The sequence below is a fragment of the Furipterus horrens genome, unplaced genomic scaffold, assembly GCF_987537825.1.
Source record: "Furipterus horrens unplaced genomic scaffold, mFurHor1.1.pri manual_scaffold_3, whole genome shotgun sequence".
In the NCBI taxonomy this organism is placed as follows: Eukaryota; Metazoa; Chordata; class Mammalia; order Chiroptera; family Furipteridae; genus Furipterus; species Furipterus horrens.
In genome coordinates, this window is record NW_028327173.1 from 7789614 (window position 1) to 7932707 (window position 143094).

The window sequence follows — 143094 nt, forward strand, 5'->3', positions numbered from 1 at the left end:
GCACACAGTCAGTGCGTGGTGAATAATTTAAGCTTGCGATGTAGGATACACGGAAACAGCTGTCTTTTTCTCCGAGAAAATGAGACTTAGTGGAGCACTCCCTGGGAGATGCATGATGGAAGCCAAGCTAGTTTTTCTAAGAAAATCTCAACCTCTCTCTCTCTCTCTTTTAAAACAACCAGTTCACAGGCCTCAAAAAATGATGAGTTTATCTTGAAGAGATAAGGCTTATTTATGAAGTGCTTAGGTAACTTGAACTTCCTACTTTACGTTGTAAAGATAGCTTATTGAGCTTCATGGCAAACATGCATCGTTAGCGCAACTCCCCCTGGGTGAGAAAAGGGGACCTTGTCACATCCTTTGAGTCACAGCTATACCTTAAGTGTATAGATAGTGTAGATTGACTGTAAATGTGGTGTCAGCACTCTTTTGACTTTAGTGAGAACTTAGTGATGAATAAAACATAGTAAAAGAGATGTGTTGTAGGACTCTGGTAACGGATGGCTTTCCGAAGGCCAGGATATCTGCATAATTTCACTGGAATGAACGCATGTATCACTGCAGTATTTTTTCTTATAGAGAAAGCCTTCTCTCCTCCACCCCCACCTTCCTGAAGTGCGAACTAAGAGTTATTGCACGTAGTAAATCTGGTTCATTTGGAGTGAAATATGCTTATAATATTTTTTCTCAGCACTGTATCGTACTTTTTCTTGAGAGTCTTGGTTCCTGTCATACCTACACTGCGTGTTCATTTATTAGCCCTTCAGAACATGCAATAAAGGAGGTTTCACTGAATAACTTATATGTATGTTTGCCAGCCATTTTGGTGAAAAGAGTATTCTGTAGCTCGGTAATAAATCACGTGACAGGCTTGGCTTTGAAAGAGCTGAATTATTTCTTGGCACAGCCCGAAACGTGTAAAGCTAAGTGCCACTGTTAGTTTGATTATGGTGGACTGCCTGTCTGGAAATTGGTGAAACCTACAGATTTTATAGGTGCTTCTGAGTAGTTCCCCTGGGACTCTGTTAATCTCTCGTGGGGAAAGTCTGTGGCCTTTTCAACTAATGTAAATGATGCCATCCAAATTTAAAAAGTTTTGAGATTCCCCAGACACTAAATAAGTCAGTATGACTCCTGTACATTTCCCAAGGCCTTACACGTTGTGTTCGGATGGCGAGAATTCTCGTCATTTGATCGCGTAATTTTAAACAATTAAATAAGGTTATTTAGACATTCAGTAGTAATTTTTCATTTGCTTTTTTTTTATTAATTAAGGATAGTAGTAGCTTAATTGTTAATTTCGTGAGGTCATTTCATTAATATTAGCCATATAGCCATATTTAAATCTTAAAACCTGCCGAAACAGAGGATTAAAAGGCATTTAAATACCCCGGTCCGCAGCGTGTTAAGACAGTATAGTTAGGAGTATGAGTATAAAAATGACATTCTAAGTGTTTCCACACTTTGTGAGGCTTATTTTAGGGACTTTGCCATACTTCTGGAAGACCTAGCTGTGAAGTCCATCTGAAAGGAGAAGTTTTAAGAAGGAGGGCTCTTGGGATAAATTTAGATTCTTAATGGTGAAGCTCTGGTACCGCTTGTGAGGGGGACTGAGCAGGTCTGTTCGCCTCTTTGGGGAGATCAGCCTTGTTTCAGTGCCGTCTCCTCGGAAGTTAAAGGAGCCTGACCTCAGTGCTGAATAAACCATCACAGAGGGAGCCTGGGACCCTTATTTCTGGCAGTGGCGGGAGTAGGTCAGTGGGTCTCTGGCCTCTTCCTGTTGTCAGGTGGGGACAGGCGTCCTTTCTTTCACTGGGACATTTTGAGATGAATAGGTGAAGAAAATGCAAGCAGCTGAGACACTTTAGGTTTTTCCAAAACGTTAATAGCTTTTTTCTTAGGAATTTCTCCTAATTCAGTAGGTGTTGAGAGAGACCCTTCCAGTGGTCTCTGAGTCCTCCAGCTTTTTGGCCTTCCTGCTCCTGCAGCTGCTGAACGTGGTGGAGGGGGCAACCCCCCCGCCCCCCAAAGTCCCGTCCATATCTTTCACAAAGCCAGATCCTTGTCTTCTACTCCTCTTCTCTGGGTGTTTCTTCCCTTGGCGACTTCCCCTGTCCCTAGGTACCCCTTTATGGCTGGAGACTTCTAAATCCCACCCCCAGCCCTGAGGGTGGTCTGTGCCCCGGCCTTTTCCCCTTTTCCGTGTTTGTGTGGCCTCCCCTCAAAGGCTCTAAAGCAGAGCTCTTCGCCTTCCACTTAATCCCTGGTCTTGGCTGCTCTGCCCTTAAAAGATGTCCATTCATCAGTCAGTCCCATGGCATCGTGGGCTCATCTTCACCATCTTCTTCCAACTCCTGTTCCGCTAGAAAACACGTTCGGTGGCTGCCTTCTTAGCACCTGTGTCCTCGCTCTTTCCTGTCAGCTTAATCTTCCTGAACGGTTAGACGCTGTTTGGTGTGTCCCCTCCCCCCACTCCCCTCCCCCCTGCGGTCTGAAACAGCTCCTGGCTCCCTGCTGCTCAGCCAAGGTGGCCGAAGGGGCCCTCCTGATGGGCAGTCCTGAGACCAGGTCTTCCCCAGCCTCCTGCCTGCACATGACCATGGGCTTTGCCTTTGACTTCTCTTGTCCCTCTAAAGGCCTCAGGGCTTAGGGGTGGGGCAGGAGGGAGGCAGGTGGGGTAATAACTCCTTCCACAACATCTGGGGAGCCCTCACCACGGGGTCAGGCTGACGTTACCCGGAGCTCACCCGCCACCCCCAGGACTGTCCCATCGAGTCTCACTGCTCTGCACCTGCTGTACATGGCGGAGGGGGCGGCTTTCCCCCGGTGCCTTCCAGGCTTTTCACAAAGCCAGACCCTTCACCTTCTACTTGTTGGTCTGAGTGTTCCTTCTTGAGTCCTACGAGTTTGCCACAGCCAGTAGCACCAAGAGACAGTCTTTCCTTTTTATCATAAATGAGAAGGCATTTGTCTTCTCTTTAAACAAGATCTGCAAATAATTTAGAGGAAACATACTTTCCTTTAAAAAAAAAACAACCTGTGTATGTACGAGAGCTTCTTAAACTCTAGAGAAATATACCAGCATTGCTATTTTAAAATGTTCTTGAGAAGTACTGACATATTTAGAGGATAGATTTCAAACCTCAGATTTTTTTTAAAAGTAGAAGCGTTGCTCCCTAGCAAGATAGTAAATACCTTAGTAAACTCGGGAGAAGACCTATAGAGCCTGTAGTGATGTGTGTGCCTTAGTGAAATCCAGTGACTTGTCACGTCAGGAAGCCCCTTACTATTTACAAGTAGTTGTGGAAATGAGTTTTCAGTGTATCTTACCGTGTACGAAGACCCCAGAATGCTCTGAGCAACCACTTGTGAGGTGATGGTATTAATGTTTAGAGAGCCTCCTTGTGATAAAATCAGTGCCTCGTGCTAGGACCAGTGAGTGACGCTGCTGGAGCTTTCATCCCTTTTTCAGGAAATTCACAAGTATTTTGTGAGGGATTCTGAAAAGCTCTCCTTTTTGGATGTTTAATCACAAAAGTAATGTCTGCATTGGCAACTCCAGTAGAAAAACAATAAAGGTGTTAGCTGAGAATGCCTTTGGATTTGGGAATTGTGACATTAAGTGCCACATGGCACCTTAGTTTAGAAATCTTGTTTGGCATATGAGCGTTAGGGAGGCATCGACTTAGTTTTCTCTAATATCGAAAGCTTTTACGCAGCTAACGTGGGGACAGCTTTAGAAAAGTATCATTTTATAGGAACTTCTGTGACTTCAGTGCTGTTTTGCATATACAGTCAGCGGTTGGTTAAATTGTACTTTTCCTAGGAGAGATGGACGTAATAATCTTGACTCTGTAGCACAATTCTTATCAGCAGTGACTGGTTGAAAATAAGGAAAGGAAATTAACTTTTGAATTCAAGAGTAGTTTGGTTGGATGGAATTACTTCATCCAGGAAAATTGATGATTTTTTTATTTTTTACTTTTAGCATCATCGAGAGTAATATCCTATTGTTAGTGAGAGTAACATGTTTTAATTTCTGTAGAGAAACTAAGATAGTGCTGGTTGTGGGGTGGAAGGGAATTACTGTTAGAAACCCTAACACAACCCGAACTTTGGGAGGAAGCGGATTACATGTTAACGAGAATATAATGACATAGGTGTGTAAACTTAAACCAGAAGGAAGAGGGAGAGCATATGTTACTGGCTGTCCATAACATCACCCAGGTAAATGATAACCAATCAGCAGTTGCTGTACGTTTGTTCTAACTCAGCTCTTCATTAGCAGAGGCTTGGAGCAGTATTTTTGAAAGTTTTCCCTTTCATCTTTTTCCCCCTTTTTTTTTCAAAGTAGATTCTAGGGAAGGAACACACCCCTAGAGGGCCATCATCTAAGTTTAGATTTATGGTACTTTCCTAGCACGGCCACAGGTTTCTTATTTAACATTTTACTGGGGTGTGGTTTAACTTACATACCGCAAACAGAAGCTCTAATCAGCGTCATCGTCTCTTCCGATGTAGCAGACCCTCTGCCTTTCGTCTCTGTTCGTGGGACAGTGTGTTGTGTGTGTCAGGCCCTACCCCCTGGAGTAAAGTGCCCACCTCTGCTGCCTTGTTTAGATTCGTGTCAGGACGCTGCTCTGCGCCTTTGCAGAGTCAGGCCCCTTGGATGTATGTCTGTGAAACCGATTGATTGAAACGGGAGGAATTGCTGGTTTATTTGTGAGCATTCTGTTCTCTGTCTCTCTCACAGGCTTTTTAGGCAGGGACACATCCGTGCGTGCTGCACTCTGTGTCTGCCGTGGGTACAGATCATTCTGGAGGGTGAGAGACGTGAGCAACCAGTTTCCAGCAGCAGGAGTTCACACCCCCTAACTCAGGGATTTACCAAATGCTAACTGTGTCCTCAGGCTCTGTCTTCCTCTGAGCGCATGGGGTGCGCGCACACACACCATCTCTTCCTTCTTACGGTGATAAAGATACCAGGTTTGATTTCTCTCGCTTTAGCCTATTTAATGTGGTAATGTAGTCTGCCTTTTAAGAGGGAAGTTGGGGGAATTTTTTTTTTTTTTTTGCGTGTGTGTGTGTGTGTGAAACTAGATGTTCTAGATGATGACAGTGAAATTGTGTTTGTTACTTTAGAAAAGGAAAATGATTTTTCATTTAGCTAGTTCCTGGGCAGATTCAATATTTATGCATTATGTGTTTTTGCTTAATCCAATGAGTAGGTGCTAAGTGTTTTCATATTGATAATCTAGAGTTTATAGGTTGTAGTTTGGTGATTCCATTCTTCTGTTAGGAATTATGAGTGGTAGTTTTTTTTTATAACAGTACATCAGCTCTGTTTGTAAATTAATAAAAACTAATTTTGAGAAATTGGCATAGTTTAGATCCCCGCCCCCCAGACTTTCCCCCTAGATCTTTCTAGACTTTCAGATTATTTTTCCAGAAGTTTCTGAATTGCAAGAATCTTTTGGTCAGAGTAAATTAAGGACAGTGTTAAAAACTGTAAATGTACTCCACTAATAATAGCTTAATCATCTCTGTTTGCCACTTGATATTTTTTTTTAACATGAAAGATCTACCTGATGTCGTTTTAGAATATTTTTCTTATGTAGGTCATAATTTTTTTAAAAGGGAGTAATTGGTCCCTATATTCTTTATTAAGTGGGCAGTGTAACTTGTTTTTATTTCTTTTTTATAAAACAACTTCTTGAAGATAATGTTTTTATTGTTGACACTATTACAGATGTCCTCCATTCCCCACCCTTTGCCCCCCCCCCCAGCCCCCCCCTTTCTTGGCCTTTACTACGTTGTTGTCTGTCCATGGGCTGTGCATGTATGCATATATGTTCTTTGGCTGATCTCTTCCAGTCCCTGCCACCCCTCTCCCCTTCAACATCTGTCAGTCTGGTCCATGTATCTGTGCCTCTGGTTTTATTTTGTTTGTCAGTTTATTTTGTTCATTAGATCCTACATATGAATAAATCATATGGCATTTGTCTCTGACTGGCTTATTTGACTTAGCATAATAATCTCCAGGTTCATCCATGCTATTGCAAAGGGTAAGAGTTCCTTTTTTATAGCTGCATAGTATTCCATTGTTTAAACGTAGGTCATAAATTTTTCAAGACTCTTCACAAAATGTTTTTTTTAAACTTTTTCTGCTACAACTAGATTAGTTCTTTTATTTTTGTTTATTATTTGTCCATAACCTATATGTTACTTCCTGAGTCTTAAAATTGAAATAGTTTCTTCTGTGTCCATGTTTCAATGTGGAATTATTTTGTATCTTCAGAAAGTAATTATAAAGTAATTAATATTAATGACCTCTAAGTAAATGTTGCAAATTTAATTATTTTACAAATAGCCCCAAAAGATCTACACTAATCCAAAAGAATAATTGTAAAATAATGAGTGACTTATAGTTGAATATGCAAATCAAATAAAATAATTATTTTCCTAATTCTCTCTCCTCCCCCCCAGACTTAAACTAATCTTAAAGAATCTGTAATTGCTTTTACTTTGCCTTTCATATAGTTTTGCAGTTTTTACAAGTCCCCAGAGAGCAGACATGACAGTTCATCTTGTATGTGTTATTGTTACTTTGTGTCCATCTTTTATTTAATCTTCCTTATCACTGGAAAGTGCATGATAGAATATGGTTGGGGCTGCCGGTCCTATCTCTATATTTTGTGGTCTCTGGTCCTTCATATCAGATGACAGCGGCTTAACAGTTGTTGACGTTGTCTTGATACTTTTAAGGGACCAGTATTTGAACAAAGACCCTAATTTTATTATTGCTGTATTGATACTGATTCTGTATAATTGAATCATCCTTATGATATGACTAACTTAAATATTTGTAAGGATGACTTATCCTAGAATTTTAATAGCTTGAAAAATTAAGTATGTGTATATTATTAAAACCTTGGATATGCAAAATTAAGATCAGTCTCTTGTTCTTCTAGGACTGTATGATATTAGTGAAGAATAGTTGGTGATAAGTCATTACCTGCTCTGTGTATCTGCCTAATGTCCTTTAGCTGACAAACATCAGCAAGGTGCAATGAGGGGGATCTGTAGAAATATTCAAGAAGGTTTGGTCAGGCGTAGAAATGCACAAAAACAGCAACAACAAAAAACAACCAAACAGTAGGAAGGCATTAGCCAGGGTCAGGGAAGTCCTAGGGATTTTAAGCTCGTCTGTATTTACTTTTGGAAAACAAGAGGAGCTTAAAAATATTGTTTTGCATTTTAAAAAATCTGATAGAATTTTTAAATTTCAGTGATATGGGTGGAAAGGTTACTCTGCTTCTACACGGATAGGACGGACAGTGTCAGCTCACATGTGATAAAACTTTGACCTTGTGGCATCTGTATTAGGTGGCTGTGTAGGAACAGCGCTGTTGACGCCAGCACTGAGGATGAAGTTAGGTAGGATCGCCGGGACGCGCCCCGCAGGGCTGGTAGTGCCGCAGCAGTCTTACGGAAGTTGCACCAGGAATTGCTTTTAGAGCCTACGGTTCAGAGGTTCTCAACCGGGGCAGTATTTGGGGGTATGTGTGACTATCTTTGATGGTCAAAAAAAATGTGCGAAGCGCTGCTGGCTTTGCTTGTTCCAGAGCAGCGCTAAATGGCCTTAAAGGAAGGGACAGTCCCCCACAAGGAAGAGTTGCCGAGCCCAAAACGCAGTGGCCCTCAGACAAAGCGTCATTTCTTTGGTTGTGACATTCCTTGTTTTTAGTATAGATTAACACAAAATTTAACTTAAAAATATCATTTGAGAAGTCAGTGTTGGATTCACAGTGCTTTTGGTATTGTGGAATAGTTTAGAGAAATAACTTGACAATGTTGTGAGTCGAGAGGGAGAGAGAAAAAAATGAGGGTCTGGTTTTTAGCCATTAGGTTTAGAAGTGATTGACGGGAGGGTCCAAGCTTGCAAGTATGTAGTGAAATTAAAAAAAAAAAAAAAGAAGGTTAAGATCTTTCTTTTCTCTAGAAAGAAACGATGAGTACATTTCAATTTGGACAAAGAGGGAACAGATGGTGGAGAAATTCAGAGAGAAGATTATCGATCATGTAACAATCTGAATTTCTACTGTAAATTTTTTTATTAAGAAAAAGTTGAAGTTCATCGAGATAACAACTAAAAGACTACAATGTTTTAAGTACAGTTGGCCCTGTGTAGTCACTGTGTAGTCACAGGTTCTGCACCTACAGATTCAACCAACCACGGATTGAAAACCTTCCTGGGGAAGTGAGTTAGGGTGTTGCTGACGTGTACCGCGGAGTATGGGGTTAGGCCTCCGGTGACTGTGTACAGACTTCTTCTCGTCATCATTCCCCAAACAGTACAGTGTGACAGATATTTCCGTACCACTTACATTGTATCAGGTATTACGAGGAATCTAGGAATGATTTACATTATATGGGAGGATGTGCGCAGGTTCTGTGCAGATATGCCATTTCATTTAAGGAGCTCGAGCATCGAGGATTTGGGCATCCGTGCGGCGGTTGGGGCTGGGCTGCCACCAACCCTCCGAGATATCGGGGGGCTACTGTGCTTTAATATTTTAGTTACGCGGCTTCAGGTGTCAGGGTATCTCAGCTGTTTGAATTGTGCCTGCGAGCTAGCAACTGCAAAAGGGAGGAAAGCAAAGGAGAAAAGTGTTAAAAAAACATAATAAGAAAGACAAATGGAAAGCACATGGAGAGAAGGAGGCAGCTGCCCAGAAAATGGCAGTTCCATTCCTCCATGCCCTGAGGATAAAACGCGAGGTGCCACCCCTGACTTCCTCTCCCTCATGCTGTGCGTCGGATCTGGCATCCAGTTGTGGGGCGCTGCTTTTCAGATGCATCCAGGGTGCAGGTGCTTCCCGTCTCCCCCACCGCCTGGGTCCAGCCTCCGCCTCCATCACCTCGATGTGGGCAGTGGCCTCCTAAGGGGTCTGCTTGCCTCCACCCTCTTCCTTCCAGTTGCTTTTCAGTATTATTTTGTATTAGTTTCAGGGGCACGGCATGGCGGTTTGCCCGTCGTCTGCTTTATAAAGTGTTCCCTCCTACCTCTCAAGTTCCCACCTGGCAGATATGTAGTTATCACAGCGTTATTGCCCATGTTCCCTGCGCGGTACTTCCCGTCCCCGTGACTGCTTTGTAACTGCCAGTTTGTAGTGCTCAGTCTCTTTAAATCTAAGTCACATTAGGTCACTCCTGCCACCTTCAGCCTGCCAGGGGCTTTGCACCACCGGACGGGAAAGCTGCAGCCATTCTGGTGAGCAGTGCTTACCTTGCAAAGCAGGCAGCTCCTTCCACAGATCGTTCATGAAAGCATTTGCATTTTACTGTAGGATGTCCTGTTCTGTTCCTCAAAGGGAAAACACCTCGTTGCCGACGTGAGTAAGTCTGTCTGTAGAACTCAGGGAGAGGGCAGGTGCGAGAACCCTGACGTTTTGTCTGCTGCGGGGGCCCTGCAGTGCCCCAGGACTTCTCCTGGTGGAACCCTGTAGGCTTTCGTGGTGGAGAGGGTTAGACGCGCACACCGCCGGGGCCACTAATCACGTCACTCTCGGCCACCCAGTTATACATGTGTAACTTGATAACGATCTTCAGTATCATAGAAAAAGGATCAATTACACTCAGTATGGGTTGCATGTTAAAGAAGCACATGTCTATGAGAAAGAAGCTCGGCGTTAAAATGGGAAGGAATGGATTTCGTGGGTTCGCCTCCAGTTGGCTGACATTGTATTCACTGCTTATTTACGACGAGTTTATGTTGGGTGAGCTAGACGGAGCACTCTTACCAGGCGCAAGTTATGGAATACGTTTCCTCTGCCAAGGATGAGTCAGAGCTGGTTCAGATGGCCGGACCCTAACTCAAATATAGTGACTTTGATTGTTAAAGGTGATCAGGGGAGTGTGGTTACATAGCGCGGAGGAAAAAATCCCCAAACTGTCCTTAATCATGACCTGGGGTGGAATGAATGTCAGAGCACTGGTACTCCTGATAGTGGGCAGGCAGAGTATTTCCTTCTAGTGTGAAGACTGTCATTGAGTTACAATTTGCTTGGTTTGTTAACAATTGGAACATAAAGTTCCAAGGTGAGCAGTGTCTTGGGGGTCTAGGAGGGAGAGATTATAAGTAAGTTCATGCAGAAATAGGAGTTATGCTTAATGGTGTGTGGATGTAGGCATGCTAAAAGCTTAGAATATTACATCGGGCCTTGACCCATGTGGCTTCATTGGTTGGACGTCATCCCACAAACCGAAAGGTTGTGTGTTTGGTTCCCGGTCGGGGCACATGCCTGGGTTACAGATCAGGTCCCCACTTGGGGGTGTGTGAGAGGCAACCGATCCATGTCTCTCTCCACACATCGATGTTTGTCTCCCTCTCTTCCTCTCTAAAAATAAATAAGTTAAAAAAAAAAAAAAAGATACTACAATGGAAGTGCTCCTTAAAGTGGTGTCATTTCCATTTATTATGAAAGACTTCAGTGGATTCCTAGGATGTATATTGCAGAGAGGACCATCTTCCTAGGTTGTTCTTTTGAAACAAGTGTGTCATATGCGTTTGTAAGAAATGGTTTTGTCTTTTGCTACTTTATTATATTATGAATATATTGAAGAAAAAATTTAGAAGTATAATCGTAGTTCTTTCCAAACAGTTTTTATTGAAACACTTGCAATTATTACAAGGTTTTGATAATGTTTCTCAAAGAGAACTCTGTATGAAAATGTTACTGAATCCACCTTTGTTACTTCGGGGACTTGAAAAACAAAATAATGTAAAGGGGTCTAATCGTTTTGTATGCAACACAGTGTCGATATAAGGCAGAGAAGGAGTAAATTACATGGCGTAATCAGTTACCCAGCAAGGCTTTGGGTTTCTAGTAACAAAGCTGATTTATTTCTTCTTAGGAATGATGCAATCCCAAAGCAAAAATTTGATGTCATTCTAATGAGTCTGCTTTCAATTGCAGAGTACAGTGAAGCCCTGGTACAGATTAGCAAGAAATCTATTTTGTAGTAGATAATAAATCTGTAAAGTAAGCTCTCAGCATAGATGGAAGTTGATCTGGTGTGGAGTTGCTTTATGAATAGCCCTTTGAGCAAACTCTATAGTTCTGTATGTGGTTTTTAAATCACTGTAAATTTGTAGGCAGGTACATATTACAATTGTTTGTTTTTCTTTTTAGGGCTCATGTAATCAAAGAAGTTTTTGTTGTGTGTATCTTTTCAGAACACAACAGGAATTGAAAATGAATCAGGTGAGTTTAAATATAAGAATTTATACAAATATATTACCTAGATGTTAGACTAGTTTTTGATTTTTGAAAGATAGTAACATACACATGCATTCCTCCCAGATTTTCCTTTCTGTTCTTAATGCCATTAATGAATTCATTGCTTCATAGTGTGCGTTTGCTGTGGAGTGGAGTGTGGAGTTTGGGGGTGTGGGTTGGCATTTCTGAGGAGTATTGAGTAGAGCACTCATTCATTCTGAGGGACCTTAGTTCAGACTTTCTTTTTTACCTCTCTCCTGCCACACGCTCGTGTTAATTTTTGTTTTTGTTTTTTGACGCTAAGTTTTCGTTTTTACTACTTTTTATTTTGTAATCAACCATTGGTTGAAAAGAGAAGATGGAAAGTTTTTCTTTTAGACACCGAAACTGTTCAAATGAGAAACTTTAAGCTGTTCTGTCCTTGAAAAACTTGTTCATGGGATAGAAGCAAGAGGGCAGATGCTGAAATGTAAGATGTGCTTCTCCTTGCGGGGGTGTGGGGTTACCCGAAGAGTAAACAGTTCTGCCGTGGACACTTCTGTAGCCTCAAGGGTGTTCTGATAAGTAGAACCAGTGGATTTAATGTATTCTAAAGTAGCATTCTTATTTTCTGGTCTTAGTATCATTCAGTTATAGAAATGTATGGGTGTCAAATAATATTTTTTTAAGACTCATTCTTTTTTGAAATCTTTATAACCACATTAAAAAAAAAGACAAAACTTAAAAATGTGAAGCCTATAATTTTTAGTGCTTAGCTTAAAACTACCAGCCTTGAAAATATTTTGTATCCCTCATCAACTGAAACTTCGGACACCTTTTTATCATTTACAGGTGCCTCTAACTGAGATCACAAATCCAATTTTATTAGGTGACCAAGTTTAATAAATTCAGTCCTGTGTTGCATTGAGAGAGGTGAAATGTTTGGAATGGATTCTTTGATTTCTTTTCATTACTTTCTTTATCAAAATATGTTTATTTTAATGCAGAGGACCATACGCCATAAAAAACGAATCTGGCGAACACATGGGACACACGGTTTCTATTATTTTAAAACTTGCAGATTTACTGACATGCTTTTGAAGGCAAATAATTTTTGAAATGGTAAAATGGGGGAGGGAAAAGAACAGCGGATTTTCACAGTCATTGCCCATCCAAGTTATATGCATGCATATGTCATAGATTTAATATATTTTCCTGTTTTAAGACTCATTCTTAATGTGAACCTTGTCACCCAAAGATACTTGCTTTTCCAATGTCTTGGAGATTGTTGTTAGAAGAGTCTTGATTTTGGATTAGAATGATCGTGAATGTTTCCAAAGTGGAATCTAAATATTGATGTTGCTTTTGTTGCCTTGCCGTTCAGCAACCATTCATACCAGCGGCTGCAAGTTTAACCTTAGGCTTAATAATGCTTTAATTCTTCTGTCTTATTAGGCTACTGGGGTTTTATTTCTAATATCTTATTTCTTTGACACTTCACACCGTTGCTTTAATATTTCATTTATATCAAATGAGCTTGTGTTTAAAGAAAGTCCCCATGACATTCAAAAGAGTTGTAACCATTTCTTTTCTTGGCTCTCTTACAATTTCATTTTGCTTTTGACAAGTTTTAATATCAGATCTGCGGAGGGCTGCCTTTGATGCCGCATGCCAGATATCAGTGGAAAAGTGTCCTCTTCTGTTCTAATGGTTAGCACATTTCTGATTGGGGTATAATTTAAATGGTCTGGCAGTAACGAAACTTTTGTTTGTATTATAAAACCTTTTATGAGTAAAAATTTTAGCATCTTTAGTTATGTTTTCATTATTTGAGGAATATTAGTTACATGTTATTTAGGCCTGGTTATTATGTCATGGCATAAAATCTATGAGTGTTCTCCAACCGTTTTTTTGAGTAATTTTTAAAATTTAAGAATTGTTTCAGGACATTTTTATGTTTTTCTCCCTTGTATTTATTCCTCTCATTTGCAGCCAGGGAAAATGAGCAGTACGTGCTTGAAAACATCAAAATAACGACGCAAAATTTAGGTATTAAAAGTGTTTTAACTTGAACCAGATTGATTTTTAATTTAAATCTTGGTGAGCTTAGGGTTAGGTTTTTCACACTAGGGACTGATCTGCACCGCGTTGGTGGAGGTCAGCTCTCAGGTCTTTCCTTGGGATGGGCGAGGTCGCCAGGACTCTAACACAGGCCTATCGTTTGTGTGCGCCTGGGGGCGAGTTTTAGGGACGGAAGGGTCCTAGGAGTGAGCTCACCGTATTGTTTATAGGTTAGTCCTTCAGGGCAAATGCCATCAAAGCCCCAAGCCTCCTGGTGTTTTCAGCTCTGACTTCTAAAGCAGCGTCCCTGCCTCTTAATCAACCTGCCCCAAGTTGTTCCTGGGGCGTCTGCGCACCAGGCTTTCCTGCTAACCCCAGCCCTGGGCTCCTGGAGTGCTGAGACCCACACGTTCTTTGTCCTTCTTTCTCTTCTGGTCTGTTCTCCACTCAACACTTACCCCTCTTTCTCTGTCTCGCCTCTTCCCTGTTCAGAGCCCCGCCTGGCTTTGCGTGGGAGCCTTTGTTCTCCCACTGATGTGGCGCCTGGGCGGCAGGCGCGAGGGGCGGTCTTGGCACTCCTCCCTCGCTGTCCGTTTCCTTCCCTCTCTGTGTGCAAACCACGCGTACCCGCTGCTCCATTAACTTTGCACACCCTTCTTAATAGCCAGCTTCCAGATGGCCCCCAGTTTTCCTTCTCTTTCTCCCAGGTTGACCTAGGAGAACCCAGAACCTTATAAATGTCCGTCTCATTGAATGGAGAGCTTAGAACGCTCCATAGAAGACCTTCCCTCCTTCCCTTCAGTGTCCTTTTGATACAGTGTTGATGAGACGCCTCAGGAAGTTAACTCTTGCTTCTGTCACATAGCCTATGGTAAAATTGGTTTCAGAACCTATTGACCACATTAAATGAGGACTTCCCGTGCTTTATACAACACCTAAGGTGAGTGACATTGCGTAGTGCCAATAGGCTCACAGCAGCATTAAGTAGATATGCTGGACTTTAACACCACGTCCCAGCTGGTGAGTGCCTACCCAGCATGCCAGGCGCTCGTTAAGTATTGCACACATGTTTTCTTATTAATTCCGTCTCTGCACCTGCTCTGTGAAGCATAGGTTTTATAACCATTTTATGTTGGAGACATTAAGACCCAGAGAGGTGGCCGTGGCTTGCCCGTGATGGGTCAGACAGTAAGTGGTCGACCTCTGAGTCGTGCCGGGCCTGTCAGGTCGCGAAGCCCAGGTTCTTGCCCACCAGGCCGTACTGCTGTGTCAGTCAGGATGAGCTGCGTTGTGCTGTGCTAACAGGTAGCTCCAGGATCTTAGGGGCTTAACACAGCAACATCTGTTTCTTGTTCTCAGTACACGTCCATTGTGGATCCGCTGCTGTAGTTGCTCAAGAACCAAGGATGATGAAGGCTTTGTCTCCATAACACATGGCACTTCTGTTTACAATTAATTGGCCAAAGTCAGTCCTCTGGCTACATCTATCTTAAAACTCAGTTTGGGGGAACAGTGTAGTCTGTAAGGTGCCTGGGAGGAGAGCAGAACTGAAATATTTGGGTACAGCCCCAGCGATTCTTTCCAGCTTTATGGAGCTATAATTAACATCTAACATTCTATAGGCTTTAACCAGAATGATTTAATACAATGGCCTTGATCACTAATTTACTGTCTCACTTAATTTTTAAAAAAGAACCTTTGTGTAACTCAAATTGTTACTAATATGTGAAACTTCTTATCAGTTTAGTAGCTTATGATTGCAGCTTCTCTATATCCTGATCAATAATCCATGGTATTGCCAGTAACCAATAGCAAAGCACTTTAGCAATTTAGCCTTCTAACTTGTTTTAAAAGTTTTATATAACAAAATAACGAAGCTTTTCATCACTTGATGCTGCAAATCTAACCCTGAGAATTACGATAAGCCACCCATAGTTCCATGATCTTAACTGTTCTGCATATTCCTCCCGTCACTCGTCCTGCATGGACCCATGTCCCAGTGTGTTGTGGACTCTGCTCTGCTACTTACATACACACAGAGGGAGACAGTGCGACAACGGGGTGTGACAGAACGCTGGGTGAAGGACTGCGTGATCAGGGAAGGCTGTTCTGGGGAGGTGATTAACAACAGAATGATACTAAATCACATTAATAATAATAATTAACGATGGAATAACAGACCCAAGTAATAACCAAGAACCAGATGTATGAGGGTCTGGAGAAAGAAAACTGTAGGCAGAGTGGACAGAACAGTGAGTTCAGAGGCCTTGAGGTGGGAGGGAGCTTGCTGGCTCAAGGCCCAGACAGCCAGCCAGGGCCGGAGCTGGGCGGGCCCCCGGGTGGGGACTCCGGGGTGGGATGAAGCTGGCGGGAGAGGCAAGGGCCAGACTCACGGGTCCGCAAAGGCCATGGGAGGGAGTTTCTATTTTATTCCGAGTTCAGTGGGAAGCCACTGGACAGGGACATACTGTGATTCGCAGTTTTAGAACATCGTGCTCCTGGTACTGCGGAGAATGGATTGTAAGGGGACAGGAGTGTGGTGATAGGTTTGTTCACTGCGGAGGTTAACACCGCATCTGAGGACATTTTCTTCCCTTGGACAACTTGATGGACCTGCCAGCTATGTGAAAGAAATTACTTTTTTATGTTTCAGAACTGTTTGACTGCTATTCTTTTCCAAAGACGGTGGATAGGGTTTTCTTGTTCTGTGTCCCCATCTGTTTATTGTTATTGCAATCTTACTCGTTCCTTAACCAAACCCAGTTCAATGATGTTGCTGTAAACTGAAGCTTGTTAGATTCCTACTCACCCCCGCCCCCCGCCCATTGTTTGCCCCAAGAATAGTAGTTAAGAGTCTTGGTTGCAAGTTTAAACAAAGAGGTGTTCACAGAATTTGAATATTTTAATACTGTTTAATTCTTGGATGTCTTTTGCTGGGAATAGCGATTGCTATGGTGATTATCAGTTCGTTGTAGCACTAATGTGTATCTTATTTTGAGTACACTATTATGTGTTCTAAGCCGTATTAGTCTCCAGTATTAGTTTAAAATCAAATTGGTGGGTTGGCCAAAATGTCTGTTTAGTTTTTTCCGTAAAAATAAAGACACATTTTTCATCGTCACCACCAGTAACTTTACTTGGCTAAAATTCCAGTAGTATCAAGAAACTTCGCAAACCATTTTTGACACTTTTGATCAGTGACAGCACCTTCTCCATACACTGTACAAACCTTTTAGTACATTTCAGTTGCGTTTTTACCTTTCTTGAAATAATAAAACAACATGCTGAAAATGTTGCGTATTTTCTTCCATCTCCAATATTAAAATGGCTGTACAAAAATTCACCAATTTTATTTTATTTTTAAATTATTTATTTGTTTGTTTATTCATTTATTTTTAGAGAGAGGGGAAAGGAGAAAGAGAGGGAGAGAAACATCACCGTGTGGTTGCCTCTCACTCGCACCCCCAGCTGGAGACCTGACGTGCAACTGAGTCACGGGCCCTGACTGGGAATCGAACCAGCGACACTTGGCTCGCAGGTCGACGCTCAATCCACTGAGCCACAGCAGCCAGGGCTTTTTCTTTTTTTTAAATGCAAGGTGATACTACAGCTGCCACAATACAATCTAACAAAATTGTTTTGAATGAAGTTAGAGACAACTAAGCACTACTAGAGCCATCATATGGAAAAAATCTAAATGAACTTTTGGCCAACCCAATAAAAAACGAGGTGCTTTGCCCTCACTGGGTGGCTCAGTTGGTTGGAGCATTGTCCAGTAACTGAAAGGTCAGGGCACATATCTGTGTTGCAGGTTCGATTCCTGGTCCAGGTGTGGGAAGGCAGCCGATTGGTTCTTTTCTGTCGCGGCGATGTTTCTTTCTCTCTCTTCCTCTTTCTCTTTTTCTAAAAGCAATGAAAGATGTCCTCAGGTGAGAATAAAAAACAAAAAACTAGGCACTTTAATTAAATCAATTAAATCTGATATAATAATTTATGGCTATTCCCTCGGTGCCATGTGTAAAAGGAGGTACTTGTATAAATTTAAATGAAAAACTAGGAAAAACTTGCTTATTCTGATACTCTAAGCAATAAAAACGTTAGTCCACGTTGCCTATGTCAGGGGATGCATGCAGCCTTCTGAAACAGCAGCAGGTGCCCATGTTCAGCGATGTAGCAGAGTTACCTTCCTCATGCCAGCGACTGTCAGAGAGTGTGAGGCGAGGCCGGGCCCGGGCAGGCTGGCTCCGAGGAGCAGACGGAGCGAGGGTGAGGGGCGGAGGGTGGCCTTAGCTCAGTGGTCAGTGTAAGGCTGGACCGGAGTAGACGTTCCCCAGGGAGAAGGGAACATGTTGGAGGGTTTTGAGATGGGTTAAAAAAACTTGCTTAAGTTTTTTTTTTCTATAGGATTGGTATTTGTTTTTAATTTTTTTGGAGCATTTTTAACATGATTTTAAAAAGAGTATAGGATTTATTTACTTATTTATGTGCAGTAAAATGTACTCATTTGAAGTGTATAGTCCTGAGTTCATATAAGTACTATCCGAGTCAAGATATAGGACATTTCCATCACCTAAAAACTTCCTTCTTGTGGCTCTGAAGTTGTCCCCTCAACGTCTACCTCTGGCAGCCGTATTTGGCTTACTGTCCTTGAGGATTGGTTTCTCCTGCTGCAGAATTTCTCATCAACAGAATCACGAAGCATGTGCTGTTCTGTGTTTGTCTCCTTTCGGCCAGCACAGTGTGTTCGGGACTTATCCATGTTGGTGTGTGGATCGGTAGTTTATTCCTTTTACAGGAAATGTCTTATGGGCCATCCTCTGACCATCTTGATAAATCTGTCCATAATTATATTGCTGAAGATTTGGGGAGCCCCCAGCATGGCTTTCTGTCTTTACTTTTAGGTAGCTCCTCCACTTTCCTCTAATTCTAAAAATATATATTGTTTAAAAAAGTTGAAGCCACTTTGGCTTTATTATTAACATCAAATTATACTTTCTTAAGTAATTATAAATGCAAATTTGATTTTTCAGACTTAAAAAAAAGACTTTGCATTGAGGTGGTTTCTGTCTGTTATGACTTAAACCTCAATTAATGAGTGTATGAGTTTAGGAAATTAACGTGTTTAATGGTACGTAAATTTCATTTTGAATCATACGTTCTACTAAGCAAGTGAGAAATTAAAAAAATAAAATCTGGTATAGTGTTTTTCTGAGTGAAAATATTTGATTGTTTCTGAAATTTGAAAAAGAAGTAGCAACTTGAATAGCATTTTCCTATATAGCTACAGGAGGAACTGGCAAGAAGGCTTACATTTTGTGTTACTCTGCTATTAATGCTTTGGCGGAGAAGAAGGCGTCAGGACCGTTTGGCTCTGCTTCACTTGAGCTGTCTTGTGACTCACATTCCACCGTCAGTCCCGGGTTTGCCGCTCCAGCTGTGTGACCTTGCTCATGTCACTTGACTTCTTGGTACTTGCTTTCTGACGTGTTCAACAGGGATGGCAGTGGTGCCCACCCATGCGGCTGAGGTCAAGACTGAAGTAAATGAACATGAGGCACTAAGGCCAGTGCCTGGGATCAGGAAACACTGTGTAAGGATTCGTATTATGTCATCATTATCATTTTCAGCCCTTACTCAGCCTCGATTCTGCCTTATAAAATAGTTTCTTATCACTCGCTGCCTCACTGACAGTCCCTCCCCCAGGACCATCTCCACGTCTCTTGAGTACTGTACTTATGCAACATAAAACTGACCGCAGAGGAAATCAGAAAAGTGGATAGGCATCATGAGTTCAGAATGTCTTCATGGATGAACTGGGAGTTGAACTTGACATGGGAGAATGTAGGGGATAGTGACTGGCCAAAGAATTGAGCCATTATTGCCTGAAGCCTGAGTTGTGCAGGGCCCAGAGGGGTAGGAGGCCTCATTTGGTGAGAGGAGGGGGAACCAGAGAACGGTGACTGTCGGGCCGGGGAGGAACTTCATGAGTGAGTGTGTGTGTGTGTGTGTGTGTGTGTGTGTAATTTCTTTGAATAGGATTTTATTTAAAATAAAGCTGGGCAGGCCAAACCAGTTCATGTGATGTGAAAGGCTGTAGCTTCACAGTTTGCTGCCCCGGATGAAGATCGTTTGAGATGTTGCAACTCAAGGTCCACTGGTAACAGACTCATTGAGAGGCAGGAGAAAGCTTCTCCAACTTCCCTACGCTTCTCCACCCTGTGTCAGAATCTTCTGGAAAGGGGGAGGGGTATGTCAGGCTGAGAAAGCTCTTAGGTACCTAGTTTTCTCTTGCCTTCTTTGAACCTTGAATCTCTAAAACCAGTGGAGGATCTACTGGGTTTTATTTAGAAAGTTTTAAAAAAGGGTTTTGAATCAGATGCTTTAGAGCAGCAGTTCTCAACCTGTGGGTCGCTACCCCTCTGGGTGTCAAATGACCCTTTCATAGGGGTCGCCTAAGACCGTCGGAAAACACATATATGATTACATATTGTTTTTGTGATTAATCACTGTGCTTTAATTATGTTCAATTTGTAACAATGAAAATATAGCCTGCCTATCAGATATTTACATTATGATTCATAACAGTAGCAAAATTACAGTTATGAAGTAGCAACGAAAAAATCTGATGGTTGGGGGTCCCCACAACACGAGGAGCTGTATCTAAGGGTCGCGGCATTGGGAAGGGTGAGAACCGCTGCTCTAGAGGGTGATTAATCAGGAGGGCAGAGGGTTTGCTGAATCTGAATATGGAATAGACTGGAAGCTAGAACACCTCGTGATACCTTGCCATTCCCCTGACCAACACGTTCTCGGGGTGTCCCACCACTCCGAGTGCCATCCGGTCCCCGTACCCCTGCCTTCAGGGTTCTGCGGGTTCTGGTGACGGCGGACTCCACTTTCTCCCTGCCTCACTGGGACCGAGCCCATGGCCTCTGTCCCTGAACGTGCCAAGGCCTTTGTGTCCTCAGGACACCTCCCTGGAACCCTCAGTCCCTAGCACATGGCCTTACGCATAAATCAGAAAAATTTGAAACATAAGATTAAACAGTCCCATTCTATTAGTCAGCAGCAGAATGTCATAGCCTCCCGAACTCTCCTTGCCATACCTAAGAGTGAAGAAGGCAGATGACATCTTAGTAGTATTATAAAAAGTAGCTCTGATCTGATGGAGCCCCAGAAGGGACTTCCCAGGCACCCCCGGACTAAAGTGCGAGCATTTTTTTTTTGTTTTTTTTTTGTTCCGAAGGCTTACTTACACACTGGTTGCTTGAATTTGAGAGCATATCACACATTCTAAAAAAAGGATTCCTGTATTGACCCAGAAAAATACCTGTCTCAAATTAAAGAAATCCAGGCATGCATGGACAAACTACTTTCTGATAGATGACCCTGCTATTTTGTTTCTATCCCTCCTTTTTCTAAAGTAAGATTTAAGTTAGCTTACAAGAATCATTTATTCATTCTAGAATTTAAATGACCAAGATTTTATATCTCCTGCTAAGCTTTGGGATCGCAACAGTCAATAAGGCAGACACTGTCCCTTCACTGCAGTCTGATGGGAGGTGCATTAAACTCGCAATTATACAAGAAATTATTTAAAACTGTCATAAGAGCCATGAAGGAAAAATAAGGCGGGGAGAGGGTGGTTCTCCTTAGCCAGGGCAGCCCACCTTCTGCTTCTTGAGACGACGATTTTCTAAAAATGTCCCGGGCCGTTTGTGAGCGTAACCACTGCAGTGGAGACCCCAGTAGCCCGATGGCTGAGAGGATGGACACCTTCGTGTGGGGTGAGGTCCTCCCATTGTGGCTGAGTTCTGTCGGATCGTGGAGGATGCTCATATAAAAGGGGAAAAAGCTTTTCTCAACTACATAATGAGCCCAAATTATATTGTGATGTATTGGCGGAAAGATAAATGGTAGGAATTTTTAGTGTTTTTTCCTCCTGTGGCAGCTGTGCTGAGGTTCTTTATATTCACAGGTGTTTGACAAATTTTAATGTACCCGATCTCCAACTTATACAGAAGTTACAAATTTCATGTTTATGGTCAATTAAAGGAAACAAGCACATTCAATGGGCTAAAGATAGTTTGTTCAGTAAATGGTGTTGGGAAAATTGGACAGATGCATGCAGAAAAATGAAACTAGACCACCTTCTTACACCACATATGAGAATAAACTCAAAATGGATCAAAGACTTAAATGTTAGACCAGAAACCGTAAAAATCCTAGAAGAAAACAGGCAGCAAAATCAAGACATTGCTCGTAGCAATATTTTATGAGATACAGTGCCCCAGGCAAGGGAAACAAACAAACAGAAAATAAATGGGACTACATCAAACTAAAAAGTTTTTGCACAGCAAAGGAAATCATCAACAAATTAAAAATAGAGCCCACAGAATGAGAGGACTTGTTCGCGATACATCTGACAAGGGGTTAATATCCAAAATTTGAAAAGAACTTAACAAACCTCAACACTAAAAAACCCAACCCAATTAAAAATGGGCAAAGAACCTGAATAGACACTTCTCCAAAGAGGACATACAGATGGTGCACAGACATATGAAAAGATGCTCAATGTCACTGACCATCAGAGAGATGCAAATTAAAACCACAATGAGATACCCTCTCACACCTGTCAGAAGGGCTGTCATCAGTAAAACTAACAAACAACAAGTGCTGGTGAGGATGTGCCAAAAAGTAACCCTTTTGCACCGTTGGTGGGAATGCAGACTGGTGCAGCCACTGTGGGAAGCAGTGTGGAGATACCTCAAAAAATTAAAAATGAATCTGCCTTTTGACCCAGCGATTCCACTTCTAGGAATATATCTGAAGAAACCCAAAACACTAATTTGAAAGAACACAAGCACCCCATGTTCACCGCAGCGTTATTTGCAATCGCCAAGATATGGAAGCAGCCAAAGTGTTCATCAGTAGACGAGTGGGTAAAACAACTATGGGATATTTACACAACGGAATTCTACTCGGCCGTAAAAAAGAAGAAAAATCTACCCTTTGCAACGGTGTGGATGGACCTGGAGAACATGATACTAAATGAAATAAGCCAGTCAGCAAAAGACAAATACCATATGATTTCACTCATATGCGGGATCTGTTGAACAACTGAACGAACAGGAAAATGGGGACAGACACCCAGATGGAGAGCAGGCTGACAGCTAGTGGGGAGGGCTGTTAGGGGGCGGGGGGACTGAGCCAAAAGGAAGAAGGGCTCACGGGCATGGACAGGTGTGGTGATTGCTGGGGGGAAGGGGGTGTAAGGGGACTAAGTGGTCATGGAAAAAAGTACAATAAAGATTAAATCAAAGTATAGGCCGTAGTGATTTGATATACATATACATTGTGAAAGGATCCCCACCATCCATCCAATTAACATGTCCGTCACCTCTCACATTGACCTCTTTTCGATGAGAACATTAAGCTTTACTCTCTTAGCAAACCTCATCTATAATAGTATTATAACTGTGGTCACAGTGTTTTGCATTAGAGCCTCAGATGCTATCCAGCAGAATTTTAACTGGAAATATCACAGCGGTTATGAACTTGGGCTCTGGAGTCAGACAGACAAAGGTTCAAAGTCTGGCCCTGAGCAACTTAGTCTCCCTCGGCCTCCTCCCATGCATGTGTGCGCGCCATGGGGTAGGGAGGTAGGTGTTTCTGGGAGGGGGCACTGGCCGCCCCTACCTCTCGGACCGTTGGGAGTAAACCCCATTACGCCCCTAAGACGGTCAGTGCAGCGCCTTGCGAGGGGCCCGGGGGAGGTGCTGAGCACACATTGTTAGTATTACTGTGGCAGTTCCTGGAAGTATCAGTTGAGGTTAGCTGTCTTTTCAAAGCTCTTAGGGAGGTTAAATGGCGTCACATTCTTTAAAATCTTTGTCTACGATCCCATCTATAAAAGAGGGGAAAAAAAAACCCTCTGCTAAATGGCCATGTGCTGAGAGGAGTCATAAGTGTGGCTACTACTTGTTAATATTGCTTAATTTACCATTGTTAAAAAAAGATTATTATATGGCCTAGGCCATATAATAATGCCTTTCCCCCTTTGGAAAAAAATATATTCCCGTTTCTAAAATTCTAGTTAATAGATTAAAATTAAAAGGGGGGGGGCACTGTCTTCAGAAGTGAGAAATTTTTACCCTGAAGCTAATTAAAAATACTAGAAGGTAATTTTTGGGGGCAGTTTTGATAGCCCCACGATTTGGAAGGCATTTAACTTGTGCGTGGTGATACTGTCGGGACCAGAGAGGGAATGAAGCGGAATCGAAGCATCTGTGCCCCTGAGGCGACTGCCCTGTCGGCTCTGCCCCGTCCAAGGCACGGACCCGGGTTTTGAGACGCCGGCCTCCGCGCACTCCGACTCGGAGCAGGCCAGAGAGGCCTTCAGATGACTTGCTCTTTGCTGTGGGCTTTGTTTCTCCTGAAGGATAGTAGTTTTTAAAAAATGGAAATGCTGGGAGTACTCAAATTTGGATGATATTCTTGTCTTGGCACAGAACGTTCTTGAAACTACAAGAGCCTGATTGTTGCGGGAAAAGTAATCTTTTTAGCTTAGAGTTTGCTTTTTGCCTACATTGGTTTCTTTGAAAGTCCTTGAGAAATGTTTCCCTTTGCAGTGAAATAAAAACACTCAAGACAACAAAACCCATCATCCTTAGGTGTCCTGATAACACACTGCAGTTCTTCAGGGTGTGCGTGGTCCCAGTTAGCAAGACACTTGGTTTTCCTTTGACTTAAAAATTAAAAAACAAACAAACAAAAACCATATTTACTAGTCAGCTCACATCCTCCCTTTTTATCCCAGTGTGTACACATGCTGTAGTACTATTTCTTAAGATTACAGTGAATTTTAACATAATTTTTGGTTAGTTATTGTGTAAAATTCTGTATTTCTTAAGAGACTTGGACGTCGTGGCCGCTTGGTAGACAGGGGTAAATCCTTGTTTCCTGGGAAGGTCGCACTTCCCTGGAAGGTCCAGGATGGGCTGTAGTGTTCTCGCCTGGAGTAGTCCGGGCCCCGTCCAGGGCTGTTGCTGCTGGAGAATAAAACGGCATCAGCGGGGGTCCGACTGGCCATCCATCATGGCCTTTACAGTACGTGCCTAAAGTATTCATCTAAGTGGGCAGTGTTGATTTGGGGTTTTTGAAATGTTCTAAAATACTGATGGTAGCCTTGAAGTGTAAGCTTGAACAGCCAGGTTCTCTGGGAGTTGAAAGCAGTATGATACCGGAGATGCACATGTTTTGAAAATTGCTGCAGGTGGCTGGTGCTGGGACAAAACAGATGAAACGCAGACATGCTCGAAGGCCGTGGTTTCCTTTGGAGACTCACAAACAAGCATTAAGGCGACTCTTGAAATGCTTGACATCATTGTCTTGGTCTGGCTTGCCAGTTTTAGCTTCAGTTACATGTTTGCAATCTAGCTGCTTATTGGACCAGAAAAAAAAACCACAGCGCTAACTCGGTGTTCTTCGTTTTGCTATTAATCTCCATTCCTTGACTTGCAGAACGCTACCGAGCCTGTGGCAGCCGCTGAGACCCTGGCCGAGGTGCCCGAGCACGTGTTCCGAGGCCTTCCGGAGGAAGTGAGGCTTTCCCCCTCTGCCGTGGACAAGACTCGGATTGGTGAGTGCTCGGGCGGGGACGGGGCGGGAACGGGGTTGCAGGCTGCAGCCAGGCTTCCTAGGCAGCTCCCCCTAACAGCAGCAGGTCTGCGCTCTGGTTTAGAAGGTTATGTGGTGTCGATGCAATTTCCAGACGAGAATCCAGGGTGGGCACAGATAGTGAACTTAAGCCAGAAGCACCTGCACATCCACCATTTTTCGTGACTCCATCTGGGTGTCCCCCCTTTTCCATGTCTCCCTGGGGCTCCGCTTCCCACAGAACGTATTGCCTCCTATCTCCGATTTTACTGTGACTCGGAGGTGATTACGCTGTTATATCTGTTTTGTTATTTTGTTCTTGTTTTCACATCTATTCCTCGCATTGCTTGTGAGTATCTCCATTTCTTATTTACTTATATGTCTCTAGTGCCTGACACTTTGTGGACCTCAGTATGTATTCGAGTGAAGGACAGCCCTAGGGGATGTGCATGCTTCAGGCTGGGGTGTCTTGTTTACTGCAGGGCGCACTTTTGTGTATTTGACCTTATTTTTGTGTCCTAATCTTTAGTCAGGAGGCTAAGGAAGTACATGATAAAAACTTAGTCAAATGTAGTCTTGGAATATATCATGTTTATATCCTATTTCCTTTTTTAAATGTATATTTCTGATAGTCCAATTTATGTATGTGTTTGTCAGAGTACATTTTTAAGAAATGCTTTTTCTTATTCTCATTGAAAATTACTCAGTGAGTTAACTTGTGAGCGTTTCAGCTGTATCATTCATTCACACAAAAGGGCTTGATTTTTATAGCCCCACTAGCTATTAGCTGTGGTATCAAACGGGACTCATAGCCGACTCACAGAAAAGTGAAATTTGGATGTTCTAGCGGAACAGGACTGGCTGAGACGCCACCAGGCTGAGGCCAGAAGACAGGGAGCCTGTTCAGAGTGAGATTGTCAGTGAGAGTCCCTGCTGGGCGCTGCTCCCTTGACTTGGCGTGATCTCCTGCCGTTTCAGCCTCTACTGCTTCATCTGTCTGGCTGCCTGACCGTCAGTGCAGAGGAAGTAGAAATGCCCCTGAGAGTCCCACAGAGCAGCACGAATCTTGGCTCTTTGAAACTCTGCAAAGTGAGTTACCCTAGGAGCTAAGGTTTCACAAAACTCAGTGAGAGAGGAGAAGGTTTTTCATTTGGCTCAAACCTCAGAAATATTTATTCAAAAAGCTAAATGTCTAGCCCTTTCTAAAAGCAACTCATGTTTATTGGAGTTACTTGAAATTTGTAGAAAAGTAGGAAGAGGAGTTTAAAAAGTATTTGTAGTTTCACTACAATCCGGTATTTTTTTCTCTTTAATTGTGGTTGTGCTAGTCTTCAAGTATTTGTGATGGTACTGTCTGGGTAACTTTGCATGTAAAAATTAAAAACACGCAAATGTAAAACACACTTTGCTGCTTTAAAACAGTACAGGTTCTTTACAGGCTATTTGGAAAATACAGAAGAATATAAAGAAGAAAAATTCAAATCACCATCGAAGATTTGATTTAATCTGATTTCACTTGATCTTAGTTGATTTAACATTATCTTGCTTTTAGGCTGTCTAGTCTTTGAATTATTGGGTTGGCCAAGAAGTTTGTTATTTTTCTGTAAGATGGCTCTAGGAGTGCTTAGCTGTGTTTAACGTCATTTGAAATAATTTTGTTAGCGTGTATTGTGACAGCTGTCATATCAGCGTGCATTAAAAAAAAACCTTATCAAAATTGGTGAATTTTTGTGCAGCCATTTTAATATTGAGATGGAAGAAAATACGCAACATTTTCAGCATACTATGCTTTTATTATTTCAAGAAAAGTAAAAACGCAACTGAAATGCAAAAAATGATTTGTGCCGCGTGTGAAGAAGGCGCTGTGACTGAGTCAGTGTGCTCAGAGTGGTTCGCGAAGTTTCGTGCTGGAGATTTCTCGCTGGACGTTGCTCAGTGGTCGGGTAGACCAGTTGAAGTTGATAGCGATCAAATTGAGACATTAATTAGTAACAGTCACTGTTCTACCACGCGGGAAATAGCCGACATACTCAGAATATTCAAATCAATAGTTATTGTTGAAAATGAAAAATGCGTCTCTTATTTTATGAAAAAACTAAACGGACTTTTTGGCCAACCCAGTTGAAACTAAATTGATTTTAGTGCTTCAGTCTTTTATTTTATTTTTTTCTTTCCAAACCAAGGAGGGTGATAAGACCATCTGAATCATGGTACTAGATGTTAGTGGTGGTGTTGGACCTTGGTTCTTGAGTTTGGTAAAGAAGGAATTCAGAGACAAGGACTCTAGTGCAAGAAGTGTATTTAGCCTTTGAAAAAGAAAGTCACGGGCAGAAGAAGTGAGCCAGCTGGACTGCGTGGGCTCAGGAAACAAGTTTCAGAGGCAGAAGAAGGGCCTTTGGCGCTTAGAAGAGAGAAAAGGATACACACTAAGGGAAGGAGGTGGGGACACTTGGGCATGCGCTAGAGAGAAAGGAGGGCTAGTGCTTTAATCCTTAAAGTAACCACATACATATAAAAATATTGGTTTTATTTTCTAGGTGTCTGGGCCACTAAACCAATTTTAAAAGGCAAAAAGTTTGGACCATTTGTTGGTGATAAGAAAAAAAGATCTCAGGTTAAGAATAATGTGTACATGTGGGAGGTAAGAAAGAATTCTAGTTCTTTGTTTATGAGAGTTCTCTACATTAAAGATTCTATAATCTTAGGATGTGACATTTGAAATGAAAAAAAGACCATTTTAACGTATCCTTTAAAATCAGTATTTTTATTAAGGAGAAAATGTGTTTCCTTGGATACAGACTGCTGTTTACATTTGTGTTTTGAGACGTCTTGGCCATCCTCAACAATAAATGTCAAATCCACTCTTTATACGGCCTTCTTCAGGGCGTTTGCTTTGCAGACAAGACTTTTCATCTGTCACTTTATAGGCTTCCAGACAGACACTGTAAAAGACACCCCGAGGTGGCCACACTGTTAGGGTCTTCTCTGTATGTTAGAAATCTTTGTGTTGCTGGAATATTCAGAGTTGAATATATTTAGCACATGACACATTTATGTAGCTCTTTGAACTTTTCAAAGGGCTTATATTCTGTTCATTTCATGTTCTTCCAACGATCTGGGAAGACAGAGCAGAGCATTTGCGCTGTGTCTTTATGGAGGTGATGGGGTTGAGGACGGAGGTGAACTGCTCCCAGTGGGGCCCACATGTTGAGTGGTGTCAGCGCAAAACTAGAACCCAGGTCTCCTGCCGGACAATCAGGCAATTTAAAATGTTTCCTTGGTTCGTAGCCTACGTTTGGCTTTGTGACTTTGGCTAAAACTCTCAATTTTAAAATGTAGAAAATAAAAAAAAAAGAACCACCTCATTAAGGGGCTGTGAAGATAAAATACGTTGTTATCACTTCCTGGAGTGCCGCATGGGCATTTCACCATTGGCGTGGAATTTAATTTAGATCAGGTGCCCCCTAGGCGCTCCTCGTGTTCTGCTGGGAGCTCTGTGGTGTGACTCCTTAAAGACGTGAAGTTTCTTGGTGGTGAGGAAAAGCATTCCTATCAGATTGCCTTAAATTGAGTCACTCACATCTGTTTCATATGTAAGCATATAAAAGCCTAAAAATGAAATATGCATAGGAAATGTCTGGACACTTTCCATCAAGAAGTTCTGTGGCATTTGTACGTTTGAAGTTTATTGCTGTTCTTCTCAATGCAGTAAGCGATGCCTTTTTTTTTTTTAAGATTTTATTTATTTTTAGAGGGGGGGGAAGAGAGGGAGAAGGAGAGAAAAACATCCATCGGTTACCTCTTGCACGTCCCCAACCATGGACCTGGTCCGAAACCCAGGCCTGTGCCCTGACCAGGAATCGGGCTGTGACCTTGCGGTTTGCTGGACAATGGCCAACCTACTGAGCCACACCGGTCGGGGCAGCAATGTTTGTTAACTTGAAAATTTCAACGGTTTCTCCCAGTAATTTTGAGTTTCTTTATTGCTAATCCTTCACAGTAAATCTCATGACAATTAACCCAAGGGACCTTAGGAAATGAGAATTTGCCCTGAGACAATCACATTATTCGATTTCACTACTTCTGAAGTAAGAGAGTTCGTTCTGTATTTGTATTTGTAGAAAAGCTGCCCTGCCAAAAAATGCTTTACCCTGAGTGATTACAAATGCTTTGACTGCAAGACCATGCTCCAGACTTTTAATTTCAGAAATTTCCAAGGGAAGCTAACAAATCTGCTCTCTCCGGTGAGTGCTCACCCGAGTGAGGATAGTGTCGGGGACCCAGGAAATGTGTCCTCTGACTCTGGGAGCAGAACGCTGTGCTAGAACAGACGCAGTTGTATCAGACCCAAGTTTATGCTGCCTGTTTCACCCAGCATCGCGGTTTGTTGTTGTTGGACATGCTGCATAAATAATGAGCAGGGCCTTTTGTCCATTAAGCTGCGTTTGTACTGGAACTCATACTTAGTATGAACTCACAGTAGCCTGGTGAAAACTGTGATTTGGAGCCACAGCATATTAGGGATTCGATTTCCCCTGTAAACCTGTTACAGTCCCTTGTTAACGTGAGATACTTCTGCTTGTATACTACCGCTGTTTGTGACTCCTTAGGGCATTGCCAGTTCTTGGGGTCAGGCTTAAAGATTCAGTTTTTGTCAGGGCTGGCTTTTCCTTCCTGCAGGGAAAAAAAAAAAAAAAAATCTGGAGAGGGTTTGCAGGTCTGGGTGAAAAAGGTGAAGGGGTTAAGCAAAGAAAAAAACCTCACAGACACAGACAGCAGGGTGGTGATGACCAGAGGGGGACAGGGGGCTGGGGCAGGTAGAAGAGGGTAAAGGGGGGATAAATGGTGACGGAAGACTTGACTTGGGGTGGTGAGCACACGGTACAATATACAGATGGTGCATTATAGAATTGTAACCCTAAAACATATAATTTTATTAACTGATGTCACCTTAATAAATTCAATAAAAAAGAAAAACCTGGATGTCATTCAGAGAGTTCCAACTACAAGGTATATATTCCATAAAAAATACCTTTAAGCCTTTTGTGTGTGTGTGTGTGTGTGTGTGTGAGAGAGAGAGAGAGAGAGAGAGAGAGAAGAAGTAGCATTTGGCAAAGTACAGGGAGCCTGCATTATAATGTACGTCTTATCAAGAAGAAATTAAGAATCCAGGTAACATTTAGTATTTCCCCATTCGTTATTTCCAACCTTGGGCTTATCCTCAGACTTGCACCAGGGTGTCTCATTAATGTAACAGAAACTGCCTGTCTTAAAAGCTCGTCTTGGCATTTGTTCTTCAATTAAAGCCCCTAGGAACAGCTTATCTTTAGCAGCCTGGTCTTTGCCCCAGCGAGAAGTCAATTTTAAAGCTAATCAAAGACAGTGTTAAATTGCCTTTCTCGGGCCCCTGATTATCGAGCACAATCTTAAGTCCTTTAAGCTTTCACTGAAAACATGTTACTGCCTCAGAAATAACTGGAGAATAACAGTAAAGTATCCTCAGGGTGGATGCAGAAAACAGGCTCTCCGAAGAGAAGAGCCTTCTTTGATCAGTTTCTGGTGGGGAGCCGCCAGCAGCTGACACGCTGGCCTTGGCGGGAGGAATGCTTCCCCGGGCTTCTAACGAGCTTCTGCTGCGAGCCTCTCAGATTCGCTTGTAGGGGCTCCCGTTGCTTCTGAGGACCAGAACTTTTGGATTGTTTGCATACGGATTGTTTTTTATGTCTTTTAAAAAATACTTTATTTTTTAGAGCAGCTTACACTAAAATGGAGCAGAAAGTACAGAGAGTTCCTTGATAAACATCACTCCCTCCCTGTAGACGCAGGGAGCCTCCCCCACGGTCCACATCCTGTACCAGTGGGACGTTTGTTACCGCCATGAACCTGCATTGACACGTTATCACTTAAGTCCATAGCTTTACGTTAGGATTCATTCTTGGTATTGTTCGTTTTGTTTCTGTGTTTTTGCTTACACATCATTTCTTTGCAATGTTTTTGTGTTTTTACTTATACATCATTTAAAAATAATTTTTTTTTTAATCCTCACCTGAGGACATTTTTGCTGTTGCTTTTAGAGAGAGGAAGAAAGAGAGGGAGGAACAGAAAGAAACATTGATGTGAGAGAAGCATGGTGCCTGGACCAGGGATTGAACCCGCAACCTAGGCATGTGCCCTGACTGGGAATCGAACCCACAATCTTTTCGTTATGGGTCGACGCTCTAACCAACTGAGCCACACAAGCCAGGGCTGCACCATTATTTCTATGCTGCTTAGAATTCTGTTGTACCATCCACTGTTTAACCAGTTGAACATTTAAATAGTTTTAATTTTTTCATGATATTAACACTTCTTCAAAGTATGGAACTCACTCTATATACATATTTGCTGCCTTGTCTGGTTATCTTCTAAAGAGAAATTCCTAGAAGTATAATTGTTAAGTCAAAAGTTACAGTGTACATTTTAATCTTTGGTAAACTTTCCTTAACAGACCTCTAGGAGGATTGTACTAATTTACATAAATGTCATGAGTACGTACTTCTTCTTAGCTTTTTAAAACCCAATATTATTAATCTTTTAAGTAGGTTTTCCCCATCGTTACTGATGAAAACTGATACTTCACTGTTTCTGTTTGCATGCTATTCATTCTGGCAACAAATTTTGAGTCAGGAAGGTGGAGGGAAGAAGTAGAATTGCATTTCAACTAAAATTGATAGGGAAATTATATCTAGAATGAGAAGGCCTTAATGTAATTTTTTAAAGAATTGTTTATTGTCCAGTGCCTCGCAGAGTTGTTTGGCTGCAGATTAGATGATGTGAATGAAATTACTCAGCAAGGGTTGAATGGAACTGAACACAAAGAAACCCACTCGAATTATCATGTAGAGGATAAAAACATTCTTTTTCTTTGGTAGTTGATTACTTTTAAGATGTTTCATTTTTGCTTAGAATTTTTTTTCTCTTCTAATGTATGGGCTGTATTTTGAACCAAAAAATTAGAATACTGTTTGGGGGGGGAGCCCTGAAGTTGACTGCTGAATGCTTTCTGAGCTGTTCATGGAGACGCATTGGGGGCAAGCGCTCCGCAAGTTTGCAGGTGGGGATGGGAGCCTCCTTCCTCCCCCAGTGTCCTTTTGACAGTCTCAATAAACGAAAATATAATCAGGCAGTTTCTGTCTCCAGGAACCGACAGGGAGAGTGGGAAATGGTGTGTAGATCATAATGTTGGAAATTCAACAAGCTAGATCCCCAGAGAAATCAAGATGAAAAGGAGCTCAGACAATATGACAAACGAGCGCCAGTGGCACGGAGCTCAGACCCCAGGAGAGGGCTTGTCTCCGTCACTAATGGGTTAGAGCCCTAGCAGTCGGGGACGTCCAGAGATCAGCCCCGGAAGGCTTCATTACTGCGGGCTCTAAATCTTGGGGGCTGGTTTGGATGAATGCGAGACTTATCTCAGCACGAGACTATACAGTATGAAGACGTGTCTTAATTGCCCTGTCTTAATTCCTGGGAGTGGTTTCTGTCAAAGTAAATTGGTTCCCGCAAGTGAGATTGGGTAAGGACCTAAATTGGCAAACAATTTAGGATTAAAATGATGGTATGTTTGCATTAATTTAATGAGAATTATTATTTTATTTTACAAATTTGAATTTATATCTACAATATAGCATGTAAATGGTAAGGAAGGATATAAGTTAAAACACTCATTCCCAACCCATAAGGACACTATGTTTAATGGTTTGTTTTTTGGCTGTTTTGAAACGACTGCATTAAATTCAGTGGAAATAGGGTGGTATGAAAACTGTGTTCTGTTTGACAATTAATACTTAGTGTATGTTTTGGTGGCAGGGGCAGAGAGGAGGTCAGGCCTGGATACCCTGCGAAAGGCTGAGGCTAGGAGGAGGGGTTTGGAAAGAGACAAAATGGAAAAGCATGAGTGAGTAAGGAAACCAGGTTTGAGTCCTGGCTCTGAATTTTAGTGACTTCAGCATTCTAGTAAAATTGCCAACCTTCCCTAGTGTCCTCATATGTAAAAGGGATTTAATAATTTCGCAGGGTTCTTGGAAAGGTTAAGTATAATGAAATAACACACCAAGCTTCAAGCCCAATGCTTGACAGAGAGGTGCTTCCCTTTCTTCGGTCCTGTCCACTTGAAAGTTGTCCACATTGTTTCATCGTGCCTAGTACATGGCCAGGTACTTTTGCTTTGTTAAAAGGGACTTTTATAAATTGGATCACAAAAGTTATTGATTACATGGAAATATTTCTCCCTTGGACCACGTCAGCGGAGTCTTTCTGGTTATCATAAAGATGTGGAAATAGATTTGCTTCCTACCACTTGTTGAGTTTGAGCTCGGGTGGGAGTTTCACCTGCCTTTGCACTGTCTGTGTCTGAAGGGAAGGGACTCTAGTTGGTTTCCACGGCATTCATACCACCCCAGCCTCCTGGCGCTATGGTACCTTTGCAGTCTTGTAATTTGTAGTTTACATTAAACAGAATTCTGTCACATTTTAGAGATTAGGTTTTGTGTGCCAGCTACTGAAATTAATTGGAAACTGAGGTTTAACCAAGATAGGAATTGTATGTAAACCCATTTTTATCACAGTTCTTACTTACAAGTTTAGACTTTCAATAAAAATGAGAAAGCTACATGGTTTTTTAAAAAATGTGTATGTGTGGTGATGGGAAGAGGAAAAAGAGGAGTATTTTAGCTTAGCCCTGAGCAGACCTCGGCTGCCTTCGTTCAAACTTAGGTTCTTATCCAAAAGACTAACTTGTTCTCCTCACCCACTTCCCTTGGTTACTTGGAGATTACCATATTTTTCGCTCCATAAGACGTACTTTCCCCCCAAAAATTGGGGGGGGGGATGTCTGTGTGTCTTATGGAGTGAATATTGCATCACAGACCGTGATGTGTATTACCTGACCTGTTAGCGGTGGCGACAGCTGTTAGAAGAGGAAGCATTGGGCCCTCACGATTTCCTCCTCTAAACCTAGGTGCGTCTTATGGTCAGGTGTGTCTTACAGTGTGAAAACTACGGTATGTTAAATCAGTGGAGAAAAAGTAGAAAATTTAGATAAACAGAAGGAAAAAAATTGATAATCCCACTACTCAGAGAAAACCATTATTGACATTTTTACTTACTAGTTTCAGATCATTTTTTTCTTCATCTATTCATATGTCTAAAAAATGGTGTCATATAAGCCATACTTTCTGTAAATGACTTTATTCAGTCATCAATGTATTGTGATTATGTTTTATAGCAATAATGTACTTCCATAACTTCTGATTATCTTTGTTTTCTTCTAATTATAGAAATAATGTGAGCTTATTGGAAAAATTCTTAAGGAATACAGAAATAATCTACCAGAAAATAAGTTTTCACACAAGCCAGTTAATCATTTATGCAGTAGTACTTTTTAAAATCTATTTTCTTTTATTTTTTAATTTAATCTTTATTGTATTTTTTTCCCATTACCATTTAGTCTCCTTGCAGCAGTACTTTTTAACATTCATTTAGTATTCCACTGTGTGCATGTATTATCGTACTGACCTGATCCGTAGGGTTTTCCGTTTAGCAATGAATTGCGAAGTCTGTAGTAAACCGCACTGCTATGTGCAGCTGTGTACATACATACGTCATGGTGTGATTGCCCCCTTATCTTGTGAGAATGAATTCCTACGAACGGTAAAGGGCATGTACGTTTTAGTTAGGTTTCTTTTTTTAAATTCCATCTGAAAAAAGTAATACCAATTCTTTGATCCAAAAAAAAGTGATACCAATTTATTCTCTGATCAGCATTGTTTGGGTAATGTCTGCTTTCTAATCTTCTGGGGTTTTTTCTTAAGAAACAATTTTCACCAGTTTGATAGGTGAAAAATATTTAATTTGAAGTTATTTTTGATTATTATTAGGTAAATTTAATTTTTTGTCTTCACGAGGTTTTGGCCATGTGTATTTCTTTGTGAATTACTTCATTTGTACATTTAAAAAAATGGAAGTGTTCATTTTTTTTCTGTAAACCCTAAGTATTTTAGTTTAAGTATGGCGTCACAGATGCCTTAGTCCTTTTTGAACGGAAGTGAGCTAAATATAAGAATTCCTGCAAGTGGCATACCTTGCTATTTGCAAAGGTTTCTATTAACCTGGGAGCCAGGAAGTTCTGGTTTCCTTTCCTCCCTCCCTCTCTCCTTCCCTCCCTCTGTCCTCCTTTCTCTCTTTCTCAAATCAATAAAACAAAACCAAAAATAAGCTTTCATTCCAAGTTTTGTAAAAAGTAATTAATACAGACTGACAATGTTGAAGGACCAACATTTTCCTTATTTTATCATGCTGACAAACATGACAGAAACGCATCTTAAACATTTAAAAAAATTATTTGTTTGTTTATTTATTTATTTTATTTTTAGAGAGAGGGGAAAGGAGAAAGAGAGGGAGAGAAACATCACCGTGTGGTTGCCTCTCACTCGCGCCCCCAACTGGGGACCTGATGTGCAACCTAGTCATGTGCCCTGCCTGGTAATCGAACCAGCGACCCTTGGCTCGCAGGCCGACGCTCAATGCACTGAGCCACAGCAGCCAGGGCTATCTTAAACATTTTGAAGTCAAGCGGCTTATATTATTTTGGTGTGTCAAGTTTAACTTTCAGTTTTGCACTGTAATGCTGTCTCTTCTTAACGTACGATTTGGGGGCTACTCTTTCTCCTTGTTGTGAAGGGAGAGGAGTGTGTGTGTGTGTGTGTGTTTGTGCAGGCGGGCGCGTACTGAGGATGAGTGTGATGGTGAGTTTGGAAAGGAGTCTGATGTGGCATGGATGACCTCTCTTTAGAATGGTGCAGGTGGGTGTTTTAGTGCGCGACCAACTTTTGAGTCAGCTCACTGAGGGCACTTATGCGACAGTGAAAATCATCCCCTTGACACCTGTGACTAAATAAACTCACCGCAGAGCGCCTTCTAGCATGGTTCCTCCCACACAGCAGGTGCTCAGTCAGTGATGGCAGTTACGCATTTGTGCGTAAGGCTGGCCTTTCATTCACCCCATAGTCACTTACTGAGAGCCGCCTCTTTGCCAGGCACCAGTCAACATATGGCAGGTACTGCAGGGAGTGAAAAGGCTAGACGTCTTCTCCGGGAGCTAATACCCTGCTGCGGGGAGACAGCCACTGAGTAAATTAAGTAAGTAGATGATCTCATACTTTAAAAGAGCGTAAGTGCTGTGAAGAAAAACGAATCGAGGGGATGGCTGGGCGGCGGATGGGAAGAGAAGAGTTTGCAGTTGTAACCGGGATGGTCAGGAAAGAGATGGATAAGTAGGGGTCAGGCAGATCCGGGGTTAAGCCCGTCTTGACTACTAATTAATTGGGTGGCTGTGGGAGAATTATTTAACTTGATCCTCAATGTTGACGTGTAATGAAAAGCTAATAATGAATCTGCTGCATCGGGGTGAGTGAGATCCCGTGGAAAGCGTGTAGCGTTATGCCCACCACCTGACTCCCAAGAGGAAGACGGTCTGGTTGGTGCCCAGTGAGGCGGGCGCTGCCCCTGGCAGCCACAGGCGTGCTGGAGTGGGGCGAGGGGCAGCGTGGCTCCCCGGGGGGGACGGCTGCGGCGAAGGGGAGGGTTGGATGTGGGTGGGAGCCTCGGCCGTGTGTGTAGGGAAGAAGGGGAAGCATCGAGGATCTCTTTTTTTCTTCCCAAAGAGACAGTAAAGGACTTGTTTTCTTTGTTTTTGACAGGTCTGTCACCAGTCGATTCTGTAACTTTATTTTAGTGCCGAATCAAGTGTCTTACAGTCTAGTTTTGGGGAAGTGAAACATGTATATATGTAAATATGTATGTACAAAGATGAAGTTAAAAATAGTTGGCTAAGTAGATTTTCTTTTGAAGGAAGGATTGTAAAGTGCTAGAAACATCTGGGAGAAGGGACCGCTTGCGATTGGATGTAGGAACAGGGAGAGCTTCTTGCAAGAGTGGGTTTGATCTGACTCCTGAAAGGGAGGTGGGCTCTTTGGTCTGGTGTTTCAGAGGATGTTCTGCAGCATCTCGGTCGTGACAGGTGCCTGGACAGGGAAGGGGTTCAAGGGCACGCTGAGCTTGCAGACCATCGTCCCCTGTCGTCTGCTCGGGGGCCACCCTGCCTGTTGACTCACGGAAGTTCCTGTCAGTGCCCCAGTGAGGGGACCTGCTGAACCGTGGAGCCAGCAGGCCTGGGCGACGTGCTCCGCGGCCCAGCGAGCCCGCGGGCTTGGGTGCTGCCAGCTCCCTCTTCCGACTCTGTCTTCGGGGGACAGAGCTGTCACTTGTCTCCCTTGTACATATTTGTGAAGCCTTTGGAGATCAGTCAGCGTAATTACTATAGCTCTTCAAGTTTAGGAGAAAAAAATTAGTCAGACAAGCCCAGATACAAAAATAACTGATCAGGATCACACAGTTTTGGATCTGAGTTTTCAGCTTTTGTTTTTCTTTCCTCTGGTGCTTATTTATTATGTTTCTGTGAAATGATTTATAGAGTATTTACATACAATGAATAAGAATTGTCTTAAAAGTTGAAAATGGAAACATTTTAAAGATACTGCCATTTTAACAAAGGTGTTTTCTTTCCCCTCCCAAGGTGTATTACCCAAATTTGGGATGGATGTGCATTGATGCCACCGACCCAGAGAAGGGGAACTGGCTGCGGTATGTGAACTGGGCTTGCTCAGGAGAAGAGCAAAATTTATTTCCCCTGGAAATCAACAGGGCCATTTACTACAAAACCCTGAAGGTAAGACTTAGCCTGCTGTTCGTTACTCTGTATGCGTTTGCAAGTATGGTCCTTCGTTGTGACCGACGATAACAACTTTGCAGACTTTGAAAGGATTATACTTGAAAGCGGTTCATCAAGGTCTGTGTTTTAACCCTCCGGCTGCCACTGCTTCATGTGCCCGAAGGCACTAAAGCCTGGAGATCGTGTTAAATAGTCACCTATTTCGTCTTTATAGATGCTGGTGAGTTAAGCAAATGCATTAGGAACTGTCGGGCGGATTTAGTCACCTGCAAGAAACTGTTGATATAGCTATGGCAGTTCCTTGTGGAGGCGGATAGAAGAGGAAAGTCATTTTTAGGGTTTGCGGTGAGGTGGGAGGTCACTAAGTGTATTCTGGGAAGTTTGTCTCGGGAAGCATTGAGTGCGGCTGCATTCCTGCCACAAGCAAGCCCCTGTCCGTCCCCCTTGCCACGTCTTCTCTGAAGGCAGACCTGTACTCGTGGTGCACAGAAATGTTCTGGGAGGCGGAGTCTTGAGGCTCTAAAGATAGATGGTGGTTGCTTTTTGAAATAGATACATTTGCTAAAATTGCTGTAAAGCAGATTTCTCTTTATTCACTTACCTTCATTAAAAATGTCTTGGATTGGGGGACTCTTCCTGAAAGAAATTACTTCTACGGAGTTGAAAACGCTTGTTGGGCAAGCATTTAAGATGATGGTCAGCTTTGCGGCATGCTGGGTTTTTGCCCGTCTGGTAGCATGAAGGCTTCTGGGCGTTTAGTGAGCACCTAGCTGCTTCATTTTGCTGTCACTCTGAGCCAGCTGGACTTGCCCTTTGCCTCACATGCACCTATGTCCTTGCTTCCACTTCCTGTAGGAACTACAGCAGTCCCTCTCTGTATCGCGGTTCACTTATTGCGGCCTCACTGTATTGCGGGGTTTTTAAAAATATTATATTTAATTATGTATCGCAGATTTTTTGCTATGTCGCGGGATTTTGCGGTATTGTATACATATGTTGTTGAAGAGTGTAGAATAAATGTAAGGTTCCTACTTCGTGGGAGGGGCGGGGTCTAGAACATGATACCCGCGATAAGTGAGCGAAAACTGTATATTTTTCTTGTACTTCCTCATTTAAAACATCTACAGCCTTCTTTCCCCTTCCTTCCTTCTGTGTTACAATAGCCTGATTTTCCAGTAGGGGTGCTTATACAACTTTGTTATACTGGAATTTGAAATTAGACTCAAAATTTGATTCAAGAATTCATTGTGCTTCTCAGATGTATTGGAGGTGAGCATTAGTTCTGGTTGAATCAGTTGAGTCAGAATCCTGCTGGAGATGAAATGCCACAAAGGGGTGAGTCTAAGACAGTCGAAGGAGTAGCGATGAGGGGAGAGCAGCCCTGGGAGGTACGAGGGCGCTTAGATGTTTCTTCATCAGACTGTTGGTCTCTGATAGCAAATCTGAGGAACATGAAGAAGCAAGAGAGACGGTCTTTAGGAGAGAGGACTCTGAAGCCAGGCTTCTGGATTAGACCCTGGCTCGCTCTGAGACCCAAGGCAAGTCCTTGTAGCTTTACTAGCTGTGTAGCCTTAGGCAAGTCACCGTTCTGTGCCTCCGTTTCCTTATTTGTAAGAAACAGAGAATAATAGTATAGGCTTCACAGGGTGATCATGGCAATTTCATAGGTGACTAAAGGCAGAGCTCTAGTGCCTAGTAAGTGCTAGAGAAATAATAGTTGCTATTTTTGGCGAGGTGGTATGGTGTCACGGTTAGGGACGGGGACTGCTTGCGAGCAGGTTTTGGCTTCTAGATATGAAACCCTGAGAAGTTAATTAAACTCTCTGTGTCTTAGTTTTTTCACCTGTAAAAATGGAGGTGATCGTAAAATTAATACATTCAATTGTTGTGTCTGCAGATGAAATGAGATATGTGTAAGGTTCTGTGACGTGTTCCTAGTCCAGCCCAAGTACTCAAAATTGTTAACTAGCTATACTGCTTCTATTACTCTTCTTTTAAAAAAAGATTTTATTTATTTTATTTTTAGAGAGAGGGAAAAGGAGGGAGAAAAAGAGGGAGAGAAACACCAAAGCACGGTTGCCTCTCATGTGCCCCCAGTTGGGGACCTGGTCTGCAACCCAGGCCGGCGCTCAAGCCACTGAGCCACACCAGCCAGGGCCACCTAGCTTCATCTGAAGTAACAGTTCTGGTCTTTGCAGAGAACCCCTGGTCTTGACCTTTAGTGTTTGCTCAGGTACGCAGGAGACCTTTCAGATGTCTTGCTAGTGGTTATCTAACTACAGATCAGGCTTTCTGTGGGTTAGATTTTGTGAATAAATTGAATGTGATGTTCTTCTGGGCTCTGTATCGCCTTCTCAGCTCTCACCGAGGTAACTGGAAAATCTCAGCGCTGGTTTTGTTTAAAAAAGCTACAAAGCTACAAAGCCTGGGCAGGGTGATACGATTAAAAAGTACTTTAAATTCTGAAAGTTAGCTGTTAGCCTGCTATTTATTCATTCTTCTCTTTATTAGTTTAACATATTTATTGTCTAGTATGTACCAGGTATTCTTCTATAGGAGTGAACAGAGCAGATAAGAAATCTGGTCTCATGGAACTTCCAATTTATGGGGGTGGAGGCAGGTAATAAACAAGGGAATAAGTAATCAAAATAATTTCAGATAGTGTTGAGTGCTTTGGAGACAATTAAATATCATGAAAACTAGGTAGGGGGAGGGCTGCTTTAGCTCCGGTGGGTCAGGGAAGATGAGAGATCATGAACCCCATTGCCACGTGTGGCAGCCACACAAAGGTCTCTGCCAGAAGAGTGGTCCAGGAGTTTAAACTTCTCCAGCTTTTTCTTCCTCTGGGTTCTGACAGGCCTTACATAACCAAGCGCACTCCCTTCTCTAAATACCAGTAAATAACAAACTTGACATTTTAACAGACCAAGTAGGTAGAGGCAAGGGTTCCAAAAAATATTTCTGACAGTAGGTCAAAATAAAATACTCCAGAATTACAGGAACACAAAAGGCCACGTTCATGTTTTCCTACCATCTATTCCCGTACAGGACCTTTGAGAAGTCACAGGTCAGAAGCCTCAACTCTCGAATGGGTGAACTGAAAACTAAAAACTCGGGCTTCTTTCTCCCCGCTGACCACTCCACCCCACCCGGTCTGGCCCCATAGAAGCAAAGACATTGAAGGAGGAATAAGCAAGATTTTTTTTTTTTTTTTTTTTGAGGACTAAAACAAAGGCCATTGTGGCTGGAGCAAGGGGAGGAAGGGTAAATACGGCTGGTGAGGTTGGCAGGGGCCAGACCGGGTGGGGTGGAGTGGTCAGCAGGGAGAAAGAAGCCCGAGTTTTTAGTTTTCAGTTCACCCGTTCGAGAGTTGAGGCTTCTGACCTGTGACTTCTCAAAGGTCCTGTACGGGAATAGATGGTAGGAAAACATGAACGTGGCCTTTTGTGTTCCTGTAATTCTGGAGTATTTTATTTTGACCTACTGTCAGAAATATTTTTTGGAACCCTTGCCTCTACCTACTTGGTCTGTTAAAATGTCAAGTTTGTATTTACTGGTATTTAGAGAAGGGAGTACGCTTGGTTATGTAAGGCCTGTCAGAACCCAGAGGAAAAAAAGCTGGAGAAGTTTAAACTCCTTCTGTTTATTTTTGTTAAACATCAACATATAATCTATAAAAAAAGAGGTTGTTCAGACTTTTGATCTTATTTTATTTTTTATCTTATTTTTTTATTTTAATAATAATTATTTTTAGTCATTTTTTATTGTTATCCTGTTACAGTTGTCCCAATTTTCCCCTCTTTGCCTTCCTATGTTCTCCCGTACAGTTAGTCCCCTTTTCATTTTGATGATGGTCTCTTTAGCCATGCAGAAGCTTTTTAGTTTGATGTAGTCCCATTTGTTTATTTTTTCCTTTATTTCCCTTGACCTAGGAGATATATTAGCAAAAACATGGCTATGTGGGATATCTGAAATTTCCCTGCCTATGTTTTCCTCTAGGACTTTTATGGTGTCACGACTTATATTTAAGTCTTTTATCCATCTTGAGTTTATTCTAGTGTGTGGTGTAAGTTGGTGGTCTAGTTTCATTATTTTTTGCATGTATCCGTTCTGTTCTCCCTACACCATTTATTGAAGAGGCCATTGTATTCTCATGCCCTTTTTGTCAAATATTAATTGACCATAGAGACTTGGGTTTATTTCTGGGCTCTCTATTCTGTTCCATTGATCTATGTTTCTGTTCTCATGCCAGTACCAGACTGTTTTGATTCCAAGTGCCTTGCAGTATAGTTTGATCTCAGGTATTGTAATCCCTCCTACTTTGTTCTTCTTTCTCAAGATTGCTGAGGCTATTTGGGGTCCTTTTTGGTTCCATATATATTTTTGAAATATTCTAGATCTGTGAAATATGCCGTTGGCATTTTAACACATTGTATGTGGGGCACAGAAAATTACCTTTTTTTCAAACTGTGCATAGAGTGCCTTTATCTTTCATAATAAAGAGAAGAATACATTCTAAAGTAAGAAAATCAAAGTTTCATGAAGAAAATTGAAAGTAGTTTTCAATTTATAGTGATTTTATTATGTAATGACAAAATTCGGGTGCATATTTTAAAAAATCTTCCGCTCCCACAATAATGTGTTGGCAAAAAACATCTGCATACAATGTGTTAATAGGGATTGCATTGAATCTATAGATTGCTTTGGGTAGTGTGGACACTTTAATGATGTTAACTCTTCCAATCCATGAACACAGTATATGCTTCCATTTATTTATACCTTCCTTAATTTCTTTCTTCAGTGTTCTATAGTTTTCTGAGTACATGTCTTTTACCTCCTTGGTTAAGTTGATTCCTAGGTACTTTATTTTCCTTGGTACTATACTTTCTGATATTTCATTGTGGGTGTACAAAAATGCCATCGATTTCTGAATATTGACTTTCTATCCTGCTATTATGCCAAATTCACTTACTAGGTCGAGTAGTTTTTTGGTAGAGACTATGTACGCTATCATGTTGCCTGCGAACAATGACAGTTTACTTTCTCCTTTCCAATTCAGATGCCTTTTATTTCCTTTTCTTGTCTGATCACTGTGGCTAGAACTTCCAGTACTGTGTTGAATAAGAGTGGTGAGAGCAGACACCCTTGTCTTATTCCTGATCTTAAGGGGAAGGCTTTAATTTTGCCTGTTGAGTATAACGTTGGGTGTACGTTTCTCATATATGGCTTTTATTATGTTGAGGTATGCTCCCTCTATTCCCACTTAGCTGAGTGTTTTTATCATCAATGGGTGCTGCATTTTATCAAATGCTTTTTTAGCATCTATTGATAAAAATATGGAACGCTTCACAAATTTGCATGTCATCCTTGCTCAGGGGCCATGCTCATCTTCTCTGTATTGTTCCAATTTTAGTACATGTGCTGCCGAAGTGAGCACTGATTTTATTTATTTTTAATGTAGGTTTCTATTTCCTGTGTTTAAGAACAAAATAGTTCTTTTATTCTAAAGTTTGACTTATAAAATCTTAAATGTGCTAAGCAGTATAGAAGAAAAAACAATATAGAAACACAATTATTGATTTAAAAAGATATATTCTTTTCTTCATAAGGGTTGGTTATCTGTGTAGCTGTTTTAATGTGAAGTTGGGAAGTATATAGCCCAATAATTTAATAATCACCTTAGTTGCTAACAATTTTGAAGGTTATTCAATAGCTAACAAGTCCATTGCTTTTAATCTAGCTATTCACAAACTCATCAGCCATTTAGAAACTTTAGAATAGATTTAGGTAAAAACAGAACCTGGCATGGTTTTATATTGTGTGTTTGGAACAACAGAAGGGTGCCCTCCTGCGTAAAGAGTTGGTGTTGATATTTAACCTCACCCGTTGCTAGGACAGGTAGCGCTCCTAGAGGACCGGAGTGCAGTGACCACAGAAGCGTGAGTCTGGGAGGTACCTGGACACGTCCAGTGGTATCTGCACCCAGTGCTTTGCTTATGCTGTTGGGTTAAGAATACATTTTTTCCCTCACTCCTTTCCATGTTCTTTTTCACTTGTGTTTTATTTCAGTCTTTACATATTTCTGCGAACTCTAATAATTTCAGATATTTTATGATACCATCACTTCCTGAATTTGTAACTTAACAACAAAAAAAAATAGAGAAGCAAATGGTACATTTGGAACCATAAATGGTTTATTTAAATAAAAAAACCCTGTTCCTTCAACAGGAACAGATAAGCTCATCAGAGTGCCTAAAGGTATCTGTAATGTCTATTTTAACTCATAAAATCTTATATATTTTAACTCATTAAAATCTTACACATATTAGGTTAGTATTTTTGGTTTAGGTTTAATAAGACTCAAGAAGGGAAATAATAATACATTGGGTTAAAGATAAGAACCTGGGAGGTTTTAACCATCCTTGGGGGAGCAAAGGAAACAGTGGTTTGCTGGTTTGTTTTAAAGAATTTAGAATATTTTACAATTTGACCCATGTAAGCTGAGAATGAAACCAAAAGAACACTTATTTTCAAGGGCATTATCTAGACTAGAAGGGATGTTGAAGTTTAAGAACTAGGTTTTTTCTAAACTGACATCTAAGATGGAATCCCCCTACTCCTGAAAACAAGGGCATCCTCTTCCATGAGCCATGGTACAGTGACCAAAATCAGGACATTGGAAGCGTTTTATTAGCTAATCCATACACTTACTCAGATTTTTGTCAGTTGTCCGGATCCTGCCCGTGTACGAAAAGAAAACTCAGTTGCATTCAGTTATCTCTTTTTATCAGTCTCCTTAGTTTGGACAGTACTTCAGTCGTTGCTTTTATAAGTTTTCAGTTTTGAGAGAACTGGTCAGTTGTTTTACAGACTGTCCCACAGTTTGGGCTTCTGTTGTGCTTCATCATGATTAAATTATATTTATGCGTGTTGGGCAGAAGTCTCCAGAAGTAATGCTGACTTCTTTTCTGTGCATGGTATCAGGAGGCACATAGTGTCTACTGTCATTATAAAGATAACGTTTTTCTTTTGTGATTAATAAATGTCTTTAGGGGAGATATCTTGAGACTTTGCAAATATTCTGTTAACTCCTCAAACTTTTAACCATCTTTTGCCAAGTTTTAGCATCTATTCATGATTTTTGCCTGAATCAGTTTTTACTGTGATGATTGTCAAGTGGTGATATTCTAAATCCATTATTTAAAAAAAAAGTTAAATTCATTGGGGTTACATTGGTTAATAAAAGTATATAGTTTTCAAGTGCATACATCTTTACTACATCATCTGTATATTGTATTGTTTGTTCACCACCCACGTCTCGTCTCCTTTCATCACTATTCCCGGTTGACCCTCTTCTATCTGTCCTCCATTATTTCTTTTTCATTGATTACTTGGGATCTCCTTTGAAAAAGAGCTTTCCTTCATATTTATTTACTTGTTTGTTCATTCATTCATTCATTCATTTAGATTAGTATGGACTCACTGATTCTTATTTTATTCATTGAATTTTAGGTGGCATGTTCCTTGTGTGATACTCTTGGAACTTTTTGAACAGTTGAGTCATTGTGAGAGAAACCAGTAAGCCATTTCCTTAAATTCTGTTTAGGAGTATAATCTTTCTGCTCAGTGTATTTTTTCTTCAGGGTCTAGTTCTAGGTGTAATCAGTCTGTTAGTGTTATATGTGCTCACTACTGACATGGCTGTTAAGAATTAATGTTTTAGGAGCGTAATACACGTGAGGTGTCGCTTGGTGTTTTCCTTCTAAACTTCAGTTGACGTGTGAACTCAGTGTGTGGTACGGAGGGCAAGGTGGTGAATCGTCCATGGGTCTGAGCAGGTTGGTCCAGTGCGTGGAGAATATATTGCCAGCTCGTGTGCCTTTTTCTTTTAGCCTTTCCGTGATGTCATTAGCGGTGACTTATAAATGTGCACGGGCGCATAGTTCTTCCTTATCATGCTGAACTTGCTCTTGGAATCTGAACCGTGAACTGGAAATTAGATCTCAGCCCTTCTCTTTCCACACCTCCTGGTTCTTTCTAAGTGTGCTTTCAAGTTCTCATCAGCGAGATTTCGTGGGAAAAACAGTTCCGGGTCGCTTGGTTTGTTTTTTCCTTTTGCGTGGGTGGTAGCGAGGCTTTGAACACTAAGATTCGACAGCATATGGCAATTTTGAGTTTAAAGTGATCTTGATTAGTCAGATCCGTAGAAAGCCTTGCGGATCCCTGAGAGGAAGCTGGTGGGAAGTGAGGTCCTCCCTCCAGCAGAGGGTCCCGTCCCGCAGCCGCTGAGGGTTTCGGAGCCCTTCCTGCCCGGCTGGCCTCGGGCTGGCGGCCCCGCCCCGCCGTTACCCCGCCCCGCCAACAACCGCCGCTCTGATTGGCCAGGCGCCTGTCTCTTCTCTCCCTGCAGCCAATCGCGCCGGGCGAGGAGCTCCTGGTCTGGTACAATGGGGAAGACAACCCCGAGATAGCAGCTGCGATTGAGGAAGAGCGAGCCAGCGCCCGGAGCAAGCGGAGCTCCCCGAAAAGCAGGAAAGGTAGGAGTGCCCCGCCCGCTCCCCCGCCGCCCCTTGGGCTGGCCATATTGGGGCTAGGGCAGCGTCCGCAGCTCTCAGTGACCTTTTCCGGACCGGCTGCCGGTGCGATCTGGCCCCCCTCCCCCCCGGGCCGCTGCTGAATCACGGCTCCGGACGCCACTTGGGCTCTTTTCTAACTTGGGGCCGGGGATCCGGGCGTGGAAATGTGCGCGGACCCCAGCGCCGCCTGAGGGCTAGTTGTCACTGCACTCCCGGACATCAAAAGAGCTGGACCCGCAGACGGGAGCAGCAGCCGGTCCCTTCCGAGCGGTGCACTCCCAGCATATTCTTAGCTTTTTGTGCTGTTTGCCAGGGAACGCGTCATAAAATGTGCTCCGACAGTGACATTTCTAGGTCCGCAGATTCGGTGCCCTCGTGGCCACCCGGGACTGGGCAGGGCCCCGAGGGTGGAGGGAGCCGGCCGGGCCGGGCTGTGTACACTGCCGCTCCGCGCGGGCCGGTCGGGTCGGGCCGGGCGCTGCTGTCACTCCTCCGCGCAGGCCGGGCCCTGTCACTCGGGGCCGCTGCGCGCTGCGCCCACCTCCCGCGGGCCGCGCCGCTGCTGCGCGGCTCCCTGGGACGGGCCCGGCCGGCCGCGCTCCTCCATCCCACTCCGCGCGAGGCCAGGCCGCGCCACGCAGGATTGCAACGCTCCTGGGGGGAGGCTAAGGTCTCAGCACAGCAGATCTTCCCGAAATTAGGCCATTAACAAAATGGAAGTTGGAAGAGCGTGTTGTTTTGTCACTTTTGACTCAACTCTAGGAGTTTTGTTGTATGAACATGTTTTCAAACCGAGGTGAAGCGCGGTGTCGTCACCCTTACGAAAGGGAGGGGATCCCGGCAGGAGAATAGTTTGGTGGGATATATCGTATTTCTAGCTGGCGTTTTGATACGTTGTTGGGATTTTTTTTTTTTTTAAAGGAAGAATTTTAATGTGAATTCGTGAATCTTTCATGGAGCCTGGTTTGAGTATATGCCAAGGCACAATATGGCAGTTTCTTAACTAATAAAATTTATTTTTTCTCTCCTTAGCCTTAAGTAAGTTTTTGTACTTATTTGAACTTAGCAGCCTCTCCTTAACTCAGTATATTGCAAAGTGAGTTGTGGAAGTCATACTGTAAATAAAATCACAACATAACCTTGATTTTGGAAAAATGTAAAAATAATATTTAAAAATGTAGGCAAGAAGTCCTTTTTTATTTTTTCCATCACATATTCTTCTGCATTTCACAGTGTCATGTGAGCACAGCTAACTTATCCAAGGAACAGTGTGTGGGCCCTTTTCTAAATACATGTTTTCTATTTGTCGAGCGGGATTTTGTTGCTTTTTTAGGTCACTAAGTACTTTCACCCTAATCAGATGACCAGGGTCTAGAAAATTCCTAGGTGTTCCTTTGTTGCCTTTGGGTTTTTTTTTCCCTTTTCTTTTTTCTTTCTTTTTTGTTCTGTTTTGAGGTTTTGTTGACATTAGGCTTAGTGCATAATTGTTTGCAAACTGTTCACATAATTCAACTTGTTCCTTTAATTGGTGTTCATTTTGTTTTTAACGAATGTCACTAGCCTTTCCAGGTAAGTTGTTATTTGTAGGGGTTGGAGGTTAGGGGGAAGGGAAAAGGTTTACTCTTCTATAAGCATAACTAACTCATATGTTGAAACATATTAACAGCTTAATGGAAAACACTCCAAGGCTTTTCTGTTTGGCATACTTTGGCAGGCATATTTAGAACATTTGATTGCTTTTTGCTTTTCTTTTTAATTCTTTAAGTTTTTAATTATTCGTTTAGTTGGATTTGGGAAAAAGAACTGAAAATAAACTTTTTGTATATTAATGATAAATGAACTTACACATCTTCATTTCCGTACCTGCTTAAATTGCTGAGTTTTAATGTTGAGTTAAGTAGTTCATATTTCTTTTTATCCTAGTATATTGGTATAACTACTCTGGACAGCATACAACCCACTGAATCGTAGGTTTTAATTAAAATACTTGAGTGAGGCTCGTTCTTGGAACTCGGTCTGTTTTGAACAGCTTACTGGTAAAGAGTCATGTTTGAACTTTATGACCTAAAGTTTGGAGAGTTTAAATAATGAGTCAAGCGTTTTTTGTTTTTAAGTCAAATACTCTGTGAAAGCTAATTTATAGCTTGCAGAGACCTGAAGTGGAGAACTTTTTATATGAACTCGCTTCTCTATAGGTCTTCTGTGTGACCTCAGACAGTTTTAATATCTTTTCAGTCAATGATGTCAGTGAGTAAATCAACATAAATGTCACTCAGTAGCAATGTTAACTTAGTATTTCTGAAAGCCAGATGTTGAAGACATGCGGCTGACAGGTAGATGGACAGCGGACCTAACTTCCTTCCCATTATGAGGCAGGCAGAAAGAAACAAAGGACTGAATTCTTCGTAGTTCTTTCTGGGCCTCGGCTCCTGCGCGTGGCAGCTGCTGTGCCTACAGCTGTGCATGCATGTGGTGCCTTTCAGAATTCGTCAGATTGCTGGGGGATCATGAGGCATGTTCTGGGCAGTGAAAAGTTCCGATTCCTTTACATGCAAAGTGGCCCCTTCCTCTCCTTCTGTGTCTCTTGTCTCTCGTTTGTTCATTCAGCCGATGTTTGTTAAGGCCCTCTGCTGGGTGGTGCCACGCAGTGAGGCATGAAAAAGACGTGGTAACTCTTTGTGTGGCACCTGTAGTCCGGAGACAAACGCTAGATCGATAAGTTGCTGGTCAGTGCCTGGATGGTTGGCATGGAAGAGGCCTGCAATAAATAGTCGCTGATGGGCAAACAAAGGCGCACACAAACCTGCAGCGCAGGGAAGGAACACAGTGCTGGGAGAACACAGTTCACATTGTCTCTGACCGAGGAGCATGCAGTTTGCCACGGGCCAGAGATGTACACACCGTGGACACTGCGAGCTAGAATTCTGGATTCTCAGTTTTGTAATTGAGTCTAACTTCTTACGTGTCGGAACACGAGAAGTCCCTTGGATGGACAGATTAGGCGTTTCGGGGACACAGGAAGGGAGGGTTTTTATGTCGCGTGTTGCCGATTATTTTAATTTGAACCATAGGGAAGTTATAATCTGTGAAGTAGCAGAAGGGCCAAATTTGGATGCATTTACCACCTTTTCCATCTCGGTCTCCTGTTTGTTAGTGCGAAACATTGAATTTGCTTGTTAGCGACGAACAATGACTGTTGGCCAATGTTCTTTTCAATTATAAGAGAACATAATCGCAGAATGTGTTGTTGCCCTCCCCGCTTTTGGCTACAGAAGAGCCCTACGTGAAATGAACAACAGGGGCATTATACAGATGGGCTTAGTGAAAGGAGCGAAAAACATAGGACCCCTTGGGTTTTACCTGATGGCTGGGCCCATCACGTCACCTCCCTGGGGTGTGGTTTTCATAGCTTTAAAAGTGGGTGCCGCGACACGGATGGTCCTCATGCTGCCTGACCTCACAGGGTTGCTGTCAAGAGCAAATGACGTAATAAAAGGGGACAGGTCTGTGCAGCACGTGAGTCAGTGGTTCTTGTGCCGCCGGCAGAATGGCGCTGACAGCGACTTACGTGATTCTTCCAGAGGAACCGCTGGGTTTGTGACTCACTTCATCAGCCAGTCTTTGTGGGTATTTATGGAGCCCTGTGGAAGATCGGAAGCAGCGGTCTCTCCCCTCTCCCTTCCCGTGGCAGCGCGTGGCTCTGTGCCGGTGCAACTTGTTTGTATGCCCATTTCTAACCTTTTGAGGTTCCTGGTCACAGCAAATGAGGAGGAAATTAGGAAGGCAGAGTTACTTATAGCAGCAAGTAGTTTTACTGCTGATAGCTGGGCACTAAAGTAGACAGTAAGTTTATAAGAAAACCAGTAATGAACTACAAAGAGCGCAGTTCCTTAAGGTTACTTAGCAGGTCCAGGCAGGGCTTTATAAAAACTGTAAATAGTCCCTGAGAGTATCAGCTAGTTTGTAGTATTCATCTAGGTGACTTTTAGCCACCACGGAACAGTTAAATTATAATCAGCTTAAAAAGGAAATATTTCATCTTTCCCTACAACCAAAATCGTTCAAGTAAAAAACCTTGGTACTGTGACGAACACTCAAGTTTTTTGACATTGCACATGTTTGAAGTTCTTTTTTCAAAGGCAACAAAGCCTATAAAAATTTATGGTCACTTAAGAGAGTTAAGGGATCCACGTGCAAAATAACTCAGTCTGAGGTGGTGTTTGTTTTTAAGTGCTAAACCAAAGGACCGTTGATGTTGAGAGGGAAAGGGGACCTCTGGGCTGGGGTGGCTGGGGCATCTTGATTTAGTCAGGGTGGCAGGATGGGGGCATTTCAGAACGTACGGGAGCAGGGAGCACGTGCAGGGGAGCTTTAGGGCCTGGGAGCAGGTCAGAGACATTGTGAGTGCCTGAGTGGTCTCCCCCCAGTTACTTACCATGGATGCGCTGTGTCCATGTCAGATACTGTTCTGGGTGCTGAAGTTCCAGGTTCCTGTTCTCAGGGAATTGACATTCTAGAGAAGGAGAAAACCGGCCAACCAGATGAACAAGACCCGTCTTGTAATGTTCCCGAAGTGTGTGTGTGTAAAGTATGCCACGACAGGAGACGGGCAGCCAGCCAGTGGCTTTTCGGAGGCTGGGACGTGAATGACACAGGGCGGGACCCATCAAGTTCTAGGGGCTGAGAGCTCCAGGAAGAGGGACCATTTGAGTGTTACTACTAGCATTCTGGGAAATGTATTGCTGGAGCGAGGGCCACCTAGGGACTCACGAGTGTTTCTGAGCTAGGAAACTCAGTTCTGCAGATGGGCATGCTGGCCCCTCTTCTACCAGGTACTGCCCTCGTGTCTGGATTGGTGGGGAGCAGTAGAGAGATGACTCACCTCTCCAGGGGGGAGTTTATCCACTTTATTGCCGCTCGATGCCGGGGAGACTTACCCTGGGTGTTTTAGTTGGTGCGTATGGGGTCCAGCGTAGGGCGGGGCTGAGCAGGAGCCTTCGGGGACAGGGGGTGAGGCTGCTTTGTGGGGAGGGCCTGTAAGGAGGAAGGAGAGGAGGGGGAGCAGGACAGGGCAATGCCCGAGGTGGGGAAAGAAAAACTCACAGGGACAGGAGGTCGCAGGACACCGCTAGGCAACAGGTGGAGACTGAGGGCGAGGCCGTTCCCAGTGAGCCTGTCCCGACGAGGGACTGCGCGCTGGTGAGGCCGGGTGGGTTGGTTTGTCCAAGTGAGCGTCAGTCAGAACCCCGGGTTTTCCATGCCTGTCCCTCCAGAGCATGCAGCTAGTGGCCTGTCCCCTTTCCTGTGTGTGTGGGGGGGTGCTCAGCAGAAGTGACCGCACAGCAGTGGGCAGCTGTTCCCAGCTCCCCGGCCAAGGCAGAGGGGCGGAGGCCTGGCCCTGGCACCTGCGGGTGGTGGCGCACGGGCCCTGAGCCCCCTGCCCCGGGGCATGGAAGGCAGGCCCTCTGTCCGCTCGCTCACAGGCACTCACTGTGGCTCCGGGTGGCAGGGGCTGGTGCGGGGTGTGGGGCAGTTGGAGGGGGGGCCATGTTTCTGTGGAAATGGCAGCCTCAGCGGGAAATGCTGGCAAGATTGTTGCCTGAGACCCCAGTGAGCAGTGTCCTCGCCCCTCTTGTAGCGCTGCTACCTTGTGGGCGAGTGATGTCCTTGCTGAGCACTGGGTGTCCCCTCCCTGACCGTCGCTCGCCAGGCGCTCTGCTGCTGCTGGGCCTCTTTTTGAAAGCTAAGTACAGTTTTAATATTTTTCCAACAGTAAGAGACAGAATTTCTAAGTGTTTTAATTCTGCTGCTACTGAATTGCCCCAAAATTAGGTAAATCAGTTGGTCAGTATTTTTGTTAACAGGGAAATTGTGTGGCTTAACTAAAAATTTCCAAAGCATTTTGCAGAATTTTTACCCCTATTTTAGTGCACGACCTTACAGAAACCCCATGTGTATCACAATTGAAAACTGAGTGAGTTAGGAAATACGCTGTGTTCTGCCTCTGCCCAGGTGGTGGGTCTGCTTCTCCCACCCCTGTGTGAAGCAGAAGGTGAGCCTCGGCCTAATGCAGGAAAAAGGTTTGATTGTGATTATATTTTCTAAAAGGTAAAAAATAACAAGACTCTTAGTAGTAATGAGTTCAAAATAATTTAGTTGAGTTTTAAAAATTCAGTTGTAATTTGAAAACAGAAAAACCATTTTCTCTGCTTTTCTTAGATATGACGACTAGGTTCTTTTTCTGAGTTATGGACTAATTATTGTTGTTAAAATTTATCGAGTAGTTTCCTTTCCTAGGCAGTTTGACATTCATGTTTATAGATGAGCTATTATGAGATCTTCAATGTTCAGAGAGGAGAGGGTGGTTTTGTATTTGAAGTTGCCTGTAACGAACTGAGGAATTGGGTGAGCGCTCCAAGAACACCGTGACGTGGGTTAAAGGAGAAGACGTTTCTCTCAGCCAAGGTCGTGTGGAGAACGGAGAGTCGCAGCCTCAGGTAGACTAGCATGGGACTCTGTGTCTGTTCACCTTGTACATGCTGCCAAGGACAGTCCTGAAATTTGGTTTTTATTAATTTCTTTATTTAAAAAAAATTTACTTATGGTGTTGTAGAGAGAGGAAGGAAGAGAAGCAGGCAGGGAGAGGGAGAGAGAAACATCAGTTTGTTTTTCGTTTACTCATTGGTTGATTCTCGCATGTGCCCTGGCTGGGGATTGAACCCGCGACCTTGGTGTATCGGGATGATTCTCTAACCAACTGAGAGACCCGACCAGGGCCTGAAGTTTGGGTTTTATTGATGCTCATACTTTGGGTGATGTTTAGGGGAGCTGAATGACATGTAGAAGCAAGAGTTATTTGAAAACATTACTATTGTTTCTCAAAGTGGAAAAGATATAAACACTGAAGGCAGCCATTTTTTTAGCCGTTCAGATTAAACCAGTGTCAGGCATTACAAGAGTTCTTGGCTGAGTGCATTCATTATGTTTTGATATGGACATGTCTCATAATTGGACACGTACCTGCACATCATGTCACTACGCGATGAGTCACTGCTTTATGCTCATGGTGACCATGGCGGCAGTTGCTCGTTTCTTCATGTCTTGCAGGTGCCTAGTGCTATACTTGGGGCTCCATATAGGAACAGTGCCTGACTTAGGACAGTCTCAGATTGTTTGATTTTCGATAGTGCAGAAGTGAAAATGCATGTGCTAGAAACTAGGCTAAGCTGCAGCGTTCGGCGGGTTCAGTGCATTCACGACTATGGTATTTTCAACTTCTGTGGGTTTATCAGGACACGATCCATCGTAAGTCGCAGTCATCGCCCTCTGTAGGTGAGGAAACTGATGCTCAGAGACGGGTCACATGGTTTGTCCACGTTCACTGAGCTGCTAAACTACTTGGCTTTGCCTAAATCCAGCTTGTATTCTTAAAGTTTCTAAGTAGAACAGTTATACTGAGTAAGTGGCAGTGTTCTATAAGACTCTGGCAGTTAGCCAAGGGGAATTTTCACTACTTACGTTAGAATCGCCTGCTTTGATCCTGAATAGTAAGGCGGTGTGGTGTGACTGCGTGAAGTCTTCGGTGTCGGAAAGGTAAGTTATGGTGAGGACCAGTGCTTCCGTTCTTCTTGCTTTGGGGCTTTGTGGACTGAATAGATTTATTATAGCCCTTTGAGCACCTCAAACAGTTTTTAAAAGCACTGACAGGTTGCATTTTGTTCCTTGCTAGCTGTTGTCTAAGTGTTTTTTTAACGACGTATTTGTTGGCTTGAGCTTCTTATGAATATTTCACTTCTCTTAAGTTTGATAGTATTTTTGAAAGCAGTTGAGAAACCACAAGGACAGAGTGAGATGTTGCCTTTGCGTGACTCCCTCTGCAGTGCGGTGGCGGAGGGTTGGCTCTGGGGTGGCAGCGCCCCGTCGGCATGCCGTGTCGATGATTTCAAGAATCTCATGGTGTGTAGCTTCCTCCTCTGCACCAGTGTTCCGTGGCTGAGCATGGCCAGGTGCTGGGCGTGACTGGGTAAAATATAATTTTTAACGTTGCCGTAAACTGAGTCTTATGGATCTTGAGCATGCTTTGATTAAAATACATTCTAAAAATTAAATCTAGAAACTGAAGTGCAATTCTGATTGTGGACATAATTGAGTTAAAAGGTGCTTGTTATTCATTTCTTTCAAGGTCTTCAATAAAAGATAGGGATTTTGTTTGTTTCTTTGTTTCGTTAAGTGCTTATTGGGGGTTGCTGTTTATTTTTTAGTTTTTCCTTTAAGAGGGACTCATTTGAACTGTTTGAAGCAGTACCTTTTTAAGAGGTTTCGTTTGCTGATGACACTGTGCCTATTCTGGCGACCTGACTCATTCCTGAGAAAAGCATGAACGGAAGCGAGGAGGAGAGAGGAGTTGCCCTAACCTGTTCGAGTGCATGCGGGCATTTTCCTGATGAAGGGCAGGGGTTGCTTTCTCAATTGTATTCATTTCACAAAGACGCTTCAGGATATGTATGTGTTTATAAAATTTGAAAAACTTCTCAAATTTGAAATAAAATGTAAAGTGGCCTATTCTGCCTGAAACTTGCTGAGAGGACTTTCTTTGGTTGCGCCTTATATAGATTATAGATTTGGTAAGTCCCTAATGCCCCACCCCCACGCCTCAAACACGTGGTAGAGTAGACAGAAGTGCTGCTTCGCAATCTGTTTTCGTTTTTTAAATTTCTTAGGCATTTTCTCTTTTGTTCTACCCTTTTCTTTAAAAATTAGGAAGCATAACTTTGTTTAAAAGGTTAAAACTTGTTGCATGTATCAAGAAAAAGTCCTGGGGCATTATGGGTAAGAAACTCTAGAAAATTTTCAGCGTTCTGTAGCATTTGTTACAGCTCTTTTCTCTTCCCATTTTTGTGGTTGTGACCCTGAAATTTAAAATATTTTTTGGCGAAAATTTTAATCTGGTACGCATATTAACCAGTAGGTAACATTTTAAATTAATATATTTTTAATAGATTATTTGAGTAGTTTCAAGGGCAAGAATAGTGATATTATATGTTTGTGGTATATACAAATACCAGTTTCTAAAATAAGATTATGACATCTAAAATCTTTGCTAATTTGATACTTTCAAAACTTTGACTCTTATATGTTTTTATAGGTTTAGTCAGTGTCTAAATGACAGAAGTCTAATTTTACCCTTAATGAATGAGCTGTCTGTTGTCAGTTATGTACAGTTGTAGAAGATTATCTGCTTTGGTTAAAAAGAAGAACAGTAAGTTCAATTTAGGTTAAAATCCACCCCCACTCCCCTTTATTTCTATAAAGCTACAGTGATAAACAGTCCTTTCCTCTTGTACTTCGAATCCTAACCCTTGATGGAGTCTTTTGTAGGTTTCCTAAGACATCACATGTCTCAAAAATGAAGGCAAACTGGTTTGTTCACCCATGTTTAGAACCTCTAAATTGAATTATGTGCAGTGTTTGAAGTTGTAATACAGCTGAGAATGGGCAACAAGGTGATTTCTGTTCCTTTTGTTATTCTTCCCACTGTTTGACTTTTTCCGGTCAGTTTGCATTCTCTTGCCAATTTCGGGGGTAAAATATGCCTTTCTGGTTCTATTGGCTGCGTTATTTTTGTTTTTAATGTATGGGATTATCAGAACCTACCTGTTTCTTATGGAATAAAGTGACTGCTGGCTTTAAGCAGAATATCCGAGGTCCCTGTGAGGACGGAAGGCTGCCCTGCCCTCTCTGCCCCTGGGTTAGCACCGTATCTGTGAGCACGTGACCCTGGCATCCTCGAAGACCTCTGCTCTTCATCTCGGCCACGTTTACAGTCCAGGCAGTGGGAGCTGGTAGTTACAGTTTTGATCTTTTACACATGGAACAATCTCTTTGTTTACACATTTTGGATTGTGATTTTTGTAGGATTAACATGGGAGTTGAAATTAAAATTTCCCTCTCATTAGTGTCCAAAAGAGGTAATAAAAAGGAGTGGCTATCAATATTCTCACTCTTGGTTGGAATTTTGAACAAGGGCTTAAGATTCTAAATTTGCTCATTTTAAAGAGTTTTACTAGCTGTTAAACATATTATCACAGGAGGTATCTTTTCCTTATTAGATGTGATCATAGGATTATTTGATAATGAGCAAATTTGAGTATTAAGCTTAATACATAACTGTTTGTAGTTTGATTCCATCAAAATGATATTCAGGAATTCAGGATAGAAAATAAGGTAAGTCACTGTTTGTATGCCAAGGTAAATTAAATTCATATTTGTAGCAAAGCGTAGAAAACATTAAATCAAGAAAAGGTGATGCTTAACTATATCTGACTCTCTTCAGTTTTCGAGAGACAGGGTCCTCTGCATATCATGGACAGTTGTCAAAAAGTATGTGGCATTGGTAAACCTTGTGTTTATAGCAAATTATTGTTGTCATCCCTCCAACCCCAACTTCCATTTTTATGCTAAAGTTGTCGTCGTCGGCAGCCGTCCGTCTCGAGAGACGATGGTGTAGCTTCTTAAGAGTCTATCTGCACCGCCGAGAATGGTTGTGCGGTCCAACTCGGGAGTGACACAGTATCTGTCTCCTCCCGTGTTGAATCGACATCTTGCGATGACGCTGGAGTGTCCTCTCCAGTGAAGCTGAAGCTACAGAGCCTGGGCAGGGTGATATGGAGGGTCTGCTGTTGCCCATGCAGCAGACCCCCCCTCTCTTCGCAGCTGAAGGGTCCAAGGGAAAGACGGAGTCAATACAGCTTGGTTTCAGGTGCGCCGCAGGAGTTGCCGGTGTTGACTACAACGTCAAACCGCCTTAGGGACTCCGGCTCCGGATTTTCTGTCGGGGTTTACTCCCTTAGCCTTTCCCCTGAAGAGGTATGCCGCAAGGCAGCGGAGGTTTTTTGGAGTCAGAGTTTTCCTTCTCTATGCTAAAGTACGTTATAAAAATAAACAACCACCCAATGTTTTTTTAGTGGGGTGCAAATATGCTTCCGGGGTTTCACTGTTTCTTCTGTATTACGTACAACTTGATCAGTACTTTGCAAAGGGGTAACTTGTTTAATGTGTGTGCAAGCTGGTGGAGGTGAGAAGGGCCCTGGGTTCTGGGAACCGTGCGGTACATGGACTTCATTGTGGAATGCTGGACCATAGCCTTGGAATTACAAGGCCAGATTCCAGTCCCAGCTCCACCAGTCAGTAGCAGTGTGACTTTGGGCGGGTCACTCGGCGTGTTTTGATCTTCAGTTGTAAAGTGGGGATAAGACCTGCCCTGTAGGGTTGCTGTGAGTCTTGAGCAAGAGCCTCATAGGAACGTATGGGGTCCCCCAACCTTGGTCTCTTCATTGTCATCAGTGGGCACCTCAGGTCTGTGGTAACTGCCTGTTCATTAGCTTATTGTGGCACTTCTGGATTAAAAAAAAAAAGAAGTTTCAACATCTTTTAAAGAGTCCTTTAAACATTCACATAGTTTGCTTTGGTGACATGTAGTAGATTGCAAATTAGGTAAGGGTAAAGAGATTCTTTTGATCTTCAACTAGATAAACATCACCGCCCCAGAGAATGCCTCAGATGCTAGAGACCCACATCTTTCTTAAAAGCTGTCTTGTTTCACTAGTTAGCAAACCAGGACGCTGGTGGTTACAGGCTGGCAGTTAGAGAACTCACGTTTCACTGTTTGCTTGCTGCCCACGTGAAGGGTTTTCTGTTTTCTTCCTGTTCTTCCCTCTCACCTTGACATGGTCCAAACCTCTCAAAGTGGCTCTACGTTACTATTGTAACCAAGTTTCAGGCAGGTGTAACATTTTGGATGAATTTTAGGTACATTTTCTTAGATGTTCAATTATCAGACAGCTTTGAACGTCACTGTGCGGGAGCAAGTTCAGTGCTGTATGTGACATAAGGAAATCTGTTAGCTCACATCCTTCCGGATGTCACATCAGGGGAAAAAAAAGTGTGAGTCATTTTCTTAGGAAACGTTACTAATTAAGTTTATGGTGTCTGTTTTAAGGAAACAAATGTCCTGATTATTTGTGCAACATTTTTATTGAGCAATCTGAAGAGGTAGCGCCCCATTCCAGAATCACACACATCCTTCCTTTGATACGCACATTTACAGAAACTCACAACTTGGCTTTGTAATTACACATTTTGTGTTAATGTCTGTTTGTAACTATCTGAGGAGAGGAGCCTTAGGTGTTATCTGGTTTTCAAAGGGGTTTCTTCCCCAAAAGATTAGGAACCACTGAAGTATGAACTAATATGTTAAATTAAAAAAATTAAACACAGCGGCAATAAAATCAGTGGGTTACAGACTTAAAAAACGAAATGTATATGTTTTCCAGCATTTGCTCCTTTCTCAGTTAAACTTCTGTCCTCAGTGGATTGTACATTTCCGTGCTGATATTTGGGTGGGATCATGTGAATTCATGTAGAACAAATGAACAAAACAAATGGCTTGTTCGGAGTTGGTAGTGGAAGCAGAACACCATTGTCTTCATAACGGGGAGCATATGCTGGCAATTCCGGCTTGTAGGCGCGAGGTTTCTATAATTTGTTTAGTAGAATCTGCTGTGGCTAATCCTGACAATTGATTCCGTTCAGTGAGCCTGTCAGGCACTGTGCAGAGTTCCCTGGGCACATTGTCTCGGTTCCCCCTCCCGACGACAGTAGCAGTGAGTTATCACCAGTGTATCGAGGCTCCCGTCTGCCTGCGCAGAATTAGGTCTCAAGAATGCAGTCGTGGCCCAAGGCTGCACAGTATGGCTTCAGTTTTGTGGGCCTCTGTCCTTTGAGGACCTATTTCACTCAGAGCGCCACCTCCACATCTGGAGCGAGAGGGGAGCGCTGTCCACGAGTGTGTCTCGCTTTAGTTGGAGGCAGCTCTTTGCAGGGAAGATGGGTGACCTGTGGGGACACAGGAACCTGTTGGGAGCCTGTGAAGTGAGTGACTGGAATGAGAGCGAGACCCTTCCTCCCGGTGTGGATAGTGGCCTAACAGGCAGCTGTATTTCAGCCCTCGTCCTTTGTGGTCCCTTCCTCCCTGGGGACATTATTTTACCCCCCTATTGACAAAAGAGAGAAGCATCAACGCGGGGCAGTGTGGGATATCCTTGGAGACCTGACCGAGTGAGACTTAGTCTTTCTGAAAGGCTGCGCTCTCAGTGCGGAGCCGGTGGGAACAGCTGGGGGTGCGGGGCTGTGCTCCTAAGTGGGGCCACAACCCGCAGCTCCCCCAGCGCCCGCAGCGCCCGCAGCAGCGCCCGCAGCCCCCGCAGCCCCCACAGCGCCCGCAGCCCCCGCAGCTCCCCCAGCGCCCGCAGCAGCGCCCGCAGCCCCCGCAGCCCCCACAGCGCCCGCAGCAGCGCCCGCAGCCCCCGCAGCTCCCCCAGCGCCCGCAGCAGCGCCCGCAGCCCCCGCAGCCCCCGCAGCCCCCGCAGCCCCCGCAGCCCCCTGCAGCCCCCGCAGCGCCCGCAGCCCCCGCAGCCCCCGCAGCGCCCGCAGCCCCCGCAGCGCCCGCAGCCCCCGCAGCCCCGGCAGCGCCCGCAGCAGCAGATTCCCCAGCTCCCTGGCTGCAGGGCTATTCGCATCCCCCCATCTCTCTGGACGGGTCTCTTCCTCCCCCTCTCTACCCTCTGGCCTGCTTTCTTCCTCCCTCCCTCCTTCTCTTCCCTTTAAGGACAACAACAAAAATTTTTTTTAATGAAATACAGATTCTCTGGAACAATTTTTATACTCAAAATTTGCTTCTTGTTGACATCAGTAGGGCCTCTCAAAGGGGCTCGCTTGTTTTTTACAAAGTTAGATGTACAACTTCAATTTTAAATTCCTCCAGGGCAGACATCTCTGTGGTGAAATACATGAATTCCCCATAGCTCTTAACAAAGGGCATTATAGATAATAAGCATCCAAAAACAATTATCAAAATACTTCTACTTCACCATTCTTTCAGAAACTTTATAAAGCATTTGGAAAAAAATGTAATCTACAGAAATAGTGAGCTTGGGCTAAATTTGAATAATACTATAGTCTGATACAGGCTAGTACATCAGGAAATAAGATGTGTTGTTAAATAGGATAGTAGGAGTTTGCTTTCAGGTGAATGTCAATAAGACGAAAAACTGGAATTTATTATTTAAATGTAATTTATGATTTAAAAAACTTTATGAGAATACTTTTAAGTTCCTTCTCTGCTTCTTGAATCTGAAAGATGGCCCTGGCAGTTTGGAGTTTGTCAGAGTGGGTGAATTTGTGCCAGCCATTGCGCATGCGTGGGCCTGGAGCTGTGCGTGAACCCTCAGCCTGTGACCAGGCAGGAAAGGGACTGGGGGACAGCTGAGGGCTCGGACAGAAGGGAAAGAGCTCACTCAGCAACAGTCATGAAGTCTTAGAAATTATCCTGGAATGAAATGTGTCATTTCACGGTAGAACAAAGAGATTAGGGAGCTTAGTATCTCTGTAAATTCTCTTATTTTTATAAGTGAATTTCTTAAGCCTCTGCCAAAATGTGGCGTACTCAAATGCCATTTTCTCATTTTTGCATACTAGCGGAAACAAAGTAAAAGCTAGTGACCGGTTCTCTCCTGCTGATCCCAGTCAACTGCCAGAACATGGAGCCTCCGTTTATACCTGGGAGGCGCTCAGTATGATTGTTTAAATTAGACGTTTGATGTACATAATGGGGGATGAAGTGAGAAGAGAATGGGAGGCTGTGTGGCCTTCCACAAGGAGACCGGTTGATCTTTTGTTGGATGTAACGGGAAACAACTTGGGGGGGGGGGCCCAGGAGCTGGCTGTGGTCGTTCGGATAATTCAGCAGTTTTGACAGTTTAGTAATGTTTGTTGTGGATATTTTAAACCCCTTTTAAATCTTTATAACTGTCTGTTGTGGGCTTGGTGTTTTGGGGGGTAGTTCTTTTTTCTGGACATTTAAACTGGGGTGCAGAGGTAGGAGCTGAAAAATCGAGAAACACTTGAGCAAGCCCTTTTGCTGTGCAGGCACGGGAGAGAGTTGAGGCCTTTCCAGATTGTCCTTTTATCTAATTACGTATGTTAATCTCAACCAAAAGAAACATTTTCAGTTGTCTCACTTAATTTTGCTTTTGCAGGTGCTTTTTAGAAAGATCTTTTATTTTTTGCATGATGTTCACCCAGGAAAATTAGAAAATACAAACAGGAAAACAGATTGGATACCCTCATCAGTAATCACATCATTGGGAGCCACCTGCCAACACCTTATTTTAGATCCTCTTAGTTTACATTGATGGGTGGGCTCTAGACTGATTTTTATTAATAAGTGATACGGTTTGACCATTGGTCCTATGATCATTTCTGTAAATAAATGTCAAGAATGAATTCGAAGTCTTGTCATTGTTTTTTGACTCAGATGTATAGCTAGATTTCACTTCTTGAAAATAGTTTTACACTAAATTTTGTAGGTAAATCATCAGGATATAGTATTATAAAATTTATTATGGGCTTTGACAGGAAAAAAACCCACCTTTCCTTTTAGGTGAGACTTAACAGATTTCTCTAGGGTGTGGCTGTCTCCTTTGTTTTTTTTGGGGGGGGGGGTTGCCAGGCACTTGTAACGCACCAGCCACCTGCCTCCCTGCTCAGCTCCCAGTCCTGGTTTGTTTGGCCACAGGGGACTAATACCTGAACTTGAAATCAGTTACTTACTTTGTAGTTGCCAATTCACTTTTTGTTTGTAAAGTTTCAGACTTTAGGTATATATATATAGTTTTTTCTCTATAAAATAAAGGCTTCTGAAAACCCATGAGAAGAACCCTAGAAATTAAAATAATTGAAAAACAGAACAGATTCTGCTTGCATTTTAGAGGTATTTAACTAGTCTCTAAAATAATTTTGTTTATGCCATAAGACTTTTTGAGGTTCCAGAGAGTGTAAGGAAGTCGCTTTCTTAATTCGAATTTACAAAAGTTTATTTCTAGTATTTGGAATTATCCAGTCAAAGCCACTAAGAGCCTTTTTTTTTTTTAAAGAGAAGTTAAAAGTTCCCTTCAGATGCGATCTTTGCTGCTTTCCCATCAGCCTGACATTTGGAGGAGCTGGGAGCTGGAGCCTCGGCGGAAAGGCTATGCACCCCCTGGCGGGACGCAGGCATTCCAGGAATTTACACTGTGATGTGCACGCTGAAGTGTCCAGAACTTTTTCATTGTTTCTGTTGGAAGCCAAGCCCGGAGTCCTGTTTTAATACCACGAACAGCTCACAACCAGGGAGGTTTTATTTTTATAATTTGCATCTAGGTTACAGACAGCTCTTGGAGAGTTTCCAAAAAATATTTCAAAATAATGCCCAAGGACATTAACAGAATTTTTTGCCATCAGGTTCATTTCAGAGTTATCTTATGTGTAAAAGAAGGTTATAGAAAATGTATAGCGTATTACTTTCATAAAAACCAACTGTTACAGCCTCTTGCTGCTTCAGATTGCTCTGTCAACCACCGCGGACTGACGGGCTCGGGCTCCAGGGGGCTTGTTTGCCCTCATCACACCGGCGCCCCTTGTAACGGCCACTTCTGAAAAGCTGATCACACTCCCGTGCGTAACGCCTGGACCTTTCTGGTCGGAGTGTCTTCCACACCGTTCTTGATAGTCCTGCTGCTACCAGCCTCCAAATTTCCTGTCAGTGACTTTTGATGACTTCCAGGTATACCCCAGACATTTTTTTTTTTTAAGCCTCCATTAAGGATATTGAAATTACTGAAATGGACTGTTAATTCCTTGTGGAAATGCAGTTTTATATCTGTCTCCATCTTCTGCCTGCTCATCAGCCCAAGCGCGGAATGTTCATCTACCACCAGGTGTGACACACAGCGGGGGTTCCGATCTGACCATCTCACACGTGAGACTGTTTTGGCCGTTCTTGAAGCTGACAATTCTGCTGTTACCCATTGAGTTCCCTTCCTCGCTACCTGATCTATTAGAGAGCTTGTTCTTTTTTTTCTTCTTTTTTTCTTAATCCTTTAAAAAGTCATTTAGCATGACTTTCATGCTTTTTCCCAGTTAAGCTTTTCTTTTGCTTTCAGAATTCTGATTTAGTGATCCAAACCGGGCATCCCCTGTGCTGACATCGGTGCCGCACTGGCCTGCTCTCGGGAAAATCACACCCTTGCCTTTCAGAAACTCAGTAAGATGTATGACTTGAAGAGTGTTTGTGATGAGCTCTTCAAACGTGCCTGAAATGCAGGTGGCACTGTGACTTCTCTTTTTTAAGGGTGAAGTTAGAACCCAGAAAGTGTCACTCACAAGGCTGCTGGAACACAGTGAATGGCATAATAAATTGGATGGGAATGAAAGCCCCAGTTTTGCTACAAACTTGCTGTGAGATTGTGGTCAGTTCGTGTAATGAGATAGAGCTTGTGAAGTTCGGAAAGCTGACTGAGACCATCTTTATGGCTCCTGCTCCCAGTCTTAGGCTGCTTCTGTCCCTTACCTTTTAATGTAGCCCCTTAGTTCCGACATTCCCTGTGTCTTCCGTCCTCTGAGATCTGTACCTCGGCCTAGCAGAACACTGGGCTGAAGCCTTGCTTCAGCTTCATATGAAAGCACGCTTCCACTCTTCCGGTTCCTACGAGGGGCCCTCTCATCCAAGGGCAGGAAGAAGAGGAAGACTTTACAATAGAATGCTCATGAGAAGCAGTAAATTCCAGATGATAGTGTCGTAAGGCTGGGGAGAGTGATCTGAATAATATAAGACCCACCCCCCACCCCCCCTGCCCCGCAAAGAAAGAAAGACCGTAAGACCCATCAGACTGTCAGACTTGAAGGAGAAACGTGGGCCTGTAAAGGCTGAGGAGACTGGGTTTTGTCATCATGCGATCAGAGGTCATTGGAAGCGGAGAGGATGAGAGTCCATGGCGGGGATCACGGACTGGACGGAGCAGTGAGGCTCTGGAGGCTGCAGGCACGGCGAACGCTTTGGGGAGCTGGTCCGTTTCTGGTCAGGGCAGCCCATTCATTTCCTCCACGATCTTCGGCGGTACGATCGGGCAGCTCTCACTGATGGCGTCTTGCCGGTTTGGAATCAACTGAGTAAGGTGGGGAGCTCCCCAGAGATCGGATAGACCTGCTGATAGTGAATTCTGATTTTATACTTCGGAGTTGAGTAGCTCCCCCAGTGAGGTGGCAGCGCACGTAGAATTACGTAGGGTTCTAAATTTAATTTCTTCCAATCACCAAATGCACAAGCCTTCACTATTGTGATGAATTTCTAATGTAACTTGAGCCATTCTTCTAGAATTTTGCATTCTCTCTGATACCTGAACATTTTAAAATGAAACATTACTCTAGAATTCCCTGGTGTTTCTTCACTTTGTTGGAAGAGTAAAAGATAGGCCAAAACTTATTCATGGGACACTCTAGGCAATTTTGGTTTTGCACCTTGCATCCCCTGCACCAGCAGTATAGTGCTTCACATTGTGGTTAAAGGGTCATTGTTGTAGCCCTGGCTGGAGTTCCTCAGTGGATTGAGTGACAGCCTGCGAACTGGAGGGTCACAGGTTCGATTCCCAGTCAGGGCACATGCCTGGGTTGCGGGCCAGGTCCCCAGCTGGGGGTGCGTGAGAGGCACCCGATCTCACACATTTTTCCGTTTCTCCCTCTCTTTCTCCCTTCCTTCCCCTCTCTCTAAAAATAAATAAAATCTTAAAAAAAAATTATCATTGTGGCTGTTGGGTTTTTCTGTATGGTAGCTGTTTTATTAGAAAACCACTTTTATTGATATTATCTAATGGTGAATCATATTTGCTCAGATTGGGGCTCTCTGCTGTTGAGTTACACTTGTTTATGGCATAGATAAAGTTGAAATGAGAAAAAAGATCTGCATTCCGGTTTGATGTTTCCTTTTCTATAAATGCAGTGGAAGTCTTTACACCACTTCCATTGGCCTTTGAAACTGACTGAACTAATGGATATAAAATGCTTTCTGAAGAATAAGTTATTCCTATTGTGCCGTTTTTGGTCTTAAGAAATAAATGCAGTGGAAGGAGCACTTCTAACATCCTGATTCTTGGGTGTTAATTCTGACTCTAGAGCTACTTTAGTTGTGTGGCCTCGGGTAGATGGCTTTACATCTCTGGTCCTTGTGTGTCCCTGTGAAATGAGAGGCATGGCTTGGGACTTCGGGGTCTAGCAGAGTGGCTGGCGCTCAGGAGTAAGAACATCGGTTTTACAGCATGGCCGCGGCCCAGGCCTGCGAGTAAGTATACCGTGTCCCGTCCGCCACGAAGGACTGAGATTAATGGAAATACTTTTTGGTGAGAACCTTGATGCAGGAGATAATTGCTGTTTTCCTTCTGTTTCATTTCATTTTCTTCATCTTTGTGTGTGTGTTTCTTTTCCTTATATATAAGCATACAGTTTTGTTCTGTGCTTCATTGTGTTCCTTGTCACTGTTTCCATTTCACTTTCCCTGCGTTTCATTCCTGTATCTTTCTTGTTTAGAGCAAGTGGAGCACGCAGCTGGCAGTAGCCTCTGTGTAGGACCCTTCAGGAACCCGATGGTAAGTGCACACGTGTACTTACCAGGCTCCCAGGGGGCTCTGCCGCGCCTGCTCTCCCTGGCAGAAACCAGCAAGGCCCGTCCCCTTCGTCAAAGTCACCGTTCAGGCTGTTTTGGGTTATAGGTTTGGTTGTTTATTTTGATTTGATTATATATGGAACCGAAACCAAATACCAGGAGAAAAAACATGTACCGATTTAAGGTGATGGAACCGTTTGCACCACCTGTTCTTAAAACGTTTGGCTTTGTGAGGGACACCAGGTGGCGCACCCCAGTGTGAGTCAGGACATCCAGGCCGACTTCCGGTCTGTCATAGACTGAGTAGTCCCTGTGGGGCCCTGGTCTTTGGTTTCTCTTGCAAAACAGCAGGTAGGACAGGTGATGTCAATAGCTCCTTCACCTCTAGCCTACAGCCCTGATGGGAAGTAGCTTGAGCGTTCGATGTTCTGATAAAGACTGAGAAAGTCATTTCGTGTACCAGATAATTTCACTTCCACGAATGAATGGTGACAATTAGATTCATGATAGACGCACTTCCATCATAAAACTAAGTTTATCAGTGCTCACCGAAAGATACTTAGGAGGTAAATTTAATTGTTGCATTTCCTCACTTTTAGAATTACTTTATTAGTGTTATTCAAATACTTTTAAATTTTCTAACAAATTTTTAAAAGGCAGAGCCCCAGGACTTGAGTGACCCATATTATATTGGTTTAGCCTTGTGGTTTTTAACCTGGGGAGCACCCCTACCCCTACCCCCAAGTCCAGGGATATTTGGCCACATCTGGAGACTTTTCTTGTCACAACTAGAAGGGCGGTAGTGACACCGGCATTTAATGGGTGAAGGTCAGTGATGTGGCTCAGCATCCTCCGACGCCTTGGACGTCCCCACAGCAGAGCACGGCCTGGCCCCAGGTGTCCCTCGTGCTGCGGTTGAGATGCCCAGGTGCCCAGCCTGAGCAGCAGCACGTGGGACACTCTTGGTAATAACCCTCTGGACAAGCTGCAGATACCCCTGCCACAAGTGGCTTCGCTTCACGGCACGTCATGGTTTCCTGGTGGTGGTTTTGGGACGGGAGGGACACTTCTCACCGGTTAGGTCTGGAGAGTCCAAATATACGCATTTGACATTTCTCTATCCGCTAGGTGTTCTCATACTTCTTTAGGCAGAGAATAAAACTTCCAGTATGATTTTTACCCTTTCAGTAGTCAGGTGGTCTCGTTCCGAGTACAGGTTAGGGAATGGTATTATTAAAGTTGTACTTGGCTTTATTATAATATAAATCTAGAATTGTCACTTAATCTTCTGTTCCCATATAGGCCGATTTACTTTTTTTGTACCACTTGCTAACTATGCTCTGTAGTGCTTGAGATGTTGCAGAAAATCTGAATTGCTTTTGCAAGGGATTGTATTACAGTAAATTGACATGTATTTCTATTAAATTTTACAGTGTGATTAAAAAAAAAAAAATTCATGTAAGGTTTATGCATAAGAGGGAAGGTTGGGACCTTGCCTCTGTTTTTATGTATTTCCAAAGCTTGTACCTGTGGAGAGTAGACAGTAAGAGCCTATTTGTAGTACGTGAGGTAGTACTGATGCCTTATAACCAATTTTTGATTTTGATCCAGGGGAGAACTTTTCTGAATATAACTTGAATGAGGTGTGTGAGGGCAAGCAGGAGCCCTTACGTGGATGTCATGAGACCTGACCCGCAGAACCAGAGCAGGTCACAGTAGCAGCCGGTCGCTGATACTTGCATTGTTTGCTGCCAGTAATCTGATAGGGAGTGGGCACATGTCATCCGGAGGATGAGAAAACTGGTTGAAAGGTCAGAATCCACATTCCCTCAAGCACAACTGGATTCCTCAGGAGCCGTTGTCATCATCAGAGAGAGGCCAGTGCTGTTGCCAGGGCGAGGGCTTGTCAGAGGAGGTGACTTTTTGCAGTGGTGACGCGTTTTCACGGCCGCGCCCCTTGCCGAGGGGATTGCTTTATAATCCTTCCACCTGGAGACAAGAATCTGCCTTTTCCCCTGAAGACTCTGCTTCTGTTACCACCAGGATGTGGTCCAGTGCAGTTCCATTTTCAGCTGCCTTTGGAAACGGACGGATTAACTTGTTTTCAGAAATTTGAGTGAACTTGTGTGCAATGGCGGAAAACGTCTGTTGTCTCCCTGAGGAATTAGAGAATTACAATGGTATTTTAGATTTTTTTTAAGACTAACATTAAATGGCTGATTATTAAGTATTTTATCATTTTTTTCTTGTTGAATTAAATATTTCTCAAATCTGGTTGTATTTTTTTAGGATTAATATTTGCTTTGCGTTATAATTGGTATTTTTATTTTTAACCATTATGAATTTTTATCTGTTACCTACATTTTAGTTAATTATGCTCTATAGTGATTCTCTGTTATGGAGAATATCATTTTCCAGAAACTGCTGGTGGTTTATAGTTTGTCATTTTACTAACTCAGAGGTAAAGGTGGCTGGAGGCTTGTTGCGAAAAGCTCTGGGGTTTGTGTGAGGCCTGGTTGAGGAGGGAATTGCTGAAATAGAAGGAAATTGTTTGGGCAAGATGGTAGGAACCTATTCTGAATCTGAAAATTGAAAAATAAAAGCTACCAGGCATAAGAAACTTAGAATTTAAAAAATAGCAAAGAAGGGTTGGCAAATTCTGCTTAAATCCTAAAGAGACTGAACTTCTGAACCTCCGGTAGCAGTAACGTCTCAAGAATTGTTTATCCTTCCTGCGTAAGTATCTTGGGGACTTTAGTTCCCTGTTCCAGCTTGTCAGAAATGGGCTGCGTTTTCCTCTTATCTCCTGAACTGCGGTATCACTTGGAATTCAGTTAATGTTTCCTGAATTCTGCCTCGGAATCTTAATGAAATATCGAATTGTTCTGAGCCTCGGGTTGAGCCCCTCAGGACCCGCAGCGCTTGCCATGCCGGCCTGCAGTGCATTATTCATAGTTACCCTGCGCTTGGTGTTTGAGCCACTGTGCGTGTGTATGTATTCCTTGCAGTTCAGCAGAATCTCTGCTTCTGTTGTTTTACTTTGACAGTTAGACTCATATCTTAACTAGAAGGGCCCCAAGTTATCCCATGTTGTTTTCCCTAATGTGCTTCTTAGAAACCACATTCTTCTGCCAGTCCCTCTTGTGCGTGTGGTGTTAAAACTTGGTGCTGTTATCTGATTTTCCTGTGACATCAATATTGTTAACTTTTCTAGAATATATTATCTTACCAGTTTGATAGTTATTATTGCTATGAGGGAACTAATGCCCAGGATTCTCAGAAATACAGATTTCTGGGTTTTTATTTTTCTCTGACGTGACTTAAAAGTATTTGTATTCATCATGTATTCCTTTCTTTAGGAATCCGAACTGATAGTTGCCTAGAGATAGACAGTTTGCTATGATTGGATTAGCAGTTGTCTTCAAGAATTCAGGGTAATAGTAAATGAATGAACGAATGAATAAAGAAAGAAATAAATAATGTGTTACAGGGAAGAAAAAGCCCCAAGAAAACAAAAACAAAGGAAATAAAACTGAAGACATACAGCTGAAGACAAGTGAGCCAGATTCCGCCTTTGCAAATATGAGAGATTCTTCAGAAGGTAAGCTTGGGGGTATTGGACTTGTATGAGTTGGGTGTGTATCACCGGTTACTGTAACTTTGTATCTCCTTCGAATATCCTTCTGAGAATCATTCAAGAACTGTAAAGGTCATTAAATAGCAAGAGGGCCCCCTGTAAGCCCTCTGCATCCCACCTCCCCTTCAAAAAACGATTAAAGACCTTCCTTGTTAAAAATGAAATAATGCCCTGGTTAAATTAAAATAAGATGAAGCATTCTGTATGATTGCATGTATAAATAATTTACCAAGTTCAAAATCATCAAAAAAAAGAGTATGGTGACAGAAGTCAGACTGACAGGGACAGACGGGTGCAGTGCTGGTCTGTCACCGACCTGTGGAGTGGGCACATCAGTGTACTTACCCTCTAAATGTTTTATCTTGCTTTATTATAGGCCTTCCAGTTACATACTTTAGGTGTGCTTTGTAGTTCAGTTAAAAAAATACTTAAAATATCAAACATCCTTGATTTTTTATTTCAGAATGAAAACTATACAGGATGAAAAGTGTTTTTTTGTTAGAATTTAAATTCCTATTTTATCTCTTCATTCCCACCAGCCTTTATTTTTTATGGTTTCTTCTGAGGATTAATATTCTCGGCCCTCCGTGCTATAAGAATTCAGAAAGGCGTGGATTGAAAGTTCACCAGGAAGGCAAATTGCTCAGTTGAGCCATTGTATCGAGAGTATTGCTGTTATAAAGGAGGGGCTCTGTCTTAATTTGTTACGTGAACAATTTATGCAAAGGCCAGAGCTTGCTCAAGAGTTGTGCCTCGTGACCCAACTAGGTGAATTTCGAAGTGGAGGATTACGAGTCTTTCGGGAAACATTTGTAAAGAAAAAAGCCGAACCAAATATTTTGGATTCCTTTTAAGCCATTTTATTAGCACTTTTGTGGTGATGATATTCATAAAGGATTGTATTTTCCTGTGGTATTTATGAAGCAAGAATAGACAAGTTTATTTCTCAGAACCTTATAAAACTAGGTCCTCCCTACTGAAATAGACTTGATAAGACATTCATTTGAACAACAAAAAATACTAAAGAACGTGACTCCCTTTAATGGCAGCATTAAAAACAGAAAATCCAGCAGCCCCTTTTTTCCTTCAAAAAATTCAAGACGGTTCTTTTTTCCCCATTAGAGCATCAGGTCCCTGAAAAAAGATACTTAATATTTACCTTTTTTGTGGACTAGCTGGTTCGAGTGCTTGGTTCTGTACAGTGTCTTTGTCGACTGCTCCTGAATGTTCTGCGTGTCCTTAACAAGTGCCCTCAGCAAACAACCCAGACCCTTCCTGTGTTCCCCAAGCCTCCCTTCACACTTAAAGCTCAGCAGACCTCACGGAGTGTGGGTACCCTTGGGTTGGGCCTCACCAGTGAGCAGGGCTATGCGTGCTTTGGTTTGTATTACTTTGGACAGATTTAAATCTGGAATTGTTTACCAGTCACAGAAAGAAAAGGTTTTTTCCCCCCATTAAAAGAATCTGCAAATTTTGGCCAAAAACGCACTCTATAATAAAGAAATGTTTGAGCCTTAGAGATGTTATTTTTATTTTCTGTTGTCTCATTCCAACATTTTCTTTTTTTTAGCAACATGGTGAGTCTGTGTTGAACATGTATTTGAAAAGGAAGTTAGTTTCTAATTTGAAATACATTACCACCATCAAATGCCTGGTTTCCCAGTTTGTGGAAAACTCATGGAATTTATGCAGTTTGTCGGGGGGAGAGAAGGCTGGTTTCTGTGTAGAGACAGAAGCCTCAGTTCTTGTAAATATAGCAACGGATGGGTAAAAGTAAGACCGGTTTTCCTAGCAAACAGCAAGGTGGCTAGGGCTGACCAGTTGTGTCTGTATTCATCTCTTGCATTTGCAGAGCGTGAAATAGGGGCTTTTTTAGCCCCTTTCTCTTCTCCGTATGCAGGCAGTCACCAGGTCTGTGACAGGCCTCTTCTGTCTTGGCAGTCCGGCCACCTTTCTTCTGCCTCCACTGCTTCTGTCTCCCTTCTAATGCCACTGTGTCATTATTCGTCTTCTGCCTGCAGTAACACCTCTTCCCAGTCCCTTAGTCCACATCCCAGCCAAATCTCCCAAATGGCATTCTCCTGCTTTAAAATAGCTTAATGGATTTCCATTGCCCCCAGGTAAGTTCATAGTAATTCTCAGCGTGCTACCTCTTTTGATTCCTCCTGTTACTTTTCCTTTTCTGCCCTTGACGTTCATATTCAGCCTGCTCAGTCCTTTCTCTAAGAAACCTTCCCTGAGTGAGCCACATAAGATGCTCCTCCTGTGTGCTTCTGTTGCAGCATGTACTCCACACACATAAGCATCAATTTACTAGAGTAGTGTTGCCTGCTTACTTGCATGTAGCTCCGGTTAAAGTGAAGCTCTATACAGATAAGGATCTTGACAATCTTGTTTGCCTGGTACTGGCACGCAGCCAATACTTGTCCAGCAAATGGGGGGAGAGCCAGCTAACAGTCAGGAGAGGCCCCATAGCTCTGCCTCTTCTACAGAGCCTTTCTGACTCCCCCAGGTGTACACAGTCCAAGGGGCCTAGGTGAACAGAGACTCAGGTGGCAGTGTAGAGAAATGCACTGTGACAGCTCCTGTCTTAGAGTCCCCTGCTGTCCCTAGTGTTCTTTCAACCACTGTCCCATTTCTCTGCTTTTCTTTGTTGTTGATCTTGAAAGAGTTGCTCATAGTCCCCCTGTCTCTCCCTCTTTACACTCTCTTAGGAGCTCCCTCCGGCACTTGTGCCCACTATTCACTGACACTCTGGTCATGATCACCACGCCTCTCCTTGCCCCTCATCTCACCCAGCCCGGCAGCAGTTCTGGACACAGCTGATCGCTCCCTCCTTGAAACTTACTTTACTAAGCCTAAGGGCCACCAGTCCCCTGGCTCTCCAGACACCTTGCTGGTCTTTCCTGTGACCTCTAAATACTGGAGTAATCTGGGGGACCTTCTTCCCGCCTCTCTGTCTGCATTCACTCTCCAGGGGACCTTGTCCAGTCCCGTGCCTTGAATACTGTCTTGAGTCTGAGGACCGGTCCATTTCTAGGCTCTGCCTCTTTGCTGGACCGGAGTCACCTGTAACTGATTATGCAGCATCTTTCCCTGGGGATCTGCTGGGTACCTCAAAGTTTAGCGCATCAGAGTCAGCGTGATTTTCCTCCGGCACACGCGCCCACTGCCCACACCTGCTCTTCCCTCGGTCTTCTGCCACGTAGTCACCAGGGTGATTATGGCTGCTCTGGGGTCCTCCCTGGCATCCCTGTCACCACAGGCAGTCAGCAAGCACACCTTGTCAGCTCATCTCCAAAGAAAGAACCTGACTGGTCCCAGCACCTCCCTATGCCACCCTAGTCCCCCCGCCCTGCCCTTCTCCCAGAGGGTGCAGCTTTCTCGTCCCCCTGCCTCCACTCTGCCCACTGAGAGCTTTCTGCCTTCCTCGTAGCAGCTGCAGTGATGCTCGAATATACACCCGTTGTTTCTGTTAGGACTTTCTGGTAGACCCCTGTTTCACTCAGAGTGAAGGCCAGCAGCCCACAGGGCCCCGTGCGGTTTGCCTCTGATCTCACCTCTGGCTCCCCTGCCCCCCTCCCGGCCCTCCCCCACCCACGGCCTGTCCGCATTCCTTGCTGTTCCTTGAACACATCTCACAAGGTCTTGACTCAGAACTTGTGCATCCGCTGCTTACCCAGAGGGCTTCCCTCCCCGAGACGCTTGCTTGGCTCCCTGTCTTTGGGTCTCTGCTCAGCTGCTGCCTTACCAGCCGGTCCTTCTCTGACTGCCTGGGCTTCTCCTGGGTGTCGGGACACCTGAGCTCTGAATAATGTGATCAGGCTTGGAAGAGATGATTTCTTAAGTTTCTTTTACTTGAAAAAATTCTGATCACATGGTTCAGGAAAATGTTCAAGTTTCTAAATGTGTGGATTTAGTCAGGAAGGAGGGAAAGAATCATTCCACTTGAGAAAGACCACTAAGAATCTAACCTGGTAATATAATTAGCAATTTTTTTGTTTCAGTTTTGAACTAGGGGACATTGGAATTCCTGCTAGTCTTCTGAAGTTCAATATCAGCTACTCCAACATAATTTTAAGCACTCCATTTCTTTAAATAAAAATGTATTTATATATGTGTGACTGGACACAAAAGGGAATCTAAGTTCATATATGTTCCTCACTGGCCAGTGCGTTGCCTGGTTAACAGCAGGTCCTCTGTACGTATTAGCTGAGTGAATGAAATGGACTCACACCCAGTACAACTTGATAAATGAGAATGTTGCTTATGGTTAATCATAACCTCCCTTGAATAATAGGAATGGACCTTAACAGCGGCTGGTTTTTGCCCTCACCGCCATGCTTCTGCTTCCCTGTGCTTTCTAGGTTCCAAAGAAGAGGACGAGAAGCCTTCAGCTTCCGCAGCCGAGCAGACAGCTGGTCTTCAGGAGGCGGCTTGTCAGGATGTGCTTGCAGCCCTAGTCCTCCCTCCCCCTGCCTGTGAGCCGCCGGCAGGACCAGACGAGAGGCTGGGAGCAACAACCTGTGAGGTGAATGACCTGGAGGAAGAGGAGGAGGAGGAAGAGGACGAAGATGATGAACTGGAAGAAGAGGGGGAAGAAGCTGATGTGCCAAACGAAAGCTCTGCGAAAGAGCCGGAAATACGGTGTGATGAGAAGCTAGAAGATTTATTAGAAGAACCAAAAAATATTTCAAAAGAAACTGTGGAAGAAGACTCTCCAGAGGTAACACCTGTTAACAAAATTCCCAAAACTAAGGACGAGGCCAATGGCGATGTATTTGAAACATCAATGTTTCCATGTCAGCATTGCGAAAGGAAGTTTACAACCAAACAGGGGCTTGAACGTCACATGCACATCCATATATCTACCGTCAACCATGCTTTCAAATGCAAGTACTGTGGGAAAGCCTTCGGCACACAGATTAACAGGCGGCGGCACGAGCGTCGCCACGAGGCGGGGTTAAAGCGGAAACCCAGCCTGCCCCTCCAGCCGTCAGAAGACCCAGCTGATGGCAGAGTCTCTGGAGACGGCGCTCCTCCGAAAGATGACTCGAACCCTCCCAGTCTTGGGCAAGACTCCCTGCTCTCGAGTTCAGAGAAAGCTTCCCAAGAAGCAGTCAGCTCTTCTGTTGTAGAGGAGAATGGAGAAGTTAAAGAGCTTCATCCATGCAAATACTGTAAGAAGGTTTTTGGCACCCACACCAACATGAGGCGGCACCAGCGTCGAGTTCACGAGCGCCATCTGATCCCCAAGGGCGTGCGGAGAAAAGGAGGCCTCCTGGAGGAGCCGCAGCCGCCGGCGGAGCAGGCCCAGCCCGCGCAGACTGTCTACGTCCCGAGCACCGAGCCGGAGGAGGAAGGGGAGGGAGACGACGTGTACATCATGGATATTTCTAGCAATATCTCTGAAAACTTAAACTACTACATCGACGGGAAGATCCAGACCAGCAGCAGCACCAGTAACTGTGATGTGATTGAGATGGAATCCAGCTCGGCAGACCTGTTCGGTATCAACTGCCTGCTGGCTCCAGTCACAGTGGAAATCGCTCAAACGATAAAGACCACCCAGGTCCCCATAGCAGAGGATCTTCCCAAAGAGCCTTCCAGCAGCACCAACAGTGAGTCCAAGAAACGGAGAACTGCCAGTCCCCCCGCGTTACCCAAAATCAAAGCCGAGGCGGAGCCCGAGCCCACGGCGCCCTCCTGCCCCCTGAGCCTGCCGCTCAGCACGGGCCCCGCGGAGGCCGCGCCCTTCCACAGAGAGAAGGGCGTGTACTTGTCATCCAAGCTCAAGCAGCTCCTTCAAACCCAGGAGAAACTGACTCCTCCCGCGGGGATGTCGGCAGCCGAGATCCCCAAGTTAGGCCCTGCCTGCGTGTCCGCTCCGGCCTCCATGCTGCCCGTGACCGCGAGTAGGTTTAAGCGGCGGACCAGCTCCCCGCCCAGTTCTCCGCAGCACAGTCCTGCCCTTCGAGACTTCGGGAAGCAAAGCGATGGCAAAGCCGTGTGGACTGATGCCGTTCTGAGCGCCAAGAAGCCCAAATTAGAAAGTCACAGCAGCTCCCCGGCGTGGAGCTTGTCTGGGAGAGACGAGAGGGAGGCCGGGAGCCCTCCCTGCTTCGATGAGTACAAGGTAGCTAAGGAGTGGGCGGCCAGCTCCTCTTACAGCAACGTGTGCAACCAGCAGCCGCTGGACTTGTCCAGCGGGGTCAAGCAGAAGGCCGAGGGCGCAGGCAAGACCCCGGTGCACTGGGAGTCTGTGCTGGATCTCAGTGTGCATAAAAAGCCCTGCAGTGACTCCGAAGGCAAGGAGCTCAGAGACAGGAGCGTGGCGCCGCCAGCCGGCGGTGCTGGCAGGAAGAGGAAACCGACCACCTGCATGCTGCAGAAGGTTCTTCTCAGCGAGTACAACGGCCTCGGCGTGCCCGCCGAAAACACGTCAGATGGGACCAGGAGCCCGAGTCCTTGTACATCCCTGGGTCCCCGAGCTGAACCTGACCTTGGCCCTGACGCTGGGCCGTCTGCTCCTGCTGCGGAGTCCCCACCCGACGCCTCTCCTCCGTCTCCCGCCCTGCAGGCACCTTCCCTGTCTTCTGGGCCCGGGCAGCTGCCTCCTCTCTTGCTGCCAGCTCGTCCCTCGTCCCCTCCGCCCTGTCCTCCTGTGTTAACTGTAGCCACACCGCCTCCTCCGCTGCTCCCCACCATCCCGCTGCCAGCCCCCTCTTCCAGGGTGTCCCCTCACCCGTGTCCCTCCCCACTCTCGAACACCGCGGCACAGTCCCCACTCCCGATTCTCTCCCCTACGGTGTCCCCCTCGCCTTCGCCCGTTCCTTCCGTGGAGCCGCTCACGTCCGCCGCCTCACCGGGGCCTCCTACACTTTCATCGTCTTCTTCCTCCTCTTCGTCCTCCTCATTCTCATCTTCATCTTCCTCCTCGTCCCCTTCCCCGCCGCCTCTCTCGGCAGTGTCGTCGGTCGTCTCCTCCGGGGACAACCTGGAAGCCTCTCTCCCCGGGATGTCTTTCAAACAGGAGGACTTGGAGAACGAAGACCTGAAGCCCGGGGAAGAGCCCCAGTCTGCAGCTGAACAGGATATTGTTCAGGAAACGTTCAACAAGAACTTTGTCTGCAATGTCTGTGAATCACCTTTTCTTTCCATTAAAGATCTAACCAAACATTTATCTGTTCATGCTGAAGAATGGCCCTTCAAATGTGAATTTTGTGTGCAGCTCTTTAAGGCTAAAACTGATCTGTCAGAACACCGCTTTCTGCTTCATGGAGTTGGGAATATCTTTGTGTGCTCAGTTTGTAAAAAAGAGTTTGCTTTTTTGTGCAATTTGCAGCAGCACCAGCGAGATCTCCACCCAGACAAGGTGTGCACGCACCACGAGTTTGAGAGCGGCACTCTGAGGCCGCAGAACTTCACGGACCCCAGCAAGGCCCACGCAGAGCACATGCGGAGTTTGCCAGAGGAGCCTTCAGAGACGTCGAAGGAGGAAGAGGAGTTAAATGATTCCTCCGAAGAGCTTTACACGACCATAAAAATAATGGCTTCTGGAATAAAGACGAAAGATCCAGATGTGCGACTGGGTCTCAATCAACATTACCCAAGCTTTAAACCACCTCCGTTTCAGTACCATCACCGAAACCCCATGGGTATCGGTGTAACGGCCACCAATTTCACTACCCACAACATTCCACAGACCTTTAGCACTGCCATTCGCTGTACAAAGTGTGGCAAAGGTGTAGACAACATGCCTGAGCTACACAAACATATCCTGGCATGTGCTTCTGCCAGTGACAAGAAGAGGTACACCCCTAAGAAAAACCCAGTACCGTTGAAACAAACCGTGCAGCCGAAAAACGGCGTGGTGGTTTTGGACAACTCGGGGAAAACTACCTTCAGACGAATGGGACAACCCAAGAGACTGAACTTCAGTGTCGAACTCAGCAAAGTGTCTCCAAACAAGCTTAAACTAAATGCATTGAAGAAAAAAAATCAGCTCGTCCAGAAAGCAATCCTGCAGAAAAACAAATCTGCCAAGCAGAAGGTCGACCTGAAAAACGCTTCAGAGGCCGCCTCGCACATCTGCCCGTATTGTCACAGGGAGTTCACGTACATTGGAAGCCTGAATAAGCACGCCGCTTTCAGCTGTCCCAAAAAACCGCGTTCTCCTTCCAAAAGGAAAGTTTCCCACTCATCCAAGAAAGGCGGGCACGCGTCACCTGCAAGCAGTGACAGAAACAGCAGCAGCAGCCACCGCAGGCGGACAGCGGACGCGGAGATTAAAATGCAGAGCACGCAGGCTCCTTTGGGCAAGACCAGAGCTCGCAGCTCGGGCCCCGCCCCGGTGGCACTGCCCTCCTCGTCCTTCAGGGCCAAGCAGAATGTCAAATTTGCAGCTTCAGTGAAGTCCAAAAAACCAGGCTCCTCTTTAAGGAACTCGAGCCCCATAAGAATGGCCAAAATAACGCACGCTGAGGGGAAAAAACCCAAAGCTGCGGCCAAGAATCATTCTGCCCAGCTCTCGAGCAAAACATCCCGGAGCCTGCATATGAGGGTGCAGAAGAGCAAAGCTGTCTTGCAGAGCAGACCCGCTCTGGCCAGTAAGAAACGAACAGACCGGTTCAGTGTAAAATCTAGAGAACGGAGTGGGGGGCCAATCACCCGAAGCCTCCAGCTGGCGGCTGCCGCCGACCTGAGTGAAAACAGGAGGGAGGAGAGCAGTGGCAAGCAGGAGCTGAAGGACTTCAGGTAAGCCGTGTCCCCGGGGCTGGAGGGGTTCGGGGCTCAGGAGTGCGGGGGCGGGAGAGACGGTAGAAGAAAACAAATATACTTGCCCAGTGGCTTTTTTTTCCTTTTTCTTGTATAAATTTGACATAAGCACTTACCGGAAGTGGCTGTTGCTTAGGTTGTAGGCATGTAAATCAGGGTTACTGCTCTGGCTGCTGCAGAGATGGATACCACCTCGCTTTGGTCTCAGACCTAGGACTCACACATGTGCCATGTCCCCCAGGGCCAGCCGTGAATGGAATTTGAATCTATGAAAAGCTCTCAAAAGCATCCTTTTATGAAAAGATGAAATTCTCTGAAACTTCCCTCCTGTCTTGGGTCATGTCTCAGTGTCACCTGTCTTATCTCTAGACCCTAGATCGTTTCTTCTGTTAGAATGGATCAATGAGCTCATTCAAACCACCTTGCAGTGTTTACTATTTCTGTGACTCAAGCGTAGATACAGTAACCGAGGATGCTTCTACTATCTATGCTTTCTTCTATTGTTTTCATATAAAAACTTGCCCATCGGTCAAAACAACATCCACGCTACTCACTCTACAGCTCCTTAAGTCCCCCCACTGCCCTGCCCTGGCGCCAGGCCGGGTCCCAGAGGAGAGGGAGGTCCGCGAGGGCTCAGAACCGCCGAGGGGCGAGACTACACGGTTCCTTCCAGCCCAGCTCAGAGCCCCAGGGCAAGTCAACCTGGCCTATCCGCGCCCCTGTTTCCCAGCAGTGATGTACACTCACCTTAGGGTGGAGGTGATTTCCCTGTCGATTGTGTTCCCCTCTGTTAAGAAGTGTTCTTAGTGCCACAGAAACATAGGGCAGTTGTTAAATCTGTTACGTTGACTTCTCAGATTTTCTCAGTGACTTAAATAACCTTGGTTGATGTACTTTCTTGGAATTCCTGCTGTTTGCTGAAAATTGCCCACGGGTCAAGCTTGCGAAATACTCATCATAAGATAGAATTTCGGCAAAATACCTTACAATCTTGTGCTTTCAGAGTGAGCCACCTGACTCAAAGCTTCCTTGGCTGTGGCTTTCGGTGTCTGAAAATCGTTGGGTGTTTCAGGCAGACAGAAGCAGAGTTAACTGGGGAGTGGACTGCCATTTGAGGGAGGTCGTGAGGACTCAAAGGTGCTGTTACCAGTGCACAGCCGATGAGGCGGACTCCTAGGGGCTGGTGTGCCTGAAGCCGTGACTGAAGAAAGATGTAGGCGAGAAGGAATTGTTCGTTAGCCAAGGCCGATGGGAATGATTTACTGTTGGAATAAAGGATCAGGTTTTTAAAAAGCTGCAGAAATGTACTAAATAATTAGTTACTAGAGGTCTTATTCAGCGTCTTAGTCTCTGGCCGTGGGATGTGCATAAACACCTGTCTGTTAACCCTTAAAGCGGCCGGCCTGCCGCAGTGCACCTGCGCCCGGTGGGGCGGTCCTACAAGCTCCTGTTCAGGGTTACAGAGCCAGAGTGTGCGTTATTTTTATGGCCTGCACGTCCAGGTGTCTGATGCTTTAGAGTGGACCGCTTATCCCCTTTTGTCTCCAGTATTGTCTGAAAGAGGCATTGCATCCTGCATCCTGGTTATACAGTACAGGGGTGAAGCTGGCATGACAAACCGAAGTGCTGCAAAGAAAAGGTCTGAGTGACTGTAACTCGAGGAAGCTTGTTCAGTTAGCCTCTTCCTCACCCAGTGCTTTTTGAAGTAACCTTCAGACCACAGGGACCAAATTGTGTTTCTGTTGACTGCAGTGAATTTTAATTGCTTTGCGTTGTTTGATAGTTAACCGAGGGTTACGTTGCTGGAATGAAATTTGGCCGAAAGCAGCTAAAAGCAGCAGTGTTCTGACTGGCAGGTAGTTGCAGCAGGCATCCACAGCCGGGCCCCCCCGCCCCCCGTGTGAGTCGCTAGAGCTGTGCTGTGGACCCATCAGAAGGACACGTGTCTTACACAGGGCTCCGCTGACAGGTGACCATACATCTGTGAAGTACAGGACCCTGTATTCTGATTACCCAGACACGGGAACGGGCACTTCTCCAGGCTTCTGCGTGGTCTTTTCAGTACCTTGTGGCACCTTTGGCACACGGCCGGGGTTCCTGAACTCAGGCCTGGGGAGCAAACACCGTGAGGGCTTAGGGCTTAGGGCGCAGGCCTCGTCCTCGGTGCGTGCTGTCGTGTTACCCCGGTAAGGAGCCATTTGAACTGGAGTCGTCTTCCCTTCTTCCCTTTCGGTATATTTTTACTTGTGAGTTTTTTTCGGGGATGATTTCGCTCCCTCTCCATTGGCAGCGGTTTCGCCTTCCTCGCCCCGTTGTATGTGCAGGGACTTCCCGTAGCGCAGGCAGGCACGCCCTGCCCGTGCGCTTCATTGTCGCGCTGGGATTAAGAGCCAGCCGCCAGCCCTTAGGAATTTTACGCTGGAGGCCAGTTTAGGGTGCCTCACTTTTTCAAGTGCATACTCGCAGTCAGCCATGTGCCTGAAGTCAGTTTTCCATTCCACGCAGACGGCCCAGCAGAATTTGCCAGTTGGTCATTCCCAGGAGCACAAGCCGATGTGCCAGTCAGGGTGTAAAAAACGACATGGACTCCAAATCCTTTCCTAAGGACAAGGCAGCAGAGGATATACAGGGCCCATCACCTGTCTTTAGGTCCTCTCTTTCCGCCCCGGGTCCCGTGTACCTTGGGTTGGGCTCGCCTGCTTCGGGGAGCAGTTGGAGCCTCCCCGTGGCTTACCGGGGGATGGATTTAGGGCTCTTGCTGAGGGCTCATTTCCGTGGGCTAGAGGAGAAGACAGACGAGGAAAGAGACGCATTCTCTGTTCCCCTGTTATTCGGCTTTGGTCTTTGTAAATCCCTAGGTATTTTTACATTCTTTAATGCTCCTTCTAGAGCAACTCTTTTTAAAAAACAAAACAAAACAGTTTTTCCATTGCAGCCGGTCAAAAACACCTAAAGATGGAGAAGCAAAATGAAATCCCAAGTTTCCCCATTCACCACAAGTTACTAAAAAAAAGAAAAAGATGTTAATTTCCTCACATATCCATCTCTGCCATGCCACTCCAGGTAGGGCTGGGCCTTTGCCAGCACGTGCCTTCTGGCTGGGACCCCCCGTTCCTGCGCACCCTCAGAGTCATTGCGTTGCTGTCTTAGTAACATTGGTCACATGGTCTTCCCACAGTCTCTCTAACATGGTCAGTTCGTGTGAGGTTGTGTTACATTGTCATTTATCTTCAGTTTTCTTATTTTCTAGGAACTTCCTGTAGAAAAGCCCCCCCACACAAACCAACCCTTATTGACTAAATAAAGGTAATGCATGCTCAACTTAGGATAAGCACTACGACAAAGGACATGAAATCTGCCACGCTTGCAAGACCCAATTGAAGCTGACTCAAACCCTAACATACAACCGGCTGCCGGCAGGCTTCTTTGCCCTGGGTAGTCAGGCATCCGCTTCTGCGCTGGTGCCCAACCCCGTGCTGGCCCCCCGGGTGCCTGAGATGCAAGAGGGCGCCGTGAAACGGGCTAGATGGACTGGCTCGTCCTCATGGGACGGACAACTCAGATGTGAGTGTGGCCCTGGCTTTTGGCACATCACAGAGAAGGGAATGATTTGAACTTAACCTTGCAAAGCAAGCTCTTCGTTTTATCAGTAGATTGTTGTAGATTTCAGGGATGACAAATTCTAATGCACTCTTTTTAAGATGTTTTGGTCACACACCAGCTCTTGATGCCTTTCTTTTAAATTAATTATAGACAGAGAGAAGCGTTTAGCTTCTCTCTCCGCCTGCTTTTTTATCACAAGCAGATTGCCAGCATAATGGAGAGGAAACCAGATTGGATATGGACTCCTTTTTTACGCCTCTTCCAGTTTCATGTGTGTGTATCCAGATGGACATCCTCTCAAGTAATTATCTGGCACTAATTTATAACTATTATATTATCGGAGACTATGTAGCAATATACCAATGCCCAGGATGCATCACAGGCCTATAAAGATGTATGTGGACATGTAAGTAAAAACGAATATACGTACCAGGTTTTACACTTAAGTCTCTAATAGAGATTTAAAGACTGCGCGTTGGCCTCTTCCCGAGGACGCCCCTTCTCCCTGCATCGTATGCTTTCACCCTGAGTCATGACGGAGTTGGTGGGAAATGGCTAGGTTCTTCATGGTTTTATTTTTGTTGTTGCTGTTCTCAACTTTAAAAGTAATCTACCTCTCGAAATCTGTAGTTTAATACTTGTTTGGTGCATTTGTGCCACTTTGACCCTCTCACTGTCATTCCCATTTTGTTACATTTCTGTTCTGGGGACTTTTATGTTGAAATATTGTGTAAAAGCATTTGTAGCAGTTTAAAAATAAAATATTTAAAATTATTTAAATTGTTTTGGACGCTTCAATTGTATTATATGTGATTTACATTTTACATCTTTGTTTTGAGTTGTTAATCTGGAGAGTGTTCTTGTACTGGAGTTTGCTGTTAGTTATTTTATTGTTTCTTATTGGAGAGTTATGATATAAAAGACTATTCTAATGAAAACATTAAAATTTACAATTTGACCTACCAAAGGGGTTGTCCGTTGATTTTCACCAATGTAGCCTTTTCAGGAGAAAGGTGCTGCTGGCTGCAGATCCCCTCCCAGCAGGAGCTGAGGCATCTGAGCTCGTCATGCGTACAAAAGCGGTTTTATGCTGTTGCTAGCAAACACTTAATACATAGGGAGACATTTAAATGACACGTTTTATATAATTGTAAGCAATAAACACTTCCCAAAAGCTTGTGAGCACTGCGTTTTGTACGTGGCTGGGAGCAGCGAAGGACAGACGGGGCGGAGGCAGTAGGGAGCGTTGAGAGCCGGGCGCTTTGCCCGGCCTTGGGGAGTCCGCCTGGCGGTGGCCTCCTCGCTTGCTTCCGTTTGTCATTAACGGAGGACGCTGTTTCAGATTGCTGGTCCGCCAGGTACAGGGTGGCCGTGAGGTCGGACAGCGGCTCTGAGAAGGCCTCACCTCGGGAGGGAAGGAGATCATCTCGCGTGTGGGGTCTCCGCTCCCGCTGTGCTGGCTACCCGTGTACTCTGTGCGTTGGGGGGTTTTTATTGCTCACGCTCCCCAGAGAACGAAGCGAAGAAGTTGGAACATCTGTTTCAAGGTTGTGGGGGACTGCTGTTCCATCTTGAGACTCAGAATGGGTGAATGTCAGCCGTTTCGTTGAGTCCTGCGTGGTCGCACACTGTGGTCATCATGCCTCACCCCTGCTGTCTCTCATTCCTTCGTGGGGAAAGGCGGAAAAGCAGCGGGCAGGATCAGTGCCTCCTGGCCCCGTGTTCTCATTTCTGGTTCGTGATGCTCCCAGCGTAGACCCCCGGCGGGAGGCGCCCGGTGTGTGGGAGGGAGTGGGGGGTGCGAGCGAGCGGTCAGGGGTCACAAAGTGGCGGTTAGTCTTCGTGGCTGCAGCTGCCCCATGAGAAACCCGCGCATCCTGTGATGACAGGGCGCTGCCTTGGCAGGAAGCGGGTTCCGTCTTGGCATCTGCTCACCGGGCACCTCCCATGGTGCTGGCAGCCGACAGGCATCGAGCGAACCCTCGCCTACCAGCCTTCCATGTCCCGGTCACGGGTGGCTTGGCCACGGGCACTTCCTTTGCTTTCTGGATCTTAGATCCCACTGTGCCAAAAGTGGGGAACAGCTATACGGTCTCTGCGTTTTCCTTCTAGAAGGAGGTCTTTCGATTGGGCGTGGAGGCTGACAGATGACCACGGGCTGAGGAGCAGGGCAGGGTCTCTCTGGTGCCCCGGTCCTTAGGGCAGAGCCGCACAAGCCTGTCAGTGGAGGGGTCCCCAGGAAGTCACTTAACTCCCCTCTCACCAGGAACAAGCTGGCCCGGTTTGGTTGCTTTTACTCTTCATGGAGTTAAACATTTAAAATTCTAAAAGCCAGTGACTAAAGCCCTATGTCCCTGCTGCTATTTTCAAGCATCTGTCACAATGTGTCTGATGACAAATTTCTCTAGCATGGCTTTTTGGATTTGGTTGTTACAAGTACGTTCTAGAAGATGTTATACAGAATCACATGAATTTATTGAGCACCTACTGTGTACCAGGCTGTGGTCTAAGTGCTTCCATCAGTGGACAAAAGTCCCAACCAGTATGGAACTTGAATGGGCGTGGTGGCCTTTTTTCCTTTTTTGTATGTCATCCTCTAAACCTGCTGCCCAGTCACAGTTCTTCCAAAGGCTGGGTGGTCCAGAAGATGCGTCTAGCTTAGTCTCTGTGAGTGCGGATGTCTAGGTGAGTGCCGATTCCACTCTCATGTTCGAGTGATGACTGGAAGTATAGCTCACCGAATGCATTTGGTATTTATTCATGTGGATTTCAACTTTGACTTGATAGCAGGCCTCTTTGAGTAGATTGATTTATATCCACAAAAATATCCATAAAGGGCAATACACCTTGAGAGTGGGTTAGAGAACAGGTGGGTGACAGACAGAAAGGTCACCTTGGATAGATAGATAGGCCACACTGAAGGTACTCCAAAGACCAGGCTGCCCTCTCCTCCTGGTGGCACCAACGCTGTTGCTGTTGCTTTGGGGTCTGGTCTCTCCACCAATGTCCTAGGCAGGCACTCTTGGGGATGTACTCAAGTGTCAGAAGTGGATGAGCCATTCTGAAGGACTTAGGAGGCGGGAGAGCCCAGCTTCCCTGGCAGCGAGGGCACCATTGCTGGACTCTAGGACGGGATGGCAAAGGACAAGAGCCATGCCTGCTCCTCTCCAGTGTGACCTGGAGAGGAGGTCAAGCTGCTGGCTCCAAAGCCCCACAACCGACCTTTTAAATGAGGCTAGTTGCCCTGGTCAGTGTGGCTCAGTTGGTTCGAGTGTCATCCTGTAAATCAAAAGGCCGCGGGTTCGATTCCTGGTCAGGGCAAATGCCTAGGTTGTGGGGCGTTCCCCGTCGGGCGTGTACGAGAGGCAGAGGCAACCGATGGATGTTTCTCTCACCCTCACTCTCCCTTCTCTCTCTACAATGAATAAGCATGTCCTCGAGTGAGGATAAAAATAAGTAAGGCAGGGTGGTTGGGGGCGGGGCCTGTGTAGTCTAAATCTCACAGGTAATTTCAGGTACACACTGAAGAATTTCTGAATTTCTGGGGGGAAAAATAATGTGTTTCACCCTTGATGGCAAACATGTCTGCTCTGATCTGAGCCTCACATTGAATTCTTAGTCACCCCGCAAAGCAGGTGCTATCATTGTCCCCATTTTCCTGAAGGCTGTGGGGTTCGTGGCCAGGGGTTGGGGGGGCGGGCCCTGGCCGTGGAGAGGTGTGTGTCCATTATGGAAGGAAGAGAGGAGGGGCCTCCAGAGGCAAAAGAACTCCAGCCCGTGATGCACGTTCTCAACATGTTTATTCCAAGGCCAGAGCCCCGCTGTGACCTTTCCCTGGGACTTGGCCCGCGAGATGCAAGGCCTTAAATGCACAGTGCTGTGGAATGTTTTCGAAAAAAGAAACTAGTTCCGCATTGGACCTAGTTTCCATGTTACTGTTAAAATTCTTTCTAGACAAAACATTAGTGTCAAGAAAAAAATGTTGGAACGAAACTTGAGGTTTGAGTGGGAGAGATGTAGAAGGAAAATCTAAGGCTGCTCATTGGTTGATGGGTTCAGGCTCTGTGCCCCCAGTCCTCCCCTTTGGGGACCGCCCGGGCCACCACCCCGGCCTGCTCCCGGCCTCCAGCCAACTGGTTCACTTCAGTTCCTCCTCTGCAGGTAGTGACAGGCTCGGGGAACCTGGCTCAGCGTTCGCTTGCGCTCTCTGTGCGCAAGGTCCTGTGCTAAGCATTTTTCAAACTCGACTTTTGACAGTAACCCCATGAGGTTGGTATCATTTACAGATGGAGAAGCAGACTTGGGGGGAGTTGAAAGGTCAACCCAGCTCTGAAGTGGCAAGCTGGGATTTGAACGGCCTCCAACCTGCCCCCGCGTGTCTATCATCTTTGTATTATTTTTAAAGCTTCATTTCCTCTCAATGGAAAAACCTCTTCAGAGGCTTTCCCTGCATTCGTAAACAAGTCCAGTCATCCCTTTGTGGGCAGGGAAGTCTTCCTACTGCAGCAAGACTGCCCGTCCGTAGGACCTGCTCCTGGGAAGCGGTGTCCAGTTTCCCTCTGGGCTGCGGGATTTGCTCCTGCCCGTCACAGGCCATCCGGGTCCGGCTGACTTTCTAGATCTGATTAGTCAGCAAAAACCTGTTGAAGGGAAATCAGGCTCATTATAATAATATCCTATGGTTTTGAAAGTGGTTTAAAAGAAGGGCGCCTGGGGGTCATGGGACGTGTCCTCAGATGTCACTTGAGAACTTTGACCTATTGGGCATTAGCCCAAAAAGAAAGTTGATCGGGGCTCGCCTCCCCGCCGTAGTAAATAGTGCATTACGTGCAAAACAAAGGAGCTAAATTTCCACCAGTATAGGATTAGAGTGAAGAGGGTGTATGTAGGTTTTATTTACTTTCTAGATTAAGAATGGGAAAAACCATGGCGACTGCATTAAATTACTTGCAGTTGTGAGCCGTTGAAGGGGCTTGGAGATACTTTTAAAGGTAGCATTTTTTTAAATTTATTTTTTAACAAGGTTACATTATTTTATTTAATTTTATTTATCAGTTTTTAGAGAGAGGGGAAAGAAGAAAGAGAGGGAGAGAAGCATCACTGTGCGGTTGCCTCTCGCGCGCCCCCAACTGGGGACCTGATGTGCAACCTAGTCATGTGCCCTGACTGGGAATCGAACCCAGGCCTGGGTTTGCAGGCCGAGGGCTTGGAGATATTATTTTAAGTGTTAACTTGCTGAACTCTTGGGACAGTAGGATTTGTCCGTGCTTCTGTTTTCTGCCTCACTTTCACCCGCTGGATTCCTTCACAGCTGTCACTTGTAGGAAGTGACCCAAAATTCAGGTGGGTGCTCCAGAGAACATAAGGCGTTTACGGAAGAAGTTAGTGCCTAAATGTGCTTTCCCATGTCCAGCTTATACACCAGAGCCGGAAGCCAGACAGAACCCACGCTTTTGAACATTCCTTGGTAGGTGCTCCCTCGGGGGTGAGAACTTGGGTGTCGTTTCAGCAATGACAAAGCCACAGAGGGACGTTCAAGTTCAGGTTTCCATTCTGAGTCAGAACATAGTTAAGAAGATTCCACAGCAGTGTGTAGATGGGGGCCTGCTGTACCATCGGGAATTCTTGGGTAGCTACTGAGTCTTAGCATTAAATCGAAATGTGAGTTTCCAGCAGGAATCATTACAAGGAAAAAAAAAAAAAACCTGGAATTTGTTGCACAGGTAAGTTACTAACAAAAGGGGATTTAGGATCCTCATGTGGCAATTTTCATTTTTTAACTTAAAAATAGAATTCCAATTTTAAATCATTGCATTTGTTTCAGTAATAATTGCCAAAACTATGATGTCTTAATATTCTTACTGGAATGAAGTTATTTAAAACACATGGATTCAATCTTTCTTGCAGTAACATTCCCTTCTCACTTGGCTTCTTATAATCACGTCCGCTCCTCGCCAGCCCAGCTTGAGTTTAGGCCCATGTTCAGGTGGCTTCTCTTCCCGAGCTGTTACCGGACTCCCGAGACCAGCAACAGCCTCCAGTGGTGATTTAGTCGGTCGGCTGTTCAGAAAACGTCCTTAATGGTCCGACTGGGTCACAAAGGTATTGGGCTGTAGATCTGTGGACTCTGTCCTGTGTCCTGGGACTCAGAGGCGCCTGGGATGTGGCTGGCCACCGCTGAGCCACTGTTCTGAGGTCTCGGCGTGGCTTTACTTGTCTTGACGCTCCCCCACGGCCGGAGGGAGATGGTGTTCTCAGCACTGACACATAAATTGAGCCTGGGAAGCGGCCTCATGTGCATTATATTCCACCGCTGTGAGAGCCCAGACCTGATCACTAGTCTGATCCCAAAGCTCTGTTTTCAAAGGAATTATGAAACCTCTTAATTCACTTTGTCCCCAGAAGTCTCATGCTGATGTCATCGCCCAGAGGGGTTTTGCTGCAGAGAGGTGGCGTAGCATGGTCCACAGCTTCAGATCAGGGTGACCCCCATGATCACACGTTCCAAGGTCAGAATTTCCTGAATGCCCCTTACCTTCCATGAAGGAGATGGTGCCATGCAGGCCAGCACTGGGCTAGTTTGGAGGTTTCACTGTGTTTTCATCACAGGCAAAGGAATGTAGGTAAGGACACTGGTTCAGCTGGCCCCAGAGCTGCTGCTCAGTTGTCACTTCTTCCAGGAAGCCTTCCCTGACCACTACCTGCTGTGCAATAAGTGCTGCTGTTCCTCCCCAGCTCTTTGCTCTACTGTTCCTAGAGACCCTTAACTCTTCCATGTGTTCTGTAATCGGCCTTCTACATTGGTTTACTGAAGGTCTCTCCTAGGATGGAAAGTCCACCCAGGGAGGCTGTTTGCTGCTGCATTTGCAGCATGCACAACAGTACCTGGCATGTAGTAGCTGCTCAATAAAAATTTGTTAGTTGAATAAAGTATTTGCATCCTTGCTTTATCACTTACCAGCTCTGTAACCTGGGGCAAGCTATGTCACCTTGAGCCCCAGATTCCCTTTCTGTGAAATGGTGTAATTATCCATCCGACCACAAAGGATGCTTGGGAAGACAACAGACATGCCCAAGAGGACCCCAGATGCTGCCTGCTCTAGTAAGTGCTTCATGAACGTTAGCCACCATCATGGTTATTATTGAAAGATGTCCTGTTGAATCTCCCTTTGAATCTGATGAAAGGTTGTGGCTTCCGCTCAAAGTGGACGTATGTCATTTCATGACAGGTCGTTGTAGCCAGAACGTCCCCCATCCTCTCCTGCCTGTGCCCACAAAGGGCCCCCAGTGGCTCCTGGTTCTGCTGCCATTGGCCATAGGGCCTTTGCTCTCTGAGCTGGGCCTGAGCTGTTCACCTGTGGGCCTCAGCTGCTGCCTTTCTGAGCGAGGTGCTCCCACCCACCAGAACTAGAGAGAACACACAAGGAAACAGGCAGCCATTTTTCAAGCCAAGGTGAGAAAAAAGTGATGAGTTTTATTCTATCAACCCTCCATGTAACTATTTCTCTTGGTTTTGAATTTCAAAGCCAAAATGTACATTTTAAAAGGTCCTTTCAGAAGAAGACATTTCATTAGCTTTATGATTTAACTAAGGAACCCAAACTCATTGAAATGATCTAAGAACGACCCCAGGTATTTTAAAATGCTTCCAGCCACATTTTCCAGGTCTTTCCCTATATTACCCCATTTAATCATTTAAAAACAACAACTAGGAAATACTTTTATGTTCTTCCGTTTGACAAATGGGGAAACGGGCACAGAGAAGTTAAGCAATTTGCCTGCGGTCACAGGTAGTAAGCGCAGAGCCGGGTCCGGCAGTGTGGCCCCGTCTGTCCATCAGAGTCTGCTCTGCCTGCCTCGTCCGCTGATGTGGGAGGGAAGCCCTGGCATCTTTGAGAAGCAGGGAGACTGCTTGCTGGTAAATAACTGCTGAGTGTGGACGAGAAGCCCCTGCTGATTTGAAGGAACTAAAATGTGCAGGAGGTGAACACATGCCTTGGTCCTCCCTGATCCTCGTCCATTTTGCCTGTTGTTGGGTTTGTGAGGGAAGGAGCCGGTCCAGATACTGACTCGTCCAAACCTGGCTCCCAGCTGTCGACTTCCTTCTATGTTATAGGCGTCTCCAAGTAGGTTTCCATGTGTCCCCGGGGAGCTGCTGCTGGGGTTGCTGCCTCGGCTGGTTTCAGAGGCGAGGTCATGCTCGGGGTCGGAGGGCCCGGTGCCTGGGATACAGAAAGGATCAGGGCAAATGTCTCTGCTGCACAGGTGTTTGCCATCAGGGGTCTAGTGTATCTGCTACTTCTCTGCTTTTAATGTCTGCACTGGACACAATTTCTCCTCTCCTTGAAGCTCAAGGTCACCATCATTTAATACTGCGGTGGAGGTGATGCTCTCCGCGGTAATTCAGGCACGCAGGGCCCACACGCTTGAGACGTGACTTCAAAATGTTTTAGGAAGGATGTACGCACTGGCTCCGTTTTCATTGATTATGCATATTGCCTGCCCTCCTGGGCTGCCTCCAGAGGTGCTTCTGTTAATCCAGCCTAGGTAGTGGTCCCATTAATAGTTCCTGTAAATAACAAGGTACGTGGGGCCTGGGAGGATCCCAGGGGCCTCTCTGTAAGCAGAGTGCACCGGCAGCAGAACTGGGTCTGCTGGCAGGGTTCGCCTCTTGGTTCTTCGCTGGTAAGTGACGTTTGCTGGACCAATGACCTCTGGGTAGGAGTGTGTTAAAGTGTAACAAACACGTAGCCTTTTTTCCTTGTGAGCTCCTAAAACCTGCATGAGTTTAATGAACAGTGTGGAGAACGAAATGAAAGTCTGGGCAAAGTGCATCGTCTGTCAGGGAGGGTTTGCTGCCCAGTGAAGTCCCTTCGTTCTGGGATGGAACAGTGCTGTTCTCTTTACCTCCTGCCTCCTTCCTTTAATCTAGGTTTAAAATAAATATCTCATTTGGTGCCGCGTGCTAACGGATCTATGAGGAAGAACCGGGGTTCATTCAACCCCATGACGGGATGGTGGTGAAGTGTGTCCACCTGTCTGTTGATTTGATTTTCCTCTGTAGGTCAGGGTATGACATTGGAAGTTTCCCAGACTCTCTCTAATAACCAATGCAGAGGTTCATAGGTGTCTTCTACTCTAACCTTCATTCATATTTAGGCTCCTTTGATTGAATTTTACAAGTGAGTTTGGTGAAAACAAATCTGTGTTAACTTTGTCCTCATGTAGGCGCCGACCACTGTGAGGCACCTCCACCAATTGGTGTTGGGGGTTGTAGGTGAAGGGTGTGCTCTGTTTTTACTTCGCTTTAATTAATATGTTTGTATTCCTTAGATCCACTTATAAAAATGACAGTGACAGCCCACGAGTGCCAGCTAACAGCAGGTGCTTTAAGTAAGGTGATGTCCTGAACTATGTGGGACAGGTGTTCAGGTGAGGGGGCAGTGGTTCGCGGGTCCTGTAGACTTGTCTTGTTAATTACAGTGAGTGGCGGGGCATTTCCTGTTCTGTGTTCCCAGGTGTGTGAAAGGGCCCCCGTTCCGTGTATCTCACCGGGATGTTCACTTAGTGGACCACCTGCACCAGAAACCACCTGGGGGCTTATTAAAAATTCCAGGCCTGCGAAACTGTCATCTTTGAAATCTTCATTTGTAGCAGCTTCCCAAGTGATTTTTACCCAGACTTCAGAGTCTTCCATTGGGGCTTCAGAAGAAAAACAGAAGTGACGTGATATCACCCTGTCTCGTTGTTTAATTTGCTTCTGGCTTTCAGTTTGAATTATTTTCCTTGGCTTATTAACAATCTCTGATGGATTTATAGCATTTTTCCATTCTCGGGACATTTCACTTAGATTTCTTCTTAATCTTAATAACCATCCTGTGACAGATGAGCCAGGGCAGCTCGAAAGTCGGGGACATTTTTAAGTGAGAGTCGGGGACATTTCCAAGCATCAGCCGAGGTGGACTTGCCCGTTGCTGCTTGGGGGATGTGTGACCTTTGGTCATTAACCAGGATAAGCTTGGTGTCCCACAATGCCTTGCTGCAGTCTGTTCACCACTCTACCCAGCACTGCTGCAGCACCTGGCACATAGTAGTACTTGTTCAGTTATTTGAAGAATCAAAAGAAGAAGAAAGGAAAAAAAAAAAAAAAAACCACTCAGTGACTTACTTATATGACCCTGACTCATGACTTTGGCTTAAAATGTGAATTTTGGAGCCATTAATTGTTGGCAACTGAATAGAGTGTCACTTAGGTAAGCAAATAGTCAGTTAAAATCAGGTCAAAAGAAAAGGATTGATCATTTGGTTAATTACAATCTGTGACATAGTTCATCACAATCGGTATTAAAGGGTTACTACCTCAGGGCGCTGGCCTCAGGGGTAAGGGTGCCAGTCTGTCAACCACAGAGGCCGGGCGACAACCGGGCACTAGAGGCCAGTGTGGCACGGCTTGTTAATCAGAGGTATCGGTGAAGTTATACCCACCCCCCCGCATCCCTGTCTACACGGGAGGCCTGTGACTGTCACCCAGCATCCACAACTCCCTGGGTGGAGCTAATCAAGGGCTCCCTCACATGTTAAAATCCTTTCCCCCAACACTTGGCTCTGAAAAAATATGATCACCAGCTTTAATTCCCAGCATCTCCTAGGGGGTCCCTCTCTCACAGAGCTTCCAGAACTCATGGCACGGCTGATTTTCCGTGGGCTTTCTTATTCTTGCTCAGAATAGTGAGACCCTTCCTCTCAGGGCTTAAACGCTGGTTGATCTTGCGAGGTCACATGCGCCTGACTGGGCTGGGACGGAACAAGGTCTTCCCCACGTTGGATCTGCAGCGCAGCGTCACTCACCTGGGCGGCTTTTCCTTGACCCTCGTGAGTCAGAGCTGCTGTGTGATGGGATCGTGCAGACTCCATGAGGGAAGCTCAGAGGCCTCCCGTCGCACAGGACGCCATTGTCAAAGCCAGTGTGGCCACTGGTTGCCTGAGCAGTAATGGGTGTTGAGGACATTTTGCAGAGGCCAGGGCCTGGGAGGGTAGGGTGGTTGCAGAAGTCATTGTGAACTTGTCTTACAGGAGTACCAACTCTGGGTAAAATGAAATGGTTGAAGCTCAGTTGACTGGCATGTAACTATCAACGGGTGCCCTTGATTCCTCTAGAAAGCACCCTGACAGCATTCATGGGGACAGCCCCTGCGCTCTGACCCCCCAGCCAGCAATTCAGATGAGCCAAAGGTTAATTGTATTTGTCGTATTTATTACTGTACTGTATGACTTAAGTAGTATCCCAACCAATGAAATATGAGCATAATTGTTTATGAAAAAACAAGCTGAATGCTTAGAAAGGCTCATAGGAGTTTGCTTAATTAAAAACTGCCATCCAGCCCTGGCTGGTGTGGCTCAGTGGATTGAGTGTCAGCCTGCGAACCAAAGGGTTGCAGTTTGTTTCCCAGTCACGGCACATGCCTGGGTTGTGGGCCAGGCCCCCGGTTAGGGCCATTCGAGAAGCAACCACACACTGATGCTTCTCTTCCTCTCTTTCTCCCTCCTTCCCCCCTTCTCTAAAAATAAATAAATAAAATCTTAAAAAGTAAAAATAAAACTGCCATCCAATAAGGTGTGCGTGAGAAACAATGAAAAATTTGCATAAAGGCAGAGAAAGAATTTTGCACTTAGATTGCTTTTATAAAGTGTGTTCAGTTCTTGCCACTCTTTAAACAATAACGGGAAATCAGCGGTGATGCATTATGGGTGTGATTTAATCAAGAAAGAGTGCGGATCTTGGCCCTTCATTTATTCCCCCATTCCTCCATTCAACGATGAATGTGGAGCCAACGTCTGCTGTTACATGCTGGGCGCTGTTCTGGGAAGATACAGCAGGGAGCAAAACGACAGCGGTCCCAGCCATCACAGGCAACAGACAGGAAGCAAGCAACTATACAGAACTTCAGATGATGGGTGCTCTGGAGGGAAGTGGAAAAGGCAAGAAGGAATAAGAGAATTCAGGGGTGAAAATGGGACTTGGAGGTGAGGAAGCAAGCCTGCAGACAGGAGGAAAGCACTTCGCCAAGTGAATAGCAAGTGCAAAGGTCCTGAGGTGGACGCATCCCTGGCATGCTCACGGGACAGGAGGAGGCGAGTAAGGCTGGAGGGGAACGAGCCAGTGCATTGCTGGTGCAGCCACCGCAGACTTTGCCTTCACTCTGAGTGAGAGAAAGTCATTGGAGGGTTTCGAGCAGGAATATGGCGTGACTTCCCTTTTAAAAGCATCCCTCTGGCGGATGTGTTAAGAGTAGACCAAAAGGAGCCAGTGGTAGAAATACAGACTAGGACGTGGACGCAGTAACCCAGGAGAGAACTGATGGAGTGTCGCTGTGGGGGCGTGGTGAATGGCCGTGAACTCTGGGTGTATCTCAGAGGTGGAGCCACACGATTTGCCTGGGATTGGGGCGAGCGAAGTCAAGGATGACTTGTTTTTCCTATGTACCCATGGATGATGGAGTGGCCATTAAACAATGGGGTGAAGGCTGTCTCTGGATCCAGTTTGTGGGGTGCGTTGTGTGCTGGGAATTCAGTTTGGGGGCATGCTAAGTTGGAAATGCTACTAGGCCTTCAGGGGGGAGATGTGAAAGCGATCACCAAACGTACATGTCTGAAGTTCAGAGCAGAGGACCCAGCTGGAAATAAACTTAGGAAATCCTCAGTACACACAGTATTTACACCCATGAGGTTGGACTCCCCAAGGAAGTGAGTATAAATAAAGAGAAGGATCCCAAGAACCGAGTCGGGGGGTGGCAGTGGAGCTCCAATGTTGAGAGGCTGGGAGATTTGGAAGAGCCCGGAGACCAGTTCTGGCCGAGGCTGCGACGTCAGGTAGAGGTGGTGGTGGTGGGGTCAGCCTGGGACCTTTTGTGCGGGAGGCCCTCTCTGCTTTGCATTTCTACATAGCTTTCCCCTTCACCGTGGAAGAATGTTTTGAGGCCTGCACTGCAGGTGGCAGTGGCCCCTGCAGTACACCCCAGGAGGCCTCCGGACCACAATCGTCCCAGTGTTCCTGCCATGTCTCCAGATGGCGGGCTGTTTGCATCTGAGCAGCCAGCCATCTCTGCAGCCAGCCAGGCGTGACCCCATCAAAAACCCAGCGCCTGTCCCCTCAGGTCTGCATCTTGGGAAAAGCAAGAGACCACCAGTCACCAGATCCATTAGTCACAGATCAGAAAAAGGCCTGGGCGAGAGACCTGATGAGTTTTCACTCCAGTCTGGTTGCCGTTTGCAGACTCCCAAATCCTCTTGTGAAAAACTTGCTTCGAGACTCAGGCACAAAATGAGGGCAGGGAAGATTTGGGGGCGGGTGTCAGTGACAGTGGCCTTTAGACACAGAAATGACCTCTTCTAGAAATCCTTTCTCTTTTTCCTGGGGGTAGAATAAATGATATATTCTGTGCTTCCTCCTCTTGCCCCCAAAATAATGCAAAAAAACCCAACATGGTAAAATGAAGTGAATCCTAAATGTTCCAAGTGTCCTACAGAACCCATGCCTCAATGTAAATAGAACTAACTATACATGTGTGTGCACATGTGAACACACACACACACACACGGTCAGGTGTTTCCTTGTTCAGAGCTCTGGTAGCCTCTGCTTTTTCTCCTTCGTTCCAGTCACAGTTTGCAGTTTTATCTTTGCCTATATATTATGCAAGTAATGAAGACCTTCCCCACCAGGGCAAAGACCAGGTCTGCTCACTGCTGTATCCTCAGCACCTCGCACAGGGCCATGTATATAATAGGTGTGACGGGTCCGTGTTGATGATACTGGTTGAAAGGCCTGGTCTTGTTCAGTGCGTGGACAAGAAGGCTGCCTGCCACACGCTCCTAGGCTCTGAGAACCTCTTCCTGTGACAGCGTACATGAGGGCAGAGTTGCAAACCTGGTTCCCAGAGAGAATACTGAATCAGATTCCGGACACATCGCTTCATGTGGCTGGTTTTAGGACATTTCTATTAAAAAAGATATATATTTTTAAAAAGTGTGGTGCTTAAAGGATACCCCCTAGGGCTCAGCCGAGACCAAAGCCATCCACATGCAGAATTGTCATGCCTTCAGAGTGCCTGGCTCTCTGCAGTGTCCCATAGTACCCGGCACGGAGCCAGCAGTTAGTAAAGTGGGGGACTAAGTTTGGGGTAAATCACAACCTGTGTCTTCCTCTGGGACACTGTTGCCCATTAAAGGCTCAAAAGTCCCACAGAGACATGCTTGCTTGGCTTCAGGAGCCCATGCCCTGGGGGTAAATGTCTAGTGCTTCTGCCCTGGCCCTGCCTCTTGCCAGCTGTGTGTTCTTGGGCAAGCTGCTGACCCTCTCTGTGCCTTAGTTCCTCGTGTATAAAATGTGGTAGTACCCGTCTCGTAAAGGTTTTGTGAAGATTAAGTTCGTTACTCCAGGTCAAATTTGGGCACAGCGCTCGGCATATAGTAAGCAGGGACATGTCTGCGGCTGTGACTCAGATGATAATGAGCATGACCCATGCGGTTTCTGGGAAAACCTGTTCCACTGAACCTGAGCTGGGGACATGCTGGTAACGCGCAAGAAACATTAGGATGGGTTTCATTCTGTGTCAGCCGCTGCCTGGACACGAGTCTGGGGGTGCCCCAGTAGCGTGGCTGGGCTGCGTGGCTGTGCCCTGCAGGGAGGGAGCCTCCATGGAGCCAATGAGCGGTTCCCAAACCAAATGGAGGGCAGCGTTCTGGTGTGGCCAGCAGCCCAGAGTGGTCAGCTGGCTGGATCCAAGTCACCGAGTATCTGCAGGCTGCCTCAGTCCCCCTTCCGTACAACAGGTTGACCTGTCCCGGCCCTGGCCACCTACAGCCTATGTGGCATCAGCCAGGATTCAGGGTGAGGGCTTTGGGGTTCTGGGATGGGAGGAGGTGCCTGAGCACGCTCATCCAGTCCCCTGCACCCTCCGAGGGGGAAGCCTCCATGCCCACCACCCACACGCCCCTGTGCTTTGGGCAGCGTCATCTCGCTGCTGACTAACACCCCATTCAGACTCATGGCAAGCGTGGCGTTCTTACAGTGACGCCAGCCTTGCGTCTGGGGCAGCCTGCCAGCCTCGGAGATGCCTCAGGTAGCAGAGGAGCCCCCACGAGGCTTCTCCCTTCAGGCAGGCACCTCTGATTGTCAGCATCCTTGGACAGGCTCCAGATATGTTTCAGAAATCCCGGTCACCCAGGCAGGTGCCACATAGGGTTTCCAAGACTCTTTAGTCCCAATGACTCAAAAATGTGGAAGGTGCCCCTGGAGTTGAGGTGATCTCCAGGGCTGAGGAGTGGGCCTCAGCACGCCAGGATGGTTTTCACCTCTGCGGGGGACTCCAGGGAGCACTGGGGACTTTGAGAGCCCCCAAGCGGGGCGCCTCTCAGCTGACGTGGTTCCAGCGCAGAGCTGACTCCTGGCTTCGTAGGTGGCTGCTTGTGCATCGGTCCTGTGGGCAAAGGCTCAACTCCGTACGGCTTTTTGGGATATTGAAGAGTTCCTTGGTGCCCGTCACTACAAGGACTGTGTCGGAGGGGAGGGCAGCCAGGCTTTGGTGCCAAATGGTCCTGATCGTGGTTGTACCCCTGTTGGCTGATGGAGCGTAGACACTGGGCTTCCCCACCTCTCTGAGTCTCTGTCTGCTCCTCTATGAGATGTGGGTTGTGACTGCCTCTGCCTCGGGGCTGCTGGGAGGGTTTGAGGAACTCGGGGAAGCCCCCAAAATGTTCCTGGCACATCACGTGCCCCATGGGTGATACTGTACATCTTTTTCATTTTACAAGTGAGATTACTCTCAGAGAGGTAGAGAAGTTTTCCAGAGGCCACACAGCAAGTCAGGGACCTAGAGCTGAAACTCGAGCTGCTGCCTCCCAGGCTTGGGGCCTCACTGGAGTGGGTGGGGGGCCTCCCTGGAGCCGATGGGGCTGCCCTGTGTGGGAAGCCAGAGTCAGCCACTCCCTGAAGTGGCTGGTGGCTGGTGCCAGGAAGCAGGTTCCTGTAGCTTCTACCTGTGGCCTTCACCCGGCCCGTGGGGAGTTTCAACATCATCTCAGGTTGTCCTGCCTGCACGCCTTCTTCGCTGCTCCCGTGCCTCTGGCAGAAGTGCGGAACTTCAGACGCTGATTTAATGGCGCCAGTGGCAGGCGCTGAGGATTTATGGAGACTCGTGTAAGACTCTTGGGGCTGCTGCCTGCCCCAACCAGCTTGGAGATTGCCTTCCAGAAGGTCCTTCCCGACACATGCGGGAAGAAGGGCGGGAGGTGAGCTCATCAGGCGGGGGGGGCTCAGCTCAATGCCTGGGCAGCCTGGTGGGGGCTGGAGAGCTCTGGGGAGCACCTCCTAGGGGGTCGGGGGGTAGGCAGCTCCTCCGCTTGACCCTGACTCCTCTCTGACCCCTTGACCAGCACCTCCTGGACTGAGCTCCTGTTCTTTCCTCCCTCCTCTCCTGAACTCACTCCTTTCAGGTGTTTGCTCCGCCTTGTCTTGGAAGCTGTTGTTACCAAGGTTACCAGCAACCTCTAGGCTGCTGAGTGTCATGGTTGGTTGGTTGATTCCCAGTCTTGGCTTGACCGGTTGGCAGCTTTGGACACGGTTGCTTCTCCTGCTTCCTTGAAATGCTTGCCACCTGTGATGGCACTCCCTGTGCTTCACGACACCGCCAATGCTGCCCCGGATCCCTTCCTCAGCCCCTGGACCCCCCGCTTTGTCTCCACACACCACGGGAGCCCCCTAGTCCACCCCGTCCACCCAGATGCTGACCAACCCCGAACTCGTCAGAGGTGCATTTCAGCCACCCACTTGATTTCTCCCTTGGGTGTCGAATGAACATTTCATGTTTAATCCTTTAAAACTTAAGAATTGTTTATTTCTGGAATTTTCCATTTACTATTTTTGGATCCAGGTTGTCTGCGGGAAGCGGAACCACAGATGAAGGGATGGGGCTCCTGTGAAAGCGACGGGAGAGCGGGAGTTTCAGGAGTGGGTGTTTGCAGTTACAGAGAGAGGGGGATTAGGGGGGCCCCCTGAGAGGGAGGCACTCGGGCAAGAACTGGGAGGAGGGCGGGGCGGCCCCTTGCCCACCTTGGGGGAGCTTCCAGGTAGGGAATGGCAGGCGCCAAGTCCCGGAGGCAGGAAGGCACCAGAGGACACGCCAGTGACTTTGAAAGCCTGGACGTGCCCTTCAGGGCCAGGAGTGGAGCAGCCTCTTCCTGCCTCCAGACCATCCAGGGATTCTGACCATCGAGAAATTAACGTCCAGAGGAGGCGGCACCACGTGGGCCGCCCTCTGTGAGCCCTCACTAAGCCTCGGGCATGAATGAGTGTGTCAGATCCACTCCCTCACATCATCCTGCCCCCCACCCCATACAGACTGGGGCGGGAGGAACTGGGTGGCATACGAGGTCCCCCTGTGCTTCAAAAGCCCATGAGTCTGTGCACCCCTGCCCAGCCCACCCTGCACCATCGGGCCAGCGGGGGTTGCCTGCACTTCACAGATGAGGCGACCGAGGTCTGGAGGCTGAGGCCACACAGCCAGTGAGTGTTTGGATGGGGACTTGGCGCTCAGGTCTCTAACGGGCTGGGGTTAGGACTTCTCGGGAGGGTCACGGGTAGCGTCCTTCATTGAGCAGGGCCCCCCTCTCGCCAGCTGCCGCGCTCTGAACACCGTGCTGATAGTGACTGAGTGACAGTATTTTATCGTCCCTGTAACCCTGTGCCATGGCATTCCTGTTTTGCAGATGGGGAGACCAGAGCTCAGGGGGCCCTGTGACTTGCTGAGGGCACACAGTGAGTGAGTGGCGACCAAGGATTGTGAGGTCTTTGCGAGTTAACTGCTGCTGTGCTGAGGCCTGGAGAAATAGTATCCAGTTCTAGAGACACTGTTCTCCAGCGCATAACTCCCCAGCTCCAGGAAGAACTCTCTCAAGAGTTCCCTGACCAGAGTAGGGGTTTCCTGATCAAGGAGACTGCCTGCTGGACGTTCTGCCCCGGTGCTACCAGGAAACATCTAGATGGTGCCTTGGTGTCCCCAGAGTGGGAGCCCATGGCACTGGAAGGCTTGGGCTTTGCCCCCATCACCCCCCTCCCCCAGGAAAGCCTCCACATCTATCTGAGCCTCAGTTTCTTCATCTGCGAAATGGGTATAAAAGTGTTTTTTTCTTCCCGCCTTCTGGGCTGCTGGGACAGTCTAGGAGTCACAGTGGAGAAAGTACTTGGGAGTCACAGGGCCGTGTGCACGTCAGCTGGCATTGTCCTCCACTGGGCCACGCAGTGGGTTGAGGGTCGGCTACCTGCCCGTGGAGGCCTTGCCCCGACTGTAAGCGCCCTACCCAGGGGGGTGCCTAGGGCTGGGGAGGAAAACCAAGGCCCCTGGTGGAAATGACTGTGGTTGCGGTTACCGCAGGAGCCTGAGGGCGGAGCGGATGTGAAAGGCAGAGAAAAGGGTAGCTAGGCGGGCCACAAGGTCACGGCTGTTACCTTTGTCTGTCTGACTGATTTCTGAGTGTTTAATAGATGTGGAAGGATCGTAGCAGAGAGAGGAAGAAGCTGGAAATGGATGATGCGGGGCCTGTCTCCAAAGCAGCTGCTGGTGCATCTGTGTTCTGCTAGGGACATTTCCCTAGACAGGACACAGTGAAGGGGGATCTACAATGTCCCAGGACTCTTCCTTAGTCCCCAACCGGACAAGGGTGTGCAAGTCACCTACGTTTTCAGGCAGCCTCACAGCTGACCGTCCCTTCCCACAGCTGGGCTGGCTGACTGAGGGTCCCTGCTCACACTGGGGTGCTAGCCAGGCCGTGGTGCCCCCGCAGGCCACCTCCCAGGCCGTCTCATCCCTGAGCGTCGGCCCTCATTCTTTTGCCTTGAATCTTGCTCGGGTCCTGGAATGAGCTGACCCCAGGCCTCCATTGCACAACCTCCAGGAGAAAGTCATGCATGCAGCCGTGACCTTGACTGAGAGCCAGCCAGGCCCTCAGAAGGAGTCTCCTCTGTGAAAAGAACAGGTCTCTGTCTCATCTAAGACGTCTCCCTGGACTGTCTTTAGTCATTTGTCTATTTATACATTTCATCTGTTTTAGTGGACAGGCATTGAGGGCTTTTCAGCCTGGGCACTGTCACCGTGCTGGGCTCGATTGCTTTGTCCCAGGGCCGTCCTGTGCATTGTAGGCTGTTTAGCAGCATCCCTGACCCCACCCACTGCACTCTAACAGCATCCTCCCTCCCCCGCATGTGACGACTGAAAATGTCTCCCCACATGGCACACTTGTGCCCTGACTGAGGACCGCTCACCTAAATCCTGCTGTTTCAGCTTCTTCCCGTCTCTTGCTCCCTCAGGCAGAGCGAGCTCCCAGCCAACACCTGGGGTGGGTGAAGTCCCCAGAAGTTCCCACCTGCCTCACCTCCCACCTCCCTCACCTGAGGCCCTGCTCACTTCCATTCTTCCACCTTGAGGGGCAGACTTGGGACCTGGGACAAGTCACTGCCTTTGTTTCCCTGTCTGTAAATTAGTGTCCAGCTGGGTGAGTTCTGTGATGAGTAAGATAGTTAATATACAGAAAACATAGCAGTGTCATTTCTGTTCAACACAGGTTTATTTTTGTTGTGCTAAGCTGGGGGTGCAGCAATAAAGGAGACAAAGGTCATGACCTTGGGGTCACCGCTCATGATGGGGGCAGACTCATTATCCTGTGATTGTAATTCAGTGTAACAAGTGCTGTGGACAGGGGAAGTCTGAAGGGCCGTGGGAGCCAGCAGGAAGGACACCTCATCCAGGAGATAAAGGAGGAAGACTTCCTGGAGGAGGTGGTATGCTACTAGGACCTGAAATATGAGTATAGGTTAGCTGGGTAAAGAAAGGGGAGGAATAAATTAGGCCCTGGCCAGGTGACTCAGTTGGTTGAAGTGTACATGAAAAGGTTGAGGGTTCGATCCCTGGTTAGGGCACATAACTAGGTCGTAGGTTCGACCCCCTGTTGGGGCATGTTGGGGAGGCAATGGATTGATATTTCTCTTTCTCTCTCTCCCTCCCTCCCTCTCTCACTACAAACAATACACATGTCTTTGGGTGAGGATATTTTTAAAAATTAAAAGCTCTCCTGAAAAAATAAAAGTTCAATTTAACGGGCTGTTGCCACAAATAGGGCCAGACTGTGCCACGGGACCCTGGTTCACACGCCCTGTGTGATCGCTGGCATGAAAATGAGGCCAGGGCAGAGGCCGCGTGTTGGGTTAACAGCCGGGAAGGCACCCGGCCCTCCCTCCTCGCCCCACCACAGGCGATGGACGTAACCTCATGCTAGAAACCTCCCCGGGTGCCTCGGAGGGAACGGTCCCTGGGGGCCGGCGGGTGTCCCCGGGTCACCCCGCGCAGCGCAGTGTCTCAGAACCCACTGGTGGACGCTGCTGCTGGCGCCATCCCGGGAGGAGGGCAGACGGCGGGCGGAGGTCGGCGGGGCTCACACCGTTGTCAAAGCTCATGTCCCATTGGCCTCCAGGGGCCCGGGGGGTGGGGCCCGCACCACGGGCTCCCCGGTTCTGCTCGGACTGGGCCCCCAGTGATGGCACGTGCCGCTCTCTCTCCCCGCACAGCTACAGCCTCCGCCTGGCCACCCGCTGCTCGGCACCGGCCGCCCCGTACGTCACCAGGCAGTGTAGGAGTGTCAAGGCCACGGCGGCAGCGCAGCTCCAAGGACCCCTCTGCAAAGAGTAGAAGCTTCACCTGCTCTCTGACAGGTATGAGGAGGGCAGAGCAGTTTCTGGGTCCCTCTGGGAGCCTCTGGGGGCAGAAGGGGGTGGTGCTTGGCTTGTGGGGTGGGCTGGGAAGGAGAGAAAGGGGTGGGTGTGATGGCTTGTGGAGCTCCCTCTGTGTGCCAGGTGGGGTGCGGGGCCTCCCTACAAGAAGGGCTCATATGGCCTAGAGTTCAGACCCTGGACCACCTGGGTTCAAATCCCAGCTCTGCCACTTACTGGCTGTGGGACCCCAATAAGTTAGCCAATCTCTCTGAACCCCAGTTTCCACATCTACAAAAGGGGGACTATAGTACCTACTTCATAGGATTATGATACTTCCAAGTGTCACATGTATGCAAAGCACCTGGAACAGTGCCTAGCACACTTACCTAAGCACTAGGTAAATATTCGCTATCATTGTTGTGACAAGGATAGTAACAATCATGATACTAATAATACTCAGCTCTGGATTGAGACCTTCAGAGGCTTTAAGCCCAGAAGAGATTATGAAGTTCCATTCCCACAATGCACTTGAAAGTAAAAGTAATACTAATCTGTAAAATAATAAATTTAGATTTATGTTGAACCAGAAGTCTCTTTCTAGATTTTGTGATGGTAAAATGTGATTCATCCACAGAAGCCTGACTTTTCATCTTCAGCGGCCTGGGCTGTGCCCATGATTGGAGCAGGCTTGGGCTTCCCTGTTGGTGACACAGTGTGTCTTCTGTCATTGTGTCCCCAAGACCAGCGCCTCAAGCACTGAGTACACCTTGTGCACTGAGACATTGGGGCCCTGGCTGGTGTGGCTTAGTGGATTGAATACCAGCCTGCGAACCAAAGGGTTGCCTGTTCGATTCCCAGTCAGGGCACATGCCTGGGTTGCAGGCCGGGTCCCCAGTTGGGGATGTGTGAGAGGCAACCACACAGTGATGTTTTTCTTTCTCTTTTCACCCTCCCTTCCCACTTTTCTAAAAATAAATAAATCTTAAAAAAAAAAAAAAAAACAGACCTCAGGGCCCCACTCCAATGTACTGAACAAGCATGCTTGTACGCAGGGCTGGGGAACCTGTGTTGGCAAGTGGCCCAGAGGTTTTGGGGCGCCCTCAAGCCTGGGGTCATTTGGAATGAGCACATAGGTGTTTAAAGCAAGAATGGGCTGAATTCCGGAACTCTAGGGTCTTTGTGTTGTACTTTTCTCTCTTCTGCCTGCCCTCCCAGCCAGATAGCTTGCTCACCCCTCCCTTAGCAGTTGGGGTTTCTGGGCTTGGCCTTTTTTCTCAAGGTGGGGAGAGGTTCAGGAGGGAAAGGAAAATCAAGTCCACTTGCCCCAGAGAATCTGTCGTCTGCAGCCAGAACCGAGCCCACCTCTCAGGAACCAGCTGAACATTGAAATGGACACTAAGATAGCGCAGAACTGGAAGGTCGGGATCAGTCCTCTTCCCTGCCCTTGGCTCAGAGAGAAGGCTGGGGTCTGGACCAGGGAGGCTTGGTGAGAATCTTCGGGAGAATGGGAGGCAGCGCCAGGAGGAGCAGGACCCAACTCGGGGTCCCATGTGGGTCCTGGGATCCCCCCTGTAGCTGTGGGTGCTGCTGCGTGGTCCTGCGTGCTGCTGCATGGCTCTGCATGTTGGTGGGCACACAGGGCATGACTTCCAGCCCAGAGTGGGTGTTCTTTACAGCCTGAGGGACAGCCAGGTGCAGAGGGACTGATTTCCTGCACAAACTGGGGGTTTTTGTTGACCACTGCCACCTCAGCCTCTCCCATGGGGTTAGAGCATGGCTGTGGATGGGTGCCGTCTATTCCCTTATTTTCAAACAGGTGCAGCTTCCCAAGGAGGTCCGAGATCAGGGTGAGGACTTCTTGCTATCTTGCAGATGCTGCCTTCTGCCTGTGTCCTCACCTGGGGGAGAGAGGAAGTGCTGGTGTCTCTTCTTGTAAGGGCACTAGTCCCATCCCACCCTCATGACCTCATCTAAACCCAGTCACCTCCCAGAGACCCCTGCCTCCTAACACTACCATTACACTGGAGGTTAGGGCCCAGTCGTCTGGAGACAGCTCAGTCCGGAACAGTGCTAGCATGATTTTTAAAATGCCGTGAAGGGATGCGTAGGTCAACACCCACCTGTTACAGAGGGGGAAACTGACATAGAGGGGCATGTGGCCCACCTGGGAGCAGAACGTGAGTCTTCGCAGGATGACGGACTTTACGTGGGCTCTCCCTGGCCCCCGATACCGTAGACAAAGCTGTACCTGCACGTGGGATTTGTTCTGAGAAAAGGATGATATCCTCAAAGCACCCAGGACCTAGTTCACGCTGTCACCCTTGGCGGGTTACAGGCTCTGTGAGCAGTTTACTGGACAGTCTGGACCGAGCGAGGTCTTGTCCCGTGCCTGCCACCCATGGTCTCAGCTGAGCCTCCCTCTTCTCTGCTTTAACCATGTCTCAGGCAAAGCCCAGAGCACTCTGTCCCCTTTCACAACTGAGAAAATGCCACAGCGCCCAGTCCAGCGTGAAACTTCAGGGCACATCCTGTCTTGCCCCTGTCTCTTTCCAGTCCACAGGGCCAGCTGGCCTTGTGCCCCAGGGCCCAGGAATGGAGGTCCAGGGAAGGGCTGGCATCTCTTCCTTATCTGGACTCCACTGTGATCCACCTCTCAGCTGTCACCGTTCCTTTGCCTAAGATGGGCCAGCCTTGAGGCCTTCTTCTGGGATCTCAGGGATGGGTGGGTGGAGGGTCTACCCCTGCCTGACTCTCTGATAGCAGTACCCCCTTGGGAGCAGCCTCTGCCAGCCTCCCTAAGCTCCTGCCCAGGGGTCCAGCACCCCTCCCCAGAGGGCTGCCTCTTGGGTAGGGGGCCGGCAAGATGGCTTCTGTGTGGATCCCACTCAGCAACCCACAGGAAATGCACATGTGTTGGCCACACCCTTCCCCCGCTCATGCTCAGATGGGCACGGGCGCATGCAGGTCTCCACGGGGAAGGGGGTTCCCTCTCTCAAAGGCTCATGTTCCACTGCAAGCAGCCCTCTTTCCAGCCCCTCCAAGAGGTTCTGGGGACACTGGAGCTGACAGTGTCGTGGTTAAGTGCACACTTGTAGAGTTGGACCCTGGCTCCAGTCATTCTGGCATGTAGTTCATTTCTCCGTGTTTCCATTCATGCATCTGTAAAATGGGTATGTTGTAAGGATTTCATAGGCTAGTTAGTACATGAAAAGCACTTAGGAAATTGCCTGGTATGTAGTAAGTCATCCATAATTCAGCCGTGCTACTATTATTATTATTATTGAATTATTATTAGAATTAATAGTAATAATGATAGTGGTTATTATTGGTAGTGTTATTAATGATAACCAGGCTCACTGGGTGAGAGAACTGAACCCCTGAACTAGACTCAGCCCAATTCCAGGCTCACATTCAACCCAATGCAGCAAACACTGTTAGGTGCTCCCTCGTGCCTGCCTCTGTGCCTATATATGGGGTTTCCACAGAGGAAGCATGGCTAAGCCGTTCCCTCCTAACAGAAGGCACACACAGGCCCTGGCGTGTGCTTGACCTGGGTTCAAGTCCCACCTCTGCCACTTGTCATCAGGCTGACCTTGCAAAAGTTACTTCTCCTCTCTGAGCCTCCATTTCTTCTATGCAAAGTGTGTGTGTGGGGGGTGTCTCTGTTGCCTGCCACGAGGGTTGTTGTGAGCATTAGAATGAAAATTCACTGACATTGGAACTCCTTTGGAAAACTTGGCAGTATCGACTGAAGCTGAACAGACGCGTACCCCAGGACCCTTAAATTTGACTGTTAGGGGTACACTCAGCAGACGTGTGTGCACCAGAAAACATGTACAATATGCACGTTATATAGATACACCCTACTGCCCAGCATTTCCACTGTATGTAAATATGTACACGTGTGCACCACACATGCCTTTGAGACATGCTCTTATGTAAGAACGTCCTGGCAGCATTACTCACGATGGCCCCACACTGAAAACCACCCAGCCACGTCTTGGCAGTAGACTGAGCAGCTGGAGTGGTGACCCTGTGACAGAACCCTCCAGCCGGGAGACTGAAGACCCCTGTATCGCGTGCTGCCCGCGGGTGACTCCCATAGGCCCGTTCCGCGAAAGTCAGACGCGAAGGATGTGTACTTCGTTTATTGAAGTTAAAAAACGGGAGACTCAATCTGTGGTGATAGACGTCAGGATAGTGCTTATTCTGGGGGTGAGAGTGTTAGTGGTTACCCTCAAAGGCTGATGGGAGCTTGGCCCTGTTCCACCTCCTGATCTGGGTGCTGGTTACTCAGGTGTGTTCACTGAAAAGTCATCCGGCGTTGCTTTTTCTCTGTATATATGCTGTACTTTAGTAAATAGCTACGTTGGAAGAATGAAGTGGGATAATGCTTCATGAACAGCCCTGTTCTCCTGTCTCCTCAGCACCTGAAGTGACCTGGAATCAGAGAAGCCAAAGGGACCGGCCTTCTGCCCTGGGGGCAGTACCAACCTAGTCCAGTTCTATGAACCTGCGAGTGCAAGGGAGCGCCAGAGCGCACGCGCGACCTTCGGACGAGCGTCCCCAACCCCGCGGAGACACGGAGGCAGCCCTTCCAAAGCACGGAGAACGCTGCGGCGCCGCCCCGGGACCGTGCGCTGCAGCCCGGCCTTCCTGCGGAGCTGGGGCCTCTCCTACTATGCAATTTTTCCAGAGCTCCTTGATCCTGCTTTTTTGCTTCTCGAGTTGTCCTTTGCTGTGGCGGGGACCTTGATCTGGCCCAGGGGTCAGCTCCGGCCCTGTCCGAGGAAGGCCTTCAGGAGGAGGCCAGGTTCCCCTTCCAGCTCCTCCGCTCCCTACGTCCCGTGTCCCCCACCCTCTCTGGGAATCAATAACGTGTAGACACATAGGGGCCTCGCTGACTCCCTAGCCTCGTGGCCTGTGCGCTTGGAAAACCCCCTTCCTGGCCTGAGTATCCTGAGCTGCTGGCTCTTGAGTCATTTCCAGATGTGAGATTGTGGTTAGTCCACGTGCATCGGGAGAAAGCCCTTGTCCTTACTTAGGGGTCGGGTTCCTCCCACGGGACAGACGCGCGGGGGGAGGGGAGATGTCCCGTGTGCTCCTTTGCCTTCCTTGGTGGGACCATCAACGCTTTTAGTGTCTGAGCTTCTCTGGTCAGCTGAAAAGGGGAACGAAAAAACAGAAACTGGGAAATGAAAATTAAATTGGAAGTTAAAGAGGGGGGAGAAAAAGAGATTCCCTGAAGTTCTCCATCGCCTGCCAGGGACCGGTGGAGGCGGCCCCTGGTCTCGGTGTGGCCATCCATGCCTCGGAGAAACGGGTGAGCTGAGCTAGGCCTTTGTACCCAGTGGGGGTCTTGGGTTTTGTGCCTTTGGGGCAGACCCCAGACGAGGATGTCTGAGACCACTCGCGCTGTTTCCTCGGCCCCATTTCCAGTGGTGACGTATCCGACCCAAAGGGGAAGGAGGGAGTTTGGAAGCGTGCGAGTGGTCACATGCAAAAAAGGGACTTTTTTCAGGGCTACTATGGTTGATGTTGCAACTCTGTAAATATGTATGTAGACAGTTTTAAAAGCACGTATTTATGTCCCTGACTGTAAATGCCCCATTTTTAAAGTTTTATAACTTGTGTTATTTAATTAATTGGTCGACTGGCAGCAGTGCAGGCTCCAGTCGTGGTCCAGGAGGAAGTTCTCGTGAGCGCCTCACACGGGCAGAAAAACGCTGATCGACGGCGCACGTCACACTTTTCCCATTTCCCACCCAGCGAACAACCGTTGTTTGTTTTAAAGTTTCATAAACCGGAAGGAATCCTTTTGCCCGCTCCTGAAATTAATCCTCACAAGCATGAAAATCTGTGGCTGTTCCTTATCCTCACGATACGATTTTGTCCCATAAAAGTCAACACTCCCAAACTGCACCCAGCCGCTCGGTTCTTGAGGTTTTTTCCTGTTTAGCAGCGAGGAAGGCTCACGAACCCAAAACTTTAAAAGTCACCTTCAGCCAACGGTGAACCCTGGAAATGTGTGTTGGGAGCCACTCATTTTTTGCATGTGCAAACATTTTGGTCAGCTTTCAACACCCTGAGACTGTCGGGAAAACTGCTACAAGCCGTCCAGTCATGAAAAGGGGCGATTTTACAAAGTGGCGTTTCCTGGCCCGTGGCGGCTTTGGAGCGTGGGTTTAGATCACAGAGGGAGACAGCTCTGTATCTGCCCTGTGAAGAAAATTAACAATAAAAGTGTGAAGTGCGATTGTAAGGCAGAAGCGTGGGAGTGATCCTTTGAGTGTCTGAGTTTTGTGTCTTCCATTTTGGTGTTGACTCTGGTTGGGATGGGGGGGGGCTGTGGGGGGGGGGCGGGGCGGGGCCTGAGGACTCCATTCCTGCAATGAGAGAAAGCTGAGGTCTTAAGGAGCTCACTGTGGAAACTTCTTACTTGGTGAGTGAGGTTACTCTGCCTTCAAGGCCCTCTCCCATCTACCAGCAGTAAGTTAAGCCAGTGCATGAAAACTAGAAAGGCCACCTGTGACTGCAGATATATTTTCTTTGAACAGCTTTATTGAGATCTAATTGATATACCATACAGTTTACCCATTTAAGTGTGCAGAGCCGTGGTTTTCAGTTCACAGAGTTGCGCAGCCATTGCTGCTGTCAATTTTAGAACATTTTCATCCTCTGTCTCCCCGAGCACCAGACTTTTGCTCTGCCATAGGCGCATGGCCGTATCAGAAGCACAGATTTAGAAGTACGGGCTCAGGGGTCCCCAGCCAGGGTTCATTGTAAGCTCTGCTCCTTACTGACCACGTGACCTTGGGCTGGTCATTGACCACAGCTGGATTCCTTATTTGTACAAGGGGTTGATTGATTTGCTGTATATGCACCTTCCTGTGTTCTAGTGAGGGTATAAATGAGCAACCACTGAGTCTTCTTAAGGTACGTTAACTTACCTGCTTCCCATATCACCTGGCTTAGTGCTGAATGAGACATTCTTGGCCTCCACCGCCACTTCCACTGCATCAGGCCCCCTGGGGTGGGTCTAGGCCCCCTACATTTTCGTCAACTAGCTCTGTTTGTGCCACCAAGTTTAATGCCGACTAAGGTCGAGGACTACAGTCAGAGCAACGACTGAAAAGAAACATTCCTGGCCTGAGCCAGACCCCTGCGGCCCAGGGCCCGTGGGTGAGCCAGCTGTTCCTTGTTAGCGCTGGTTGAGGATGAAAGGAGGCTTGAGGCTGCAGAGCTGGCTTCTTGGCCGAGGGAGTGGGAAGCGCTTCTCTGAGCTCCCTGCCCCAAAGAGGGAGGCCTGGGCCCCCTTAAGTGTGGGGAGAAGGCAGAGAAGCCATGGTCTGGGATGGGGTGGTGGGGTGTCCAGCTCCCTCTGACCCGCTGGGTCCAGTGGGTGGAAGTCCAGTAGGCTAGGGGACCGGAAACGTCAGTGCCCCAGCAGCGTGGCCCTGCCACGGCTCAGCTGAGAAGACAAACTGCCGAGCTCCCGCTGGAGGGGACCTACACTGCAAGGGGCGTGGGGGGAGGACCTGGCCCAGGGTCCACCCTTTCTTTACCGCAGGCGAGTGGAGTCAGGCATGGAGCACCCAGCCCAGTGACAGCCGGAAGCTGCCGCCTTCCCCTGATGGACGGAGCACAAAGTAAGTTTCTCCCTTCTCCTCCTGACCTGCTCTCTCTTGCAGCAGCGGGGCCTGGGAATGGAGGCTGGGGGCTGCTGAGAGTCAGCGCTTGCACAGATCTAAGAGCGAGGGTCTTACATTTTGCACCCTCATGCCTTATTGCCCACCCTGGCCCTGGTCCTGGCAACCTGTGAGGCTGTGTGAATATCTCTGAATCGCATCATGTCACTTTAAGAGCCCTCCAACGGCTTCCCGTGTACTTAGAATAAAATCCAACCCTCTTTTCTGGTTTAGAAGGCCCTCTGGTGCCTGCCTCACTTTGCACACCACTTCCCCGCCCCCTGCCATCTCTGTTCCAGCCATAGCAATGGTCTTTCAGCATCTGGATGCTCTCTGCCACAGGGCCTTTGCATGAATTAATCACTCCACCTACAGTGACCCCACCCCAATACCACACGGCTCTCAGTCTGTCTCCTCAGTTTCCTTCCCTGACCCCTCAGTCTAAAGTGGCCTCCTGGTCACCTGAGATTTTCTAGTTTCTCAGCTTCTCTAGAATGCCGGCCCTGTGGGAGCAGAGGGACTGTATTTGTCTATTCCCGTGTTGGCGTCGGTGTCCAGTGCCCAGTAGACCTTCGGGATTCACTGAGAGGCATTCCTGGGGCGATTCAACTGCCCAGGAGCCCCTGATGAGTGGGAATCGAATGCAGCTGTGTGAATGGACGTGGCTGGTTTGCAGCTTCCAAGCTGGGTGGAGCATCCTGCCCAAGTACCAGCCTTGGCCTGCTCTGTGTAGGGGTCTTTCTGTGCAGACCGTTTCAGTGGGCAGAGGAGAAATGAGGGGGTTTTCATTTTAAATGCCACTGTTCCCAGAGAAGATCTAGCATGCCTTGTTACATTTGAATTTCAAATAAATAAAATGATTTTTTAAAGCTAAGTATGTCCCAAATATTACATGCTGCATACTTACACTTAAAAAAAAAAAAACAAATGGTCTTGAGCTAAAATGAAAATGTAACTTGAGTGTCCTTTATTTTTATTTGCTGAATCCGGTAACCCTATTCAGAGGACTAAGCCCCTTGGGATGCCCTTCTCTTCAGGGACATCTTGCCAGTTCCAGCTGGTCACTCTGAGTGCTTGTCACTCAGCGCTGGCCCTCCGCCCGGCAGCGGAGGCAGCGGGTCCCCTGCTGTTAATTACAGCTCTTGCCTTGGATGGGAAGGTCACCAAGTGTCAAGTGGGGCCCTGAGGACTCTTTAGAATGTTCAAGTGGCTCTTGACACCTGCCTACAACTTCGGGTTGTGGCTCCGCCTTTTGCCTGATGCCTAAAATAAAACAAAAATAAAACGGTGTCTTTCTTGCCACTGATGTAAGACTCCCGGACAGAAGGGCAAATACTGGAGTGGTCTGAGCACAGGCAGGGAGGATGTTGCCAAATGCCATCTCTCTTGGGCGAGGAAGGGCTCCTGCCGCTGAGGGCCTCGGGCCCCTTCTTGGGCCCACGCTGAGTGAGCCCTTGCAAACCAGCTGTCACGTGGTTCGCTGACGCTCCGTATCGCCCCAGTGCCATTTGTTGCTGCTGGCAGGGCCATGGCACAGAGTGGAGGGAAGGCAGGGGCGTGGACCCACGGTGTGCACCGTGCGGCCCGGGGCATGGCGGCTGCGTGGGGAGGCCACCCATCCTGGGACCCCGTGGGCCGGGGGTGTGCTCCGTGGGTGCTCCCTCAGCACTAATTCTTGCCTCAGGGCCAATCCTCATGGTTCCTTAAACACCACATTAAGAAGTTTATAACTAGAAAATGTACATTATAGTAACCTGAGAAAAATAGAAAAAAATCCAAAGAAATCCCCGGTCACCGATGGACTCTTTAATCCTATAGGTTTTTATGTAGACAAATATTGGCTGACTGGCTGTGCCACCCACCTGCTGGGTGACCTTGAGAAGTTACTCAACCTCTCTGTGGCTCAGCTTCCTCCTCTGTAAGGTCCCCTTCCTTGTAGGGTCGTTGGGAAAATTAAGTTGATTTTTGCATGCACGTAGAACGGTGCTCAGCTCCTGGTATGGACTGTGTTAGTTACTGAGCCATTCACACTGGCTTTTTAAACTTTTAAGATTATTACTTCTACGTTCACTTTATGATGGTGGGGGGAGGGTCTAATATAGCCACTCTGAGTCCCCATGGATACTGAACACCTTTGTATTGAATACTTATTTGCTCGCAGTATGATTCTTTACCATGGGAAAAATGACTGTTAAAGTACAATACAGTCATGTGCCGCTTGATGATGGGGTACGTTCTGAGAAACATGTCCTTAGGTGATTTCGTTGCGTGCGAACAGCACAGAGGCACCCACAGAAACCTAGATGGTGCAGCCCACGGCACACCGGGCTGCGTGGAGCAACCTGTTGTGCCCAGGCTACAAGTCTCCACAGCAGGTGCCTGTACAAACGGCACGAGATTAAATCGAGCCCAAGAGAAAATGACGCAGTCAAGAGGCGTGGGAAACACAGGATGCAGGAGGCGGCTGCGGGCGTAATGCGTCAGACCGGTTTACAGCAAACTTTATGAGTAAAAAGGGTCGTCGTCGGCAGCCGTCCGTCTCGAGAGACGATGGTGTAGCTTCTTAAGTGTCTATCTGCACTGCCGAGAATGGCTGTGCAGTCCGACTCGGGAGTGACACGGCATCTGTCTCCTCCCGTGTTGAATTGACATCTTGCGATGACGCTGGAGTGTCCTCTCCAGTGGAGCTGAAGCTACAGAGCCTGGGCAGGGTGATATGGAGGGTCTGCTGTTGCCCATGCAGCAGACCCCCCCTCTCTTCGCAGCTGAAGGGTCCAAGGGAAAGACGGAGTCGATACAGCTTGGCTTCAGGTGCGCCGCAGGAGTTGCCGGTGTTGACTACAACGTCAAACCGCCTTAGGGACTCCGGCTCCGGATTTTCTGTCGGGGTTTACTCCCTTAGCCTTTCCCCTGAAGAGGTATGCCGCAAGGCAGCGGAGGTTTTTTGGAGTCAGAGTTTTCCTTCTCTGATGTGCCCTGACTGGAAGATCGAACCAGCGACACTTAGCTCGCAGGCCGACGCTCAATCCACTGAGCTAAACCAGCCAGGGCTAAGTAAAAAGGGTACCCTCTCATTAAAAAGTAGAGTATATAGAGCAACGCATGAACCAGTGACATCATCGGTCATTATCATCAGGTGTTATTCAGTGCCCGTAATGGTTCGTGCTAGACTTTTATAAGGACTGGCAGCGTGCGGGGTTTGTTTATGTCAGCTTCAGGGCAAAAACGTAAGGCATCACGCTATGACGTTATGACGCGAAGGTGGCTATGGCGTCACGACACAGCTACACGCTCATGACGTTAAGATGGCTGGACGTCACTATGTAATGGGAATTTTCAGCACTGTTTTAATCTTAACGACATCTATTGAGTCAGCCCTTGGTCTCAGACATTGGTACGCAGCGCGTGGCTGTGATAGGAAATCCGCGGACTACGCACTGCGTCCCGAGCGCTGGGCCGCAGGCGTGCCTTAGGCCACCCCACGGAGGTGGGTTCCATCCCTGCTCCTATTTTGGGAGAGGGTGAAATAGACTCAGAGAGATCCTCCATGTTGCAAACAGCGGACCTAGCCACAGGTCTGCTCCTGCAGGTCCAAGTGGAAAACGCCCTGTGCCCAAATCCCCGCGCGGCACCGCCCACTTGCCGCAAATGTCTCAGGCTCTTCCCCGGCTTCCTAAGGCGCTGCAGGTTGCCTGGAGCCAGCTCAGGTCCCACAGCCATCCCCTCTGAGTCAGGGGTGCTGGGAGAGGGTGGGGACCTCCTGGCGCAGGGCAGAGGTCCGGGTGAAAACTAGCCGCGGTGCCGTCTGCTTCCAGCTTGGTCCTGTGGTCCTGTGGACATTACCTCTTCACTGGAGGGCCCTGGGACTCCTCCACGCAGCTCCCTGGACAGAGGTGTGGGGAGAGCTTTATGCAGAAGGCTGGCGCAGGCCATGTTCTCCCTTTCCCGGTGACAGCAGGGACCCAAGGGGCCTCCCCAGCCAGGTGTCCCCCGCACCCAGCTCAGTGCCAGTGCACAACTCTGTGCGCCCACTGCTGCTTCCGAAGGTCAAAAAAATCTGCAGGCTCAGCATGCCCGCGATGGTGCCTGCGGGGAGCAGAGTCCCGGGTCAGGGGTGTGTGCAAGGTACTGTCAGCGTGACAGAGGAGCCATTGCTTGAATAGCCGAGGCCAGATAGCTTGTTTTACTTCAGCTTTTCTCCTTCTTCCCCAAACACGTACTTGCTACTCCAGGGAGTCTTTTCAGGCATGTGCCCCTAGCTTGGGACATTGTCCCTCAGGTGACCATGCTATGCAGTGGCTGGGACAGGGCTCTAGTTTTACATCTTCTGACAATGAGATGGACCTTAGGTGGTGACAGGCCCCTCCTGGTGTGAGGCCTGTTCTCTGGTACATCTCCTGAACACTGTCCCTGTGTAGGTCCCCAGTGGTGAGCAGCCATGGTGGGTGGAGCCCCTGGTTGTCATAGGAGCACAAGGTCCTGTGATCATGTGCACAGGAAGCAAGGGACACACAGGGTGATAGGAAGGGTGTAATTGTCCCCAAGTGCTCAAGATTTTTTTTTCCTCTATAATAAGATGCCAGGTGTGGCCTCGGAGCAGCGCTAGAGCCTGTGGCATACATAGAAAATGCAAGGTGATAGATTTTGCTAATGTGCAGGCTTGCTTGCCTTTTAATTTCAAAACATGCCCGTGATTGAGACTTTACACCACTGAGCTTTCCCACCTTCTCAATAACACACCGAGGAAGTGCCACCACAAGGCCCACCTGTGACCAGGACCGGTCCCTGCCAGGCACTCGGGATGCCAGGTCTCCCAGGAGCAGTGGGGAGGGACCAAACCGCTACTTTGTACTTTTCTGCCTTTCCCGGGCTTTTGTTTGTAACCGGGCTCCTCTAACGTATGTGCTGGTGACCAATGTTTCTTCTATTTGGGAGGCACTCAACTCTCTGAAAGCAAAAGGACCCCTTTGTGAGGGCTGTGTTTGCCACCAGCTGGGCCGGCGAGGTGGGTTGGGTGACCACTTGGTGGGACGCGGTGCGGGGGCGGGAGAGGTCCCTTCTGAGTGGAGGAAGAACCTGACGGTGGGGAGGCTGTTCTTCCTGTGCCCACAATGGGGACACTGGCCCCTGGGAAGGTCTGGATCCCCCTCTCCAGACCTGGTAAACCTAAGGACCCTTGAAACGTGTCATAGAAAACTGGGTGACCCCATTCCAGGAGGGGGCTCTCCTGGAATCATGTCCGTCTGGAAGGCTTTCTGCGACATCCCGCTGCTGGGCAGGTGGCACCGTAGCCCGTTCTGACTCGGGGCCCCTGGAAAGGGGGCGGAGGCTGGTTTATGGCTGCCCTGCTGGTCACCACCGTCAGAGGCAGGGTTCGGGGGGACTAGACAGGGACTGTGGAGCTGATTCTCTGCTGGTGGAAACCTGCCACCAGAATTCCTTGTCGTGCTCCTACTACAGAGGTATTTGTGGACCTCCTTGGTGCTTTTCCATGCTTCCTGTTGGGTGATGCACCGGTCCCCCAACCTGCCCCTGTGTCACGCCCCCTCCGTGCTGGCGGAGGCTCAGCAGGGACAGCTGCAGAGAGGGCGGGGTCTGGGCTTTGGGCCATCCTGGGTCTGGCCTGGCACGGAGCCCCTGTGGGCGTGAGTCCTTGTGTCTAGCATGGGGTGTTCCGAGGGGCAGGGGAAGCACTAGGGGATGCGGGCTGGTGTCTGTCACATGGTGAGGCTGGAGGCAGGCCCTGCTGGGACCTTGCGATCTGTTATTGTAGGTACATGATCACTTCTGTTGTCTTCATGGGCAGCGTCCGTTCTGGGTGGTATCAGCCTGCTGGGGCGGCCATAATGCAACAGCTCAGCCCGGGACGGGTTAAACTACTAATTTATTTTCTCAGTTCTGGAGGCTGGCAATCCAAGGTCAGGGTGCTGGCAGGGTTGGCGTCTCCTGAGGCCTTTGTCCTTGGCTTGCAGGTGGCCACCTCCCCTCTGTCTCCTCCCTCACACGGCCTTTCCTCTGCACACACGCACTCCGGTTATATCTCTTCTTGTAACGACGACAGTCCTGTTGGCTTAGCACTCGCTTTTATAGCCTCACTTAACCTTAGTTACCTCTTTACAGGCCCTATCTTTAACTGCACCTTCTAAGGTGTATGGGGAGTTAGGATTTCAACACGTGAATTTGGGGGGGTGATGGTACACAATTCAGCCTATAACATGAATATTCTGATATTTTTCTGTCCAGTTGACATTGCAAGGGAGGTCTGCAGAGGAGAGCTGAGTCTATAGCAGGCGTGGGCCTCGGGTGGATGCCGGACATTGGTCTGAGTCTTTGCTTTATTAACATCATCCAGAAGGCCCTCCCCGCCCTCTCCAAGGGCACATTGCTGTCCCTTGCTGGGTTCAAAACTGGTAGCCTACCTCTAAGTAGGAACTCAGACAGCTGTTATCTTTTTACTCTCCTGCTGTGTACGTATCGGTCAGGATGGGCTATTTATGCTGTGGTAACAAAATCTTAGTTGCTGATGACAAACGCTTATTTCTTGTTTATACGACATATGATTATGGATTATCTAGCAACACTTTCCCCATATTCACTAATGGCTGGCTCAAGACAGAACAGCTGCTATCTTTTTATTCTTTTTGCTTTAACTTATTATAAAACAAAACAAAGGATACAAAAATAACCACATAAAACAAATGTACAGTTTGGTGAGTTAGAGAAAGTAAACTCCTTCCTCACTACCACCCAGGATGGGAATGGAGCTTTGCCAGTCACCCAGTCCCAGGGCCAACTAGGACGTCCTCTCCAAAAGTAGCCACTGTCCTCACTTTCATAGCAATCATTTCCTTTTTTAAAAAAGTCAAACTTTTTATGTTGAGATTAATTGTAGATTCACATTTAAGTATAAGACCTAATGTAGTGATTCCGGGTACTCTTTGCCCAGTTTCCCACCATGGTAACTGTGGTACGATACCACACCCAGGATATTGACATTGGAAAGGTCAAGGTCATTGCCCTGTTATAGCCACAGCAGCTTCTCTGCCTCCCCGTCTCCTCCTTATCCCCGGACAACTATTCCCCTCTTCTCCACGTTGACAATTTTGTTAGTGCAAGAATGTTATATAAGTGGAATCGTACAGTGTGTGACCTGTAGGGACTGACTGCTACACTCAGCATAGTTCTCGGAAGTCATCCAGGCTGTTCCTGTTTATTGCTAAATAGGTCTCCGTGGTGTAGATGCGTCCCAGTTTAACCTTTCACCCATGCACAGGCATCTGGGTCATTTCCAGTTTGGGGCTGTTAGGGATAAAGCCGCTATAGACTCTGTGTACAGATATTTTTGTGAATGTAGTTTTCATCTCTCGGATAAATCCTTGGGGGCACAATGGTTGATTTGTGTGCCTCCTATTGTTTTTTGTTGTTAAGAAACTGCCAGACTGTTTTCTAAAGCTGCCAAACTAGCTTATGTTCTCCAAGGTTCTAGTGATCCACTTTCTCTGCATCCTTGACAGCATTTTCTGTTGTCACTATTTTTATTTGTTTAAGTCATTGTGATTTTAATTTACATTTTCTCTAGTGGCTAATGAGACAAGTTTTTCCATTTGCTTATTGGCCATCTGTACATATCCTGTTCGGGGAAATGTCTGCTCCTGGTTTTCCTTTGTTACAATGGCATTGTTTGTTTTTTACTGTTGAGTTGTGGGAGTTCTTTATATTGTCTAGATGATTGTTCCTTGTTGGATGTGTGGCTCGCAGATATTTTCTTCCAGTCTGCAGCTTGTCTGTTTTGTTCTTCTAACAGGGTTTTACACAAAGAAAAAAACAATTAAAAAAAATTTGATGAAGTTGAATGCACCAATTTATTCTTTGCTTCTAGTGTCAGTCCGACGACTCTTTGTCTGGCTTAGAGCTGGGAGTTTCCCCTACGGTTTCTTTTCTAAAAGTTTCACTGTTTTACATCTTATTTTTAAGCTGGTGATCCATTTTGAGTTAATTTTTGTGTAATGTGTGAGCTTTAAGTCTGGGTTCTTTTTTTTTTTTTGCCTATGAATAGCCATGTACCTCAGCATTATTTGTTAAAAAGGCTATATTTCCTCCATTGAACTGCTTTTGTAGCTTATCAAAAATTAGGCATATTTCTGTGACTTAGACTATTTCTGGGTTCTCTATTCTGTTCTATCGATCTCTGTGTCTTTTTCCTGCCTCCCTATGACTTTGACCCTAGGCCAGTATCACAGTCTTGATTATTGTAGTAATACAGTAAGTCTGAAAGTCAGGCAGGCTAATTCCTCCAGTTTTATTCTGCCCGCCCCCCAAATTGTTTAGCTGTTACAGTTCCTTTGCCTTCTTCTATAATTTAAAAATAGTTTTAGAATTTTAGAATAATCTTGTCTATACACAAAAAACCTTGCTGGAACTTTGATAGAAATTGTGTTAAAAACCTATATATCAATTTGGGGAGAATTGACATTTTTACTACGTTGAGTCTTCCAGTCATGAACAGGGTATGTCTCTCCATTTTTCTTAATCTGTGTTGTGTAGGTTCAGCATAAAAGCCCTGAACACACTTTGTTAGATTTTACCCAAATATTTGTTTGTAAATAGTATTGTATTTTTAATTTTAATGTTCCTTGCAAGTATAAGAAAATGCAATTGGTTTTCCTGTGTAGCTCTTTTATCCTGTGATTCTGATGAACTCAGTAGTTCTAAGAGTGTTTGGTAGATTCCTTGGGGTTTTTAAAATATAGACAATTATGTCATCTATAGATAGGGACAGTTTCATTTCTCCTTTTCTGATTCGTATGCCTTTTTATTTCTTTTCCTTGTGTAGCATTAGTTTTACTTCTTTTAAAAATACTTGGTAGAATTTTCAAGTGAAACCAGCTAGGCCTGGCAATTTCTTTTTGGGGAGTTTTTGCATTATGAATTCAAATTTTAAAATAGTTACAGGGTTGTTTAAACGATCTATTTCATATTGGGTGCGTTGCGGTAATTTGTGTTTTTAGATGAAATGAATCAATTTCTTCAAGTTGTCAAATGTATGTGTGTATCGCTGTTCACATTAGTACCGTATCCTTTCCTGATGCTGTTCCTCTTTTTTCTTTGTCAGTCTTGCTGGAAGCTTATCAGTTTTATCAGTCATTTCAAAGAACCAGCTCTTTGTTTTATTGATTTTCCATATTGTTTTTCTGTTTTCAGTTTCACTGATTCCTGATCTTCAGTGTTTCCTTCCTGTTGCTTGCACTGGATTTATTGTGGCTCTTTTTCCAGGTTCCTGCGGCGGGAGCTTAGGTTATCGATTGAGACTTTCCCTCCTTCCTAATACGTGCACCTACTGCCATGAATTTCCCTCTCAGCGCTGCGCCCCTCCGATCTGTTGTGTTTTCCTTTTCATTCAGTGCAATATATTCCTGATTTCCCCCGAGACTTCCTCTTTGACCCAGGAGGTATTTAGAAATGTGTTGCTTAGTTTCCAGGTCCTTGGAGGTTCTCTTGTTATCTTCAGTTATTGATTTCTAGTTTGAGTCCATTTGGTCAGAGAACACACTGCGTGATTTCAATCTTGAGGTTTATTTTTCCAGGCTTATGGAGATACAACTGCTATCTAACATTGTGTTAGTTTTAACATTGTGATGATTTTATATACATATGCATATTTTATATATGTATATATAAAATCACTCAGAACAATTTTGTTCAATTGTATTGTGACAGCTGTCATATCAGCACGTGCTTCCTCTCATAGTGTGGCCGAGGGGTGAGCAGGGCACCCACACTCGGCCCTTGTCTGAGGCTGTGGATTCTGCCAGAGTGATAAAACACCAGGAAAAAGCGGCTGGCAGTCACGTGCCTCCGCTGTTGCCCTCTCACCAGACACTGTGCCTTCGTATGGCTCCCACAGTTCTTGCTCCCAAGTCCCTGGAGGTGTCTTAGACAGTTTTGTGTCACTTAGAGTGTTGGTTGCAAGCTGCAGTGCCGATAGTGGTTTTCTTAGGAAACAGCAAAGCATCTGTCTGTGGAAACGAGACGTCCGTAGGAGGCTGGAAGACCAGGCCCGGAGCACCGGCACTGACCAAGGCTGCTGCGGAGGGCTGAGCAGGGAGAGCCTGGGATCAGACGTTAGTAGAAGCGGTCCACCGGAACAACTCCGCAGCTGCCCACGCATGCGGCCACATCGTGAGGCTGCCCCCATGGAGCTGCTCTGGGACATTCCTAGTTGTCCCTCCATCCCTGCTACTCTCTCCAGATGTTCACGTCTTGGGTGGGTGGGTGGGATTTGCCAGGCCTGGGTCCCCTGCTTGGTGGGTTGCCAGGATCTGGGGCAGAAGAAGAAAGACTCCTTTTCTGACTCCCATAGCTAAAGGTGAGGTAGCTAAGACTGTACATGATCAGAATTGCCCCAGAATAAGAAAAGAAGTTGGATTCTAGACAGCCCAAAATGGGCAAGCCCACCATGCTACTGATTTCCATTCCAGGCTCCCCAGCTTTTATATGGGTATATGGGTTCTGCAAATTCCTAAATGCTTTCCAATAGTTCTCTTTGTTTCCTCGCCAGAATCCTGTGTCTATCACTCAGTGATCCTAATGGAAGGCTGTCTCATTGTTCTCAGCTGAACTCTGTTTATTGGTACACCCTATAGGTTTGGGGATCTTGATTCCCAGTTTGTTCTTATTCCATCAGCTTGATGATCACGTTTAGGGGAATAAATACTCTGCATGTCTTTTGTTGATAGCAGGTTAGAGAGGACTGGCCATGAAGAACTTTTTTCATGTTCCTGGCCCAAGAGCTAGCTACAGTCATACCTTGGTCCTCGTTGACTTCAGAACTTGTCAAACCCTGTACTCATCACATTTTGATGAGAAAAAAGGGTTTCAGCACTTGGCGTTTGATCAGGACGCATGGCACTTGCTAGACTTGTATGAGTCCCGATGCTGCCCCAGAGGAGACAATGCTTCATCGTTCGGTACTTGTCGGTTCCGGCACTCGTTACGAGTTCTGGGGTGAATGAATGATGAGTGCCGACGCACCACTGTATTTTCACTGAAGTGTAAGTATCGAGCCTTGGATGTGGAGCTGTGGTATGAATCAGTGTGGCCGATCCACCTCATTTGGCCCAGCCCAGCTGGAGGACTTTTGTTAAGAAGTTCATTATTGTGGGGATGGGAGGCAATTTCATGAAGATGAACACAAAACTCCTTTGCCCACTGCTGTGATTTAGTTGAATACCTAGTCAGTTCTGGGGGACCAGAACTCTCAGGAGCTGTGGGTAAAACACTCTTGCGCATGTGTGCTTATGTCTTAGTGAAAAGGGTCCAGAATTTTGGGGAGTTTTCAGGGGTCTGCAATAACAGTATGCCAAAAGATGGAGTCATTGGCTTGTTTCTTGAATTCTGAGCTTCTTGAAAATGGCCTTTTAGATAGTGGTGATGCTGCACAAGTCTGTGAGTTTTCTAAAAGCCATTGAATTGTATACTTGAAATAGGTGACTTGTATGGCAGTTGACTGTCTCGAAAAGCTGTTAAATATAGACTTTAGTCATTCACCAGTTTTTAAGCTGGGGACTGCCTGCCCAATGGGCTCAGCGTGGCTCTTCCGTGAATTTAGGTGTTATTGCGCTAGTGTGCATACATTTGCCTGTTTTTAGGTGACGCTTTGGCTCTAGATACGCTCGACTACAATAAATTCGTAGTCCTTCCCAGTGAGTCGTGTGGCCTCCAGTCCTGGACCGAGGACACAGCTAGTTTCTCGGTGGGAAAACCCAGTGCTTACTTCACTGATTGCCCTATAGATTGGAGTGGTTATAGCAGACAGAGAGGCATGAGCTCCGTGCAGGTGTAGCCAAGTGCCCTCACTTTAATGACCCCCAGTTCTCTCCAGCTGCTGTTTTGCTCTCTGTTAAATGACCAGGTATGAAGAGGTTATTAATGGTTCCTTGGGGGAAAGTGCTAAGTAGCAATGTTGGAACTATTGTGCTAAAATTGAAGCCAAAGCAGAAAAAAAAAAAAAAATCTGGGAGCCACTGATGTCCCACATGGTGCATCGGAAAATAAGGAGGTCCACACAGAAAGCATGAAGTATAAAAAGGACTCAGATGTCCCGAGCATGCGGCCCTCAGAACCCAGATCTGACCAGGTGTTGAGCCTGGTTGATCCTTGGATGGCTTTCCCTCACAGCTGTGGACGGTCCCTGCCCGTCGCTGCTGCTCTGAGCCCTGCAGGTGAAGCTGACACAGGACAGCGACAGGAGGAAAAGGTATTTCACAGGCACGTGGGGGTCTCACAGAAATGAAGCGAAAACCCCAAACAGGTGATGAGACCTGGGTCTTATATACCCTTTAAAAAAATTTAATTAATTAATTTGTTTACTTATTTTTAGGGAGAGGGGAAAGGAGAAAGAGAGGGAGAGAAACATCACTGTGTGGTTGCCTCTCACTCACGCCCCCAACTGGGGACCTGATGTGCAACCTAGTCATGTGCCCTGACTGGGAATTGAACCAGCGACACTTGGCTTGCAGGCCGATGCTCAATCCACTGAGCTACAGCAGCCAGGGCTTCTTATATTCCCCTTTTAAGGGAAGAGTGCTGTATGTGTGGCGAAGTGACAAGGCAAAGTAAAAGGGTTTAGGGCTTCTCGAGATGGTGAATTGTTGGGAGGGAAAGAGTGGGAGAAACTCACGGAAGATAAGGACCATCTTAGTAATTGTTACTCATATTCCTCTGTGTCTGCTCTGGGGTGATAAGAGTCTGGAGTCCTCTCTGGTGATGAAGAGTAGGTCTGCCCTTCCTGATGGGAGAAGCAGGAGAGGCACACCTTGACAAAGGGACATTTATCCCCTGCTTAGGCAAATCGGGGGAGGGCAGAGAACTTGACCTTCTGTCTGCTGTTTCTCAAGTGCCTTCAGCTCAAAGCAGTCCTTCCCGTCAGAGTGACATATTTTTAGGGGGCGCATTCTGATCCTCTTAGCTGTTTTAGTTCCTTCCTGCTAGGCCCCTAGTGTGTCTATGAGATTTCCCATCTCTCAGGTGAATCCGGGGAGCATGCGCTGTGACCCCAGGAACCTCATTCTGGAATCCTGGTATTACTGGCCCTTTCTCTTCTTAGCCTCTGGCATGGCGCTGAAATTTTCACATGTGGCTCTCATGTAGGCCCTATGAAAAGGCACAGATTGTTTTCCAGGTAAGAAGCGGAGTCCTGGAAAGGCTGCCAGAGTTTCACCCTGAGGGGCCTGGGCTGGCCTGGTCAGGGAGTTTGGCTCTGGAGGGGGTGCTCCTAATGGCTCTGCTGTAACCATCTGGGTTCTCTGGGAGGTAGATTCTGAGCCAGAGTTAGTGCTCAGGATTTTATTAGAAATTGCTCCTGGGCAGTGCCTCTGTGGAAGGGAGGAGGGGAATCAGGACTGGACAGAGGGAGAAGTCACACCCCGCCGCCTTCACTGACCCCGCAAGTTGCTTGCGAAGGGAGCCAATCATGTCACCCCCAAATCTACCACTTTGGTATGGGCACTGTTTTGAGCAGAAGACACGTTGCGAACAAGCAGATACGAGAAAAGCTCTCTGCCCTCCCTCTATTTGCCCCAAACAGGACATACATTTGTCAAGATATTCCCACTTCCTCTCTCTACCAGGAAGGACAGAAGTTAATTTTTGGACCCTTAGACTCTTATCAGCTCAGAGGCAACAGCAGAGGCATCTGCATAACAACCTTTACTATCGTCTCACAGTTTGCTACCCTAGAAACTCAAAGTTCTTGTTCCTTGTCACTTCTCTAAAAATGTCTCGTTCCTTTGTCAAGATGCCATTTAAGCTGAAGTTCTAACCACCCCTTTGAGTTACGCATCTCTAAGTGCTCCCATATGCATGTGTGATACATTGTTAATAAACTTCTCTCTGTTTTTCTCCTGTTAATCTGTCTTCTGTCCATCTAATTTGCAGGACCCCAGCCAATGAACCTCACATGGGTAGGAGGCAAAAAGAATATTTTCCTTCCCTTACACTTGGAAGCTGAAATGACCCATCAGAGTGCCCCACCTTAGGCCAGAATGGCCAGGCATTCATATGCCCACTGTCATCGGTCATGGGAGGTAGGACCCCTGGAAGGGCCTCGCTGCAGGGCGGGCAACCCCACAGGGTTTGATGCACCACAAGACGTGGGGCCGCTAGTCCTTCCTGGAAAGGGGTTTTGGGATTTCATCACTCTACTTCCCTGCTACTCTCTTTTCTTTCTGTAGGTAATTCTGAAACTTTCCACGATATTTATAAATGGAATTCTCCTCAGTTTAGGTAACTGTGGACATTCTTGAAAGCAGATACCCCTTAAAGATAACTGGTCATCATTTCAAGGATAATCTGGGTAACCAGCTGTAGTCTCCCCAGCTTGCAGGTGAGTTTATCCCTAAAGGCTGGAAGGTGTCTGCCTTGTGTGGCAGAAGAGGCTGTGATGCAGATCACAGACTGAGGCTTGCTCTTGGTAAGGGCAACTTAAAGGAGACAGTTTGCAATGTAGGGGAGCCCTTTAGCCTGAATGCAGGGCTAAGCCTGGCTAGTTAGCAGGGTGAAGAGAAAAGGAGCCTTAGGGAAAAACAGAGCCGAGTTCCTCTCCAGTACACTCTGGCTTCCCTGTTGATTTGCCCTCTGACAACTCCCATCTCCCAGAACAGCTGAGGAAGCCATCCTAATCCGGGAGCGCAAACACGGATCATCTGTATCCGGGCTCAGGAAGCTTGCCCTGCACCTGTGTTCTGTGACTGTGCAGACGTTCTTCAGGCCAACGGGCATTTAAGAAAATGGGAATGCTTCATTCCTGCTCTGTGGTGACCAGCCCCTTAGGGACCTGGCTGCGTTAAATGCTTTGGTGAGGTTATTTCATGGTACCCTCCCAATCCCGTGCGGTAAGATATACACATTGTAAGAGAAGGTCAAGGATTGGACAGGTTAACTGAGCTGTCCAGGGCTGGACAAAGAGCAAGCAGGAGTAGGAGCATTCTGTCCTGGGTCTAATTCCACAGCTTTTGACTACTGCTACCCCCGACCCCCATGCCATTCTAGATAACAGTCCTCCCTCTGTTTTCTCTGCAGCTTCCTCCTGTTGTGCAGGTTTCCGGGGGCGGGTGCTTTAACTGGGAAGTGGAGTGAGCAGCTGAGGGTGGTCACCATAGGCTATAAATGATCAATTAAACCTCCATCTAGGCCGGGGCTGCAAATTGGGGCACGCGGGTCAGCTGGGGCCCACAGCGCTTGAGCTAAGTATCATTTTTACATGTTTATGTGGCTGAAAAGAATTGAAGGGAGATTAATATAATACTTTGTGACACCTGAAAATTACACGAACTTCAACTCGCAGCACTAGAAACAAAGTTTTCTTGGAACACAGCCACGTCCCATTGGGGGATGTGTGCTGTGTGGCTGCTTTTGCTCTGTGATGGCAGGGGTGAGTCACTGTGACAGACTGTATGGTTTGCAGAGCCTAAAATATTTATTATCTATCCCTTTGCAGAAAGCATTTGTTAACGGTTGATGTAGATGAAGAAGTGTTGGTTTTCCCACGTCGGAATTACTTTCTTAACTCTTCTGGGAGGTGGGAGGAGATGAGACAGTTTTTAGAGAGCAGATCAAAAGGCTGCTGGATACAAAGCCAGACCAATGGAATTATGTTTATATACACTTATCTGCATGGTTCTGGAACATTTTTTTGCATTCACAATGTAGTTGCTCTTCCATGGGTCCTGGTGCTCCAAGATACTGTTCATGTCCTGGGAAGCTGTGATCGGGTGCCTGGCACCCCAGCCATAGCTCTCAGTGTATGACATGAAGGGGTTCAGGGTATGCAACCCCAGGAGACAGCCCGTTAAATAAGGATGTTTTGAGCTAAAAGCAGTTGAGAAGAAGTAAACACAAGAAAAACGCCCTGCTGTCTCCTCTCTCTAGTTCTTAATCACAGGGGACGATTGCCTCAGTGTGAGAATTTGACTTGACTCTGGTCCTCTGTCCTCTCCTTGGGCTGTAAGTGGACAGGCCTCTGGGTTGACAGCTCACCAAGCCTGTGTGCAGTGGTGCAGAGGACCTCCTGAAGGTCACTGGGTTTCTGTTATTGAAAGAAGGGGTACGTGATGTGAGGCAACCGAAAACCAGGGCCCCTGTGTACCATGAACTACAGAAACAGAGAAGAAGATGCCCACCCCAGCCCTGGAGGTCAGGGAAGGTGACCTGGAGGAGAACAGCAAAGCCGAAGCCAGAATGACAACTAACGCTAACTGTAGGGCAAGAAGAAGCAAACTGTCACAAGCTAAGGGAATTGCAGGTGCAAAGGCCCAGAGGCAGGGGCCATGACTCATCTACCCAATAATGACTCTTCTCTGTTGGCCTCTAGGTGTGACAGGTCATTTTGCCCAATGACTTGTGCTTTTAAAGACCAGGGTCCATGCTCTTCCCATCCCCCTGCAGTCGTTGGGCTTCCTGAGGTCAACTGAACATCACAGAAAACCTCAGGCCACGACTCCCTTCCTCCCAGGGAGTCGGCAGGATTCAATAAAATCTTGAGCCTCCTGCACTGAGAGCTGATAGGAAGAAAAATGTCACCTCAGCCTTGAGCATTTTTATTATTCCACTTGGGCTGCAGTGGGGGAGGCCTCCCGTCACGCGCTGCCTGAACTGATTTGCACTGGCGTTAGTCACAAATTGTGGCTAGACGTTTATAACAGCTGTGACCCACGGGTATTGATTATTTAGGAAAAGGAATGAAGCTGGGATGGCTGAGCAAGCCGCCTTGTTAAAAATCTGCTCTTGTCGAATTTCATCCAGACAGAAGAGGGGGGGCGGTGCAAACTTGGAAAGGGGGAACAGGCGCTCTCTAGGTTAGATCTCGTCTGTGTCCCGGCAGATAGCAAGCAGCTCTTATTCACCCTCTTTGATTAATCAGGTCCTCTTCGCTCATGTGAAAAGTCCACGGTCACCCACGGGCTCCTTGGAAGGGATGACTGTTCTCCGCTGCTTCTGCTCAATTGCTTCTGTATGTGTGCGTTAGGCTAATGAAAGCCGAACACACGTCTCTGCTTGGATGAATTCGCCCTTGGCCTGAGAATGGCTGTGTTTCTCTGATTAAGCTGATGGAGTTGCTTCCTCCTCGCCCCCCCGCCCCCGTCACTTTTCCTCATTATGAGGTTTTTCTTCCATGCTAATGGCCGGGGTGGGAGCCGTGGGGAGGAGTTCGGGCTCCCTTTGCTCTCGGGAAGCAGTCCAGATTTGGACGGAGCCAGCCCAGAGAGAAAAAGACGTGTTGCAGCACCAGCTCCGGTGCGGGAAAAAGCCCAGTTAGTCCTACAGTTGACGAGCAGAATGGCACCCATGACCTGCCGGGGCTGTGTCCTCGTGGGAGGCAGGCTGACCCCAGTGTGCACAGGACTCTAGGCCAAGCTCTGGTGTCAGAAGCCGGACGAGGGACCGGCTGACCCTGAGCAATGAGAGGGTCCCACTGGATGAGCGTACCAGCCGACGAGGGCTGCTGTCACAGAGTACCGCAGGCTGGGTGGCTTGGACAGTCCGTTTATGTCCTCACGGTTCTGGAGACCTGAAGTCCAAGGTCAGGGAGGGTGAGCTTTGGTTTCCGGAAGCCCTTTCTTCCTGGCTCACAGATACTCCCTCCTTCTGTGCCCTCCGCCGTCTTTCCTCCTCCTCTTACAAGGGCATCGGTCCTGCCGAATTAGGGACACACCCTTATGACATCATTTAACCATCATTTCTTCCTTTAAGGTCTTATCTCCAAATACAGTCACACTGGGGGGGGGGTAGGACTTCAATGTGAAATTCTTTTTTTGGGGGGGGCCATTCAGTTTATAACAATGTGAAACTTGCAAACCAAAAAAGACATGCGTGTGTGTTTGGGGGGGCGGGGTTGTTGACCCCTCCGCTGTGGGTAGCCATTTTTGGGTGAGAGGGAGGACTTCTACCAGCTACACAATCACTCCTTACCCCACTTCTGCTTGGAAAGTCCATTTCATGATGAGCTAATGGTTGTGTGTCTTTCCGTCCGTGTGTGGGCTTGTACACACTCAACTGGTCGCCCACCCAACAGACTTTTATCCCCCCACTTCACCGGCAGGGGTGTCCACACAGGGCCGCATTGTCACCTGGGAGTCGTAGGCACTTTTGCCTTCGGGGGACCCTTCTTCTCTAAAAATATTTAAAAATTATATAAATGACAGTTGGAATACATAACTCGCTTATAAAGCAGTGAGTTCTGTTGGCTCTAGGCCCTGTGTTTACTCTGTTTAATAGCTAAGTCAGCTCTGTGCCCACCCTTCACCCACCTTTTTCAGGGAAGGGTGACCTTCTAGCCAGCTCCACAAGAAATCTGGTCAGGGAGAAACCATTCCTGGTCCTGGTGACCTGAGCCATGGGATGCTCCCTGGCCCGTGCGATGGGAGGGCAAGTTTCTCAGGAAGCTCCTGGAAAGAGTTTCATTTCTCTGAGTGATGTACGTGAGGGGCGAAACAGCTCTTCTTCTCCTGGATCTCGTCACACTTGTCTGTGGCAGCCGTTCTGTGACCATGAGGCGAAGCTGACTCCCCGCGGGTGGCAGACAGAATGGAGGAAAGGAAGAGATCTGGGTCCCAGACGCTGCTGCTGAGCTGTGGCATTAATCTGCACTGCAGTGACTCCATCATTTTAGTCTGCCAGGCCCGCCACAATAGCGTAGCGCCACGTGGGAGATTTAAACAACAGAACTTTACCGTCTCACCTCTGGAGGCTAGAAGTCCAAGGTCAAGGTGTCGGCAGGGTGGGTTCTTTCTGAGGGCTTCGAGGACAAGCCTGTTGTCTTTTTGCTAGTTTCTGGTGGTTTGCTCGTAATCTTTGGCATCGCTTGGCCTTTAGAAACATCACTCTGATTTCTGTCTTTATGTTGACATGGGGTAAAAATCTGAGTCCAATTTTCCCTCTTTATTGGACACCAATCATATTGGATAGGGGCCCATTCTAATGATCTCATCTTAAACTTGATTGCCTCTGTGTGGACCCTGTTTCCAAATAAGCTCACATTTTGAGATACTGGGTGTTAGGACATCAACATATGAACTTCGGGGTGGGGGGCCCAATTCCATCCATAATATGTACCTCGAGACTAGCTATGTAATAAGTCCCTTAATTGTTCAAGCTGTGTGATTGTTACCTGTGGGCCACCTGAATTGCTGAAAGAGATCTCAATAGGGCCGCCTGCTCTAACCCCTGGTGACGTGGGGTCACCTTCTTGCAGGTGCTCCTAGCAACTGTCCTGTTTCATTTCCTTGGTGTTGGAGACTTTCGGACCTAGGCCCAGAAACTAGATCCCTGCAGCAGCGTTCCAGAAACAAAAGAAACGAAATAGTGCTGATGTCTGCAGGGAATACCAGTTCCCTTCTCCATGGTTGTCCAACCCTCCTTGGCCTTGTGGCCCAGGCCACAGTGGCTCTTTTCACTGCGTCCCCCAGGTGTTACGTTTGTGCCCTGATTATGGTAATTGGCGTCATTGTGGTATGGTGAGGAAGGACCCTTGCATTGAATTCTGGGGCCCACACCTGGTTTGTGCTTCAAGTGTATGCCGGCTAAGGACAGCTTATCCTGCTGGTCTAAGGGGACACAAGGCTTGGGGCCAAATGAGGACAGAGTGGTGGTGTTAGGGTGAGGAACACGACTTTAGGGTCTGGGTGGGAGGAAGGGATGTGGCGGGTGGACACACGTAACACTGTGCGTGTGTTTCTGAGGAAAGGCTAACGTTTTTCATCAGGTTCTTAGGAAGGAGAGGACGGCAGCCCTGCCTTGGGCTGTACTGTGGAGGGGGTGCTGGTCTACAGCACACGCAGAATGGTGTTTCTTGTTGGCCTTGTTCAGGATTCAGTTCTCCAGGGAGGTGTCAGGTGTGGCCATATCAATATGGTGCCTGCGAGTCTGGCGCACGCAAGGGTTGGTCAGAGATCGTGATGGACGCAAACCAGGCAGGTGGTCCCTAACAGGGAAGAACCTCCATCTGCGTCTTCTCCCATGGAAGGCAGTATGGCCTAACAGTTAATTAAATTCACTGCTAGTTCTAATGTAAACCTGCGTTTGATTTTCAGCTCCTCCCTGATACGCGGTGAAAATATGGGCAAGTCACTGTTTTTCTGAATCTTTTGTTTTTTATGTGTAAAATTGGAATAAAACAGTTTTGCCCAGGATGGTGGTGAGGATTAAATAAGATCAGTGCTTGGTACCAAGTGTCCCAGTGGAGGCGGTGCAGGGGAAGAAGAGGTGGTGAGGTTCGGAGGCCATTGACCTGGTTTGCAACCTGGCCTCCGCCCCTGGCTCGCTCATTGTATGGGACTGAACTGTGTTTCAGTTTTCCCATCTGTAAAACGGAGCCGGAATACCCTCCTGCAGAGCTGTTCAGTGTATTAGTGCCACTGTGTATGATTCTCCTAAGCAGGTGTGGGCATGACACTGGAGTCCAGCTCTTTTAGATGGGGGCGTGTATGAGCTTCCTCTCGCTGCTGTAACAAACAAGCACAGGCTTACTGATTGAAAACTACCCATTTATTCTCCAGCAGGTCTGGAGGGCGGAAGTCTGACCTAGTTGGATTGAGTGAGGCCAGACTGCTCTCCTGGCGGAGGCTCTCAGGGGAGAATGCACTTCCTGGCCTTGCTCAGCTTCAAGCTGCGCCGCATGTCTTGGCTTGTGGCCCCTTCCTTCATCGTCAAAGTGCATCACTCCAGCCTCTGCCTCTGCCATTCTGTTGCCTTCTTTTATGTAATTACGTACATTGAGCCCACCTGGGTAATAAATCCTCAACCGTCTTGCCAAGATCCTTAACTCCATCACCTCTGCAAAGTCTTTTTTTTTAATCATAGAAGGTAACACATTCTCAGGTTCTGGGGGTGAGGACATGGAGATCTTGGGGTGGGGGGGGTGGGCACCCTTCACCCCACCTCAGAGGGTGAGACTGTATTGATCTTCTTTGAAGCACAGTGGCTGCTTTACTGCCCATTTCTGCCTCTGGCGCAGAAGCAATTGTTTCTATGTCTGGAGGTGGGGTGGAGTGGGGGGTGGGGTCAGGACACCCTAATGCAGGGGTTCTCCAAGGGTGGTCCCCGGTCTGCAGCATTAGCACCCCCTGGGGGCCTGTTAGAAATGCACATTCTCAGGGGCACCTCAGACCCCCCCCCCCCCGAATCAGAAACTCGGGTGCGGGATTTGGCAGTCTGTACCTTAACCATCCCTGCCTTGGTTTTAAATTTTGGCATTGCATTCGCTGGGAAACTTTTCTGCATTCGTTTTGATTTAATAAAAACAGCAACAAAACATTGGCAAAGTATTATGGGTCTCGGCCGCCTAGCTTTCTGGTGCCTCCTTCACTTTTGTGCCTGAAGTGACCGTCTGACCTGACTCTGGCCCTGGAGGAACCAAAGGCCATGCAATCTCGCAGCGAGATCTGAGTTCTCCTGGGGGTCCGGGGCCTAGGTCCTGTGGAACCGAGACACCTGACCCAGTCAGCGTGGTAAGAGGTGACTGCCCTGGGCGGTGCGGGCAGGGCTCAGAGCCCAGTGCTAGGCGGAGTGAACTCCGTGAAGACGGGGTAGAGGCTTTCAGGAGCAGGGAGCAGCAGGCCACACAGCCAGATGTCTGGAGAGCTCACAGCAAAAGGCAGGGACCTAGAAAGCCAGTGTGTCTTGTGACTCCCTTGACAAATGTTTCTTAGACCCCTGCAGCAAGCCCTGGGGTCTCCTGGCCAATAGCAAGGCAGAGCTGCAACCGCCTATTGACTTGGGAGAGCAGGAGAAGCACCTAAAACAGCGGCTGGGTCTCTGCCTGCCCGTGGTGCCGGTGCTGAAGCCTGCCCCAGGCCGCCTTCCTCCCAGAAATGGTATTTGGCGCCCAGCAGCTAAGGCCAGGGAAGTACAAAAGGCTGGCACCAAAGATGCATTTAGCCCAGGTTTCTGTTTCAGGGCTAATAACAGTGGCTGTTATGGAGAAAGTCAGAGAACACAATTACCCCGTTTTCACCCCTCGGTTGACAGCGCAGCTCTCTGATCTGGGAGGAGCCCTGCTGTAGGTTTGGAGGTTTCTCTAGCCGGTGAGTTCTTAGCGTCAGGCTCGCCTGTAACCTTAGCTCCCATTTCGCCTAGAACGGTGGTACCGATGCCATTGTCCAGGTCCCCCCTTTCTTCTTCAAGTGCCCCAGTTTGTGCAGTCAATGACATGATCCCCGGAGTGATACAGAGCTGAGGAAACCGAACCCGGACCTGATGGGCTCGCCACCACCTCCTCAGAGGAATCCTCTCTGGCAAAGGAATCGTCGCCGAGTCTCAGACTGTGCCCATTCGTCCCTTAACGCTTGGGGGCTCGCTCCTGCCAGGCGCGGTTGTAAAAACCAGGCAGAAAGACCTCGCAGGAACTCAGGTGGGAGTTTTTATTGTGCCCGGGAAAAAGCTTGCACAGAACAAGGGACGGCAGAGACGGCCTGGAGATAAAGGGGTGTCCACTTGCACCTAATAGCTCATGTCTCAGATGTGAAGCTTCCTTCCAGGAGCAGCGGTTTGGGGCGTAGAAATCCTTCTCAGTGAAAGCTATATTGCCCCAGCTCGGTGCTTAATTATTTAAAACGTTTCAATGATACAACATAGTTCTAAGCAATTGGAAGTAAACACAAAGTCTCCTCCGTTGTCCTGCTGCTCTAGCGGGAGAGTTGGCGTGTCGCCATCCAGACTTTTAAAGGCGAGTTTTATTAAAATGTAACAAAGACAGCACAGAACCTATGAAGGGCCTCCTATGTGGAGAGAACATTGCAAGCTCCCAGGAGTCCCACTGGGGTCCTGCCAAGCACCCTCACCTCCTCCCTGAAGATGACCTCTATCCTGACCCCATCCACCAACGAATATATCAAAGTCCACGAGTCAAAACTAAACGGGGCCGTCTGTGTATTTTATGCCTGACTTTTCCTTTCAACCTGGAGAATCTTCCCTGTCACATGTCCCCTGTCCACTTTCATTCCTGTGTCTGTCTGATTGTGTGAATATACTCATTTGTCTTGTCCGGCTGTTAATGAAAATTGGGGTTGGTTGGTGGTTCGGTGCTGTTAGGAGTGGTGGAAGCTTCTGTGGTATTCTGTACATTGTGCTGGGGTCCATGTGCATGCCTTCTGTACATGCCCAGGAGCAGAAAAGCTTGATCGGAGACAAGGTGGATGGTCCACATCAGTAGAATGCCGGACGGTTTTCCGAAGTGTTCACAGCACTGCATACATCCACCCCCAGTGCGTGAGAGTACCTGTTGCTCTACACCTTTGCCAACACTTGCAATTGTTTGACCTAAAATTTTGGCTATTATGGTGGATATATATGTGTCAGTATTTCATTGTGGTTTCAATTTGCTTTTCCTATTTGAAACCCCCCCCTTTTATGAAGTTCTTTTTGAATCTCTTGTCTCTGTGTAAACTGAGTTCCTTGCCTTACTGATTTGGGGGAGTTCTTTCTATAATGAGAGTAGGACTCTTTTCTTGGCTATCAGTGATTCAGATTTCTTCCCCTCATCCAGAGACACTAAAAAAGAGTGGAAATACAAGCCACAGAATAAGAAAAATTTTAACTTGGATGTCTGATTACTAATCTCTTTCTTTATGGCTAGTGCTTTTTGTATCTTGTTTTAAGAAGTCATTGCCCACCCAAGGCCATAAAGATATTCTCTATTAAGAATCCACCTGTGATTGACCTTTGTGTGGTGTGAGGCTGGAATCCAGTTCCCCCCTCCCCCCCACCCTCAACCTCACATGGATTTTCAGCTGGTGTTGAGCATCTCCGCTGCTCTGCGGTGGTACCTTTGGCATACTGCATGGTGAGTTTCCCTGGGGACTCTTCATTCCCACCTCTGGGCCTATTGGTGTGTCCTTGGACCAATGTCATGTCCTCTTAGTTATAGAAGCTTAGTCATCTGAGGTTTTCGGCCCGTGGCCTTTCCAATCAAATTTTAGCATCATTTTGTCAATTTTCACAGAAAAACTGTTCAAATTTTAAGCAGATTAAATCAGTAGATCCACTTGGGGAGAAATGAAACCCTTACAACATTGAATCATTGAATCCGTGACTCAGTGATGGATTTCTTCATCTGTTGAGATTTATTTGCTTTTCATCTTTTGTAGTTCTCTGTACAGTGGTCTGAGTGTTTTTCCTTAGATGTATTCTTGGTCGTTTAATGATTTGATGCTATGATGTTATATTTTTCAAGTTATATCCTCAGTTTTATTTAGTGAATTACAATGTACTCTTTCATGTATGCTTTATCTGTATCATCCTTGATGAATTTATTCTAATATTTAACTGTAGACTTTTCTTTGTCGATTTTCTACAACAATCATGTCAGGTACAAACAGGGACATTGTTATTTTTCTATTTCAAAACTCAAATTTCTCTTTTTTTAATACTTCCAGTACCATGTTGAGTAGAAGTGATAGGAGTGGTCATTTTTATCTCGTTCCTACTCTTAGGTGGGAACGTCCAATATTTCACTATTATCATATGTGTGTGTGTGTATCCTGGCTGGGAGAAACTTGTTAGATTTTTAAAATATGGGTTACTTTTTAGAGTGGTTTTGGGTTCACAGTGAAATTGAGAGGAAAGTACAGAGACTTCCCACCTGCCCTCCCCTCCCCCCCAGGCCCAGCCTCCCTCATTATCCACATCCCCCACCGGAATGGCACATTCACTATAGTCGGTGAACCCACGGGGACACATCACTGTCGTCCAGAGTGCAGTTTACACAGGGTTCCCTCTTGGTGACAATTTTCTAATGACACGTATCTGCCACGCAGAGAGTTTCACTGCCCTAAAAATCCTCTGTGCTCCACCTATTTGTCCCTCCATATGGGCTGTTTAATACAAACTTTTTATCAGATAAAGGAAGTTTCTCTTTATTCCTTTGACATTTTCTTGAGAGTTAAATTAAAATCTAGTGAAGGGACAATATTTGTAAGGTTTAGCATTAAAGAAAAAAGTATATTGGGTCGTCGTTTGACATGATGATCTATGTATGTCCATTGGTCAATACGTTCAATATTTCTGTTATTTTGCTTTTTGTTTAGATTTTTCACTCATTGTGCATTTATTTTTCATTATAGTTCCTAATTTTTTTGTTTCATGTTTTGAGACTAATTGAATTTATCATTTTGTTATTATGAAGGACATTTTTTATTGCTAGAACTGCTTTTATATTCTTTCCTTTTTAAAAAATTATTTTTTAAAATTGTTGTTCCATTACAGCTGTCCCATTTCTCCCCTGTTGCCCTCCCCTGTCCCACCCCCCACCCTTCGCCCACAGTCAGTCCTCACCCTGTTGTTCATGTTATTTTTTCCTTAAGTCGATTTTGTCTGGTAGTAACATACCTACACCAGGTTTCTTTTCAGTTCCCTCGTCTCTCCTTTCCTGACCTGTTTCGGAATATTTTGATGTTCATCTCCCCTCTTTTTTTTTTACCTGTTAAACCAGCTCTTAATTAATCACCAGACCTGTGCTTCAGTTCTCTACATCAAATGGCCTGTACTTTAAAATGCCAATGCAGGACAGCCACCCCCCCCCTCCCTTTTTTTCGTTCTGGTGACTGTGTGCTCTTTTACTACACATTCAGGGTTATACTACAGACCACAGCATGCGTCCTTGACTTACCAAGGTCTCCTTATTAAATTAGTACTCCTGTTCTTTCCCAGATAATACAAGGACCTTATTCCATTTACTCTCTCTCAATTTCTAAGTCCTTTTTACTTTGTATTTTATTTCTGTATATACTTTAAATCCTGTAGTGCATTATGGGTATATTTATACATACTACATTAATAATTTACATTTATAGGAATACATATTAATATTCCATGTTAATGTTAATTTATGCTTAATTTACAGTTAGCCTTCTCACTGCACTTTATTGCTGGGGATCACTTTTCTTCTCCCTAAAGAAACTCCCTTTAGTACTTTTTGGATTGGGTCAGTGATGATAGATTTTCCTAGATTTCTTTAGTCTGAAGATGTCTTTCTATCACCTTCATTTTTGAAGGATGTTTTCAATAGGTATAGAATTTGATGTGGTAATTATTCCCTTTCAGCACATTGAAGATATCGTCCCGTTAGCTTCTGGCCTCCCTCGTTTGTGTTGCAGAGGTCAGTCCATCTCTGCCGTGCCTTTGAAGGTCACCTCTGTCCTCACCCGCCTCCAGCTGCTTTCAAGACTTTCTGTGTTTCTGGTGTTCAGCATACTACTGTGACTTGCCTGGGTGTGATTTTATGTTTACTTATCCTGCTCAGGGTTCATTGAGCTTCTTAAGTCTCACCTTAGCTTTTTCAAATATTATCAGCGATCTCTTCTGATAGATCTTCTACCCCATTTTCTCTTCTCTCTCTCTCTCTCTGGGATGACAATGAAAAATATTAGGCCTTTTACCTGAATCCCTGTGTCGTATTCTTTCTTCTGTCTTTTTCTGCTCTGCTGTTTCTTTAGGCTTCATTCTGACTTTCTTCTGTTTTTCTGATCTGCTCTTCCTCTCTACCTGTGTTGACTGTCAATTTGGTTACTTATTTCTTCAACTCAGTAACTTTTTATAATTTCCATTGCTCTGCCAAAATTCTATCCCTTGTCCTGTTTCCCTGGGCATATTTAGCAAACTTATTATAGTCTGTATCTTAGGCAGTTATCTCGATGGCCCCTGGTTCACTTTCTGTTGCCTCTTTCTTTTGCTTTAAAAAAAAAAAAAATCTTCAGCCCGTATCTTTTAAAAAAAAATTTATTGACACAAGTAATTTTTTTATTAATAATTTTATTTATTTATTTATTTATTTTTGGAGAGAAGGGAAAGGAGAAAGAGAGGTAGAGAAACATCACTGTGTGGTTGCCTCTCACACGCCCCCAACTGGGGAACTTACGTGCAACCTAGTCATGTGCCCTGACTGGGAATCGAACCAGCGACACTTGGTTCACAGGCTGACGCTCAATCCACTGAGCCACAGCAGCCAGGGGTTCTTTTGCTTTTTGATCATGTTGCCTTTTGTTATGGCTGCTGACCTTTCTTAAACCTATAGAAAAGCTACAAAGCATGATATAAAGGACTCCCCTCCCCACGCCGTTTGAGAGTAAGTTGCAAACACGATGCTCCATTGCTCCCAGAGAGTTTAGGGTGTTTTTCCTCCACTTCAAGGACATTCTCCTACTTAACCACAGTGCAGCCATCACACTTGAGGAACTAACATGGCTCCATCATTACCATGGAATCCACAGGCTCCATTCAAGTTTTATCAAAACAATTCGGGATCACAGGTTGCATTTGGTTATTTTCAATCTGGAATATGCCTCACATTTTCCTTAACATTGGTGACCTTGTTTACCCTGGCTGGTTTGGCTCAGTGGATTGAGCGTCGGCCTGCGAGCTAAGTGTCGCTGGTTCGATCTTCCAGTCAGGGCACATCAGAGAAGGAAAACTCTGACTCCAAAAAACCTCCGCTGCCTTGCGGCATACCTCTTCAGGGGAAAGGCTAAGGGAGTAAACCCCGACAGAAAATCCGGAGCCGGAGTCCCTAAGGCAGTTTGACGTTGTAGTCAACACTGGCAACTCCTGCGGCACACCTGAAGCCAAGCTGTATTGACTCCGTCTTTCCCTTGGACCCTTCAGCTGCGAAGAGAGGGGGGGTTTGCTGCATGGGCAACAGCAGACCCTCCATATCACCCTGCCCAGGCTCTGTAGCTTCAGCTTCACTGGAGAGGACACTCCAGCGCCATCGCAAGATGTCGATTCAACATGGGAGGAGACAGATACCGTGTCACTCCTGAGTCGGATTGCACAGCCATTCTCGGCGGTGCAGATAGACTCTTAAGAAGCTACACTATCGTCTCTCGAGACGGACGGCTGCCGACACCGCCGACGGTGACCTTGTCATTATTGAAGACTTCAGGACAGTTATTTCGTAGGATGCTTCTCAGTTTGGGTTTCTCTGACTTCCTCCTGATGAGATCCATGTAATAGATCCTTGTTAGGAATATTATATGTCACGATGAGTTCGTCTTATTGTATCCTATTCCCTGATTCCTGATTTGGATGTGTTCTGTTACTAATAATGTTAACTTTGGTTACTTGATTAAGATGATGTCTTAATCAGGTCTCCCTCCTGTAAAGTCACTACTTTTCCTCTTTGTAATTAATAAGTATTTTGCGGGGACATAGTTTGAGGCCGTAAATCTATCGTCTCTCATCCAGCTTCCACCCCAAGTTCTACCGTTCATTGCTGGTGCTGTCTGACATCCCTTTGGATGGCAATCAGAGGGCAATTTTCTAATTGTACCGTTGTGAATTCACCTGTGGGTTGGCCTCTACTATAAAGAAGAGCTTTCTCTTTTATCTGTCTAATTATACATTTACTTACGTATTTCCGTGTGTAAGTAGGTATGCATCCACCATCCATACACCCATCCATCTGGACTCCTAGGTTTCTATTCAATGCATTAAATTCATTATTAGCATTTTTTTACGCTCAAATTATCCTTGATGTGGTCAATGGGAGCCCCTTTAAACTGGCTTCTGTGTCGTTTTGGAATGTCTCCATCCATCTTCGAGCATTTTCTTCCTTTCTGGCTGAATAAGGAGGTGAGCTCTTCTTGCCTCAGTCCTGGAACTGACCAGCTCAGGTTCCATTTAGGGAAGATGGGTATTTAGAGCCTAATCTTAGTTACTGCGAGCGCTCATTGCTGTGGGGAGGTGGCTGCTCCCCGGCCTTCCCAGGGGACAGGATTAGGGAATTCAGTGTATTTATACTGAGATATTACACACAGACACACACATCTAAATCTAGATTCATTTCATACACACACACACACACACACACACACGAAATCGTGAGTTCACACCAGTACTTACAATTCCCATTTAACAACAAACATTTCATTTTCTAGCTTTTCCCTCTTCTCCAACAGTGAGAAACTGGACTTCCATTATTTCAGTGCGTTGACTTATTTGCTCAATGCCCCTCTGTACGTAGCCAGCCTCCTGCTGCTGCTCCGTGCGGATGCCTCACCCACCTCCCCGTGTGCTGACCCTCCTGCCTTCCCTCCTTACTGTGTACATGGACCTCCTCTTGCTCGACTTCTGACTCAGAACTGGAATCCACCCACCCACACCTTGGGCGTGGATTTCTGTTCATCTGTCTTGTCCCATCTTTTGGATTGAATTGAATTATTCAGAAAGGAAGAAGGGAAAGCGGATACCTGGCTGTTTTTGGTTCTGTGCTGGAAAGTATATATGAAATTGCAAAAATAACGTACGATCTAGCATTGAGGAAATTTAACTGAACACCTATTCCTCCAGGCAGACATTACGTTTACTTCTACAGGTTCTTTTTTGGACAGAGTAAAAGGGCAATGTTATCTCTTTCTGGCCTGGATGTACTGACCAGTGTTTTCTGTAACAAAAGAAAGAGTTGCCCTTCTGAATGAGTCTGTTTAGAACTTTAATTAGGCTCCTTTTGAGCCAATTATTATTTTAGCCTTTGCCACCTTTAAGGGTACTAGGATAATTTAGTACCTAGTACTGCGTTGAGACCTGTGTAACAGGTGTTCTACAGTTCCATTCACACGGAAGCCCAGAACAGGGGCGCTTGATAGACAGTCGTGGATTAGTGGCTTCTTAGGTTGGGGGGATAGCTGTGTAGGAGGAGGTAAGAGCCAAGGCGTGTAGGTTTCTTTTTGCGGTTTGCTCATGGTTACACATAATTGCATGCATAGTAAAATTGCATTGTATACTTTCTGTGGGTGAATGTATGGCGTGGGACTTAAATCCTAGCACAGCTGTTTAACAATTTTATAAAACCAAAGACATGTATTGTGACTTGCTGGGAACCTTGAGTCAATACAGAAATCTTTTTGGAATGTGAGCCAACACCGCAACTATTCTAAGAAATAGATGGTAGCTCGTCACAAAGCAGACGACCGGTAGGACCGTTTTTAGTTTTTAGTTTTTTTTTTTTTGAGATTACTGTCCATGGCTGTATAATTGTCTGGCTGTGTTATCTTGGGCAAAGCGCTTGAATTTCCCTCAACCCAGATTTCCTCATCCGGGAAGGCAGCACGCTAGTATCTGTTACTAAATGAGGATGTCTGTGGACATGGCGTGGCTCACGGCACATAGCAGCCTCTCCTTAGTGGCCTTTTGCCCCGAGCTCAGCGTCATGGTTTTCCCAGTTGCCCCACACTTTGCCTGCACCCGTCTATAATGCCTGGCTGTGTTACTCTGGACCTTCTGGGAGCTGTGGGTGATCACGGCTGATGGATTGCGCCTGGTCAGTCAGAGAATTGGCTCAACTCCTCCGGGAATAGGAGTCTGAGCAAAGTGAAGGGAGCTCTCTGGGGCAGGTCAATTTAAAGTCTACAGGACTGAAAATGTACCAGGGGAGAGCTTAAAAATATAGCTAGGACCATTGATTTGAAGTAGAGCACATTTATATCCTTCCCAGCCTAAAGAGCCCTAAGTGGACTTTAAAACCTTTTCAATATCAGACAGCATTTAAACTACCCTCCCCCAGGTGACATGCTGTTTCCGCCCCCACCCCGAGGCCCATCTTGTCCTTCTACTGACGCAAGTCCAACGCATCACCTGCATCTCCTTAGATCCAGCGGCAACACTCCCTCCCGTAAAGGTTTTCCTTTAGGTGCCAGCCCTCGCTTGTATTGGAATGACAAGAACTTCCACAACCCTGTAGTTCACAATGCAGAATATGTTCCCCCTGGTTTGGTCTATCATTCCTTGCGTTTATCACGGGTATAGAGATCGTGTGTTTGTTTCTCCCACTGGCTCCTCATTCCCCTCATTTCTGCCACTTCTCATGCTCCGCCTCTGTTCAGTCTACCTGCGGCACAGGGTCAGGTATCAAAGAGACCTTTAAGGAGTGACCTTTATTGGCACTGATGTAACAGGAGTCCTGCAGGTCAGAACATGTCTTCTCTCCTGTGGTTTTCTGTTGACCTTTGTCTTTGGCGATGTTACCGATATGTGAACTCATCTCTGTGACCACACTTTATAAGTACGCCGACTGGGTTTGGTGTACCGGGAGGGCATGTGTCCCTTAGCAAGGGGTTACCTGCTGCCCTGGCTGAAGGTGTGTGAGAGACACAGGGTTAACACCATCAGATCGAACTTGTCCTGAAAGATCTGAAATCCAGACTTTTGAAAATGATGTCTCTAACTGAAATGTTAGCATAGCAGGGGAGAACCCACAGTACGGGAGGGAGCTCAAGAACAGACCCACATGTGTTTGGGAACCTGATAGATAATAATAGTGGGGCCACAGTGGGGAAAACATGGGTTGGGAAAAGAGGGTTTTGGGAAAACCGGTTTACAATCTTGAGGAAAACAAAGCCGGGCCGACCTGATACCAGATATAAAGGTAGGCTCCAGACAGAGGAGGGCTAAGCACGAAAAGTGAAGCCATAAAGGAAGCTGACTTTGCAGCCTGGGAGGAGAGAAGGGTGTTTTAAGTAGGACCCTCAAAACAGACAGTAAGTCAACAGGGCGGTGGAACCGACCACATAAAATCAAAGTATTTCTAGCCAAGAACAGATACCACGGGCAGAGTTACCTGTTGGATGGCCGATCAGGAGAAGACATTGGCCCAGTCTAAATGCATGTCTAGCAAAGTCCAGGAGCCTGTGCAAATTACCTGGAGTCAGAAAATAGAAAAGCGACGGGAACATTGGGCAAAGACTCTGAACAGGACATTTCTTAAAGAGGAGACGTCGTTGGTTAATAAGCTTTTCCAAGGTGTGCTCAACTTACTAGAAATTAAGGAAAGGCAAGTCAGAACAATGAACTAGAACTCAGGACCCATTAGCTCCCCCGGCTTCCTCGTTTTTGCCGACAACAGTTCCTAGCAAAGATATGGGAAAATGGGAACCCCCATGCAGTCCCAGTTAGAGCGGAATCCAGCCTGGCCGTTCTGGAGCACTGCCTGGCAGTGTTTAATGACACCAAATGTGCATGTGTCTTTGAACAATCCCTCTCCCGCATATGCAGCCAAGGAACTTCGTGCGAATGTCCATCCCGCCCTAGTTACTGCCACTTATCCTGGTGTCCTTATTGACAGTGGCTCTGTTTGTTCGCCCTGTGTCCTGGCTGGCTGATGTGTTGGTGACTAACCATTAGGTGGCATCGTAACTGCGTGGCTTGCGGTAGCAGGCGTCGGAGGTGATTCGGGGGCCTGGTGCGAAGGCAGCTAGCGGAGGCACATGTGGCAGATGTGCTACGTGAGACCCCATGGGGCCTGAGGAGCAATGAACTAAGTGTACAGAGAAGGGAGAAGTACAACCACGGTTTTCCAAACAGAAGACATCTGCAGGGTGAATTCGTGTATAGAGGTTTACCTTGGATTTTTATTTTTAAGATTACTTTTTTAAAGAGAAGTTTTAAGTTCACAGCCAAATTAAGAGGCAGGTACAGAGATTTCTGTATACCCTCCTCCCTCCACCCGCGCACGGCCTTCCCCATAATCAGCGTCTCTCATCAGATGGTCCATTTGTTACTCCTTCAACCTCCACTGACACATCATCATCACCCCAAGTCCATGGCGTGCATGAGGGTTCACTCTTGGTGGTGTATGTTTCATGGGTTCAGACAAATGTATGATGACGTGAACCTATCATTATAGTGCTATACAAGGAATTTTCCCTGCCCAGAAACCTCTCTGTGCCCCTCCTGTTCATGCCACCTTGAGTTTTTTACGGCAATATAGTAGTCCATTGCTGGGACGCATT

General features: G+C 46.5%; 1 protein-coding gene and 1 non-coding gene across 6 annotated transcripts; one reads left to right on the forward strand and one right to left on the reverse strand.

The window, feature by feature from the left end:
- The first annotated feature begins 11210 nt into the window (after positions 1 to 11210).
- Positions 11211 to 107122, forward strand: PRDM2 (PR/SET domain 2). Of its 5 annotated transcripts, none has more exons than XM_090268625.1 (9): positions 11211 to 11267; positions 24846 to 24963; positions 27518 to 27621; positions 37594 to 37746; positions 46160 to 46286; positions 69347 to 69457; positions 73861 to 78250; positions 102489 to 102632; positions 107060 to 107122. In XM_090268625.1, the coding sequence occupies exons 1-8, from the start codon at positions 11259 to 11261 to the stop codon at positions 102607 to 102609; spliced, it is 5133 nt and encodes a 1710-aa protein (XP_090124751.1). In that variant the 5' UTR covers positions 11211 to 11258; the 3' UTR covers positions 102610 to 102632; positions 107060 to 107122. The 5 variants fall into 5 exon arrangements, with proteins under 5 accessions (XP_090124751.1, XP_090124752.1, XP_090124754.1 ...); XM_090268626.1 differs by lacking the exon at positions 107060 to 107122 and adding an exon at positions 104449 to 104468; XM_090268628.1 differs by lacking the exon at positions 102489 to 102632.
- LOC150014215 (U6 spliceosomal RNA) lies at positions 43080 to 43186 on the reverse strand. Its single transcript, XR_016510125.1, has one exon. It is a non-coding gene; the product is annotated as a U6 spliceosomal RNA (small nuclear RNA).
- Positions 107123 to 143094: the final 35972 nt, after the last annotated feature.

Bases quoted from the DNA above. Each gene is read 5' to 3' on its own strand.
- PRDM2 (XM_090268625.1), top strand. The intron at 37,747-46,159 runs GTAAGACTTAGC...CTCTCCCTGCAG, and splicing joins TTTACTACAAAACCCTGAAG to CCAATCGCGCCGGGCGAGGA. The intron at 69,458-73,860 runs GTAAGCTTGGGG...TGTGCTTTCTAG, and splicing joins TATGAGAGATTCTTCAGAAG to GTTCCAAAGAAGAGGACGAG.